At 43.9% G+C, this 144,179-nt stretch overlaps 1 protein-coding gene across 1 annotated transcript; it reads left to right on the top strand.

The window, feature by feature from the left end:
• Positions 1–23,967: 23,967 nt before the first annotated feature.
• On the top strand, positions 23,968–84,747 carry LOC311137456 (sodium-dependent neutral amino acid transporter B(0)AT2-like). Its single transcript, XM_084171972.1, has 12 exons — positions 23,968–24,138; positions 25,586–26,135; positions 39,046–39,203; positions 44,987–45,113; positions 45,376–45,557; positions 70,144–70,254; positions 74,926–75,167; positions 75,496–75,688; positions 78,805–78,997; positions 81,963–82,122; positions 82,442–82,604; positions 83,186–84,747. Exons 2-12 carry the CDS (start codon positions 25,808–25,810, stop codon positions 83,558–83,560), a joined length of 2,232 nt encoding a protein of 743 aa, XP_084028098.1. The 5' UTR covers positions 23,968–24,138; positions 25,586–25,807; the 3' UTR covers positions 83,561–84,747.
• The last annotated feature ends 59,432 nt before the right edge of the window (positions 84,748–144,179 follow it).

Below are 144,179 nucleotides of genomic sequence, written 5' to 3'. Positions count from 1 at the left end.
GGAGACTAAGTCCAGAGGCTGCAAAATAAGAGATATACTCTTCTCTAGTGGACAGCAGTGGTTACAACCAGAGACATCATAATGGTTAGTTTTCTTAGCATCTTTCCATCTAATCTTTTTTACTTCAAAACATATAAAATCACTATGTTTCACATATGTCAACTCTGGTGTGATGCTGGAGATAGTGAATTTGAGGTATAAAGTGGCTATTTAAAGTTTAATTTAGAGGGATCCTGAGCTCAGCTTACCAATGTGGGTGATGGAGTTGTGGTAGAGCTCCAGAATGTCCAGGTTCACAGCATCAGCTGGATGGATGTCAGACAGTTCCGACCCAGTAGAAGAACTCTGAGGTTAGCCAGATTCTCACAGTCCACAAACATAATCGAGTTGTCCTGCACAGGCATGACATTCAAAGCATGTTCGAGTTTCAAATTCCAAAGATTTTATATTTTCACATGCTCATTTGATCACTGTGAGGGACAGTATGAGGTGTTGTATGTAGCTAATATAACAATAGTACACAATAAAATATACTATATAACACAGATAAAGTATGCAGCGTATGCTTGTACTATATAGTAATGTATCAGTGTAAAACATTTTCTGGCTTTCAGTGTCATTAGAATGGTGCTGTAGCTTATACAGCATGTGGGTGGTGTATTTACATGTACATCAATGTAGCGGAGCTCTGTGCATTGACTGAGGCCCTCTAGTGATGTAAGCCCACACTGTTTCATGTTGAGAGACTGCAGTCTGGGGCATTGGGACAAGAACAACTGTGGTCACCTGCATGAGAAGCTACATGTAGAGCCCAGTCAGTAAAAAGTTGCTTTTGTTTTTTTTATGGCTGGTTTGTTGGTTTTTTGTTTTTGTCTGATTGACTGTTTTGCAGACGTGGGTTTAATACATCTAGGCCAAATACATTTAAATATCCTACTTGTAGTCTAGTATCCTACTTCTAGTTTGCCCTGTACAATGGAAGAATAAAAAAAGGTGAAAAGTCCAAGCTAAACCAAGCACAACTAAAACATAACTTATTTTTCCGGAAGGAACCTTTATGAAATAAAGAGTATCACATTTTAGATCATATCATGCAGGTTCCCTCCTGAAGGGAGTTCCGGGCCCCAGACTGAAGGAGTTTGTGGGGGTAGAGGGGGACGTAAACCACTCCCCTCAGCGGCCCTCCTTCCTCTCCTGGGTCCTGCCCCCCCTGCTGCTGGTGCTTCCTCTTGTTCTGCAGGGAGAGTTTGGACCATGGGGTGCAGTCCCTCATCCAGGCCAGTCTCCTCTGCTCTGTCTGCTCTGGCAGAGATACATTCATATTGGTGACTTCAATATTCACATGGAAAAGTCCACAGACCCACTCTAAAAGGCTTTCGGAGCCATCATCGACTCATTGGGGTTTGTCCAACATGTCTCCAGACCTACGCATTTCCACAGTCATACCCTGGATTTAATTTTGTCCTGTGGAATGAATAATGTCGATCTAAATGTTTTTCCTCATAATCCTTGACTATCGGACCACTATTTTATTACGTTTGCAATCTCAACAAATAATCTGCTCAGACCCCAACCAAGGATTATCAAAAGCTGCCCTATACATTCTCGGACAACCCAAAGATTCCTAGATGCCCTTCCAGACTCCCTCCACCTACTCAAGGACGTTGAAGTACAAAAATCAGTTAACCACCTAACCTAGAATCTAAATTTAAACTTGCGTAATACCCTAGATGCAGAAATTAGCTCCCTGGTACACAGAAAATATCAGAGCCCTGAAGCAAGCTCCCAGAAAATTGGAACGGAAATGGCGCTCCACCAAACTGGTAAGACAGGACCGTGCAATATCGAAGAGCCCCCACTGCTGCTCGATCAGCCTACCTTTTCTACCTAATTGAGGAGAATAAAAACAATCCAAAATGCATTTTTGATACTGTCGTAAAGCTAACTATAAAGCAGCATTCCCCAAGTGAGGATGGCCTTCACTTCAGCAGTGATGAATTTATAAACTTCTTAGATGAAAATAAATCCTCTTTGAATCTGCTCATTTCTTCAAAATGCAGTTCTCCTGAGTCTGCACAGAACTGCCAGGACCTAGGATCAATGGAGTCACTCAAGCTTTTTAATCCTGTACCTTCCAGCTGCCTACTGGACCCTATTCCAACTAAACTACTGAAAGAGCTACTTCCTGTGCTTGGGCCTCCTATGTTCACAATAATAAACGGCTCCCTATCCTCCGGATGTGTACCAAACTCACTAAAAGTGGCGGTAATAAAGCCTCTCCTGAAAAGCCAAACCTTGACCCGGAAAATGTAAAAAACTATCGACCTATATCGAATCTCCCATTCCTCTAAAATGTTTAAGAAAAAGCTGTTAAGAAGCAACTCACTGCCTTCCTGAAGGCAAATAATGTATACGAAACACTCCAGTCTGTTTTTAGACCCCATCATAGTACAGAGACTGCACTCCTGAAGATGGTAAATTATCTTTTAATGGAGTCAGACCAAGGCTCTGCATCTGTGCTCCTAGACCTTAGTGTCGCTTTTGACACCATCGATCACCACATTCTTTTGAAGAGATTGGAAACCCTAATTGGTCTACATGAACAAGTTCTTGCCTGGTTTAGATCTTATCTGTCAGAAAGATATCAGTTTGTCTCTGTGGATGGTTTGTCCTCTGACAAATCAATGGTACGTTTCGGTGTTCCTCAAGGTTCCGTTTTAAGACCTGTGGTGGAAATTCTACACAACGTCGTGGAAATTACCACTAGGGACACTCGAAGTCAATCTTAAATGAAGCATTGTCTATTGTCAACGCGCAGTGGCAGTGGTCCCCTGTAGCTCAGTTGGTAGAGCATGGCGCTTGCAACGCCAGGGTTGTGGGTTCGTTTCCCATGGGGGGCCAGTATGAAAATGTATCCACTCATAAGAGCGTCTGCTAAATGACTAAAATGTAATGTCGACCAGGAGCTCTGCTGGGGCAGTCCCAGCAGTTGTCTTGTATACGGCTATACACAGACAAGATATATTTGCATAATTCATTCATCATTAGTGTTTTGTTTCATTCATGTGACCGACCAATACTGGTTCATAACATGTGACAGACCAATACTGGTTCATAACATGTGACAGACCAATACCTCACGAGGCTTCTTCTCTCTAAGCTGGGACCTTGGAACTGAGACATCTTCCGTTCTCAAAACAAATGTCTGGGCATACTGCCAAATTGCAGCTACTGATAGTGAGGATTCGTTCAGTCAGTCACCTGAATGAACACAGAAATTGGTTTATAGAAAAGCACAAACATAGAAATGTAAAGAATAGAAAAGCACCAACATTAACATTTCCATCACAGACCACTATTGTTTTCTACCTCTTGGTGGTCATTCGGAAACACAATGTCAACTTTTACTGCTATGCGGACAACACACAGCTGTACATTTCGATGAACATGGTGAAGCCCCAAAATTGCCTACCTTGGAAGCCTGTGTTTCAGACATAAGGAAGTGGATGGCGGCAATCTTTCTATTTTAAACTCGGACAAAACAGAGATGCTAGTTTTAGGTCCCAAGAAGCAAAGAGATCTGCTGCTTGATCTGACAATTAATCTTGATGGTTGTACAGTCGTCCCAAATAAAACTGTGAAGGACCTCGGCATTACTTTGGACCCTGATCTCTCTTTTGACAAACATATCAAGAATATTTGAAGAGCAGCTTTTTTCCATCTTCGTAACGTTGCAAAAATCAGAAACTTTTTGTCCAAAAATGATGCATGAAAGCTAATCCATGCTTTTGTCACTTCTAGATTAGACTACTGCAATGCTCTACTCTCCGGCTACCCATATAGAGCACTAAATAAACTTCAGTTAGTGCTAAATACGGATGCTAGAATCTTGGACTTGGACTTTGTGACATCTGCTGATGTAAAAAGGCCTTTATAAATAAATGTGATTGGATTTGATTCAGCCGCTGTTCCTCCTGTTCTCTCCTTCATCCTCCTCCTCCTCCTACCTCCTCTGTTCCTCTCTTCTGTGGTGGAGCTCAACCCATATCCAACGGCATGCCAGGAACGGCATGCCAGGAGGCCTCTGAGGGCAGCCTGGATAGTGGTGGCCACCCTGCAGGAAGACTGGTGCGTCTTCCTCCTCTCTTCCTCCTGCGCCTTCTGAAAGGCCCTCCTCTCCTCTTCCATCTGTCTCTGGAGGCTGCTGATCAGCTCCTGGTTAGTGTGGGAGAATGGAGAGGAGAAGTTAACCAATAAAAACTGAAAAGAAAGATAGGCCTTGTTACGATTAGGCAAGGGTGACATCTAGTGGGCATACAGTGGCTTGCGAAAGTATTCACCACCTTGGCATTTTTCCTATTTTGTTGCCTTACAATCTGGAATAAAAATTGATTTTTTGAGGGGTTTGTATCATTTGATTTACACAACATGCCTACCACTTTGAAGATGCAAAATAATTTTGGGGGTAAAACAAACAAGAAATATGACAAAAAAACAGAAACCTTGAGCGTGCATAACTATTCCCCCCCCCCCCCCCCCCAAAGTCAATACTTTGTAGAGCCACCTTTTGCAGCAATTACAGCTGCAAGTCTCTTGGGGTATGTCTCTATAAGCTTGGCACATCTAGCCACTGGGATTTATGCCCATTCTTCAAGGCAAAACTTCTCCAGCTCCTTCAAGTTGGATGGGTTCCGCTGGTGTACAGCAATCTTTAAGTCATACCACAGATTCTCAATTGGATTGAGGTCTGGGCTTTGACTTAGGCCATTCCAAGACATTTAAATGTTTCCCATTAAACCACTCGAGTGTTGCTTTAGCAGTATGCTTAGGTTCATTGTCCCGCTGGAAGGTGAATCTCTGTCCCAGTCTCACATCTCTAGAAGACTGAAACAGGTTTCCCTGAAGAATTTCCCTGTATTTAGCACCATCCATCATTCCTTCAATTCTGACCAGTTTCCCAGTCCTTGCCGATGAAAAACATCCCCACAGCATGATGCTGCCACCACCATGCTTCACTATGGGGATGGTGTTCTCGGGGTGATGAGAGGTGTTGGGTTTGTGCCAGACATAGCAGTTTCCTTGATGGCCAAAAAGCTCAATTTTAGTCTCATCTGACCAGAGTACATTCTTCCATATGTTTGGGGAGTCTCCCACATGCCTTTTGGCGAACACCAAACATGTTTGCTAATTTTTTTCTTTAAGCAATGGCTTTTTTCTGGCCGCTCTTCCATAAAGCCCAGCTCTGTGGAGTGTACGGCTTAAAGTGGTCCTATGGACAGATACTCCAATCTCCGCTGTGGAGATTTGCAGCTCTTTCAGGGTTATCTTTGGTCTCTTTGTTGCCTCTCTGATTAATGCCCTCCTTGCCTGATCCGTGAGTTTTGGTGGGCGGCCCTCTCTTGGCAGGTTTGTTGTGGTGCCATATTCTTTCAATTTTTTTATAATGGATTTAATGGTGCTCCGTGGGATGTTCAAAGTTTCTGATATTTTTTTATAACCCAACCCACCACAACTTTGTCCCTGACCTGTTTGGAGAGCTCCTTGGTCTTCGTGGTGCCGCTTGCTTGGTGGTGCCCCTTGCTTATTGGTGTTGCAGACTCTGGGGCCTTTCAGAACAGGTGTATATATACTGAGATCATGTGACAGATCATGTGACACTTAGATTGGACACAGGTGGACTTTATTTAACTAATTATGTGACTTCTGAAGGTAATTGGTTGCACCAGATCTTATTTAGGGGCTTCATAGCAAAGGGGGTGAATACATATGCACGCACCACTTTTCCGTTATTAATTTCTTGGAATTTTTTGACACAAGTTAATTTTTTCATTTCAATTCACCAATTTGGACTGTTTTGTGTATGTCCATTACATGAAATCCAAATAAAAATCCATTTAAATTACAGGTTGTAATGCAACAAAATAGGAAAAACGCCAAGGGGGATGAATACTTTTACAAGGCACTGTATATATCACACACACATAAGTCTTTACACACCCGCACCAGTGTGTTGCTCACTGTCTGTTAGGCAGTGGAGGCTGCTGAGGGGAGGACGGCTCATAATAATGGCTGGAATGGAACAAATGGAATGGCATCAAACACATGGAAACCATGGAAACCACGTGTTTGATGTATTTGATACCATTCCACCAATTCCACTCCAGCCATTACCACAAGCCCGTCCTCCCCAATTAAAGTGCCACCAACCTCCTGTGCTGTTATGTCACCACCGGCTACAGTGCTAGTCCCTTGTAGCTCAGTTGGTAGAGCATGGCGCTTGCAACGCCAGGGTTGTGGGTTCGTTTCCCACGGGGGGCCAGTATGAAAATGTATGCACTCACTAACTGTAAGTTGCTTTGGATAAGAGCATCTGCTAAATGACTAAAATGTCAAATGTAGGACAGGCCTTATTGGGGATAGTATTCAACTCCTCATCCTCTATCTCAGACATGACCTAAATCAATCAAACATTTCAACACACTTTGGTAATTGACATATTTCAATACTGCAGTGCAACATAAACCTTCATGGCTTTATAACTTTGTTTGATATTAGACTACACTCACTTACTCTCCTAACTTCACAGGGTCCTCATTAAAATCTGACACCAGTTGATTCTGGGATTTCTTCTGAAGCCTGGGGTATTGAAAATTGAAGCTTTATGTTTACATGCATTTGCAACCAGTGGACATTCATTGGCAAGAAGTATAAAAACATTGCGTAAACAGTAGGCTAATGTTAGACTATGGAGATTAGGCCTACACATTTCTAAGTTACCAAATAGTACACAAGCTCTCACTCACTTCCAGTTACTGACTAATAAAGAAACCAACTCAAATCATCTTCATCAGCATTATGTTCATCAGCAGATGAGTAAACGTCTTCCTCCTCAGAATGATCTAATTCAACATCATCAGAGGAGTTGTTGGTGCTCAGTTTGCTCCTGGTCTTCTTGATTGACATCCATGTTATTGCAGCGTCAGGAAACACAGAGGCAGAGGGGCCGTGTTTCTGTTTCAAAAACCGCACGAAAACACGAAGAGCGATAACCAACCAAGACAACATGCAACTTGATAACATTTTATTTTCACGAAATGTTACTGTTATGTTTGTCTGTGTTTTGAACACTTTGCTAACCTGCTTACTAACCAGTCCCGTGTAGCTCAGTTGGTAGAGCATGGCGTTTGCAATGCCAGGGTTGTGGGTTCGTTTCCCACGGGGGACCAGTATGAAAAAAAAGTTATGCACTCACTAACTGTAACTCACTCTGGATAAGAGCGTCTGCTAAATGACTTAAATGTCAAATGTAACCAGGAGCATGCAAATCATTCCGTCTGCATCTAAATGGAACTAGGAGAACACTATAGAGCACCACTCATGACAAACTTAACCCTTCAGGGTGTTGCCATTTCGCAATCTACCATTTCTCTACCTCAATGTTCTCTACATTTCATTGCTAGACTACTTTGAATCATAGAGTTGCCTCTAGCCTACTACTCCTCAAATTGTTTTCATTAAAAATAAAAAATCCACACATTGACTTTATGTTTCAAAGAACTTTAGCCTACTAATAGATTCAATTATGTGGGGAAATTACATTGCAATCATGGCTGTCCTCTTGTGGACATTCAGAGCATTGCAAGATCACATGCAACGTTATTCCATGGAGTTGATAAGCCATTAAAAGGCCTCAAGTGCTGTGTGAAGTTCTCTCTCTCTCTCTCTCTCTCTCTCTCTCTCTCTCTCTCTCTCTCTCTCTCTCTCTCTCTCTCTCTCTCTCTCTCTCTCTCTCTCTCTCTCTCTCTCTCTCTCTCTCTCTCTTCTCTCTCTCTCTCTGTCTGTTTCTCTCTCTCTCTCTCTCTGTCTGTTTCTCTCTCTCTCACTCTCCACAGTTGATGGTACAGTAAGGGACCAACAGCACAGACAGCAACCTGCTGTACCCCTCCAACAATATACACTCTCTTCATGACATTTCTGATGACAAAGGAAAGGATGCTTTCCCACATGGAGAAAGTGCAGTGCTTGTAGTCTGTCTCTCTGAGGAGATTCCAGGGCGGCCCACACAGTTTTCCCACACCCATTCCCTGGGGCTCTCAGAACTTAAGAACATTAGAACTTCCGCCACCTTGTTCAGTGTTTCACTGGATAACATTGTGTCCTTGCCTTTTGTGTTCAGACTAGGAGGTAATTAAGTCCTACTCTCATGACTTGCCAGAAGAACAGCACCAACGGCTAAATGGCACCAGATGAGACCTACAGTTGAAGTCGGACGTTTACATACACCTTAGCCAAATACATTTAAACTTTCACAATTCCTGACATTTAATCCTAGTAAAAATTCCCTGTCTTAGGTCAGTTAGGATCACCACTTTATTTTAAGAATGTGAAATGTCATTATAATAGTAGAGAAAAGTATTTATTTCAGCTTTTATTTCTTTCATCACATTCCCAGTGGGTCAGAAGTTTACATACACTCAATTAGTATTTGGTAGCATTGCCTTTAAATTGTTTAACTTGGTTCAAATGTTTCGGGCAGCCTTCCACAAGCTTCCCACAATAAGGTGGGTGAATTATGGTCCGTTCGTCCTGACAGAGATGGTGTAACTGAGTCAGGTTTGTAGGCCTCCTTGCTCGCACACGCTTTTTCAGTTCTGCCCACACATTTTCTATAGGATTGAGGTCAGGGCTTTGTGATGGCCACTCCAATACCTTGACTTTGTTGTCCTTAAGCCATTTTGCCACAACTTTGGAAGTATGCTTGTGGTCATTGTCCATTTGGAAGACCCATTTGCGACCAAGCTTTAATTTCCTGACTGATGTCTTGAGATTTTGCTTCAATATATCCACATAATTTTCCTTCCTCATGATGCCATCTATTTTGTGAAGTGTTCAACTGTATATATATATATATATATATACACAGTTGAATTCGGAAGTTTACATACACCTTAGCCAAATACATTTAAACTAAGTTTTTCACAATTCCTGACATTTAATCCTAGTAAAAAGTCCCTGTTTTAGGTCAGTTAGGATCACCACTTTATTTTAAGAATGTGAAATGTCAGAATAATAGTAGAGAGAATGATTCATTTCAGCTTTTATTTCTTTCATCACATTCCCAGTGGGTCAGAAGTTTACATACACTCAATTAGTATTTGGTAGCATTGCCTTTAAATTGCTTGTGGTCATTGTCCATTTGGAAGACTCATTTTCGACCAAGCTTTAACTTCCTGACTGATGTCTTGAGATGTTGCTTCCACATCATTTTGCTTCCACATCATTTTCCTTCCTCATGATGCCATCTATTTTGTGAAGTGCACCAGTCCCTCCTGCAGCAAAGCAGCCCCACAGCATGATGCTGCCACCCCCGGGGCTTCACGGTTGGGATGGTGTTCTTCGGCTTGCAAGCACCCCCTTTTTCCTCCAAACATAACAATGGTCATTATGGCCAAACATATCTATTTTTGTTTCTTCAGACCAGAGGACATTTCTCCAAAAAGTACGATCTTTGTCCCCATGTGCAGTTGCAAACCGTAGTCTGGCTTTTTTATGGCGGTTTTGGAGCAGTGGCTTCTTCCTTGCTGAGCGGCCTTTCAGGTTATGTCGATATAGGACTTGTTTTACTGTGGATATAGATACTTTTGTACCTGTTTCCTCCAGCATCTTCACAAGGTCCTTTGCTGTTGTTCTGGGATTGATTTGCACTTTTCGCACCAAAGTATGTTCATATCTAGGAGACAGAACGCGTCTCCTTCCTGAGCGGTATGACGGCTGCGTGGTCCCATGGTGTTTATACTTGTGTACTACTGTTTGTACAGATGAACGTGGTACCTTCAGGCGTTTGGAAATTGCTCCCAAGGATGAACCAGACTTGTGGAGGTCTACAATTTTTTTTCTGATGTCTTGGCTGATTTCTTTTGATTTTCCCATGATGTCAAGGAAAGAGGCACTGAGTTTGAAGGTAGGACTTGAAATACATCCACAGGTACACCTCCAATTGAATAAAATGATGTCAATTAGCCTATCAAAAGCTTCTAAAGTCATGACATCATTTTCTGGAATTTCCCAAGCTGTTTAAAGGTACATTCAACTTAGTGTATGTAATCTTCTGACCAACTGGAATTGTGATACAGTGAATTATAAGTGAAATAATCTGTCTGTAAACAATTGTTGGAAAAATTACTTGTGTCATGCACAAAGTAGATGTCCTAACCGACTTGCCAAAACTATAGTTTGTTAACAAGAAATGGTGGTTGTGGTTGAAGAACAAGTTTTAATAACTCCAACCTAAGTGTATGTAAACTTCTGACTTGAAATGTATTTATTTTCCCTCAAAAGACCAACACCAAATTCCGTAGATCCCCCCAAAAAACACAACACCATCTATATGTATGTACTGTATGTAGTCTGAAAGGTCAACAAACAGTGACACCACCAAACATGTCTGTATGTATACGTGCTTTACAAAGGTCACTACAGGTCACGGCAACACTTCACAGTCCCATCCTTTGACAAGGAGGGTTTTCAGCAGGTCCTGTTGTTGAAATCAAATTGCCTGTCCCTCTGTTCCATCAGGTCCCCCTAAGAAGCATTGACCAAGATTAATTGCTCAAAAAGACCCCATCAGCAAGCCTTGTCCACTCTGATTAGGCACCGGCAGTGTGCACCCCTTTGTCAGTGGGCAAGGTGTCCAGCGCTTTTGTCCGGGAGCACAGAACCCAGACAGAAACCAGACAGGCCCAAGCTGCAGATTTACACAGCAGATTACGCCAGTCAATGGCGGCTCCAGCCCAAATGGAGCGCCGGTTTGTATAGTTTGGATAGTCGCTGTGTGTTTACTCTGTCCAGGGTTTTCTGTTACTCGTCTGTAGCCATTATCTGTGCCTCTGGATCCCAGCCGGGTGCTTTAAGCCTATCATTTCCATGTGGGGCTGTGGGGTGAGGGGACAACGAAGTTCCAATGTACTGTATCTCTGGTGCTTCTCATGCTGTAAATTAGATTAGACAAAGTGTGTCACACGCAACAAATACAAAATTAATGATGTTCAATGTTGTCTCACAATACCTAGCCTAGGGATGTATTGTGTTCATTGTAGAATAGGTAGGTGGCCTAGAGGTAAGAGAGGCAGCCCTGTATAGCCAGAGTGTTGCCAGTTTGAATCCCAGTCCAGGCACTAAAAGAATGGGTGACTGAATTTGCAGCTGGAGGGCTGCTGGTTTTAGTTCTCCTACCCTTATTCTTTTGAGCAAGAAACTTAACATCAAACTACAGTAGCTCTAGTGCGGAGCAGTGTACTGAGGCTGGCCCTGTGCTCCTCTGGAAAGGAGGATGATAAGAGGCTTCTGGAAGTTACTTGTGGGTAATGGTCGTTTAAAGATATTAGACTCACGTGAGAGGCAAATATTTGACAGAGATAATCCCTGACGAAAAGAACTGGATGTAAATTTGAAGCATAATCACTCTTAAATTGCATTCTTGTGCTTAACGGCCATCACATTTGATTCACGCACAACACAATCCACATCTGGGTCACCTCCCTGTTGAGCCTCAAAATGAGCCATCCCAAATCGCTACGATTCACCTGCTGTAAATCTTTAAGGGTACAGTTTAGATATGAGATAATTATTATTATCCATCCATAACGTAATACTAACAACAGTGGGTTGTAAGAAATGAGACATTCCTGAAGGGGAGATTTGGATTGGCTTTCAAAGTTATGATTATGACCTTACTATTTCAAAGGTTCGTATTATTATGGGATTATCTTCTAAAAGTCTAAACCGTTGGGGGATGGGGTACTAAGATAACATGGAATTGTTTTAAGATGGTCATACCTACGATCATTTAGCTATTTGATTTTGAATTTAAGGACCCCTTTAGGTATCAAAAATAATATTTCAAAGTGGTTTGTTAAAATATTGAATTTGGCCTTTACTATTATAGCCCATAGAAACGCATTGAATAACACATTCATAAATGGCAAAAAAAGACAGTCAAAAAATAAATCATAAGGAATACGGTTTTTAAGTGTCTTTCCTATATCTAGGATAAATATTTAATTGAGAAATATTATCAGGAAATATGTGTTTTTTTGGATACAGATTGAATCCCTTATTTTTGTTGGCACAAAACTACCTCCATACTTCCATTTGGTTGTATGGGTTACCTTCAGACGAGTCCCGTGACACTTGTGGAAGTCATAGAGCAAAACTGAGAATTTGAGTGGTCATAATAGTTTGGACGCTACAGACATTTTCGTGAGAAGACCAATTTTTCGGGATGTCTCATGGTCTGACAAACACCGCTGTAGCTCTGCCACCTTCTACTGCAGATGTGGAAGGCCACCATTGGCGGATGTGGTGGATTGAGACTCATCCCATATCTCTAGTTTAAACTGACAGATTTTGATGGGGATTTTTAAAATTATGTTACTTAGATTGACACACGGCTGAGTCAATAGACTCTTAAGGATTATCATTTATGTAATTGGAAATTCCCAATGAGTGTGAGGTTAGAATGGGCCTCCAGGGTGCTGATTTCATTGAGGAAATACAATGTGGTGGTGATCAGAACAATGTACAGAACAAGGTACGGTCAGGATAACAATGTTCGTGTATGACAATATTATGACACTGTTGTGATGTAGGGCCTATCTTACAGTTCAAAGAATGTGTTACCCAATGTTCTTATGGCATTGCATTGGCGCCATACAGTAGATTTCAGCCTTTCAAATACAGTAGATTTCAGCCCTTCAAAGTCGAAGAAGAAGATGAAGACAAAGATGGATGGTTGGATAGATGGATGGTCTTTGTCCGAATATTCAGCTAATTCAACAGGTGCAGGGCATTGTAACTACAATAAAACTATAGATGCATCTAAACAGTGTGAGGGTAATTTCCTTTCTCTCCATTACCAATAGCTCCCTTCAGCTGTAGCTGACCTGTCTGGCTCTCTGTTTCCAGGAGCTGTCTGAATCCCTCAAATAATCCCAGGCAGCTCTGAGTCTGTACACCCTGGATCCCATGACTTGGATGAGCCCCGTGACACAGGACAGTTCCCAGTGAAAGGAGGCTTTAATATAAGTCCTACACTGTAATTAATCCTCTCTTTGTTAAAGCAGCATTCATTTAAAAGAACTTGAGATGCGACCCGCTAGTCCATCCCCCACATTAGTCCCATTATCTCTTTTTAAATCAACTGTATATGAGGAGGGAGGTAGAATGGGGTGGGGGGGAGAATGGGTTTAAAGAAAATTGCGAGAAAAGTAAAAGTGTGTGTGTACAGTGGGGAGAACAAGTATTTGATACACTGCCGATTTTGCAGGTTTTCCTACTTACAAAGCATGTAGAGGTCTGTAATTTTTATCATAGGTACACTTCAACTGTGAGAGACGGAATCTAAAACAAAAATCCAGAAAATCACATTGTATGATTTTTAAGTAATTAATTTGCATTTTATTGCATGACATAAGTATTTGATACATCAGAAAAGCAGAACTTAATATTTGGTACAGAAACCTTTGTTTGCAATTACAGAGATAATACGTTTCCTGTAGGTCTTGACCAGGTTTGCACATACTGCAGCAGGGATTTTGGCCCACTCCTCCATACAGACCTTCTCCAGATCCTTCAGATTTCGGGGCTGTCGCTGGGCAATACGGACTTTCAGCTCCTTCCAAATATTTTCTATTGGGTTCAGGTCTGGAGACTGGCTAGGCCACTCCAGGACCTTGAGATGCTTCTTACGGAGCCACTCCTTAGTTGCCCTGGCTGTGTGTTTCGGTTTGTTGTCATGCTGGAAGACCCAGCCACGACCCATCTTCAATGCTCTTACTGAGGGAAGGAGGTTGTTGGCCAAGATTTCATGATACATGGCCCCATCCATCCTCCCCTCAATACGATGCAGTCATCCTGTCCCCTTTGCAGAAAAGCATCCCCAAAGAATTATGTTTCCACCTCCATGCTTCACAGTTGGGATGGTGTTCTTGGGGTTGTACTAATCCTTATTTTTCCTCCAAAGATCTTGCATGGAGCCCCAGACCGAGGGTGATTGACCGTCATCTTGAACTTCTTCCATTTTCTAATAATTGCGCCAACAGTTGTTGCTTTCTCACCAAGCTGCTTGCCTATTGTCCTGTAGCCCATCCCAGCCTTGTGCAGGTCTACAATTTTATCCCTGATGTCCTTATACAGCTCTCTGGTCTTGGCCATTGTGGAGAGGTTGGAGTCTGTTTGATTGAGTGTGTGGATAGGTGTCTTCTATAACAGGTAACGAGTTCAAACAGGTGCAGTTAATACAGGTAATGAGGGGAGATTAGGAGAGCTTCTTAAAGAAAAACTAACAGGTCTGTGAGAGCCGGAATTCTTACTGGTTGGTAGGTGATCAAATACTTATGTCATGCAATAAAATGCAAATGAATTACTTAAAAATCATACAATGTGATTTTCTGGATTTTTGTTTTAGATTCCGTCTCTCACAGTTGAAGTGAACCTATGATAAAAATTACAGACCTCTACATGCTTTGTAAGTAGGAAAACCTGCAAAATCGGCAGTGTATCAAATACTTGTTCTCCCCACTGTATATGTATGTGTATGTGTGTGTGTGCGTGTGTGTGCATGCGTGCGTGTGTGTGTGTGTGCAGGGGCGTCATGCACCACAAAAATAATGTGAGAATGGCGGTGAGTGGTCCAGAAGCCTCGTCCCTAAATTGGAGATTTTTTATTTTTTCAAACACCCGAAACATATTTTTTCCTGCAATCTAGAGCCATTATAATTATGCTTAATTCTATGTCAAAAATATGTTTATTTTTCTACATATCTAACCATACCTCTTGAGCTGTCTGTATCCTCCTGACTGGTGGTTATTTCTTAAAGAAACGAAATATGCTTCTCTGCATCGCTGCTAAAATCTGGGTAACAGATTGAAAGGAATGTGAGTTTTATTCAGGAAATGTAGTAATTGCTTGCTTTTCTAAAGTCTACCAACCTTCCCAGCAGGCATGCCAGATAAGATAGTTAGACACGCTAGCTACTTTAACCTCATTGATGGCCTGACATTGCTTCTTGGTAGCTAGTTATGAGGTTTGGAGATTGGGAACCTAGCTGGGCTGGCTAAAGCCAACTTCATAAAATTGCTAGGTGGCTTGTAGTGTTACAGAGAAAAAATAAAATAAAAATAGAAATGTTCTAAACAAGACAATTCTCTATGGGCATGATGCCTCTCTGTGTGTGTGTGTATGTGTGTGTGTGTGTGTGTGTGTGTTTGTGTGTGTGTGTGCGTGCGTGCGTGCATGTGAGAGCGAGAGATACAGAGAGAGATACAGTGAGAGATACAGAAAGAGCGAGAGAGAGAGAGAGAGAGAGAAAGAGGGAGAGAGGTATTAGAACCATGTGCTTGGTGTGCAAGTGGGTGTCATTAAACGGATTTAAGCCCTTTTTTTCTACTTTCCCAGAGTCAGATGAACTCATGGATACTATTTTTATGTCTCTGTGTGAAATTTGAAGGAAGTTGAAGGTAGTTTCTGGAGCCATTGCTAACTAGCATTAGTGCAATGACTGGAGGTAGAACTATCCCTTTAATAGAACCTCTATAGGGGGACTGTAGGCAACAGTCACATGTTATTAAACTGACTCCAATGATATCATGTGGACATCTGAATTAGGACCAGAGAGGAAGTCAATCTATAACCTTTACCCTAATCCATATGGTACTATATAATTCAGTGTTTTGCATTGATTCATCTAATATTTAATTTATTTGATGGGCGACCTATGATTTATTCATAGACATCACATGCCTTATGTTGGTACTATAGTCCACATATTGTCCACTCTATGGGATCAATTCAACCAATCACTTGGCTCAATGGAACAGCATGTAAAGAGAGGACACATGATCAAAAGGGCAAGCAACAGATGGTCTGTGTCCCAACTATCTCTCCTTCCTCCCAAAGTGTGCCCTTGTTCCCTTCACTGATTTGAAAGGAAATGACTGGTATAAAAAAGATGGTGGAAACTCCCACTAGGAGATATTATTGGCCTACAAAGGACTATATTAACATCATCTGAGGGTAGAAGGGCCAGATTCCTGGATGGACATTGTTATCTCCAGCAATGGACACCCTGACATAAGGAGCGAGACACAACATGATGATTGCAGACACGCATAATGCTACCATTGCTGCCTCGAGAGTCAACACGTCTTCTCAAGTCTCAACATTCTTTTTTTCTCTGTTCAAAAACTCTAGTGTCAAGGCTGAGCAGGCTAACGTCATTCTTGTTTAACAGTTGAGTGTTCTTTTACTGTTTTATCTCAACGCGTTTGAACTGCATGTGGCCTAGGGAGGCTTGCGACCTGACTGGGCATACAAAGGGTTAGTGTTCGTTAAAGTACAGTGTGTACCAACTGTCTTGCTCCAGGGAAGAGTCGGAAGAATGGCTTTTGTATAGGCCTTTTTTAATTATAATGGAAGTCAAATGTAAAGGATCACGAATGTGGTTGATGATAGATAGTACAATGTCAGAGAAAACTGACTGTCTAAGAATAATCTATTCACATTACTCATTTATCCTTGTTACTTTTCTTCTCAATGAGAATGCTACAAAGGTAAACCAAAGAGCATGTGGGTTATGAAAATGACATTGTGAAAGCCAATGCCTAGACTTTCCAATGGCTGTCTGGCATTCACACTCATGACGGCCTTATGGAATCGGGTTACTTTGTTAGGTTACTTAGTTATCCCATGAAGAATTCAACAGGTAAGGCTCACGGCAAACCACCAACTGTGACCAGCCCTGTGTTTACCATCACAAGATCACAACAGATCAGTTTAGAGAAAGGTGTAGAGGTGATGTGATAAAGTCATCAGATAAATGGGTAACATTTTACTTAAAGACAACAGGTATGATCCATTCTGATCTGGTTATGATGCATTGTAAGACATGTCATAAGCATATAGCCTATTCACTCTTTTTAATGTTTATCTCTACAAGGTTTCGGTTTGAAAGGGCGACAAAGACTGTCCTTGATAATGAACACAATGTATTGATACTGCTTATCTGTTGATTGCTACCTCACATTGTTTTAAAATGGAACATAAACAAAAGATAAAGCCCTATAGAAATTATTGAAAGAACTTGAAGAATTGTGAAACAATGAATTGGATGAATGAAAGAAGCATATTGGATATTTAAAATATGTAATACACCAAAAAACATCACACAAAATAAGCAAAACTGTTCTCAATTTCCGCTTGTTCTAATAGTGAAAAATCCAGCATTGCACTGTAAGACTTTTCTGTCATTCCATTAGTAAAACATTGTAGCATGCACAGTAAAGTACCTTAAATGTGTTCTACAGAATTGCACTGCATTATGGGTAAAATGCTGAAAAATACTGTTACTAACTGAAGCCTTCTGTAAAAAATTACTGTAACATACTGTATTTCTTTACAGTAATAACTTATGCCTACTGTAGATTAACATTTTCAGTTTTAGGCGCCAACCTCATGCTGTTGGGTGAGACGCATGAAGCTCAGACTATTTTAGTTTTTAAAAGATAATAAAAAAATCACCCAGATAATAATTGTTGTAATGATTAGGCTTCGCTGTGCCTCAGCCTCTGGGTGCAGTAGTGAACAAACTGAGAGCAGATTCGTGACCGTTATGTTGCACCATTACTACAGAGGAAACGGCTTGTTTCTAGCCCAAACAGTTCAAAAGATATGACCCATATTACCAGCACATGTTGTTGTTTTTTCTATAGCGGCACTGTTAAAAAATATTGTTGTTTTTAAAATCGCAATGCACTCTGGGTGATTTTAGATGTAAATGGTAAATGACACCGTAAATTCCAATGAAACGTTGGTTTAACAGTTTAAAATGGTACCGTAAATCCACCCCACAGAATACAGTACCCTACTGTATTTTTGGAGTGCCAAAAACCTTTTGACCACTAGTGGGTGGATGGTATTGTTGTTTCTGGCACATTAGCATATTTTGAGGCGTGCCTTGTAAGAGGCTACATTTGTTGCACCCGTGAGTGAGAACGCTGAAGCAATTGAACTGATATGTGTTAGTAGTGTTCCAACAATTACATGTGTATAGGAGGCATAGTAGAGGGGCAGCAGGCCTCAAACCTTTAATGGTTGAGTATTTGCTAGTGATGGGGAAATGAAGCTTGTGCTGACACTGACAAACAGATCAATAGAAATTATGTTGTCTTGAATGCAACCATCTAATAATATAGGCCTATGAAAAGGGGAGACACAAATTGTAGAATATGACGTCCATCTATCCTGGAGGAGGACATTATTGTCCAAAATAACTCCAGTGGCACTGAACCAATGATAATTTGTTGAGAACTTTATCCATAAGAGATGGGGAAATGTATGGGCATACAGCATTGGACAAAGGCCTCAATGGGATAGGGCAACCTGCAGTGTTGACTATTGGTTGTTCCAGCCCAACAATAGATTTAATCTTTATATGACACTAAAACACCTGAATGAATTAAACACAACCAAACAATCAAGTGCCCTGATGATATAGTTGACCTGAAGAAGTGATATTCTTTTCATATGCTTTTCATTTGTTTATGTACTATAGGTTCACCAGCTGACCTCTATCAAGACACCCATGTCGACTGGATTCCCACTGTGAAGATGAGCAATGCTGCAGCAGCATCAGTTTCTACTTCTACTACTTTGTCCTTTTCCAGATATGAAAGGAGAAATCCCTCAATTAGACAAAATGGTAGTCATATGCTGGCCTTGGTCAATCTGAATGATTCTGTTGTGCCATTTAAGTAGAGAGCACCTTCACCTTGTCGACATGACAAAAGTGCCCCCGAATGAAGGGTGTATGGACATACAGTCCAGTGTAGCTCAGTTGGTAGAGCATGGCGCTTGCAACACCAGGGTTGTGGGTTCAATTCCCACGGAGGACCAGTATGAAAATGTATGCACTCACTAACTGTAAGTCGCTCTGGGTAAGAGCGTCTGCTAAATGACTAAAATGTAAAAATGTGAAATGATAAGAGCTTCTGCTAAAATGTGTAAATGTAGCAACTGCTTATTAAACAGAAACACAGTTTCTATGTATTTTATTTATGTACACGTGTGAATATATAAAATGTAATTAGGAAGAACGTGTAAAATACTATTGTTTATTATATTGTAAACATACTGTACTTAACAATAGGCTATTTTGTTGTATGGGTGAAATGTAAAGTATTTTGTGTGTCATCTCTGCTTTGCCTTGCCCAATTGAATAAAATGTATTTTTTATAGCATAACTATTCTTTCTTTCTTTTAATCTGAATGATTCTGTTGTGCCATTTAAGTAGAGAGCACCTTCACCTTGTCGACATGACAAAAGTGCCCCCGAATGAAGGGTGTATGGACATACAGTCCAGTGTAGCTCAGTTGGTAGAGCATGTGGTAAACACATTTAGCATAGGCAATGTAATTGTTGTGGTAGTCTTAGGCAAACCATCTTCATTATCACAGTGGCATAGTAGCACATCCAACTGCCACTCAGACCATCTGTGAGAAAAGTATCTGGCATTGAACTCGGTAGTAGTAGTGTGTATGTTTTAAGTTAAGGATCCCAATTTCTCCTGCTTCCAGACATTTCACTACCTAGGGTTGGATTTGCACTAAACAATTTCATGTCAGCACAAGGCATGTACAAAATATAAACGCAACAAGCAATTTCAAAGATTTTACTGAGTTACAGTTCATATAAGGAAATCAGTCATTTGAAATGAATTCATTAGGCCCTAATCTATGGATTTCACATGACTGGGAATACAGATATGAATCTGTTGGTCACAGACACCTTAAAAAACGTAGGGCCGTGGATCAGAAAACCAGTCAGTATCTGGTGTGACCATCCTTTGCCTCAAGCAGCGTGACATGTGTCCTTCGCACAGAGTTGATCAGGCTGTTGACAGTGGCCTGTGGAATGTTGTCCCACTCCTCTTCAATGGCTGTGCGAAGTTGCTGGATATTGGCGGGAACTGGAACCAGCTGTCGCACACTTCGATTCAGAGCATCCCAAACATGCTCAATGGGTGACATGTCTGTTGAGTATGCAGGCCATGGAAGAACTGGGACATTTTCAGCATCCAGGAATTGTGTACAGATCCTTGCGACATGGGGCAGTGCATTATCATGCTGAAACATGAGGTGATGGCGGCGGATGAATGGCACGACAATGGGCCTCAAGATCTTGTCACGGTATCTCTGTGAATTCAAATTGCGATCAATAAAATGCGATTGTGTTCATTGTCCATAGCTTATGCCTGCCCATTCCATAACCCCCACCGCCACCATGGGACAGTCTGTTCACAATGCTGACATCAGCAAACCGCTTGCCCACATGACACGGTTTTGAGGCCGGTTGGATGTACTGCCAAATTCTCTAAAACGACGTTTGAGGCAGCTTATGGTAGAGAAATGAACATTCAATTCTCTGGCAACAGCTCTGGTGGACATTCCTGCAGTCAGCATGCCAATTACACGCTCCCTCAAAACTTGAGACATCTGTGGCATTGTGTTGTGTGACAAAACTGCACATTTTAGAGTGGCTTTTTATTGTCCCCAGCACAAGGTGCACCTGTGTAATGATCATGCTGTTTAATCAGATTCTTGATATGCCACACCTGTCAGATGGATGGATTATCTTGGCAAATGAGAAATGCTCACTAACAGGGATGTAAACAAATGTGTGCACAAAATGTTAGAGAAATAAGCTTTTTGTGCGTATGGAAAATTACTGGGATATTTTATTTCAGTTCATGAAACATGGGAGCAACACTTTACATTTTGCGTTTACATTTACAACTCTGCTGCCAGTATAATGGTGTAAATGTACAGGGGAAAGTTTTACAGTGTGTATACTGTCACCCCCTCACCCCCTACCCTCAGATGACTCTATGTGACCATTTACGATGTCATCATTACCTTGTCCTCAAAGATCCCTTTAGGCACTACCACTGTTGTCATTTTACTACTAGCTGACATCATAGTGGTTCTGGGGATGTCTAATGAGTGAAGTCACCATCCTATTCCAAGAACAAAGGGTCATTTCTTCAGTCAGTACCATAACAATCTGCCAGAAGCACACACACTCACACGTATGCACACATGCACACATACACACTCACACACACACACACAAACCCAAACAATTCCAACTTCCAAGAATGGTGCGCCTTTGACATATCTGACATAACTTGTGTCTGTTTGTGTCGATGTGTGGTTATCAAATCTCACTGTTATGAAAATATGACCCTCAGAATGACATGTAGGGTTCCTCTCAAACAGACAGACAGACAGCTGACACTACACTGACTCTCTTGCCTAAAGATACGCTACTCTTATGAGCTCAAACACTAACAAATAGTAGAGCAGTTACAGAGCTTCAGGTTAGGGGTCAATTGAGGAGATGAATTGAAACATGATTTATACATTTTTCAATCATGAGCTTTCTGAATTGACAAAGTTCTAATATATGATTGACCTTAACCATGACAATAACCAAAGCGAATGGAGTCAAATATATCCCTATCTTGGTCTCTTGTAGAGACAATTGTACATGGATACTGAGTTCTATCAAACAGCTTGTGAGCCTGCAGGACCTTCACTTGCTAACTCAGTGGATGCTGTGAACAGGAGTCTGCCCTACATATCACACAAACTCTATTAGGAACAATCAATAAGGCTGTCTGCTTAGGCTGCAGTCGCTGGGCTCCAACAGAGGGGCGGGAGACTGTGTGTGTGTGTGGGGTGTGTGTGTGCTTGTGTGTACACTGCTTGGTCATTTATTCAGACAGGCAAGTCAAATTGTGGCAGAAGGAGATAGGGGCACAATGCACTGTGAGCATGAACTAAACCTTGTACCACAAGCTGAGTAATAAAGGAAGGAGTATAACAATAGAGAATGTTGAAATGAAAAAGATGTTTGAGAAATAAATAAACACAAGCACAATCTAACTCATTCTCTAGTTCACTATAATCCAGTTAAATATACAGTACACACAAACTCAGCCTCTCTCTCTCTCTCTCTCTCTCTCTCTCTCTCTCTCTCTCTCTCTCTCTCTCTCTCTCTCTCTCTCTCTCTCTCTCTCTCTCTCTCTCTCTCTCTCTCTCTCTCTCTCTCTCTCTCTCTCTCTCTCTCTCTCTCTCTCTCTCTCTCTCTCTCTCTCTCTCTCTCTCTCTCTCTCTCTCTCTCTCTCTCTCTCTCTCTCTCTCTCTCTCTCTCTCACAGACACAGACAGACAGACACACACACACACACACACACACACACAGCACCCTGCCTGTTTCAGAGTGCACATGACAGCTACTGTGAGAGAGAGCTATTGTATGTCCTTGAGGCACCTGACAGTGCATGGTCATCAGAGCAGGTGCTGAGGCTTCATGGGGACAAGGACGATGGGAAGGAGACTAGGAGGGAGGCAGGGAGGGCAGCCTTGGGTCCTGCTACCAGGCTCAACACACTGATATGTAGGATTTACGCACAAGCAATCACTAAAATGGATTAATAAGGTAGACTAGCTGTAATATCCATGAGGGTTTGTATTTGTATTTTAGGGATCCCCTTTAGCTGCTACACTTCCTGGGGTCCAAACACATTAATAAGGCAAATCACACAAAAAACATCATTACAGTACCAGTAAAAAGTTTGGACACACCTACTCATTCAAGGGTTTTTCTTTATTTTTTTTACTATTTTCTACATTGTAGAATAATAGTGAAGACATCAAAACTATGAAATAACACATATGGAATCATGTAGTAACCAAAAAAGTGTTAAACAAATCAAAATATATTTTATATTTGAGATTCTTCAAAGTAGCCACCCTTTGCCTTGATGACAGCTTTGCATACACAGGGTCTGCGGTTGTGAGGCCTGTTGGACTGTCAAAAGGGTGATGTGTACGCGGCAAGTGAAGTCAGACGCAGGACACAGAGAATCAGGATGACTACTTTACTGAATGCAAACGCACAATCAAAAGTCTCCAAAACACTGGAGGGGAAAAACACCCTGTGCGTAATGAGGCGAAATAGCTATGCCGAACATCAACGAGACAATACACAATAACACACAAAGGCCAAACGTAAAACAAGGGAACTTATATGCTACACAATCAACACTAATAAGCAACAGGTGTATAAACTAGACAACACAAGACAAACACCGAAAACATCGATCGGCAGTAGCTAGTACTCCGGGGACGACGAACGCCGAAGCCTGCCCGAGCAAGGAGGAGGAGCAGCCTCGGCAGAATCCGTGACATGGACGTAGTGCCAAATTCTCTAAAACGACATTAGAGGTGGCTTATGGTAAAGAAATGAACATTAAATTCTCTGGCAACAACTCTGGTGGACATTCCTGCAGTCAGCATGCCAATTGCACGCTCCCTCAAAACTTGAGACATCTGTGGCATTGTGTTGTGTGACAAAACTACACATTTTAGAGTGGCCTTTTATTGTCCCCAGCACAAGGTGTAATGATCACTATCAGGTGGATGGATTATCTTGGCAAAGGAGACATGCTCACTAACAGGGATGTAAACAAATATTTCAAAAACATTGAGTGAAATAACCTTTTAATGCATATGGAATATTAATGGGATATTTTATTTCAGCTCATGAAACATGAGACCAACACTACATGTTGTGTTTATATTTTTTTGTTCAGCGTAATAAAAGGGGTTAGTCGTAGTAGAGCATACCAAGTACAAATAGGGGAGATTATACTTTTTTTTAAACAAGTATTTAGCTTATCGTGCACATTCACGAGAGTTTTACCATTTTAAATCGACCTAAATATGTAGAGAGATAAATTGAGCAAAAAAGAATGGGCATTTGGATCAAATATTGACAAAGAGAGAAGCCGAACACCCCTATTACCGCGCTGCCTGTAGCCTATTGCTAAAACGCAGACGAGGCGAGGCACTTGAGTCTGTTTCACACAAAACCACACCGGCGATACAGGACCAGAGACGCAACACGAGTGATGATGTCTGCCCCGTGCATGTGCTTCTGTCACAATTTCATTCCTTGAGACGCTTCATTCCGAAAAAGACCAACATCCCAATTTTACAGAAGACGAATCTATACTAAAGGTAAAAATAATTTAGAGGAAATATATGTGTTGGGCTGAATAGAATACTGTGGCAGTGCGCAGGATGTGGGCAGTATGATGAAATACCGCACATGGATGGCACTACAGAGGAGATGCGGCTGGGCGGGGAGGGAGGCATTAATTTATGTTCATTCCTAGAACAAATTGTCTCTTGAATAAATAACATGGCGCCAGGTATTCATCGGATCCATTGCTTTTTCGACATGTAGCCTATGTATTTAATCATGCATTTATGTATTCACATACGCATGCATGTCTAGCCTTTTTAATAGCCTAATTTAGCACTTTATAGTGGAATATGCCATACAGCGACGTATTCAATACGAACATGGAACGATTTCTTATTTCATCATAGATGGAAATGCACATGCACATTTAATACAGTAGTCAAATGTTATTATCGAGACAATCGTTCTGTATACAGGCTACAGCCTAGCTTACTACTCCACCTACACCCTAAAATGTACGTTTATTACCATTAACGTTTATTTGCGGATGAAATTAAGCCCATACGTAGTAAATGAACAAGTCTAATCTGGAAGTGGTCAAAGGAAATCATTTAATCACTTAAACCACGGGTCGGTCAAAAGCGATAGATAGACGGCTATAGTCTGCACCATTGCAACATTGTATAATTTCGGGTTTTTGGGGGGTTTCTTTTGTGCACAATGGGGATTTAAAAAACTATCGTCCGAAGCATGATCACATCACAACTATTATACTAATACATTAAGTGCTATATTCTGGGTCTTTTTTATTACATTTTTCGTTTGTTGGTTTTGTTGAGCTGGGAGGACAATGCGTGTTTGGGTTGGTATGCAAATTGCCTCGTGCTCAGCGTTGGGGTTCAATTATTTAGATGCGTGGATACCTGATCGTCTCGATATCAGACCTGTCATAGCAAAAGTCCATTCCATGTTTGGGTAAAAGTAAACAATAAATAGACAATGGCACATCCATAGATTTTGGTCACATTTGTCATATGAGGATTTCCTTGTGAGAAATTGATTATTCTAAGATATTCAGTTAATTAAAAACAGGAACACAAAGAATGTCCTTGCATTTATGTTATCATTCCTTGTCCTCAACAATTGCCCAAGGCAAGTTTTCTAACATGCACACACAACAGGTTGGAGACCATCCAGACTACAATGTCTGGCTGATGAAGTATGAGGGGTGATTCTATTCTAATCAAGTGTGATCACAGACTGTGTATAGGAAGGAAATTACATTAATAGAACTAGTTGTGGTTTAGTTGAAAAGAGGAATGGAAACTTGGTTTTTTTACACATCTAAACATCTAACAGTTATTGCATCCCCATGAATCATACACCCCCATGCTGTTTTCCCTGAAGTAATTAATATTGCATTTTGAAGATTTATATTGTACCCTAAGTAATTTTGTTTTTGGATTTCTTTCCCCTCAGGCATTTTGTGATAATGAAGAAATAAACAACTCCTTCTCAACCCTCCATCACACACCTCCAAGACAGATACTTTATCCAACCCCTGACAGACCAACTCTAAGCCCTTGCCTTGTACAGACAGTACCCTGAACTCAGAATAACTACCAGAACTGCACTGCCCCCACACCCCTCCCGCTACTAGCCCAAAGACATTCCGCCCCTCGCCCTGGTCTGCTTTATCAAATGCCCAAAAACAGCAAGGCCGTCAAGAGAGAGCTTGACGATGAAGTCACAGAGTCCGTCAAAGACCTGCTATCCAATGAGGACACGTGTGATGATTCCTTTAAGAAGAGCTCACTCATCGTGGGTAGCGGCGGAGGTGATGGGGAAGGGAAGGAGCTTAACCTTAACGGAGACATGGACATGGAGGACAGAGGCTCGGATGCAGAAGATGACGCAGCGAGGCCAGCCTGGAACAGCAAGCTGCAGTACATCCTGGCCCAGGTGGGCTTCTCTGTAGGCCTGGGCAATGTCTGGAGGTTCCCCTACCTGTGTCAGAAGAACGGAGGGGGTGAGTGGCTGTTGTGCTTATTGGTTAGGGTATAGAAGTCGCCTGCCCATGGGGTTAGGATTTGGGGAGGTTAGCCTGCCACCTCCTGCTGATCAACATCACAGTGGTCACATGACTGTATGAGTTTCTCTGTCTCCTCTTTTAGTAGCTAACAGCTAACCTGGTAACAATCACCAAATAACACAATGAACCACATTGCAATAGGCAACAATAACAGTAACCCCCCTAAATAACAGTTATTTTAACCACACAGCAACAACCAATAACAAAACACCTAGCACATCATTGGTGTCCACAACTACACCAGCACAACAACAACTTAATATCAACCAAAACACCATCCATAACTGAACCAATACAGCAACAATATAATCAAAAAACAGCAGAATATAAATAGCCAGAGAAGCTATTACAGCCTCCTGCCTTCTTAACCCCAGGAGTCTAGTTAATCTCCGTTACATTACAGACAGTGTAAATAAGGCATAGTGGCCGTCGCTGGCCGTCATACTAAAGAGGTCTGATCACGTCTCCATGTGTCACAAGACACGTGTCATCTACATGTCATGTGGAGTTCTACCTGGAGATGATCATCATCCAAAGCCTTTTACTGCTGGCTAAGTGAAAGCTGATTACTTAGCAGCCACTATTATGTCTAGCTCTCTCAGACAGTGTGGGCAGATACACAGTAATGACTAGCCCTAGTGGATGCGTGTTGTCGGTGTGAATCTTATTGGATTTCCCTGCCTGTATGTGTCTGTCTGAAAGGGTGTGTGTGAATGCATGTCTATGCATGTGTGGATCTGTAAATGGTTTCTGATAGGTTGTCACTAGCATCACGTTCTCAGTATTTAATGCTAACTGCATTTTGATGCAGAGCTATAAAAGCAGTTATACAAGTTATCAAAGCCGTTTCTTATGGGTGAGTGGGTTGAATTGTCTCCAAAATCACATCCTGAACATGCTTTTATGAATGAATCTAGCCTTAGTAACATGGCCTCAAGACTCACTAGTTCCACTGACTCAACCAAGCTACCAACCCTGCCTGGTTTACAAGTGGCATCAGTGGTTGTGACGTCAAAGGGAGGCACCCTGGCACAGCCTGGGCACCACTACAGGATGACTCAGTAGTTTTGTTTTTAAGGAGTGGGGAAAAGTGGGAAAGATAGGAGAAAGTGTCTCACATAGACAGTGGGTTGCTTTCGAACCCACACAGATAACAGTATTTATGTGTGAGGTATAGTGGCGACACTAACAAGAACACCCAGGCCACATGAGTAATTTATTACTCAAAAGTTATTAAAAAAGTACAAATTAAAAATAAAATTAAACATTTGAAAGAGGAGAGTAGTGCCAGGAGTATTTCCTGATCAGGTCACATAGTCAGGAAGTTGTGGGGAATAATAACATGTGCTTCTGTAATACTGTATTAAAAACCAATGCCAAGTCTTTATTTATTTATCATAAACTAAATCAAACCAAAGTTTATTGGTGGCGTACACAGATTTGCAGATGTTATCGCAGGTGCAGCGAAATGCTTGGGTTTCTAGCGCCAGGAGTGCATTAATAATAACTAGCAATACAACAACAACAAAAAACGCACATAATCCCCAAAAATGTAAGAAAGGAATTAAGAAATATTAGGAGCAGCAATGTCAGAGTCCGGAATATATACACACTGAACCCCAAAAAAAGCAACATGCAACAATGTCAAAGATTTTACTGAGTTACAGTTCATTTGTGAACCATTTCAGGAAACTAGGCGTATGTCGCGGGACACTACTTCACAAGAGAGACATTTGAACTGAAACTTAAATAAAAAAATCTAAATGCGTTTTTTGGCAGAAATGCCTTCTCGAACATATTAATTATCATGTGCCTTAATAACAAACTTGTATGCCATCTGTAAATACAGTGAGGGAAAAAAAGTATTTGTTCCCCTGCTGATTTTGTACGTTTGCCCACTGACAAAGACATGATCAGTCTATAATTTTAATGGTAGGTTTATTTGAACAGTGAGAGACAGAATAACAACAACAAAATCAAGAAAAACGCATGTCAAAAATGTTATAAATTAATTTGCATTTTAATGAGGGAAATAAGTATTTGACCCCTCTGGGCAAAACATGCCTTAGTACTTGGTGGCAAAACCCTTGTTGGCAATCACAGAGGTCAGACGTTTCTTGTAGTTAGTCATTAAGGTTTCGAGGCTGACGTTTGACAACTCGAACCTTAAGCTCCCTCCACAGATTTTCTATGGGATTAAGGTCTGGAGACTGGCTAGGCCACTCCAGGACCTTAATGTGCTTCTTCTTGAGCCACTCCTTTGTTGCGTTGGCCGTGTGTTTTGGGTCATTGTCATGCTGGAATACCCATCCACGACCCATTTTCAATGCCCTGGCTGAGGGAAGGAGGTTCTCACCCAAGATTTGACGGTACATGGCCCCGTCCATCGTCCCTTTGATGCGGTGAAGTTGTCCTGTCCCCTTAGCAGTAAAACACCCCCAAAGCATAATGTTTCCACCTCCGTGTTTGACGGTGGGGATGGTGTTCTTGGGGTCATAGGCAGCATTCCTCCTCCTCCAAACACGTTGAGTTGATGCCAAAGAGCTCGATTTTGGTCTCATCTGACCACAACACTTTCACCCAGTTCTCCTCTGAATCATTCAGATGTTCGTTGGCAAACTTCAGACGGGCCTGTATATGTGCTTTCTTGAGCAGGGGGACCTTGCGGGCGCTGCAGGATTTCAGTCCTTCACGGCGTAGTGTGTTACCAATTGTTTTCTTGGTGACTATGGTCCCAGCTGCCTTGAGATCATTGACAAGATCCTCCCGTGTAGTTCTGGGCTGATTCCTCACCGTTCTCATGATCATTGCAACTCCATGAGGTGAGATCTTGCAGGGAGCCCCAGGCCGAGGGAGATTGACAGTTCTTTTATGTTTTTTCCATTTGCGAATAATCGCACCAACTGTTGTCACCTTCTCACCAAGCTGCTTGGCGATGGTCTTGTAGCCCATTCCAGCCTTGTGTAGGTCTACAATCGTGTCCCTGACATCCTTGGAGAGCTCATTGGTCTTGGCCATGGTGGAGAGTTTGGAATCTGATTGATTGATTGCTTCTGTGGACAGGTGTCTTTTGTACAGGTAACAAGCTGAGATTAGGAGCACTCCCTTTAAGAGTGTGCTCCTAATCTCAGCTCGTTACCTGTATAAAAGACACCTGGGAGCCAGAAATCCTTCTGATTGAGAGGGGGTCAAATACTTATTTCCCTCATTAAAATGCAAATCAATTTATAACATTTTTGACATGCGTTTTTCTGGATTTTGTTGTTGTTATTCTGTCTCTCACTGTTCAAATAAACCTACCATTAAAATTATAGACTGATCATTTCTTTGTCAGTGGGCAAACGTACAAAATCAGCAGGGGATCAAATACTTTTTTCCCTCACTGTATTTCAAGCCTACCTTCAAACTCAGTGCCACTCAGTGCTTGACATCATTGGATAATCAAAAGAAATCAGTCAAGACCTCAGAAAAATAATTGTAGACCTCCACAAGTCTGGTTCATCCTTGGGAGCAATTTCCAAACGCCTGAAGGTACCACGTTCAAACAATAGTACGCAAGTATAAACACCATGGGACCACGCAGCCTAAATACCGCTCAGGAAGGAGACGCGTTCTGTCTCCTAGAGATGAACGTACTTTGGTGCGAAAAGTGCAAATCAATCCCAGAACAACAGCAAAGGACATGGTGAAGATGCTTGAGGAAACAGGTACAAAAGTATCTATATCCACAGTAAAACGAGTCCTATATCGACATAACCTGAAAGGCCGCTCAGCAAGGAAGAAGCCACTGCTCCAAAACCGCCATTAAAAAAAGCCAGACTATGTTTTGCAACTGCACATGGGGACAAAGATTGTAGTTTTTGGAGAAATGTCCTCTGGTCTGATGAAACAAAAATAGAACTGTTTGGCCATAATGACCATCGTTATGTTTGGAGGAAGGGGGTGCTTGCAAGCCGAAGAAAATCAGACATGGCAATCTGCACAAAGGCAATAAGGCCATTTTTAAACAAGGGATGAGCTTTTCTTAGTAATCTACTTGAGAACCATTTCAGGTTCAAGTAAAACGTTTGTTTAAGTGAAGCTTTGAGAGAGAGGTTTAGTGCTTTTATATTTAATAATCTCAGCCCACCCAGTTCATATTCATTATATAGATAGGCACACTTTATCTTGTCTGGTTTAGCATCCCAGATAAAGTGAAATATTTTTTGCTCATATGATTTGAAAAACGAATCATCAGGAGTAGGCAGCGCCATTAGTGAGTAAAGAGAGATATGACTAAGGAGTTAATCAGTGTAATTTTTCCATAAATAGACAGCTATTTACCTCTCCATGGTTGAAGGATCTTGTCTATTTTGACTAGTTTTCTATTGGAATTAATTGTAGAGAGCTCATTTATATATATTTTTTATATTAATATCAAGTATGTCTACTTCATCGTCAGCCCATTTTATAGGTAAACTGCAGGGTAATGTAAAAGTTGCATTTTTTTAAAGATCCAGTACGTAATATGGTACACTTATCATAATTAGGTTTTAGTCTAGAGAGGCCAGAAAAGTTATCTAGACCTTCATTGAGACATTGCAGGGATCTAGCTTGCGGACTTAAAACTTGAGCCATCGGCATACATGGACATCTTTGTTTTTAAGCCTTGGATTTCTAATCCTCTAATGTTGTTATTTGATCTGATTTGAATAGTTAGCATTTTGATGGCCATAACGAATAGATATGGTGACAGCGGACACCCTTGTTTAACGCGTCTTGACAGTTCAAAACTCTCAGAGAAGTAGCCATTATTTACTATTTTACACCTGGGGTTGCTATACATTACTTTTACCCATTGAATAAGAGACTCACCGAAATTGAAAAAATCTAGGTATTTATATATAAAATACAGTCTTACTTTGGGTGGTCCTCTGTAGCTCAATTGGTAACGCCAGGGTAGTGGGTTCGATCCCCGGGACCACCCATACGTAATAATGTATGCACACATGACTGTAAGTCGCTTTGGATAAAAGCATCTGCTAAATGGCATATACATTTTTAATTAATCAAAGGCCTTTTCAAAATCCACTATGAATACCAGGCCTGGCTTCTTAGATGTTTCATGTTGTTCTATTATTTCTAGTATTTGTCGTATATTATCTCCAATGTATCATCCATGTAAAAAACCTGTCTGATCAGGATGAACAATACCTGGTAAAACCTTTTTCATTCTGAGTGCTATGCATTTCGCTAGTATTTTTGCATCACAACATTAAAGTGTAAGACTGGACTGGATCTTTATATTTGCCATCTGGGTCTTGTTTTAATAGTAGTGAAATCAGACCTTCCTGCTGAGTACCTGACAGACTACCATTTCTCTAGAAGTAGTTAAAACAAGTTAATAATGGATGTTACCGATATGCCATAATGCCCCGGGGATTTCTCCAGACTGAAAGGATTTAATAGCCTCAAAAAGTTATTCCTGGCCTTCGCACTGATCTTTTTGTGAATTTGTTAATTTTTCATTCCTCCAGTTCTTTTTGTTTTTTCTCTAACTTGTTTTGTATCTCTGTAATACTGTTTCTATTTCTATCTACCTGCACTATTAGTTCCTGTATTTTCCAGAAGTAGTCAAGACGACCAGCTTGATTAAGTCTCCTCCATGTATATCTCACTAGGTCAGGGTTTTTTAGTCTCCAAATATCCACTATTTCTAATGTGTCCATAATATTTGTGATTTCCTTAAGGGCACAGTGATGATAGTTTGTAGAGTGATTTCCTTTACTGTCAATTGAGGTACTTAACACTGTGTTATAGTCTCCCACCATAATGATTTGATCGTTTGTTGCCTGTAAATTCAATAGATTGGTATAAATATTTTTGAAGAAGTATGGATCATCCTGATTTGGACTATATAGACAACGTTGACATCAGCAAACCACTCTCCAAAACGATGCCATACATGCTGACTGCCATCTGCCCGGTACAGTTGAAACCGGGATTCATCTGTGATGAGCATGCAGAGGACCTTACCTGAGACACTTTATGACAGTTTTTGCAGAAATTCTTCGGTTGTGCAAACCCACAGTTTCATCAACTGTCCGGTGGCTGTTCTCAGACGATCCCTTAGGTGAAGAAACCGTATGTGGAGGTCCTGGGCTGGCGTGGTTATACGTGGTCTGCGGTTGTGAGGCTGGTTGGACGTACTGCCAAATTCTCTATAACTGCATTGGAGGCGGCTTATGGTAGAGAAATGAACATTAAATTCTCTGGCAACAGCTCTGGTGGACATTCCTGCAGTCAGCATGCCAATTGCACGATCTCTCAAAACTTGAGACATCTGTGGCATTGTGTTGTGTGACAAAACTACACATTTTAGAGTGGCCTTTTACGGTCACCAGCACAAGGTGCACCTGTGTAATGATTATGCTGTTTAATTAGCTTCTTGATATGCCACAACTGTCAGGTGGATGGATTATCTTGACAAAGGAGAAATGCTCTCTAACAGGGATGTAAACTCATTTGTGACTGACCGGCTCGATTCGGTCATATGTTGAAATTGTGTTTTTTACGTTGAATAAAAGTAGAGAATATTCCGCTCCAGCCATTACCACAAGCTCATCCTCCCCAATTAAGGTGCCACCAACCTCCTGTGTTGTTCACCCATTCAGCATCGTTCACACCCTCTTAAGCCTTCACCCCACCCATCTCTTTAAGAATTCACATGAGGCCATGTGCTAAACAGAGTGAGTAAGGTAGTGTAGTAAACAACCAAAGATTTCAAGACTAAAAGTGTTGAAAGTAGTAGCAAAAAAACACTTTATCTAGTTCTAGGCCTATATCCAAATCTGAGTTTGGTGCAGGTCATGTTGTTCTTTACATTACCATCTCTGGTAAACACACACTATATCAAATAAAATCAACATTTATTTGTCACATGCACAGGATACAGCAGGTGTAAATGGTACAGTGAATTGCATATTTGCATAGTAGCAATATCAGAAATAGAAAGTGTCCAGATAAATATTTTATAAATATTTTATAGTTATTAGATGATTCTTACCCAGACAAATGTTGCACAAAGACTCACAGCTATAATCGCTGCCAAAGGTGATTCTAACATGTATTGACTCAGGGGGCTGAATACTTATCTAATCAAGATACTGTGCCTTCAGAAAGTATTCATACCCCTTGGCGTATTACACATTTTGTTGTGTTACAGCCTGAATTCAAAACGGATTAAATAGATTTATTTTTCACCCATTTAGCCGATTAGAGCTGTGAGTCTTTCTGGATAAGTCTCTAAGAGTTTTGCCCACCTCGATTGTACAATATTCGCCCATGATTATTTTCCAAAATCTTCAAGCTCTGTCAAATTGCACCCGGCCACACTACAGTGTGTATGACCCCATTGATTCGTACAGTTTGTAACACTCATCTCCCATCCGAATGCTTGAAAATAACAATGCAAAGTAACAAAATGTGATATCATATCACGTAAAAGTGAATTACTTAGGCTTTAGGAAATGCAACCAACTACAGAGATTGATTTACATGTTTACATTTGAGTCATTTAGCAGACGCTCTTATCCAGAGGGACTTACAGTTATTGCATTCATCTTAAGATAGCTAAGTGGGACAAACAGATATCACAGTCATAGTAAGTACATTTTTCCTCAATAAAGTAGCTATCATCAAAGTCAGAGCTAGTAAGGGGAAAAAATAAAATAAAAAGTTAAGCGCAAGTTTTACTTTTGTATTTGGAATGTGTGTGCCTGAAATGGTCAATTGATTTTAAATGAATAACTATGACTTACAGTATGTTGGGTCTGTTTTCACAGGCTTCACATCATATCCCCCCTTCTTTGCCTTGGGAAAGCTGATTTTGTATCACAGCATTCCTGCCGCGGTGATTGCCCGGGAAGCTGTGCAGACAGAGTAGATGTTGAATTTTCTAAAATGTCCATCATTACAGCTTGATGATAGTGGAAAGACAAAAGGAGATGGAAAGTCAAATAATAATACCCCCTTACCCCCTAATCATCATGATCAGCCCCAATGACACAAGATACATCAACTGTAAGACAACAACCCACACAATGGAATGGCAAAATATGATTTTCAAGGATAAATTACAAATACAATACACAACGCAACTACTTTTGTGGACAACATTCCTTAATGTCAGCTGTATGCTGGCAGTTCTCAGACTCAATGTAGGGGGCTTAGGGATGGAAGAACCAAAACCATATAGTGACTATCAGGTGTGTTACAGAAAATATACTGTTCACAAGTTAAACCAGCCACAGCCACCGTGTCAGACTCATCAAACTCTAATACTTACATTATGTGGAGTAACTACAATGTTGTTGATCTATCCTCAGTTTTTAACCCATAAGAGTCTAAGCCCTGTCTAAGCCGGGGGAGGGGGAGGGTTCTACTAAGCTACAGTACATTTGGAAATTATTCAGACCCCTTGACTTTTTCCACATTTTGTGAAGTTACAGCCTTATTCTAAAATGAGTTAAATTGTTTTTTCCCCTCATCAATCTACACACAATGCCCCATAATGACAAAGCAAAAACAGGTTTTTAGAAATGTTTGCAAATTTATTCAAAATAAAACACTGAAATATACAGTGATTACAGCCTCGAGTCTTCTTGGGTATGACGCTACAAGCTTGGCACACCTGTATTTGGGGAGTTTCTCTCTTCTCTGCAGATCCTCTCAAGCTCTGTCAGGTTGGATGGGGAGCATCGCTGCACAGCTATTTTCAGGTCTCTCCAGAGATGTTCGATCGGGTTCAAGTCCGGGCTCTGGCTGGGCCACTCAAGGACATTCAGAGACTTTTCCCAAAGCCACTCCTGCGTTGTCTTGGCTGTTTGCTTAGGGTCGTTGTCCTGTTGGAAGATTAACCTTCACCCCAGTTTGAGGTCCTGAGCGCTCTGGAGCAGGTTTTCATCAAGGATCTCTCTGTACTTTGCTCCGTTCATTTTTCCCTCGATCCTGACTAGTCTCCCAGTCCCTGCCGCTGAAAAACATCCCCACAGCATGATGCTGCCACCACCATGATTCACAGTAGGGATGGTGCCAGGATTCCTCCAGACCTGACGCTTGGCATTCAGACCAAAGAGTTCAATCTTGGTTTCATCAAACCAGGGAATCTTGTTTCTCATGGTCTGAGAGTCCTTTTAGATGCCTTTTGTCAAACTACAAGCGGGCTGTCATATGCCCTTTACTGAGGAGTGGCTTCCGTCTGGCCACTCTACCATAAATGCCTGATTGGTGGAGTGATGCAGAGATGGTTGTCCTTCTGGAAGGTTCTCCCATCGCCACAGAGGAACTGGAGCTCTGTCAGAGTGACCATCGGGTTCTTGGTCACCTCCCTGACCAAGGCCCTTCTCCCCCGATTGCTCAGTTTGGTCGGGCGGCCAGCTCTAGGAAGAGTCTTGGTGGTTCCAAACTTCTTCCATTTAAGAATGATGGAGGCCACTGTGTTCTTAGGGACCTTCAATGCTGCAGAATTGTTTTGGTACCCTTCCCCAGATCTGTGCCTCTACACAATCCTGTCTCGGAGCTCTACGGACAATTCCTTCGACCTCATGGCTTGGGTTTTGCTCAGACATGCACTGTCAACTGTGGGAACTTATATGGTCCTCTGTAGCTCAGCTGGTAGAGCACGGCGCTTATAACGCCAAGGTAGTGGGTTCGATCCCCGGGACCACCCATACACAAAAAATGTATGCACGAATGACTGTAAGTCGCTTTGGATAAAAGCGTCTGCTAAATGGCATATTATTATTATTATTATTATTATATAGACATGTGTGTACCTTTCCAAATCATGTCCAATCAATTGCATTTACCACAAGTGGACTCCAATCAAGTTGTAGAAACATCTTAAGGATGATCAATGGAAACAGGATGTACCTGAGCTCAATTTCCAGTCTCATAGCAAAGGGTCTGAATATTTATGTAAATAAGGTATTTCTGTTTTTAATTTGCAAAAATGTCTAAAAACCAGTTTTTGCTTTTTCATTATGGGGTATTGTGTGAAGATATTTAATCAATTTTAGAATAAGGCAGTAACGTAACAAAATGTGGAGAAAGTGAAGGGGTCTGAATACTTTCAGAATGCACCCTATATGGAATTGTTTTAAGGTCATACCAAGGATAATTTTGCTATTTGATTTTAAGACTCCTTGAAGTATAAAAAAATATATAAAACAATTATTTGATGAAAAATATTATTTGGCCTTACTGCTATTAGCCCATACAAACGCAATTAATATCAGATTCACTACGTGGAACAACAGGTAGTGCCCCAAAAAAATATCTAAAGGAAGTTTGTTCTTAAGTGTCTATCCTATATCTGAGAGGTATAAGAAAGATCAGGAAACCTGTATTAACTGTATTAAATTCACCATTGGCCTCATGGTGAAATCCCTGAGTGGTTTCCTTCCTCTCCGGCAACTGAGTTAGGAAGGACACCTGTATCTTTGTAGTGACTGGGTGTATTGATACACCATCCAAAGTGTAATTAATAACTTCACCATGCTCAAAGGGATATTCAATACCCATCTACCAATAGGTGCCCTTCTTTGCGAGGTATTGGAAACCTGGTCTTTGTGGTTGAATCTGTGTTTCAAATTCACTGCTCGACTGAGGGATCTTACAGATAATTGTATGTGTTGGGTAGAGAGATGAGGTAGTCATACTTTTTTAAATGTTAAACACTATTATCGTACACAGTGACTCCATGCAACATATTATGTGACTTGTTAAGCCAATTTTTACTCCTGAACTTATTTAGACTTGCCATAACAAAGGGGTTGAATACTTATTGACTTAATACATTTCAACTTTTCATTTGTAATTTTTGTAAAATGTAGAAAAGCATAATTCCACTTTGACATTATGGGGTATTGTGTGTAGGCCATTGACTGTATATTATTAGAAAAGGTGTGAACAGCAGTAGTTATGTAGGATGAGCCATGACTAGAATACAGTATATACATATAAAGTGGGTAAAATAGTATGTAATCATTATTAAAGTGACCCGTGTTCAATTACTCTTTGTACATAGGGCAAAGCAGTCTCTTGCAGGGTATAGTACCGGGTGGTAGTCGGCTAGTAACAGTGACTAAGGTTTAGGGCAAGGTACTGGACGGAGGCTGGCAAGTGGTGACTATTTAACAGTCTGATGGCCTGGAGATAAAAGCTGTTTATCAGTCTCTCGGTCCCAACTTTGATGCACCTGTACTGTCTCCTCCTTCTAGATGGTAGCAGGGTGAACAGGCTGTGGCTCGGGTGGCTGAGCTTCTTGATGATCTTCTTGGCCTTCCTGTGACACCGGGTACTGTAGATGTCCTGGAGGGCAAGCAGTGTGCCCCCGATGATGTGTTGGGCTGACCGCACAATCCCGGTTGCGGACGGTGCAATTGCCGTACCAGGCGGTGATACAGCCCGACAGGGTGCTCTCAATGATGCATCTGTAGAAGATTGTGAGGGTCTTGGGGCCAATATAAAATTATTCAGCCTCCTGAGATTGAAGAGGTGCTGTTGTGCCTTCTTCACCAAACCGTCTGTGTGAATGGAACATTTCAGGTCATCATTGATGTGAACGCTGAGGAACTTGAAGCTTTTGACTCTCTCCACTGTGGCTCCGTCGATGTGGATGGGGGCATGCTCTCTCTGCTGTGTCCTGTAGTCCATGATCAGCTCCTTTGTTTTGTTGACATTGAGGGAGAGGTTATTTTCCTGGCACCACTTCACCAGGGCTCGTTCCTGCTCCCTGTAGGCGGTCTCGTCATTGTTGGTAATCAGGCCTACCACTGTTGTGTCGTCAACAAACTTGATTGAGTTGGAGATGTGTGTGGCCACTAAAGGTTCAATAAAGGTTGAATAACGGTGAAAAACTATCAGTGGGGTTGAAAACATGTTGAGCCAATATGAGAGAAGATACAGTAGGTTTCAAATAATAGATGAATTGCCAATGTGCTTTGCTTCCTGGTTGACAAGTAGGCCTATCTGCCATTCCGGGACAGCGAATCTTGGTTTTGGGAGGCTGAAACCAGAGAATTTTCCTCAACCAGTGACTTTTCTTCTGTTTTCCTTAAAGGCAAGCCAGACAAAACAACCTTTGTTTTGAAACTATAGCTTATTGTCAGATGTGATATCCTTATTTCTGATTCACCAAGATTGACTTTGCAGTTGCCAGAATATTAGTTTGAAGCAAAACAGTTAAAGGCTTGGAGGTTTGTTTTTATTCAAGTGATCTACTGGCTATACATTGTATTAATCTATTCCAGTTACTTTTGGCAATATGGCTCTGGCAGTAAAAACATACAAAGATTATAGTACATGCTAAATGCCAACCACAATTTCCTTTGAACAAAGGTTTTTGTATTATCTCAATCTACCATGTGTCTTCCAGTTGCAGTCTCATGTCTTCTGAGTATGTCCAGATGCCCTGAGAGTATCTTCACAGACAGACAGACCCTGTGTTTTACAGAGCTGTGCTATTATGGGCTGTGTCTTAGTAATTCTCCCTGAAGCTGTCTATAAAGGAAATAAGGAATGTAATCTCTCTGATGTGGACTCAAGTAGCCACAGCTCAATTTGGGTAATTTGAGACCTGAGTAAATTCCAACTGGATATACTATTTGGTGACACCACACACCATGATGAGGAAAAATTACCAGAGTCATGCTAGGACACACTGAGGCAGAAACTGGTGTGGTGTGCAGTCACTACATGGTGTGAGAGAGAGAAAGAGAAAGAGAGAGAAAGAGAGAGAGAGGGAGAGAGAGAGAGAGAGAGAGAGAGAGAGACCGTTTCTGACACTGTTTCTCCTTCTCCACAGGGGCGTACCTGGTGCCCTACCTAATCCTGCTGATCGTGATTGGCATCCCCCTGTTCTTCCTGGAGCTGTCAGTGGGGCAGCGGATCCGCAGAGGCAGCATCGGGGTGTGGAACTACATCAGCCCTCGTCTGGGGGGCATCGGGTTTGCCAGCTGTGTGGTAAGTCAGGGGCACTACCACTACCACTGTGGGCACCACATCTTAGAAAAAGGGGAAAGCACACACACACGAGAAGGATTTTTTGTGTTCATACACACACACACACACACACACACACAGAGAGAGAGACAGACAAAGGAAAATAATTGAGAAAGGACAAGCTGCTTTAAAGAGTAACAGGTTAGAGCAGAGGAAATTCTGGGTTTTAAATAGGGCACTGACACCTTTCTGCGAACTAACTGGCAGCACATGTTGGTTGAGCATGGTTTAATGTAGATCAGTGTTCTGTATTCAGGGTCTGTGTTGTTTAACTAGTGTGTTGCCTTGGCCTTGCTCCTCTGGGGTTTAGGTTTGGGTTGCTGTCAAGTTGCTGTGAAGATGTTTTTATTGATAAAAGCATTATAACGATAACTTTAGATGGATTGATTGTGTTCAGGTAGTAATGATTTGGATTGTGCACAGCAAATTTGTGGTTAAAACTTCTGTGTTCAGAATTCCCTGATTGGTGATGTGGAGGTGGGGAGAGGGCATTCGTGGCAGGTGTGCCCCCTACCCAACTCTATGGTCACGTGTGCCCTCTATATAACGCTATGGCCAGGTATTTAAACGGGCAGGTTTGAGGGCATCTCTTTTCAATCCGGGGTCCTTCACCAAGACAAAGTTGAGCAGTTGGGCACGTCATACAACTCTCACACCAAAAAACAGTATGCATCATGGAAATAGAAGCCATACAAACATACTCTACAGACCACAGGAGGTTGGTAGCACCTTAATTGTGGAGGACGGGCCCGTGGTAATGGCTGGAGCAGAATTAGTGGAATGGTATCAAATACATCGAACACATGGTTTCCTTGTGTTTGATGCCATTCCATTTGCTCCCTTCCAGCCATTATTATGAGCAGTCCTCCCCTCAGCAGCCTTCACTGCTACAGACCCACTGGCTAGTCCATCCAATTCAAAAAACCAAGTCTCATGTCAACAACTGTCAGTCATTCCATGCCATATATCATCTCCATCACCTGAATATATAAAGACTCTTAAACCAAATTGCATCTCGGCCTCTGCCTGCTCTCTAACAATAATCTGACAGTAGATGGGCATCACCATAACCCAGTTGTAAACCTCAATCAGTTACACTCGGTGTTGAGGTAAAAGTGTTGTGAGTATTATATCTGAGTGATGATTCTAGTGGGGTTGACACCAGTGGGATTGAAATTTAATCAACACTTCATGGTGTGGTTGTTGAGTTAATTTCCGTCTCATTATCCTATTTCCTAGCATGCTTTGTTGCAGGTAGATTTTTATAATAGTAAAAAAAAATATATATATATATATATATATATATATATACAGTGAGGGAAAAAAGTATTTGATCCCCTGCTGATTTTGTACGTTTGCCCACTGACAAAGACATGATCAGACTATAATTTTAATGGTAGGTTTATTTGAACAGTGAGAGACAGAATAACAACAAAAAAATCCAGAAAAACGCATGTCAAAAATGTTATAAATTGATATGCATTTAATGAGGGAAATAAGTATTTGACCCCTCTGCAAACATGACTTAGTACTTGGTGGCAAAACCCTTGTTGACAATCACAGAGGTCAGACGTTTCTTGTAGTTGGCCACCAGGTTTGCACACATCTCAGGAGGGATTTTGTCCCACTCCTCTTTGCAGATCTTCTCCAAGTCATTAAGGTTTAGAGGCTGACGTTTGGCAACTCGAACCTTCAGCTCCCTCCCAGGGACGGCTTGTTCAATAGGGCGATATGGGCGACGCACTGCCAAACGGGAAAAGGAAGGGATTTTTTTTCTAATCAATTATAAAAAATAAAATAAAAAAATTAGATTTTTTTTTTATAAATTTATAAAAAATTATATCACGGCAACAGCAGTTATCAGTGTTCACGTCTGATCTGCCAGCCACTAAATGTCAAATCAGGCTAAAGTCGTGCTTCAAATGGCCCCGCCCGTTTTTTGGGCGATTTCAGTCAGGTTGAAAATCGCCCAGAAGTCTCTCATAGCCTGTCATGTAAAATCTATTTTTTTCACATTTCAAAGCTTTCAATACATTCTCTATGGGTGTCTGTGGGCTTGCACTTACGCGCTTTCGTCATACGTGACGTAACGTTGAACGTAACTAAGACAATGGCGGCTATCAGCGTCTATGTTGCGACCTGCAGTGTGGCGTTATTTTATGTTTTTAATTTGTAGACTTAGTTTACAAACATTCTGCAAACATTCTGCTTTGGACTGATCTTCGGTTTTGGACTGATCTTGTTGATCGTGTACATACCCGCTACGAACGGACTAAATAATGAAAACGCTGCTGGCAGAGAGGTGGAGCCGGCCACCTTCACCCTGGTCAGAGCGGACCGCGATCCTGGTAAGAGAGCTCTGTACCCCGACATTGAACTGCTTTCTGTGTCATTGAACCTTACTATTGTTGATAAAACAAGTTTACTGGAGAACGGAGAAAAAGTAGAGACTTTTGGACAAGGTGGATAATTGTATAATATAAGGCAGTTTATTCAGAGGTAAAGATATCTGCAATCGCGTTCACGGACCCGTTCGTCAAACTCTTAGGGAGCTATAAATCAAGCCCCATTACTTACCATATCAGATAAGAGAAATTGCTGCAGCTACATATATTTTACATCCTGGCCCTACATAGTTCACTATTTGCATCACTTACCAAAATATTACATGTGGTCATATATGCTTGGAAAGTGGAGATGCCATAGAACGTCAAAAAAGTAAACATTGCTGGAGACACATTGCGTTTGCTAGCGAAGAGATTTGTTGTGGCAAATGAACTTGGGCTGGGAATTGCCAGGAACCTCACGATAAGATATATGCATCAGCATTGCGAGTCTCATGATTCTATACGTATTGCGATTCGATACTGTGATTTTATTGCGCACCATATGTCTGTTGCAGAGGGATCAGAAAGCCATGCGAACGAGTTTTGATCAGTCATGGAAATAAAAGTGCTGAAAACAAATTGGCTCCCAATGTGAAAAGATTGAGAACAAGCTATGAAGGAACAATAATGGTGTTTTGGTGCAGGTACAGCCAACTAGCGCTAAAATATTGCGATATTGTCAATACAGTATATCGTAAAGTATCACTATGTAACTCGATTTCTTTCACCCCAATCCCTCAAATTAACGGTAAATAACTGAATTGTTTGCCCCACATTTAGCTAAGATGATTAGCTAGCCAGCTAAAATGTTTTATTTAGTTAGCAGTCGCATCTACAATAGTTTACTGTCAATAACATGTCTCCAAAAATGACGTGGTGTCTCCAATTGTGTTGACATTTTACAATTGCAATGCGCATCCATGAGTATCCACTTTCTGTAGCTCAGCTGGTAGAGCATGGTGCTTGTAACGCCAAGGTAGTGGGTTCGATCCCCGGGACCACCCATACACAAAAATGTATGCACGCATGACTGTAAGTCGCTTTGGATAAAAGCGTCTGCTAAATGGCATATTATTATTATTATTATTATTATTATTATCTGAAGAGAGCCCCGAAACATTGTGTGCAGACATTTTATGCAATAAATGAAGTAGGTTCAATCTAGTAGTTCTGATCTTCTGATTGGTCCTGATGAGTTGGGCGAGGTCCCCTCCAGGCTACTGTCACTGTTGCATTGGCTCTGAGTCGGGTTCTCTGTCTTCAAATGTTCAGCCTAAGAGAGGGGATTTTTGTGTGTGTGTGTGTGTGTGTGTGTTTAACAGTGATGATGTGTGTGTGTGTGTGTGTTTAACAGTGATGATGTGTGTGTGTGTGTGTTTGTGTGTGTGTGTGTCCTCAGAGCAAGAACTCGTGAGTTGGAAGAACTGAGAGGCCTATGGCGTGGGTGTTGTCCTTGGCCACCTGCTGACAAGGCTGACAAGATAGGACCCTTTTGTCCATTGTTATTGGATAGGAACATAACTTATAACCAGCTCCTGACCTAAATATATCTTAGCACAACATTTTACTCAACATATCATATTCCATATTCACTATAACAAATATATTTACTACGACATTAGCAAGAACCGCCACATCCTCAGCCGGCTAATCCAGTGTGTGAAGTTTTGCGGAGTGTTTGAGTTAGCTTTGCGAGGCAAAGATGAAACTGAGGGCTCCACCAACCCTGGTAAGCCAACACTTTTGAGATCAGTCAATAAATGCTTCTGGTATTGACTTATATGCTGCCCCTGTCTTCATGTTGTTGCTGGACATATCTTTTTTTAAATGTGTGTAGGTCACCTAAATCATCAGAAAAATTGCCCCTCCTGAGAATTTTTTCAGGAGCCGCCACTGCTCCCTCCACAGATTTTCTATGGGATTAAGGTCTGGAGACTGGTTAGGCCACTCCGGGACCTTAATGTGCTTCTTCTTGAGTTGATGCTAAAGAGCTCGATTTTGGTCTCATCTGACCACAACACTTTCACCCAGTTCTCCTCTGAATCATTCAGATGTTCATTTGCAAACTTCAGACGGGCATGTATATGTGCTTTCTTGAGCAGGGGGACCTTGCGGGCGCTGCAGGATTTCAGTCCTTCACGGCGTAGTGTGTTACCAATTGTTTTCTTGGTGACTATGGTCCCAGCTGCCTTGAGATCAATGACAAGATCCTCTGGGTTCTGGGCTGATTCCTCACCGTTCTCATGATCATTGCAACTCCACGAGGTGAGATCTTGCATGGAGCCCCAGGCCGAGGGAGATTGACAGTTATTTTATGTTTCTTCCATTTGCGAATAATCGCACCAACTGTTGTCACCTTCTCACCAAGCTGCTTGGCGATGGTCTTGTAGCCCATTCCAGCCTTGTGTAGGACTACAATCTTGTCCCTGACATCCTTGGAGAGCTCTTTGGTCTTGGCCATGGTGGAGAGTTTGGAATCTGATTGATTGATTGCTTCTGTGGACAGACTTTTATGCAGTTAACAAACTGAGATTAGGAGCACTCCCTTTAAGAGTGTGCTCCTAATCTCAGTTTGTTACCTGTATAAAAGACACCTGGGAGCCAGAAATCTTTCTGATTGAGAGGGGGTCAAATACTTATTTCCCTCATTAAAATGCAAATCAATTTACAGTTTTTTTTTGTTGTTATTCTGTCTCTCACTGTTCAAATAAACCTACCATTAAAATTATAGACTGATCATTTCTTTGTCAGTGGGCAAACGTACAAAATCAGCAGGGGATCAAATACCTTTTTCCCTCACTGTATGTTTCTGCATGCACATTGATTGATTAATTGATCTAAGATAAATAACTAAACATTTTCTAAACTAATCCAATCTGTAAGTGGTTGGGCTTATTGCACCCATTACTGGGGTTGGGTTTATTGCACCCATTACTGGGGTTGGGTTTATTGCACCCATTACTGGGGTTGGGTTTATTGCACCCATTGTTCCAGTTTAGATGGTTTAGGTGATTTAGTTTAAGTTCCTAACCATAGCACTCATTCTGAATGCAGATTATGGGTGATAAGAAGTTCCAATTATTGAATATCCTCCCTATGGCTGGATTCCAATAGGAATTACAATTTGCAACACCCATGTCTCTGTCACAAGTCGGAATTTGCAACACCCACAGTGTTAGGGATCCAACCCTCTGGGGGTATTAGTTTATCAACACCTTGAAAAGTGTTAGTTGAACACTATTTTGGTGGGTCATATATAATTTCTAAGAAAGTGTTGAATTTAACATTGTGGGTGTTAAAATTCTGATCTCAAATTTGCTGTGTGTGGATTCAACACTATAACTTTTTGTTCTGCAGGTGTGCTTCTTTGTGGCCCTCTACTACAATGTGATCATTGGGTGGAGTCTGTTCTACTTCTCCCAGTCCTTCCAGCAGCCTCTGCCATGGCACGAGTGTCCCCTGGTCAAAAACAAAACGACTATGTGTAAGACACACACACTCACCTTCATCCAGCACATGCTCACACCTTCATGACACAAGAGGCAAGAACTATACAGGTGGCTCTTCATAACTAGCATACAAGTTCATAAAAAAGCATGTAATAAAGTCATAGTGTTTAGATACCCCCCAGTGAAAGTGATACAGTAAGGCATTAGCCATACTATAGTCATACAGTAATCCATTATAAAGTGTGCTCTAGTTTAATCAGTAACAACCACCGTTTTGTCTGTCCCTCCTCCCTCCAGTTGTGGTGGCTGAGTGTGAGAAGAGTTCGGCCACCACCTACTACTGGTACCGTGAGGCTTTGAATATCTCTGACTCCATCTCTGAGAGCGGAGGCCTCAACTGGAGGATGACCATCTGTCTGCTGGCCGCCTGGTCCATGGTCTGCCTTGCCATGATCAAGGGCATCCAGTCCTCTGGGAAGGTGAGAGAAAGAGAGAGAGAGAGAGAAAGAGAGAAAGAGAGAGAGAGAGAGTGAGAGAGTAAAGGGGGGGGGGGGAAGCTTATTAGTTAGTTACTGTATACCTGATAGACCTGGCCTAGTTGGTTAGCCATTGACCTGTTAGCCGTGTGTGTGTATAGTTAAACGACACCGCCGTTTGGCCTCAGTGATGTCCCTTGACAGGTCTTCCTAATGATAACTGACTGGAAATTATCTGGAGCTCATGTGATCCGGGTTTGGATGTTACTGTAGCCAAGTTGACAGTAGCATGACTAGCATCCGGACGGATTTGCCCAACTGGCTAACGTTACCGTCTTCTTTAGCAGGTCATCTTGATCCTTTATCCAGGTTTTCTCTTGTCATATGACTACTATTAGCTAGCCAGTTACAAGGTCAGAGTTAAGGTCGTTGGTTAAATAACTCAATTTTTTTTAAAAGGCTTTAATCCCCATCGGAAAATTCCATTATGATAACGTCACTGTTGTTTTTAGCGTTAGCCCTCCATTCCGTGTCAGGCTGGAGCCAGGTCAGGAGAAACTGTGTCAGGTCTTTCTTAATCTACCATAAGTGTGAAAAACGTAAAGTTACTTGCATAACCCTGGTTCTCTGATAATATGAGTGAGGGGTTCGCTAGGACTGCCTACTCTCTCTGAAGTACCTATCAAAAGCGTCTGTTGGAGATAGACAGGTAAAGTGGCAAATGAGGTGAGACTCTCACTTCCACAAAGGAGCCAGTCTCCCACCCTCTGGTTATTCTCAAGCATGCTTCTCTTCCTCTCGCTCTGAATGCGGTGCTACATCTCACTCATATTGTCAGATAACTGGGGTTACGCAAGTAACGTTAAGTTCTCTTTCAAATACTCATTTCGATGTATCACATGTGGGGATATGGCCAACTCCTGTATTGCAAAACAGGCTTTCCGAAGCCACCCTCAGAGGTCCCGAAACTAAGGGAGTACGCTCCGAGAAGGTGCAGAGACAACCCGTTGGGAGCAACCTCATAACAAAGTGAGGGGAAGCACAAAATCTCTGTATAATGAGATGTCCCAAAAACAGTGTCAAAGAGGTAAACCCCTCTGTAGGAGAGGGCCCATTCAGGCCCCTCCAAAGGCTATCACCCTTGCAATATTATAAATAAATATAATGGTCCCATGATCCAGCAGGATATTGCTGAAAGAGATGGGCCCACCTTCTTCCAAGGGTGTTTGCCCAATGAGTAAAGAGCATGACACCCTTGCCCGAGCTCTCCTACAATCCAAGTAAATGCGAACCGTACATACTGGACAACGACAGGGACACCCTTCTAGGTAAGGCGACAGGCGAAAAGCCATAGGCTCAAAGGTGTAACAATAGGGAAAAAGTCAACCGGGCCAAAGATTGGTTTAGTACATTAACCTGAAAAATCCCTGGGCAGACTGTGGGCATTTGCTGGTCGAGCACAGTCCACCCATACGCTTAGGGACGCCAAGGGCAGTAGTAAAGCGAAAGGAGGTATATAACGTTGCCACGATTTAAGCACAATAGTCACGTCCCAGGACAAGCTAAATGCTTAAAGACTTGGCGTAAGCGACGTGCCCCCCTTAGAGACTACACTACAGTTATGTATCACTGTCGGGGCCTTGGCAGGCCGAGAAAGCGGCAAAATGAACTTAACAAGATGAACCTTCTCTCCGTCCAAAAGATCCTGCAAGGCGCATAGGACCATGGAAAACAGAGTGTAGGATAGAACAATCTGTATAGTCACAACACTTTTCCACGACAAAAACGCACCAACTGGGTGTGCATTAGGGGCTGGCACTCTTTTCCAAGACTCTTTCCATTCTTTTTTTATAAACTGTATATATTTTTTTCTCTCTCACCAGCTATCCCCCGAAGGCTAAATCATCCGGATGAGGATGGAGAATTGCTTCATTCGCTAGGTCAGGTTCTCACATTTCTGGGGCTGGGAAACCCTTTTGTGATAGCACATTCATCAGGGACCCCCTCATAACTCGAGGGAGATAGAAATAGCATACAAGGTGTTTTACTATGACTTCGGCAGAGCATGGCCAGACAAACCAAGTCTCGGGCCCTGGGAAGAAACATTTTAAAGGCCCCCCAGCTAGCATATTTGATTCCTTGGAAGTTGTGGGAACATATTTTTTTGGTTTCCCATTGGTTCTGAGAACGAAGCCATACGTTTCCTGACCGGTGAAAGAGAAAGGTTTTTAAATGTTCTGAGAACGGAAGTGATTTCACCTTTTCTGGGAACGTACATTTTTAGGTTTCAGTGAGGTTCTGAGAATGTTTTACTATGGTTCCCTGAAAGTTTTCCTGGGAGGTTTTATTAACGTTCTGAGAACAGAAATTATAGGTTATTTGAAAGTAATTAAATAATGTTCTGAGAATATATTTCAATAAGACTTTTAATAACACTGCTAGCTTAGTTTAACTGTTATGAACACCAAGCACAGATAGGACACATGGAAATTAATTTGCTTAGGCATTAATCATGCAAATACATGTATTTTTTATTGTGGCAAGGCATCAGTGAAATTTAAACCTATGATTTTCTGCTCTCTATCCATGGAATTATTCCACTGAGCAACCAGGATGAAGCTAGCATGCTGTGGTTTTTTAACTCATACAAAGCTGTTCATTTTAGTCTATGCAAACAGACCCTATTTCAAAGGAAACAAGCGCTCATTAATATCAGGTGACGGTTGTTGAGGTTGGTCCTGTGTTCTCCCTGGCGTCCTTTCCCCCTTGCGGCAGGTGTGGGATGTGGGTGCGTTTGCACGCTCGGCCCATTTCCTCCGCAGTCAACCATGTGGTGTGCATTTTTGTGTTTGGAAAGGTGCGGTGTTAATTGAGTGAGAGGGGAAATGGTTGCATGTCCTAGAGCCGACGGGTGTCTATGAGCAGGGGTAGTGAGAGAGAGCTTTCAATTTTGTGTAGATGAGGGATATACATTTTTAAATATAGTATACATCTAATCTAATTTTTTATTGTCCTATCATGATGGAAAGATCCCCAACCCTATATCCTGGACACCCACCTGAGTGACCCATACACCAAAGAGAAGTTCCCATCTCTTTTCTGGACCTGCTGTGAGTATGCAGCCTAAACAGATAAATAAATGCGGTCAGAGACCTACTTGAGCAGCACCGCCCCCTCAAGATTCTGAGCCTGCCTGGCAGGGTTGGTCCTACAAAGCCAGAGCCCCCTGATGGGAGAGCATAATATACAAGGAAATTCTCAAAGCTGCTAATGAGAACCTTGACGACCTGTTACCTAGCCGGTGGGGATTCCGGTGGGGTACCCTCACCCAGGTAGTTGCAGTGCTGGCAACACTGGCTGCAGTAACCCATGGGGAGGGGGTCACACTCGGACAATCAGAGAGGGGGTTTATCATTGTGGCCCAGGTGGCACAAAATAATCAAAGGTCTGACTGCACGGAGATGCTTGGGAAAAATGGTTACAACGGGGGACCAGAGTGTTTGTGTCTCAGGTAAAGAGGGTGGATCTGATCTCCATCCCCTAGGACTTGACAAAGATTAAGTAGATTAATCAAATCTCACATTGTTGTCAATTTCTGCTCAATCTTGCATGCTTTCTCAATCAGCTGTAACTGTATGTGCACTCGTAAATCAGGTCCTTTCTTGAGTTGGGCTCTGGGATATAACAACCGTTGAGTATCTGATTTTATGGTGGATTGTGGAGGAGGGGGGTTGAGTGTGTTGGAGTATGTGCGTGTATGTTTGTCCGGCTTCTGTTGTGGGGGGGTGGGGATGTTGGGGAGGGGTATGGGATGGACCACAGTAATTATTTGCTAGGATAATAATTGCTTGTCAATAAATTAAATGTAATACAATGGAAATCCGTGTTATATGTTAAAATCCTACGCATGAACTGCCGACATTATTACGCATATTAATGTATAATGATGGAAAATAAGATATGCAAGATATTTGAATAGATATATATTTTTATATAGTTATATATAGAGGTGACAGCATTGGAAATGCTTTTGGCGGTTAATCTGCTTCTGTTTTGTGCGTGGCACTGTGTGCTGTTTTCGATGGATGGGTCCTGGCCTCTCGGGGCCCTAGGGATCCGGAGGGATGTGGGTGGGATGCCGATCACTGGGGTGACGGCTCAACTTGGGATGGGGAGGGGCTTTAGCGGGGGAATTAGTGGAGAACAATTGAAGGGATACTTAGTAGCAATGCAAATATCATGGTACAGCTATATGGACACTCAATCATTACGGTATTTTTTATTGGTAAATTTACAAACATATATAATGATAAATAGACTTGAAACTTGTGTCTCATTATGGTGTATGGGGATATAAGTATAGCCAGTTATAATTGTAATGGCTTAGCTGATAATAACAAAAGAAGAACAATATTTACATGGCTCAAAGAGAAGGAATATAATATCTATTGTTTACAGGAAACTCATTCAACAATTCTAGATGAAGTTGCGTGGAAAAAGGAATGGGGGGGCGAAATATACTTCTCCCATGGGCAAAGAAATTCAAAAGGGGTGATGATATTAATTAATAGTAATTTCGATCCGAATGTGCAAATTGTCCAAATAGATATGCAAGGTACATGGATTATTTTAAATATGTTATTGGACAATAAACAGATATGGCTCATTAACATTTACGGACCAAATAATGATGATCCACACTTCTTTGACAATATATATAATAAATTATCAACCCTGCATGCAATTCAAGACAATATTATTATGGTGGGGGATTATAATATTGTTTTAAATAGCTCAATGGACCGTAAAGGAAATCACACCACAAACAATCACCCACATGCTCTTAAGAAAATCGTGAATGTCATGGATACATTAGAACTAGTAGATATATGGAGGCTTAAATATCCTGATCTAGTGAGATATACATGGCGGAGACTCAATCAAACTAGTCGTCTTGACTTCTTTCTTATCTCATTCTCGTTGGCACCAAAAGTTTAAAAAGTGTTGATAGGGGACAGAATGCGGTCGGACCATCATATAATTGGCATATACATTACTCTTACTGAATTTCCACGTGGGCGAGGATATTGGAAATGTAATCAAAGCCTATTGGATGCTAATTTATTTTTAACTAGGACAAAGGAATTTATAACTAACTTTTTCCGACATAACATAGGTACAGCAAATCCCCTTATTGTATGGGACACCTTTAAATGTGCCTTTAGAGGCCATGCAATTCAGTACTCATCTCGAAAACAAAAGCAATTTAGGTCAAAAGAGTTTATACTAACAAAGGAAATAGAAAGTCTAACAGAACAGATAGATGGCAATAAAAACTGTAACAAAGAGGCTCAGAATTAGAGGAAAAACAAAAAGAAATGGAGAAACTTATTCAAGAAAGATCAAGTGTAATATATTATAAAAATAAAGCAAACTGGATGGAATATGGGGAAAAATGCACCAAATTCTTTTTTAATCTTCAACATAGGAATGCTACCAAAAAGAATTTAATGAAACTGGTTACAATTGACGGAGTAACCCATGATTCACCAAATTATATTTTGAAGGAGGAAACAAGGTACTTTAAGCATATGTTTTCGTTTCAGTCGCTCTCCATCTCCTCTAACTGAAACTAATTGTAGAGATTTGTTTTCTATTGATAATGTAAAATTAACAGCCAAACAGAAAGACTCCTGTGAAGGTGAAATTACAGAGGAGGAATTTCTGGATGCAATTAAAGACTTTAAGTCCGGGAAAACTCCAGGGTTGTATGGCATACCAGTCGAAGTATACCAAACCTTTTTTGATATACTAAGATTATCATGTTTTAACCACTCCTATGTAAATGGTCGATTATCTGACACTCAAGAAGAAGGTCTGATCTCATTATTACTGAAACAGGATACAAGTGGAAAATATAAAGATCCAGTCCATTAAAAAAATTGGAGGCCCCTTACACTTCAGTGTTGTGATGCCAAAATTCTAGCAAAATGTATAGCGCATAGAATTAAAAAGGTATTGTCGGATATTATTAATTCTAATCAGACAGGTTTTTTACATGGAAGATACATTGGAGATAATATAAGGCAAGTATTGGAAACAATAGAACATTATGGAAAATCTGAGAAACCAGGCCTGCTATTCATAGCAGACTTCGAAAAGGCATTTGATAAAATACGACTGGGGTTTATATATAAATGCCTGGAGCATTTCAATTTTGGAGAATCTCTTATAAAATGGGTCAAAATCATGTATAGTAACCCTAGGTGTAAAAAAGTTAATAATGGCTATTTCTCAGAAAGTTTTAAACTGTCAAGAGGAGTGAAACAAGGTTGTCCACTATCGGCATATCTATTTATTGTGGCCATCGAGATGTTAGCGATTAAAATCAGATCCGACAATAATATCAGGGGATTAGAAATCCAGGGCTTAAAAATAAAGGTGTCATTGTATGCTGATGATTCATGTTTTCTTTTAAATCCAAAACTAGAATCACTCCACAGCCTCATAGAGGATCTAGATACATTTTCTAACCTCTCTGGATTATAACCAAATTATGACAAATGTACTATATTACGTATTGGATCAATAAAAAATAAAAAATGTACATTGCCATGTAGTTTACCAATAAAATGGTCTCATGGTGATGTGGATATACTCGGAATACATATCCCAAAGGAAATAAATGATCTCACTTCAATAAATTATAATAGAAAGTTAGCAAAAATAGATAAGATATTGCTACCATGGAAAGGTGGGTGCCTGTTAATTTGTGGAAAAATCACCCTGATTAACTCTTTAGTATTATCCCAGTTTACCTATTTGCTTATGGTCTTGCTTACACCTAGCGAACAGTTTTTTAAATTATATGAGAAAAAAATATTCAATTTTATTTGGAACGGCATGCCAGACAAAATTAAACGGGCCTATTTATATAATGAATATGAATTCGGAGGACAGAAATTATTAAATATTAAAGCATTAGACCTATCACTAAAAGCTTCAGTCATATAAAAGTTATACTTAAATCCGAACTGGTTCTCTAGCAAATTAGTAAAATTGTCTCACCCAATGTTCAAGAATGGCCTTTTTCCCTTTATTCAGATTACAACCACTCACTTTCAGTTATTTGAAAAGGATATCATCTCCCAGATATCACTATTTCTAAAACAAGCCATAGAAAGTTGGTTGCGATTTCAATTTAATCCTCCAGAAACGACAGAACAGATAATGCAACAAATATTGTGGTTAAACTCAAATATACTAATTGACAAAAAAACTTATTTTTTTTGACAAAATGTTTAAAAAAGGTATAATCTTTGTAAATGATATCATCGGTAGGACTGGTGGAGTTATGTCGCACATGCAGCTAACATAAACATATGGAAATGTCTGCTCTACCCAAAATTACAACCAAATAATTGCAGCCTTACCGCAAAAATGGAAGAGGAAAGTGGAAGGAGGAGAAAGTAAGAAACTTGTCTGTCGGCCTTGCATTAAAGAACATAATTGGTTAAGGAAAACTGTGATAAATGAAAAAGTATATCAGTTTCATTTAAGGACCAAAGGATTGACAGCCGTCCCATATAGATTGCAAAATGGTTGGGAAGAGATTTTTGACGTACCGATCCCATGGCATAGTGTTTATGAACTGATACGCAAAACGATACCGGATTCAAAACTTAGAATCTTTCAATTTAAATTATTATCTAAAATTCTTGCTACCAATAGAATGTTATTTATATGGGGGATACAATCCTCCAAGCTCTGCAGATTTTGCTGCGAAGAGACAGAATCATTAGATAATTTGTTTTGGTACTGTCCATTTGTAGCTTGTTTTTGGACACAGGTCCAGGAATGGCTAAAGGATTGCAATATTTACCTGGAGCTAACCCTGCAGATAGCACTACTGGGTGATCTGAAAAGTCATAGTCAATCGATCAATGACATAATAATACTATTAGCAAAAATGTTTATTTTCAATTCACAATCTGTAGAAACAATGAGAATAGAAAGGTTCAGAACTTTTGTAAGACATCACAGTACAGTTGAAATATATATGGCAAATAGAAATCCTATATGGATGGTGTTAAAAGATAGATGGGAGGTGTTGAATGGAATTGAAGGATGGGACTAATAACAACTAACAACAAACAATAACAAGATAACTAATAATGTAGGCACGCTGTGTCCATAATAAGTGTATGGGTTGTAGGTTGGGAGCTTTTGTGAAGGAGCACAGTTAGAAATATATGGCATATAGAAGCAAACCGGATGGACATCATGAAAATGATCGGAGAGGTTGAGAGTAGAAGAAGTTCAGGAGAAAGAACAAACAAAATGTAATTATTGTAAAATTGACTGTGTCCATAAAATGTAGATAGTGGGTATGGGCTGGAAGTAGAGGCCTAGGCGTTGTTGTTCACTAGTTTACTCCAAGTGGGGAAAGGGTGGCGGGATTGGAAAGTAATAAAGGGGAATATATATATATATTTTAAAGGATATGTATGTGTATGTATGTATGTGGGTGTTTATGTGTGTGTGTATGTGTGTATATGTATATGTGTATGTATGTATGTATGTATGTATGTATGTATGTATGTATGTATGTATGTGTGTATGTGTGTGTGTATATATATATATACAGTGGGGAAAAAAGTATTTAGTCAGCCACCAATTGTGCAAGTTCTCCCACTTAAAAAGATGAGAGAGGCCTGTAATTTTCATCATAGGTACACGTCAACTATGACAGACAAATTGAGGGAAAAAAATCCAGAAAATCACATTGTAGGATTTTTAATGAATTTATTTGCAAATTATGGTGGAAAATAAGTATTTGGTCACCTACAAACAAGCAAGATTTCTGGCTCTCACAGACCTGTAACTTCTTCTTTAAGAGGCTCCTCTGTCCTCCACTCGTTACCTGTATTAATGGCACCTGTTTGAACTTGTTATCAGTATAAAAGACACCTGTCCACAACCTCAAACAGTCACACTCCAAACTCCACTATGGCCAAGACCAAAGAGCTGTCAAAGGACACCAGAAACAAAATTGTAGACCTGCACCAGGCTGGGAAGACTGAATCTGCAATAGGTAAGCAGCTTGGTTTGAAGAAATCAACTGTGGGAGCAATTATTAGGAAATGGAAGACATACAAGACCACTGATAATCTCCCTCGATCTGGGGCTCCACGCAAGATCTCACCCCGTGGGGTCAAAATGATCACAAGAACGGTGAGCAAAAATCCCAGAACCACACGGGGGGACCTAGTGAATGACCTGCAGAGAGCTGGGACCAAAGTAACAAAGCCTACCATCAGTAACACACTACGCCGCCAGGGACTCAAATCCTACAGTGCCAGACGTGTCCCCCTGCTTAAGCCAGTACATGTCCAGGCCCGTCTGAAGTTTGCTAGAGTGCATTTGGATGATCCAGAAGAGGATTGGGAGAATGTCATATGGTCAGATGGAACCAAAATAGATAAAAACATGGGGGATTGGAAGTGATGCAGACAATTACATTGATGGAAATTACAATCTATCTGCAATATTAAGCTGATCTACCCCCCCCCCAAAGAAAAAGAAGAAAAAAAATCAGGTGTGGCCAATTTGTGGGTGTGGCCAACACATGAACACACTTAACAAGATAGAGGATAGCGATAGTTTTGTTGACACTGAGAACGTAATGTATATGTTTTTAAATGACATTCTTAGAACGTTATTTGAATGTTAATAACATTTTCTTGTGTTTTTATGGAAAGTTTTCTTAATGTTCTGAGAATATGACGTTAAATAGAACCATGAGGAAACCTGTAAATGTTATGCTGAAGTACTGAAATTCCCACAGAAGAACGTTGTTTGTTAACATTCTTGGAACAATTTGAGAACATTACTTTCAATAGAACAATGAGGAAACCTGTAGGAAACGTACTGAAAGTACCCACCTAAGAAACAAATGTTTCTCAGAACGTTAAGTGCTAGCTGGGTATCCTGCACCATTCCCAGAATGTTGTGGGAAGGTTGTATGCAAAATAACCATGGGACAACTACGCTCTCACCAAGCGCTAAGAAACATATGGTTCTCAGAACGTTATGTGCTAGCTGGGCCACCTTGGTGTCATAGAGAAAATATTGCAGTTTTCAAGCTAATTTCCTGCAATTCTACACACCTCTGTTTTGGTAAAAAGCTGAGGGATGGGCCTGGAGAAGTGTAACCACTCTCAAATTCATAGACAGAGCTATGGATGCAAGCACTGACCATCCATGGTATCAAAATTATATCTATACAGTGTTTGCATTTACATTTACATTGTTTTCAAACATTGGAGTAAAACAAGCTTATATGTTAGGTTCTGATGGGGTATGAGAGTTGAACTAAGCTCATGAGGCTCATGTAAGTTATATTATTTAAGAATCAATTGGTATATCATGGTATTCCATACCAAAAATGGATGTAGCAACTAAGGATTCTAGCTTTAAATGACAGTGCATGTATGTACATTTTGATTTACATAATTGGGGGAATACAATAAGTATTAAGTTGAAAAATTAATAATTGGTGGACCACTGTGGATACCAATATCCCTATGAGCAAAAAGTGTCTCGGTCACGAAAAAGAGATACTGTACAGAGAATAGGGTTTTTGTGTTAATTCAGCCCTGCCATCCCACTGCTACGAAACTTGACGAGGGGAAGGAGTAGCAACCGTTAAACCCAAAGAGAGAGGGTAGGGCAGAGTGCTGTAGGCCTTGCACACTATCCTCCTCAACCGCCAGGGCTGCGCCCTAGGTTGGCTGACCCTTCTTACCTCCCCTAGGAGGGATAGAAGGGCGGATCCTTGCTGCGTCTGAAGGGTAAGTTTCCCTACAGCTTTGGCCTGGTTCAGGGGCCCAGCCTGAGTCATGGCAAACTGCTGCATAGCCGGGGAGCCAGCTTGTTGCCCCCTCCCAGCTGTGAGGCTGTGGCAAGATTCAGGGCCCGGGTCTGCAGGGCGGGCAGAAGTTGAAGGCTTTGCCTTCCTTTTTGCGCATGTCACACTTCTGCCACACGGCGGCGAAAGTGGGCTCGAACAAGTCCTTGGGTGTCACTGGGGCATCCAGAAGGTCCACTCTTTCCTTATCTGTTAAGCTGGATATGCTCAGCCAAAGTGCCCTTTCTCCCTCCACCACTAGGTTCATGGTACGACCACAGCCTTGGATGGCACTACGGGAGGCACGGAGGTTTAGGTCTATAGTCATATATGCCAACAATAAAGAGGTCACATTGAGGGCTCTAATTGCTTGGGCTGAGGCCTTTTTCTGAGAAAAGGAGGCAGTAAAGCACTCCGCCTTCCCAGGGAGTGGGGCACTTGTGTCGTTAATAACACAGCGTGAGGGGCTGAGGTGGTGAGCCAGTGACAGCTAAACCATGGGATGGTTGCCAAACCCAGATTCCTTCATATTGTGTATGTCCAGACTAAGGGTAACCTCACACGCGCTCTTAGCTTTCCTGAGGCAAGCTGATACTGCAGGGAGCAGTTCCTTTATCTGTGCTGTATGGGACTGGAGTCTCTTCCCATCGTATATGTCCTTTGCCGGCCCTGAGCCCCTACAGAAGATGACCACTTGACGTTGAGCCTGGCCACGGCCCGCTTGCAGACATGAAGGAGCCCAAACTCCACTGAAGGAGGGGCAGCTCCACTGCTCTCGGGCCATCAGGTCTGCGTACCTGAGTGGGCGGAGACGTCAGTCCCCAATTCCTGCTCTCGTAAGCAGTCTGCAGTGCTCACTGGTCCTCGAGCGCCTCCTGGCCATGTTCCCTACCCAAGCAATTGATGCATAGAAGATGGGAATCTTTCCCCGCTATCATGGAGCCGCAAGCACAAGAACATGCTGCTGATCGTGCTGCTGATCCAGTTTCTGCTATTCTGCCTGCGGCTATCAAACCCTGACCTGTTCCGAACCCTGAACTGTTCACCAGATGTGCTACCTTGTTGTGCTGCTGATCCAGTTTCTGCTTTTATGCCTGCGGCTATGGAATCCTAACCTGTTCACTGGTCTTGCTACCTTGTCCCGGACCTTCTGTTTTGACCCTCTCTCTCGCTCTCCCTCTCTCTATCTACCACACCTGCTGTCGACCTCTGAATGCTCGGCTATGAAAAGCCAACTGACATTTACTCCTGAGATGCTGACCTGTTGCAACCTCGATAACCACTGTGATTATTATTTGACCCTGCTGGTCATCTATGAACGTTTGAACATCTTGGAGAACGATCTAGCGTTAATGGCCATGTACTCTTATAATGTCCACCCGCCACACCCAGGAGAGGACTGGCCACCCCACAGAGCCTGGTTCCTCTGTAGGTTTCTTCCTAGTTTCCAGCCGTTCTATGGAGTTTTTCCTAGCCACAGTGCTTCTACATCTGCATTGCTTGATCTCTGGGATTTTTGGCTCGGTTTCTGTATAAGCACTTTGTGACAACTGCCGTAAAAAGGTCTTTATAAATAAATGTTATTGAGTGATTGGTTGATAGTGCTGGGCTCGTCCTGGGACGGGAGAGCAGTGGCCGTTGCGAGGGACTAGGCTTGCTAGGGGGACTGAGCAATGCCTGTTGTAAGAACAGCGTGTAGACAGCATAGGCTAGCTAGTTATAAGCCCTGTGGCTGGTGGCTAGCAAATAGTTGCTTGCGTAAACGGTGTACCAAGCTATAGACAGTGCATTCGGAAAGTATTCAGAACCCTTGACTTTTTCCACATTTTGTTATGTTACAGCCTTATTCTAAAGTTGATTAAATTGTTTGTTTTTTCCCCTCTACACACAATACCCCAAAATAACGAATCAAAAACAGGTTTAGAAAATGTTGCTAATTTATTAAATACAAATTTAAAAAATGCTACATTTACATATGTATGCAGACCCTATACTCAGTACTTTGTTGAAGCACCTTTGGCAGCGATTACAGCCTCGAGTCTTCTTAGTTATGACGCTACAAGCTTGGCACACCTGTATTTGGGGAGTTTCTCCCATTCTTCTCTGCAGATCCTCTCAAGCTGTCAGGTTGGATGGGGAGCGTCGCTGCACAGCTATTTTCAGGTCTCTCCAGAGATGTTCGATCGGGTTCAAGTCCGGACTCTGGCTGGGCCACTCAAGGACATTCAGAGACTTGTCCCGAAGCCACTCCTGCGTTGTCTTGGCTGTGTGCTGTGTGCTTAGGGTCATTGTCATGTTGAAAGGGGAACCTTCGCCCCAGTCTGAGGTCCTGAGTGCTCTGCAGGAGATTTTCATCAATCTCTCTGTACTTTGCTCCGTTCAGCTTTCCCTCGATCCTGACTAGTCTCCCAGTCCCTGCTGCTAAAAAACATCCCCATAACATGATGCTGCCATCACTATGCTTCACCGTAGGGATGGTGCCAGATTTCCTCCAGACGTGACAGTTGGCATTCAGGCCAAAGAGTTCAATCTTAGTTTCATCAGACCAGAGAATCTTGTTTCTCATGGTCTGAGAGTCCTTTAGGTGCCTTTTGGCAAACTCCAAGCAGGCGGTCATGTGCCTTTTTCTGAGGAGTGGCTTCCGTCTGGCCACTTTACCATAAAGGCCTGATTGGTGGAGTGCTGCATAGATGGTTGTCCTTCTGGAAGGTTCTCCCATCTCCACAGAGGAACTCTGGAGCTCTGTCAGAGTGACCATCGGGTTTTTGGTCACCTCCCTGACCAAGGCCCTTCTCCCCTGATTGCTCAGTTTGGCCGGGCAGCCAGCTCTAGGAAGAGTCTTGGTGGGTCCAAACTTCTTCCATTTAAGGATGATGGAGGCCACTGTGCTGCAGAAATGTTTTGGTACTCTTCCCCAGATTTGTGCCTCGACACAATCCTGTCTCGGAGCTCTACGGACAATTCCTTCGACCTCATGGCTTGGTTTTTGCTCTTACATGCACTGTCAACTGTGGGACCTTATATAGACAGGTGTGTGTCTTTCCAAATCATGTCCATCAATGGAATTTACCACAGGTGGACTCCAATCAAGTTGTAGAAACATCTCAAGGATGATCAATGGAAACAGGATGCACCTGAGCTCAATTTCGAGTCTAATAGCAAAGGGTCTGAGTCAGTGGCGACCTGTCATTCAGGGCAGGTGGGGCATATATCAGTTTGCAAACAACATCAAAAAATAAATAATCATTCAGTTAATAAGGCCTCCATACAAACATGGTCTCTTTTTTGCTTTCTTGAGTAAGGCAGCTCCAAAATGCAGGTGTTTCAACCTAGCTCAGTGCTTTCTGTGGTGGTGGGGCAGCCAGCGGAAAATATGGAGCGTAGGGGTTGGTAATGTTCTCTAGTTGCGCCGTGATTGGCTCAGTGTTCTGTCACTCATGGGGACACTACGTCACAGCCAAATCTAAGGGTAGAGCTCGAAAATTCAAGCCCCTTCGGTGCTGCCATAGAGTCACATTAGAAGTGCCCATCCAAGAAGGCTCAAGGTCGTTGGCCACAGATAAAATGACGTCAAATCACGTTATATCTACAGTAGCTTTGATTGGACTGATCATGTCAACATCATACTTTCAAAATCTTAGCTAGCAGTCATCATCATGAATCAAGTCGTCAATCTACTGGCAAATCCTTTTTAATCCTTGTCATATGAAGATAAATAATGAATAGAAATTATAGATACAACGTATCGGTGCTCATCGGCCATTGGACATAAACAATACACAACAAGTTGGAAATAGCTAATTCAACAATAAGTGGTTTGGAACGAATTGCAAAGCAATCACTAGCCTGCTATTCAGTGGAGTGGGTGTGTGGTCCCAATTCTCAGTTTAAGGGTCTCTTTTCCAAGCTTAAAATGATAAACATTCAACATTGGCCATGCTGTCAATCCAGCATGATTTCTGCCGCGCTCAAAACAACTGTTAACTCAGAACTGGGAAATCTGACTTCAGTGAGTTCAAGACTACTGGGAACTCAAGAAAAAACTAGCTCCGACTGGGAAAATACGTTTTGAAGGGTCATGCAACTCAGAATTGTAAGTCGGGAACTCGGGCCTCTTTCTAGAGCTACGACCTGAAGATCACTGACGACATCATGATTCAACCTTGTTTTTTTCAGAGTTCCCAGTTGTCTTGAAAGCACCATAAATCCAAAGAATGCCAGACTTTTATGACAAAATTGCATGACAAAATTTGCCCACGAAGGACCGTCGCGCCACCTTCCTGTTCAAGTGAGCACAGCACAACAAGGTGAGTCCAAAAATGTCTTGTATGCTGCTGCATAAATGATGTAATATGCCAGGGAGATATGTATACTGTAGCTAAGAAAGTAATACTAAGTGTATGTTGTGTAAGCTGTTAGTAGCCAATGTGCCTCACCCTAATAATTTGGTATATTTTCCCCTCTTAATTTCGCCTACTGTTCTGACTTGGTGGTGCACATGTAGCCTATAACCTGTTTTAGAGAAATGTAATCATCGAATATTGTAATAGCTTTCATTGTCTGCTTATATGCCCCCTTTATTTATCCTACGGTTCTGACTTGTTGTACAGGGAGAACACTGTAAGAACGGCCCATGTTCTGAATTCTGTCGCTGTACATTTCAAAAGTGCTGAACAAATAGTTATATTGACTACGTCCGTCCTAGCTCTCTCATTAATGTCTTAATCGAAATTACGGATTGCCTCTTATCCGCTTGTCGTCCCCTTATGCCATAGTTTATGCATCTCAATTGTCAGTAGAAACCACATTTGTTGAAGCGTGTCAACTATATCAGCTATGTTTTTTTTAAAGGCAGTAAATGAGGCTGAATGAACTGTTTCGCTGCCAGACAAGGCTCCGCTGATAGCCAGGTGTAGCAGTGGTAAGGTGTTGGGACTGCTGTTGGGACAGCTTTACAGTGGGGGAAAAAAGTATTTAGTCAGCCACCAATTGTGCAAGTTCTCCCACTTAAAAAGATGAGAGAGGCCTGTAATTTTCATCATAGGTACACGTCAACTAGGACAGACAAAATGAGAATTTCTTTTCCAGAAAATCACATTGTAGGATTTTTTATGAATTTATTTGCAAATTATGGTGGAAAATAAGTATTTGGTCAATAACAAAACTTTCTCAATACTTTGTTATATAACCTTTGTTGGCAGTGACACAGGTCAAACGTTTTCTGTAAGTCTTCACAAGGTTTTCACACACTGTTGCTGGTATTTTGGCCCATTCCTCCATGCAGATCTCCTCTAGAGCAGTGATGTTTTGGGGCTGTCGCTGGGCATCACAGACTTTCAAAGATTTTCTATGGGGTTGAGATCTGGAGACTGGCTAGGCCACTCCAGGACCTTGAAATGCTTCTTACGAAGCCACTCCTTCGTTGCCCGGGCGGTGTGTTTGGGATCATTGTCATGCTGAAAGACCCAGCCACGTTTCATCTTCAATGCCCTTGCTGATGGAAGGAGGTTTTCACTCAAAATCTCACGATACATGGCCCCATTCATTCTTTCCTTTACACGGATCAGTCGTCCTGGTCCCTTTGCAGAAAAACAGCCCCAAAGCATGATGTTTCCACCCCCATGCTTTACAGTAGGTATGGTGTTCTTTGGATGCAACTCAGCATTCTTTGTCCTCCAAACACGACGAGTTGAGTTTTTACCAAAATGTTCTATTTTGGTTTCATCTGATCATATGACATTCTCCCAATCCTCTTCTGGATCATCCAAATGCACTCTAGCAAACTTCAGACGGGCCTGGACATGTACTGGCTTAAGCAGGGGGACACGTCTGGCACTGCAGGATTTGAGTCCCTGGCGGCATAGTGTGTTACTGATGGTAGGCTTTGTTACTTTGGTCCCAGCTCTCTGCAGGTCATTCACTAGGTCCCCCCGTGTGGTTCTGGGATTTTTGCTCACCGTTCTTGTGATCATTTTGACCCCACGGGGTGAGATCTTGCGTGGAGCCCCAGATCGAGGGAGATTATCAGTGGTCTTGTATGTCTTCCATTTCCTAATAATTGCTCCCACAATTGATTTCTCCAAACCAAGCTGCTTACCTATTGCAGATTCAGTCTTCCCAGCCTGGTGCAGGTCTACAATTTTGTTTCTGGTGTCCTTTGACAGCTCTTTGGTCTTGGCCATAGTGGAGTTTGGAGTGAGACTGTTTGAGGTTGTGGACAGGTGTCTTTTATACTGATAACAAGTTCAAACAGGTGCCATTAATAAAGGTAACGAGTGGAGGACAGAGGAGCCTCTTAAAGAAGAAGTTACAGGTCTGTGAGAGCCAGAAATCTTGCTTGTTTGTAGGTGACCAAATACTTATTTTCCACCATAAATTGCAAATAAATTCATTAAAAATCCTACAATGTGATTTTCTGGAAAAAAAATTCTCAATTTGTCTGTCATAGTTGACGTGTACCTATGATGAAAATTACAGGCCTCTCTCATCTTTTTAAGTGGGAGAACTTGCACAATTGGTGGCTGACTAAATACTTTTTTTCCCCACTGTATGTAGGCCCTAACAGTTTGTGGGCACCGTTTGTCACCTTTATAGTACAATAAATGTATTGTTTAGTGTTGTGTTGTGTTGTGTAGTGGCTTTGCTGGCATGCATCCACAAATTTTGTGTTTTGTTTGCCCCACCAAGATTTACATGCGAAAATGGCCACTGGTCTGAATACTTATATAAATAACGTATTTCTTATTTGTTTTTTATTTTTTATAAATGTGCAAAAATGTCTAAAAACATGTTTTCACTTTGTCATTATCGTGTATTGTGTCTAGATTGAGGACCATTTTTATTTATTTAATCAATTTTGGAATAAGGCTGTAACGTAACAAAATGTGGAAAAAGGGAAGGGGTCTGAATACTTTCCAAATGCACTGTAGTTAGGAGCCTTGTGGCTAACAGCTAGCAATATTGATCACCGTATAACGCTATAGCCATGAGGCTAGTGGGGCGTTAGTTAGCTAGCAGCTACCTCGTGGTGAAGGTGTGCCGTGTCTAGCTTAGTGCTGGCTGAAGGAAACCGAGTGATTGAGAAAGAGTGCTCCCGCGACCGACAATGCCATGAAGGCTGAGAGAGTCGGTGTAGTTAACACAACATGTGAACGCAGGTTAACTAGACTAGAGAAGGGAGCCAGCAATGCTACCATATTGCTGGTAGGGTATGCTAGGGAAGTTGTGTAGCTTGCCTGTCAGCAAGCTAGCCAAGTTAGCCTTGCAGCATGTCTTAACACTAGAACCGCCATAGGCCAATGGCCACTGACATTTGATTTTGTAAATAAAATTAATCAGCCCCCCAAAAAATAATTGCAATGTCCTGCTCCTTCCCTAATTTTTCGTAAATGTTTGTATTTTGCATTTCTCATTTGTCCGAATTTTTTGAAATCACAAACAGAAAAGTATTTGGAGCCTTTTTACCTGTTTTTTGTTTTTTTCTCACACCTATTCCCAACTTAATCAGCCAAGACAATGCGCTGTGGTAGGACGTTGGTACCCAGCCAGTCTCTCCTCACTGAATGAATGACAAATGGCTTATAATTGTGCATGTTATTTCACAATTGAATTTAGATTAGGTGTAATGATGAGTTTATGTTATGCCTATTAATCAGCGTTGGAGCACATGTTAATCATTTGATACCATTCTCTTTTACGTTTTACTTTGTAAAAATAAGCTGTTACAGGACAGTTTTATTTATTATATCTCTATGACTAATCACATTTATTGTAAGGGAAACAAAACATGCTATTTGTTGCAGTAGGCTTTTAGAATAATGCAAAACATATCCTTGACTCTATCCAGGTTGATGAGTGAGGGGAAACAAACAATGCCAGTCAGCCTGCACAGCCAGCCCATCAAAACTACACCTAAACTATACCCAAACTAATTTCACACATAATAAAAGCTAGCCTAAAGACAAGATTCAATCGACGATAGTCTGATGAGTGACAATATTATCAGTTGTCAAATTGTACGTGAAGAGATTGGCGCAGCTTGGAATTGACAGATGCAGGGAAAGGAGCAACACTTGCAGGTAAAATGTAAAATGTTTTGATTTCTATATACACTGCTCAAAAAAATAAAGGGAACACTTAAACAACACAATGTAACTCCAAGTCAATCACACTTCTGTGAAATCAAACTGTCCACTTAGGAAGCAACACTGATTGACAATAAATGTCACATGCTGTTGTGCAAATGGAATAGACAACAGGTGGAAATTATAGGCAATTAGCAAGACACCCCCAATAAAGGACTGGTTTTGCAGATGGTGACCACAGACCACTTCTCAGTTCCTATGCTTCCTGGCTGATGTTTTGGTCACTTTTGAATGCTGGCGGTGCTTTCACTCTAGTGGTAGCATGAGACGGAGTCTACAACCCACACAAGTGGCTCAGGTAGTGCAGCTCATCCAGGATGGCACATCAATGCGAGCTGTGGCAAGACGGTTTGCTGTGTCTGTCAGCGTAGTGTCCAGAGCATGGAGGCGCTACCAGGAGACAGGCCAGTACATCAGGAGACGTGGAGGAGGCCATAGGAGGGCAACAACCCAGCAGCAGGACTGCTACCTCCACCTTTGTGCAAGGAGGAGCAGGAGGAGCACTGCCAGAGCCCTGCAAAATGACCTCCAGCAGGCCACAAATGTGCATGTCTCTGCTCAAACGGTCAGAAACAGACTCCATGAGGGTGGTATGAGGGCCCGAAGTCCACAGGTGGGGGTTGTGCTTACAGCCCAACACCGTGCAGGACGTTTGGCATTTGCCAGAGAACACCAAGATTGGCAAATTCACCACTGGCGCCCTGTGCTCTTCACAGATGAAAGCAGGTTCACACTGAGCACGTGACAGATGTGACAGAGTCTGGAGACGCCGTGGAGAACGTTCTGCTGCCTGCAACATCCTCCAGCATGACCGGTTTGGCGGTGGGTCAGTCATGGTGTGGGGTGGCATTTCTTTGGGGGGCCGCACAGCCCTCCATGTGCTCGCCAGAGGTAGCCTGACTGCCATTAGGTACCGAGATGAGATCCTCAGACCCCTTGTGAGACCATATGCTGGTGCGGTTGGCCTTGGGTTCCTCCTAATGCAAGACAATGCTAGACCTCATGTGGCTGGAGTGTGTCAGCAGTTCCTGCAAGAGGAAGGCATTGATGCTATGGACTGGCCCGCCCGTTCCCCAGACCTGAATCCAATTGAGCACATCTGGGACATCATGTCTCGCTCCATCCACCAACGCCACGTTGCACCACAGACTGTCCAGGAGTTGGCGGATGCTTTAGTCCAGGTCTGGGAGGAGATCCCTCAGGAGACCATCCGCACCTCATCAGGAGCATGCCCAGGCATTGTAGGGAGGTCATACAGGCACGTGGAGGCCACACACACTACTGAGCCTCATTTTGACTTGTTTTAAGGACATTACATCAAAGTTGGATCAGCCTGTAGTGTGGTTTTCCACTTTAATTTTGAGGGTGACTCCAAATCCAGACCTCCATGGGTTGATACATTTGATTTCCATTGATCATTTTTGTGTGATTTTGTTGTCAGCACATTCAACTATGTAAAGAAAAAAGTATTTAATAAGATTATTTCATTCATTCAGATCTAGGATGTGTTATTTTAGTGTTCCCTTTATTTTTTTGAGCAGTGTAGTATCATAACGAGCATATTCTGCAGTTTCTATGACACTTACCTTTGTCAAATAACTCTCAAAATTCAAGAAGTGGATCTCTATTTCTAAATATAATTTTTCCAAGAATATCAGCGCTGTCTATGCGTTCAGCACATGACCACTCGCGCAGCGGCATTGCTCTGGCTACTAAGCAAAGACTAGTAACATAATAAACGTAAAATATTATATTCTGTTTTTGTTTAAATACATTTTCTTATTTCCACAATGTTTCTTTAGACCTGCCAAAATGAAATTATACTGGATTTCTTTGTGATGGACTTGAACTAGTGGTCTGTTGTTTTTACTGATAGCCTAGAGTAACGCAAACTAATGAATATGCTATTTTGTTCTTTGAAATAATAGTTTTTTAGTATTCTAATGTTACCTAAGACCTTCATGAACAAAACCAAATTATTATTCTTCGGATAGCACGTATGAAATAAATGAAATTAGACTGTTAGAATGTTGGTGCATCATTGCCTGGAAGTGTGGAAGATTGGCTTTAGACCTACGTTTTTCACTAGGACTTTGTAGAATTATACAAAACATATCCTTGACTCTATCTAAACAAATAACTATTGTTATATTTTTTACATGGGTATATTTCCACAAATATTTCTTCATGCAATTCATCCTTTATAATTGTTTATGCACTATCAAGCATTGGTGCACACCTTGCAGGTTGATATGCATCTGATGCGTATGGTAAAGGGGACACCAAGCAACGTTCGCAACGTTTTGTAGTGGGTACTTATAGGCTGAAAGGCCAGGCGGTTCTAGTGTTAACCAAGTCTCAATAGCTAGCAGTGACACTAGCTACCAAAGGAGACTGAGAAGTAGAAATTGAATTTCTACTCCTAAACAAAAACCTTACGGTTACTACTCAACCTCTCGACAGGGTCTGAAGACCTACGCTCGGCAGCGATATCCTTCACGGTTCGATTGTGAGCAGATTAAGCAGGCAAACAGGTATCCAGTCGATATGAGGAGAGCTAGAGTAATGACACTCTTCGTGAGGAAGAGAAGCGAGCATAAACAGAGGGCCGGAGAGTGGCTTCTTTTATGGAAGTGAGGGTTTCACCTCATGTGCCACTCTACCTGTCTGTCTCCAGCAGACGCTTTTGATAGGTACTTCCGAGAGAGTAGGTGGCCCTAGCAAACCCCCACATGTGATACATCGAAACAAGTACTTGAAAGAGAACACCATTGAGAACACCATTGGGTCCTTATCATTGCTTGTGCGTCTTAGCAAAGAAAGTCTCTACTCCTTTTAGAGTATTGTTCCTTGAGCATTTTAGCAAAGACCATTTTCACTCGCTTTAGAGTATTTCTGGTCTTATAGGAACATGGCCCTATCCTGTGCTATCTGAGTGCAGCATTTGATCCAGCCATTGTCCCTCTCCCTGGTCTTATCCCAACAGCTGTCTGGTGTTTGCTTGGTTCTATTCAAGCCCCTGTCTCCACAACAAACACAGACAAAACCGTCTCCACAACACACACAGACAAAACAAGATGGATGCCCTGGCCTCTCAAACAGACAGAAGTGCTTTAATCTTGGTCCACTGCCATGGTGATGGCATGACAGCAGGGAAACCATCTGTAGTGTCCCAATCTTCCATGTCCTGTTTGTCTGTCGCCTAGTGTGAGGTCATGGAAATGGCCATGAGCTTTCCGGTTTCCCTCCTGGTGAAGGGGCCAGAGTGGGAGACCCTTTGAAGCTTAATCAGGGCTTTACCACACAAAAGAATATTAATGTCGCTTTCGCCCCTTGTTCACAAAAGCCTATTCCTAGGCTGTGATCTACAGTTTCTTTTTAATTTCTGTGTGTGGTTGTGAGGGTGCAAGAGAGACCGAGGGGGAGCATGGTTGCCATGGTTATACGCACTCTTTTACTTTGTGTAATTGTTAGGGGTCTACTCACAAAAAATTGAAAGAAAAAAACTTTAATCATGTGTATTAAATGGCTTATTAATTTTCCACTCAATCTAATTTTTGCTTGCATTCTTGATAGACAGCAGTTCTGTGCAGCTACAAAAGAACACATAATTACCGTGTATAGCCCACGAAGATCTCCCCAACCACACAAGCCCAAGGACACGAAGGATGGGAGAGCTCGAGCAAGCCAGTGACTCAGCCCCCGTAATAGGGTCAGAGGCAAAGAATCCCAGTGGAGAGAGACAGCAAGGGTGGTTTGTCACTCCAGTGCCTTGTATGAAAATGTATGCACTCTACTGTAAGTTGCTCTGGATAAGACTGTCTGCTAAATGACTAAAATGTAAATGTAGTCTAATCTTGAAGTGACAAAAGCATGGATTAGATTTTCTGCATCATTTTTGGACAAAAAGTTTCAGATTTTTGAAATGTAAGGAAGATGGAAAAAGGCTGCTCTTGAAATATTTTTGATATGTTTGTCAAAAGAGAGATCAGGGTCCAGAGTAACACTGAGGTCCTTCATTTTTATTTGAAACAACTGTACAACCACCGAGATTAATTGTCAGATCCGACAGCAGATATTTTTGTTTCTTGGGACCTAGAACTAGCATCTCTGTTTTGTCCGAGTTTAAAAGTAAAACATTTGCCGCCATCCACTGAAACACAGGCTTCCAGGGTAGGCAATTTTGGGGTTCACTATGTTTCATCGAAATGTACAGCTGTGTGTCATCTGCATACAGGTGAAAGTTTACATTTTATTTCCGAATGACATCACCAAGAGGTAGCATATATAGTGAAAATAATAGTGGTCCTAGAACGTAACCTTGAGGAATACTAAAACTTACCATTGATTTTTCAGAGGACAAACCATCCACAGAGACGAACTGATATCTTTCCGATAGATAGGATCTAAACCAGGCAAGAACTTGTCTGTGTAGACCAATTAAGGTTCACAATCTCTCCAGAAGAATGTGGTGATCGATGGTGTCGAAAGCGGTACTAAGGTCTAGGAACACGAGGATAGACGCAGAGCCTTGGTCTGACGCCATTAAAAGGTACTTTACCACCTTCACGAGTGCAGTCTCAGTACTATGATGGGGTCTAAAACCAGACTGGAGCATTTTGTATACATTATTTTGTCTTCAGGAAGGCAGCAAGTTGCTGAGCAACAGCTTTTTCTAAAATGTTTGAGAGGAATGGGCAATTTGATATAGGCTGATATTGTTTTCAATTTTCCGGTTCAAGGTTAGGCTTTTTCAGGAAATGCTTTATTACTGCCCCTTTTAGTGAGTTTGGTACACATCCAGAGGATAGGGAGCCGTTTATTATGTTCAGCATAGGAGGGCCAAGCATAGGAAGTAGCTCTTTCAGTAGTTTAGTTGGAATATGGTCCAGTAGACAGCTGGAAGGTTTAGAGGCTGTGACTATTTTTGTGAATGTTTCGAGAGATACAGGATTAAAAAACTTGAGTATTTCCATTGATCCGACGTCCTGGCAGTTCTGTGCAGACTCAGAACAACTGATTTTTGGAGAAATGTGCATATTCAAGGAGTGAGTAATATATTTTCGAATGATTATGATATTTTTGACCAGGCCCAAGAGGACCAACCCTGAATCATTCCTGAAACCCCCCAGCCTCCCCCGACCCAACCCTGAAACCCCCACGCCTCAGAGCCTGTGGGGTGACTCAATTTACTCTCCCCACCCACAACACCCTCCAATCCAAAGTCCCCTAGTATCCTCCAAGATAATACAGTATATCACCAAGCAAGGAGGCCTCTCTCTCTGTCAGCTTAGTGGGACAGTGAGACAAAAGCTCTTGTGTGGGCCCCAGCCCAGATGCAGGTGGGCACCTAAAGCAGTTCAGGAGACTACACTCTTAGAAAAAAGGGTTCCAAAAGGGTTCTGCGGCTGTTCCCATAGGAGATTCAAGTCTCAAGTCTTTGAGGACGTTTTCGGGTCGAGTCTCAAGTCAGCCACTCACTTTGTAATGTATGAGTTATAATAAGGTTGTCCTTATGTTGTGGTTGTTTTTTCAGGTGATGTACTTCAGCTCGTTGTTCCCCTACGTAGTGCTGATCTGCTTCCTGGTCAGGGCTCTGCTCCTCAAGGGATCTATGGATGGGATCCGACACATGTTCACACCCAAGGTACAGTATCCTAACCCTAAAGCTTACCCAAGGTACAGTACAGTACAGTCCTGGGGTTGGAACCGGTTCAGGGAACAGAACAGAAAACTGGATAATGACCAATTTTCAGAGGAACAGAATCAGAACCGGGAGCGAAGGTGATCTATACTGTTCCGGATCAAAACCGTTGTTTTAAAAGCATGAGAACTGGTTAATAACATTATTTTACGTTCCGCCATTTTTTTCCAGTCTCACAAAACTCTGTCACTCAGAAACGTAAGCCCCGTTTCAATTGGCAATTTGAAGTCAAACCGGGTTGGGCTGGCCTTGGTGGGCTAGCTCAAATTGTGTTTCCACTGCCCCCAGAAATGAGAAATTATGCAATGTTGCTAAGTAGCCAATATGTGACTGCAGCTGGCTTCGCTAATGTTGCTAGCTAGATGGAAGATGTTGAATAATTTCATTCACCCTCACCATGCTGTAACAAACGTTACCCCATACTTCTGCAAGTACCAGCCAGATTCAGAGCCATGTATTTTGCTTGCTAATGTTAGCTATCTAGCTAGCTAAACAGTTAGCGTCGTTGCTAGAATAACAGGCTAGCTAGCTTAATTCCTACCTTGCTTGCCATGACATTGGTTATTAGATAGCTACCTAACTAAGCAAACGAGTCAATAGGTTTGATATGATGTAGCTAGTTAGCTAGCTAGCTTTCAATATGACCTGGCCAGCTAAAATTCCTGCTAGCTCACGTTAGCTATCTAGCTAGCTTGTTTCAACTCTGATTTGCTGGCTAACGTTAGGTAGCTAGCATTCAAGGGCTGAATGTTCTCATAAAAGTTTATTGTGTAGTGCAAAAATGAATGAAGGATCCAGCTATGGTGGTTATTCGTGTCATGTCTGACTACTGCAGTACTGCTTGTCCATGTGCTAGCTAACAGCAACAAGCCCAGATGAGCTAGCTAAACGTTTTGACAGCATCCAGCAGTGATCAGCTTTGCGGTTACATATTAAGGGCGTCACCAGCCCAATTTCTAATTTAGCTGGCACCAGCTGTGAAACTGGGCTGCGCTGGCCTGTGTTTCCCTCGACCCAGCTCGAATTTGAGATTTTCATTCGAGCCAGCTCGAATATAGCCCTAATTTTAAGTACCAGTGGAAATGGGGCTTTATTCCAGTGTCTGCCTGCCAACTGGAAATCTTTGCCAGTGTGTGTGCATGTGTAGGCTACCTGCCCCTCCGCCTCTGAAGCATAGGCTACTGTAGCCTACTGATGTTACATGCATGATTCAGAAATTAGGGAGAGAGATTTTTAATTAGAGAAGAATGGATTAACTTTTTCAATGCTAGTTAAGGATACTATAGTTATCACATTTCAAGTTGGATTTATTAACTACAAAAAGGTAAGACTTGTTTTTATTTTAATTCTGGTGCCGCTCTGCACACACAAGCTTGTTAGCTAGCTAACTAGCTCTGGTTCAACGTTAAGCCAACTCTCGGAAGTTCAAAGACAATCAAAATTCCTCCATAGAAGTCGCTCATCCGTATGTATAATTCTGTGGGCCTAATTCAAATAATGCATGTCATAACAAGATGCCCAGCGCTTCAAGCCAAGCATCCTCCACCCTATCTCGCTCTCTCCCCACCCGCAGAGTTGCAAAGAAAAAGCCATATCTCAGACTGCCCATCTTAACCTTTTATTTTTATTGGCCAGTCTGAGATATGGCTTTTTCTTTGCAACTCTGCCTAGAAGGTCAGCATCCCGGAGTCGCCTCTTCACTGTTTACGTTGAGACTGGTGTTTTGCGGGTAATGAAGCTGCCAGTTGAGGACCTGTGAGGCGCCTATTTCTCAAACGAGACACTCTAATGTATTTGACCTCTTGCTCAGTTGTGCACTGGGGCCTCCCACTCCTCTTTCTATTCTGGTTAGAGCCAGTTTGCGCTGTTCTGTGAAGGGAGTAGTACACAGCGTTGTACGAGATCTTCAGTTTCTTGGCAATTTCTCGCATAGAATTGCCTTCATTTCTCAGAACAAGAATAGACTGACGAGTTTCAGAATAACGTTTTTTGTTTCTGGCCATTTTGAGCCTGTAATCGAACCCACAATTGCTGATGCTCCAGATACCCAACTAGTCTCAAGAAGGCCAGTTTTATTGCTTCTTTAATCAGCACAACAGTTTTCAGCTGTGCTAACATAATTGCAAAAGGGTTTTCTAATGATCAATTAGCCTTTTAAAATGATAAACTTGGATTAGCAAACACAATGTGCCATTGGAACACAGGACTGATGGTTGCTGATAATGGGCCTCTGTACGCCTATGTAGATATTCCATAAAAAATTAGCCGTTTTCAGCTACAATAGCCATTTACAACATTAACAATGTCTACACTGTATTTCTGATCAATTTGATAATATTTTAATGGACCCCAAAATTGCTTTTCTTTCAAAAACAAGGACATTTCTAAGTGACCCCAAACTTTTGAACGGTAGTGTATATTGACTGAAAATGTGCCAGAATTCCAGGTATTCTTTAAAGAGGTAGGGTTTCAAGTGTCTCCGGAAGGTGGTCAGTGACTCCGCTGTCCTGGCGTCGTGGGGGAGCTTGTTCCACCATTGGGGTGCCAGAGCAGCAAATAGCTTTGACTGGGCTGAGCGGGAACTGTGCTTCTGTAGAGATAGGGGAGCTAGCAGGCCAGAGGTGGATGAACGTAGTGCCCTCGTTTGGGTGTAGGGTCTGATCCTGAAGGTAAGGAGGTGCCGTTCCCCTCACAGCTCCGTAGGCAAGCACCATGGTCTTGTAGTAGATGCAAGCCTCAACTGGAAGCCAGTGGAGTGTGCGGAGGAGCGGGTGACATGAGAGAACTTGGGAAGGTTGAACACCAGACGGGCTGCGGCGTTCTGGATAAGTTGTAGGGGTTTAATGGCACAGGCAGGGAGCCCAGCCAACAGCGAGTTGCAGTAATCCAGAAGGGAGATGACAAGTGCCTGGATTAGGACCTGTGCCGCTTTCTGTGTACACCTGTTCTGAAAGGCCCCAGAATCTGCAACACCACTAAGCAAGGGGCACCACCAAGCAAGCGGCACCATGAAGACCAAGGAGCTCTCCAAACAGGTCAGGGACAAAGTTGTGGAAAAGTACGGATCAGGGTTGGGTTATAAAAAAATATCAGAAATTTTGAACATCCCACGGAGCACCATTAAATCCATTATTTCAGAAATGGGAAGAATATGGCACCACAACAAAACTGCCAAGAGAGGGCCGCTCACCAAAACTCACGGACCAGGCAAGGAGGGCATTAATCAGAGGCAACAAAGAGACCAAAGATAACCCTGAAGGAGCTGCAAAGCTCCACAGCGGTGATTGGAGTATCTGTCCATAGGACCACTTTAAGCCGTACACTCCACAGAGCTGGGCTTTACAGAGGAGTGGCCAGATAAAAGCCATTGCTTAAAGAAAAAAATAAGCAAACACGTTTGGTGTTCGCCAAAAGACATGTGGGAGACTCCCCAAACATATGGAAGAAGGTACACTGGTCAGATTAGACTAAAATTGAGCTTTTAGTCCATCAAGGAAAATGACATGTCTGTCGCAAACCCAACACCTCTCATCACCCGAGAACACCATCCCCATAGTGAAGCATGGTGGTGGCAGCATCATGCTGTGGGGATGTTTTTCATCGGCAGGGACTGGGAAACTGGTCAGAATTGAAGGAATAATGGTTGGCGCTAAATACAGGGAAATTCTTGAGGGAAACCTGTTTCAGTCTTCCAGAGATTTGAGACTGGGACGGAGGTTCACCTTCCAGCAGGACAATGACCCTAAGCATACTGCTAAAGCGACACTCGAGTGGTTTATGGGTAAACATTTAAATGTCTTGGAATGGCCCAGTCAAAGCCCAGACCTCAATCCAATTGAGAATCTGTGGTATGACTTAAAGATTGCTGTACACCAGTGGAACCAATCCAACTTGAAGGAGCTGGAGCAGTTTTGCCTTGAAGAATGGGCAAAAATCCCAGTGGCTAGATGTGCCAAGCTTATAGAGACATACCCCAAGAGACTTGCAGCTGTAATTTCTGCAAAAGGTAGCTCTACAAAGTATTGAATTTGGGGTGGTGAATAGTTATGCACGCTCAAGTTTTCAGTTTTTTTGTCTTATTTCTTGTTTGTTTCACAAAAAAAAATATTTAACATCTTCAAAGTGGTAGGCATGTTGTTTAAATCAAATGATACAAAACCCCAAAAAATCCATTTTAATTCCAGGTTGTAAGGCAACAAAATAGGAAAAATGCCAAGGGGGGTGAATACTTTCGCAAGCCACTGTATGTGCAGTGAGAAAGACATCAAAAGCAGGGCTCATTGTGTGATTTGTAGTGTGTGCCTTCTAACTGGGTTAAGCCTTCCACCACACAAAGATAGCAGTAGCATGCTGGATATACTCTCCTTGTTGTGTCCTTGTTTGATCTTCACCAGTTTTGACAAAGTGATGTAACTCAACCATGATTCACATGTCCACTGATCTGCTCCACTGGTCCAAACAATGGTTTGTCCACTACTAAATGACGTAGTGTTGTCCTAAAGAGCCAAATGTTGGTCAAATGAATCCACAGCAAGGAGAGATGAGTCTGGAACTATAGTTTATCTTCCTTTAGCACCTCACCTAAATGTGCATTCTTTATTTATTTCCTTCCAGTTGGAGATCATGCTGGAGGCCAAGGTGTGGCGCGAAGCGGCCACACAGGTCTTCTTCGCCCTAGGCCTGGGTTTTGGAGGGGTCATAGCCTTCTCCAGCTACAACAAACGGGATAACAACTGTCACTTCGACGCTGTGCTGGTCTCCTTCATCAACTTCTTCACCTCTGTGCTGGCCACCCTGGTGGTGTTCGCCGTGCTCGGCTTCAAGGCCAACATCATGAACACCAAGTGTGTCGCACTGTGAGTAGTACACTATAAGCCACTCACTTTTAGAACACCGGAATGTAGCCTAATCCCCCAAAGCATTACCCTTTGGTGATTATAGGCCAATATTGCCAATAGGCCAATATAATATGCCTGTTTGATTGTGACTTTTAGTTAAGAAGATGCTTTTATCGATCGTACATTTCATAGAGACACACAGTATATTCAATGCAATGTATGTGGCCAATACTTGAATCATGCTGTAAACACTGAGCCATGTGATAAGGCCGATAAGATATTAGCATGGTCTTGTATGATAGAGTATCCATTTTGATCTGGTTTTATATTATTTTCAATCTCTCAGGAACACTAAGAAGATAATTGCTTTGCTAGGGAATGAGGTCAGCCACGACCTGATCCCCCACCACATCAACTTCAGCGCTACTGTGAGTGCTGAGGACTACCAACAGATGACAGAGATCATCAGAGGGGTGACGGAGAAGGATTACCCGCATCTGGGCCTGGACTCCTGCAGCATTGAGGAAGAGCTCAACAAGGTGAGGGGCCATTGTCTTCCAACAGCTACATCATTCTAATGCAACGAGTTGGTCAGTGGAGACAGCCGTCGCAACATCTGACGTAAGGCAATGGGTGAGGGGGCTCATGGAATGTATAATATCATTATCTTTTTGCATCTTTTATAATCATAACAATCGCTTTTAGGTAGCATTTTACTTGAAGAAAACCCATAAACAGTCATAAAAACTTGTGCCAGACATGGTATCATCACGTCAACTGACTTTGCACTGTCATGTCACAAACCAGGATTAGCTACGCCCAGAGCCATATATTTAGAGAGTTGGGCCAACTTTTAGAATGGACGCCATGTTTGCGCCTGTGAGCATTTCATTTATCCATACATGATGAGAATTTGGAATCTTGTACATAGCATTGTTTAAAACTCAGAAAATTCAGTGAAATGCTATTGGTCATTATAAACTGGGTGGTTCGAGCCCTGAATGCTCATTGGCTGACAGCCATGGTATATCAGACCGTATACCACGGGTATGACAAAACATTTATTTTTACTGCTCTCATTACGTTGGTAACCAGTTTATAATAGCAATAAGGCACCTCGGGGGTTTGTTGAATATGGCCAATATACCACAGCTAAGGGCTGTATCCAGGCACTCCGCGTTGCATTGTGCTTAAGAACATCCCTTAGCAGTGGTATATTGGCCATATACCATACCCCCTCATACCTTATTGCTTAAATATAGCCCATAGGGAGATAACATGGCTGCCATGGAATGTAGTGTCATGTAAATGCATCATAATGCAGAAACCTCAATGTCCTAGCTTTCTAAGGGTGCGTTCGTAAATTCACTCTGGCTATCTACTCGGATTTCAGAGCACTCTCATCTGAGTGTGCCAGAGCGCAGAATAATTGATGAATTTATGAACGTGCAACATCCGTTGAAAATGACTGGTGTCGGCAAAAAAACATTGTTAAATTGTTGCAAGCAGCACAGTTACAGTCACTAACGCTCTAGATAAAATGAAAACATCCTAACCAGCTCTGCTAGAGCGAGTAAAATGGTCAGAGTGAGGTGTTCTCTCATTTGTGTCTGGAAGTAGCTAGCAAGCTAGCCAACTTTAGCCGGTTATCTTGGGTGTTTGACTGCCGTTGTGATGTTAGAACGCTTGGATCAACCCTTCTACTCGGCCAGAGCGTCTGGTGTGCGCTCTAAATGCTCTGAGTGCGAAACACTCAGAATTTACAAAATGACCCAGAGCGCACTCTGACACACTGGAGGCAATTTACGACCACACCCTAAATATATGGCTCTGACTACTCCTATCCAATGACATTTTTTTGTGTCATAACAGTGCAATGTAAACTGTTACTGAACACTGTTTTCCACAGACTGTGGTAGACTTGTCTCTAGATGTTGTCTACAGTCGTGGTCAAAAATTTTGAGAATGACACAAATACACATTTTCACAAAGTCTGCTGCCTCAGTTTTGATGATGGCAATGTGCATATTCTCCAGAATGTCATGAAGAGTGATCAGATGAATTGCAATTAATTGCAAAGTCCCTCTTTGCCATGAAAATGAACTTAATCTCCAAAAAACATTTCCACTGCATTTCAGCCCTGCCAAAAAAGGACCAGCTGCCATCATGTCAGTGATTCTCTTGTTAACACAGGTGAGAGTGTTGACAAGGACAAGGCTGGAGATCACTCTGTCATGCTGATTGAGTTAGAATAACAGACTGGAAGCTTTAAAAGGAGGGTGGTGCTTGAAATCATTGTTCTTCCTCTGTTAACCATGGTTACCTGCAAGGAAACACGTGCCGTCATCATTGCTTTGCACAAAAGGGCTTCACAGGCAAGGATATTGCTGCTAGTAAGATTGCACCAAAATCAACCATTTATCGGATCATCAAGAACTTCAAGGAGAGAGGTTCGATTGTTGTGAAGGCGTCAGGGCGCCCAAGAAAGTCCAGCAAGCGCCAGGACCGTCTCCTAAAGTTGATTCAGCTGCGGGATCGGGACACCACCAGTGCAGAGCTTGCTCAGGAATGGCAGCAGGCAGGTGTGAGTGCATCTGCACGCACAGTGAGGCGAAGATATTTGGAGGATGGCCTGGTGTCAAGAAGGGCAGCAAAGAAGCCACTTCTCTCCAGGTAAAACATCAGGGAGAGACTGATATTCTGCAAAAGGTACAGGGATTTGGACTGCTGAGGACTGGGGTAAAGTCATTTTCTCTGATGAATCCCCTTTCCGATTGTTTGGGGCATCCGGAAAACACCTTGTCCGGAGAAGACAAGGTGAGCGCTACCATCAGTCCTGTGTCATTCCAACAGTAAAGCATCCTGAGACCATTCATGTGTGGGGTTGCTACTCAGCCAAGGGAGTGGGCTCACTCACAATTTTGCCTAAGAACACAGCCATGAATAAAGAATGGTACCAACACATCCTCCGAGAGCAACTTCTCCCAACCATCCAAGAACAGTTTGTGACGACCAATGCCTTTTCCAGCATGATGGAGCACCTTGCCATAAGACAAAAGTGATAACTAAGTGGCTCGGGGAACAAAACATTGACATTTTGGGTCCATGGCCAGGATCTCCCCAGACCTTAATCCCATCGATCCTCAAGAGGCGGGTGGACAAACAAAAACCCACAAATTCTGACAAACTTCAAACATTGATTATGCAAGAATGGGCTGCCATCAGTCAGGATGTGGCCCAGAAGTTAATTGACAGCATGCCAGGGCGGATTGCAGAGGTCTTGAAAAAGAAGGGTCAACACTGCAAATATTGACTCTTTGCGTAAACTTAATGTAATTGTCAATAAAAGCCTTTGACACTTATGGAATGCTTGTAATTATACTTCAGTATACCATAGTAACATCTGACAAAAATATCTCATAACACTGAAGCAGCGAACTTTGTGAAGACCAATACTTGTGTCATTCTCAAAACTTTTTACCACGGCTGTACACGTCAAGATTTGACTTTCCAATTATTAGAAACCTTAAGGAAAATATTCTTACTAGAAGTGGATATTACTGACTTACTTACATAAAACCTTCTTCTTCTTCTTCTTCTTCTTCTTCTTCTTCCCTGTCTTCCTCCTCCTCCCTGTCCTCCTCCTCCTCCTCAGGCAGTGCAAGGTACAGGCCTGGCCTTCATTGCCTTCACAGAGGCCATGACCCACTTTCCGGCATCTCCCTTCTGGTCCGTCATGTTCTTCCTGATGCTGGTTAACCTGGGCCTGGGCAGCATGTTCGGAACCATCGAGGGCATCATCACACCTTTGGTCGACACCTTCAAAGTCCGCAAAGAGTTCCTCACAGGTCAGTCCGAGACAGGGGATGGAGGAATATATGGCTCATTATATCTCAATTCACCTTTCCATGATTCCTCTCATCTTATCTCCTCGTTCCTTCTCAATCGTATTGGAGAAGGTCCAAGGTCCCCATCGGACCTTCTTCAATGCATTGTGAAGGAGGACGCAAGCAGAGAAGATGCGAGTAATTGAGAAAAAATTAAAGAGAGAAAGCCTGTGTCAGTGTGTGGAGGTAGACATTTTTCCACAATGTATCCTCAGCTGAACTCTATTGATGTGTGTTTGCTATAGTAACAGGTCAATTAAGTATTACCTACGTGTATGATGTATTATGGCTTTTTGCTTTAATGCTTCTGGCTCAATATTGCATAATACTAATCTAATGCACAGTAGATGTGTGGCACCAAAGATAATTTCATAATTATGTTGCACTTAGTTGCAGCCACATGTTGATCAATATTGTGCATGAATTCTGTTAATGAGGATGGGTCATTCTTGAATTGCGGTGGTAAATCCTGTCCCTTGTCTTTGGTACCATGTAAAAAAAAAAAAAAAAACTTTAAAATGACAAAAACAGAACAAATAAGACATGTTCCGTTTTATTTAACTGTTATTTAATAAGTAAACGTATGTGACCCACCACCTGCACCATACTTGCAATGAAAACAACTTTCTGACAAAATTAGAAACGTAAAATATCTGAAAATGTAGCGAGACTCTTACCGGTATACATGGATGAACGCTTCTCCCTCTCTGTCATGGATGCCATGGTTGCCCTTAGTTTGAAAATGTCATCCGGAGACAGGTGTTTTATACAACAGCCTTCTGTGTTCTCTTTTCGACTCCCTGCGCATTTGCAATCATACTCTGCTTCCACCGGGCGTTCCACTGATTTCAAAACTCGGTCAACTTCTTCCATGACAACAACACTGTTGATCGCCGTTTCTTCCCCATCACTGTCATCAGAAGACTCTACGATGTCTTGTTCAATGAAAATGTTTTGACAAAAATCAGGGATTTCAACATCATCTGATTCATTTGTAGAGTCAAAGAGTAGTAAGTAGTCCATCACAACTTTTTCCCACTGATCCTTGTCGATAGCGCCTGTTAAATTTAGGGCAGCAATATTGAGAGCAGTAGCAACACTTCTGCAGTTCGTCATGATATCTTTCAAAAAAGCCGTGGTAGTACTGAGCAGCTCATGTTATAGACACAAGCATGCTACATGGCAGACCAATCTGAACTCATCTCGCGTCCAGCCCATCCATTATGTTAGCCAATCATGGCTAGCGGGAAGGTTCCTGTCTTTTTCTGTGGCTAAACAAACTAGGCTAGTAATTTAACAATATTATTTGTATTTACAGATGGCATACAAGTTTGTTATTAAGGAATCAAAGAATCAAATCAAATCAAATTGTATTTGTCACATGCGCCGAATACAACAGGTGTAGACCTTAACCAACAATGCAGTTTTAAGAAAGAATACCAAAATAATTACAGAAAAAATTACAATATAAAATAATACGAAATAAAAGTAACAAATCATTAAAGAGCAGCAGTAAAAATAACAATAGCGAGGCTATATACAGAGGGTACCGGTACCGAGTCAATGTGCGTGGGCACCGGTTAGTCGAGGTAATATGTAAATGTAAACTCAGCAAAAAAATAAACGTCCTCTCACTGTCAACTGCGTTTATTTTCAGCAAACTTAACATGTGTAAATATTTGGATGAACATAACAAGATTCAAAAACTGAGACATAAACTGAACAAGTTCCACAGACATGTGACTAACAGAAATTGAATAATGTGTCCCTGAACAAAGGGGGGGTCAAAATCAAAAGTAACAGTCAGTATCTGGTGTGGCCAACAGCTGCATTAAGTACTGCAGTGCATCTCCTCCTCATGGACTGCACCAGATTTGTCCGTTCTTGCTGTGAGATGTTACCCCACTCTTCCACCAAGGCACCTACAAGTTCCCAGACATTTCTGGGGGGAATGGCCCTAGCCCTCACCCTCCGATCCAACAGGTCCCAGACGTGCTCAATGGGATTGAGATCCGGGATCTTCACTGGCCATGGCAGAACACTGAAATTCCTGTCGTGCAGGAAATCACGCACAGAATGAGCAGTATGGCTGGTGGCATTGTCATGCTGGAGGGTCATGTCAGGATGAGCCTGCAGGAAGGGTACCACACGAGGGAGGAGGATGTCTTCCCTGTAACGCACAGTTTTGAGATTGCCTGCAATGACAATGCAAATATGACAATGCAAATAGTCTGGGTAGCCATTTCATTAGATGTTCAGGAGTCTTATGGCTTGGGGGTAGAAGCTGTTTAGAAGCCTCTTAGACCTAGACTTGGCGCTCCGGTACCGCTTGCCGTGCGGTAGCAGAGAGAACAGTCTATGACTAGGGTGGCTGGAGTCTTTGACAATTTTTAGGGCCTTCCTCTGACACCGCCTGGTATAGAGGTCCTCCTGGATGGCAGGAGGCTTGGCCACAGTGATGTACTGGGCCGTACGCACTACCCTCTGTAGTGCCTTGCGGTCGGAGGCTGAGCAGTTGCCATCCAAAGTATCACTTGGTGTTAGAACATTTTAATGAAGGGAAATAACATTGTGAGTAACATAATTAATCATATTAATTGAGTAAATTATTTTTAAAGGATTGATGACCTTAGATTTTAGAATTTGTGGCCTCCATTTCAGAAAATTTACCTAAAATGTATCATTGGTGTTACCATTATTGGTGTTACTACTCCTACTGGTGGTACAATGTTATCATAATGGTACAAATGATTTCAAGTCATTAAGCTACCATAGTAGTTGATGTAGAATGGGAAGTTAAAATAACATATTTTCTTCCAAAATGCCCAAATGCCCAAATGCCACCGTAATTCAAGAATGACCCAGATGGCATTTCTCCCCCTTGTCCCTTTTTACTAATGTCCATGTATTCTCCCTCCTGTAACAGTGGGTGTCTGTCTGCTAGCCTTCTTCATTGGCCTGCTGTTCGTCCAACGATCTGGGAACTACTGGGTGGCCATGTTTGATGACTACTCCGCCACGCTGCCCCTGCTCATAGTGGTCATCCTGGAGAATGTGGCTGTTGCTTGGGTCTACGGGACTGACAAGTATGTACATGTCAAATTATATACAGAATGTCAGTAATCTGTGGTTTTCTCCACTATAATTCCAAATTCAAAGCTGTCCATCCAAATACAATGACAAATATTATTTAAATTCAGTATTCAGAATTAGTTAACCATGAAAAGTTATCATGAAATAATACCACTTAACTTTAATATTACCTGCTATCACCTCTGGTATATTGTACAGGTACTGTATGTTAAACATAATTGCCAAACTCAACACAGTCTAAAGTTTGTACCATTATGTATCCTCACCTTCTGTGGGATCCTGTCCCTGCTTCTCCCTTGTTCCTCCGCCCAGGTTCTTTGAGGACCTGAAGGACATGCTGGGCTTCACTCCGTTCCGGTTCTACTACTACATGTGGAAGTACGTGACCCCCCTGCTGCTCATCCTGCTGCTGGGCTCCAGTGTGATCCAGCTGGGAATGACCCCACCCAGCTACAGTGCCTGGATAGAGGACCTGGTGAGTCATCTGTGGTGTCTGTGGTCTCTGTTGCAACTGTCAAATACAGTATTTTAGTTCAGTTTACCTTCGGTTCAATTAATGGGATACACAGGCTTTTGTTACACTCCCGTACCAAAACACCCAATTCAACTACACATCAAGAGCTCTGTTAACTTTTTCTATAGTCCAAATTGCCTCCTGTACTTGCCTTTTTTCCTTTATCCACACTAATTGTAAAATACCTGGAAACCTGGATGGTTACTTGATAGCCCTCTGCCATAATAGCTTCACCAATCCTCTTGGATTATGAGATCAGCACAGATGGAGGAGAGGACTTAACTTAGACTAGAGGACTTTACACTTAAAAGTGATTTAAGATGCAACCTATTGTCACATGGGCCCAACTTGGTTTTAGTGTTAGTATCAGTTTCAGGCCAGTGAGAAGTAATATACAGTAGTAACCTCTTGCTCTCCCTCCCTCCCTGTGTGTATGAGGCCAGTGAGAAGTCTCTGAGCTATAGTGATATACAGTAGTAGTAGCATTAGTAGCAGGAATACTATACAGTTCTAACCTCTCACTCCCTCCCTGTCTCTCCTAGGCCAGTGAGAAGTCCCTTAGCTATCCTCCGTGGGGCCTGGCGGTCTGCATCTCCCTGGTGGTGATGGCCATCATGCCCGTGCCCGTGGTCTTCTTCCTCCGCTACTTCAACATCATCGACGAGAACGCTGGCGTGGTGTCCACCATCTCCTACAAGAAGGGCCGCATCATCAAGGAGAGCGCCAGGCCCGAGGAGGACGACGATGCCAGCCTCATCCACGCCAAGTCGCCCGGCAGTGAAGCGCCCTCGCCCATGCCTGGCAACAGCATCTATCGTAAGCAGAATGGAGGGGTCCCCGATGCTGCGCCCAATGGCCGCTACGGCATCGGCTACCTGATGGCTGACATGCCAGACATGCCCGAGTCAGACTTATAGAGCGACTTGTAGGGCGATGTCTATGGTCCTCCCGCCCTACTGGCTGGCCAACCAATCTCTTTTCTGCGTGCGTTTAGTCATGAGAATCATCATCAGCATATTTTAATTTGTAGTGTATCTGTATATTCTTTGTAGTTATCGTAGCTGCTCCCCTTCATGTTGTCATCGTCCCCTTTTGCCCTGAAAATTATTAAAAAGGTGTGTCCACTCTACATACGATCTCCTTTTGACTTCCCCACCCAGTCGCTCCTTGGCTCAGTCCCAAATATATCCTCTCTAGCTCCCAGTCCTGGAGACGTTGTTGACTCTCCCTAGTGGACAGAACAGGACGGTATTAGTGTAAGCAATAAGGTGGAATCAAACTCCACCAAGCCTACTATAGTGCTAGGCAGGGTGGGGGTGAATTCAATTATGTCAATTCAGTAAGTAAACTGAAATGAAAATTGTCTTTATTGCTTCTCTATGAAAAAATTAATTGATTTTGAATTTACTTTCTGAATTGATTGAATTGAAATGGACTTACCCCGAACTTGATGCTAGGCTCTGCTAGGGAGAGTCAACAAGGGTCATAGGCTATGGACCAGTGAGGGATCCGTTTGGGACTGGACCTTCTGTCCACAGTGTGTCTCTTGGAGATGTGAGATAACCAACCCCCCCCCCCCCCCCCCAACAGGCTGTGTACATAATGACCTCACCGCTGGCCCAGAGTACTGAGTTAGTAGCAGTGTAGGCGCTTTGGATGACGTACTTGTTGACAATGATGCTATACTGACCACATTTCTTTGGTGTAAGTACAATATAGTGCAAACAGCGAAAGGATGGCATTGAAACTGATACCCCCCAATGATTGTTCTAAAAGAAAATGTGTGCCTAAATAACTTATGATGATATGTTTATAGAATACATGGAGGACGTTGTATATTTAAGGTATTCTGTAAATATATATAAATATTATAAATATATTTATCTGAATAGTTTGGATATCAGAACTCCTTGTTTTTTGGTAAGAAGTGCTTAAAATCCTTAACGCTGGTCTCTTTTGTTGTTTACTGATGTGCTGTCGGTCTATGTAAAGAGTTTGACTCCTCTTGATAACGTGTAAATACTTTTTTCCATGAAATGGCTTCAAAACACAATGTATTTTTTTCCCTGTCGAGATTAAAGATCAAACTTGGTCCATACTTTGCACTGATGTCTATGTAGTTCAGTGTTGTCCTCATCTCACCGTTTGTCAGGGAAACGTTAACCGTGAGTCAGATCAAACAACAGATGCAGACAGACTCATATTATATTGAGTTAAGGCTACGTCAATAGGCAGCGTATTTAACTGTGTTGCATTGCCCTCTAGTGTGCATAAGGTTAACCTCTTAAGGATCTGACCCTTTTTTTTCAATTTTCGACTAAAATGATAATACCCAAATCTAACTGCCTGTAGCTCAGGACCTGAAGCAAGGATATGCATATTATTGATATCATTTGAAAGGAAACACTTTGAAGTTTGTGGAAATGTGAAATTAATGTAGGAGAATATAACACATTAGATCTGGTAAGAGATAATACAAACAAAAAAACATGCTTTTTTTTGGGGGGGGGGGGGGGGGTGAGGGGTGTTTGCGTCATCTTTGAAGTGCAAGAGAAAGGCCAGCAGTGATGTAGGATTCTAGATGTGATTTAGATGTTGTCCACCAGATGGCAGCAGTGTGTGTGCATCGTTTCAGACTGATCCAGTGAAGAATTACATCACTACACAATATTTTCTATCAAGTCTGCCAAGAGTATTCCCAAATGTGCCGAATTGGTTTTCAAGTACAGTACATAACTATAGAGAACATACAAAAATGCTATGGTAATACAACATTTAAGTTTGCACACTTCTAGGAATGTAATAAATTATGGATCATTAGCTTCCCTACAGAAAATACATTAACCTTCTCACATCTAGATGGACGGGCGGGGTGGGTGTGGAGTCAGAGGTCAAACTGTAGAACCCAGTTCCTACATTTGAATATAACAATTGATTTTTCAAATAAAACTACACTACATTTTATCTCTGGGACCCTCAGGATGACAAATCAGAGCAAGATTACTGAATGTAAGTACATTATTTACCTTCAGAGGTGAATATATCAAAACAGTTGCCGTGATACAAGTGTTTTGTTGTTGTGCGCTATCCTCAAACAATAGCATGGTATTTTGTCATTGTAATAGCTACTGTAAATTGGACAGTGCAGTTAGATTAACAAGAATGTAAGCTTTCTGCCCATATAAGACATGTCTATGTCCCAGAGAGTTGGCTGTTGTTTACAACACCATTCTAGTCACATATCGCATATTGAGCAACAACCGTCGCATATAAGGGACGCCAATCCCGTAGAGGTTAAGGGCTTTTTGGAGTCATGGGTAACTGCATACATGGAATATCTCTGGAAGTGGGCGTATCAACAGAAGTGGGAGGATCAACAGAAGTGGGTGTATGGAAAGCGAATCAGCTAATGGGCAGATTTGTTGCCACTCAAGACCGTTTTGCGTGGCTGCTGTGTTTTCAAACTTTCCGAGTGTGGTCTTGGTCGTACTCGGCAGAGATGACAGTAAGGAATTTCAGTTAGGCTAACGTCTTGCCATTCACTTTGAGCTGTGTCTATGGTGTAGCTGCCTAAGTTCTTCATAGATGTACACTAGTTTTTTTATTGTTGTCTAACATTAACGTGGCTATAATCTACCAAGCTAACGTTAGCTAACCTAGCCTGTTAAAGTTAGCTATCTTCACTTAGAGTTCTGTTTGCTGTGAGCGACTGTTAACTAACGTTATCAACTCATCTAATTAGCTAGTTAGCTAACTTAGTAATCTTTTTTTCATTGATGTTTGTTTGACAGCATGTCACTGTTTTTAAAGCTGCTGATGGCCGCATGGTTTTATCCCAGTGCTAATTGTATCATTGCCCCTTCTGCCAGCCCTCCATTATCAAGCCCTGAGACTATTCCAGTTTGTGGGCACACATTTCGTGGTGGGGAGTCGACTCCAAAATAATAGATTCCTCGACTCCTTGCCCGTCGACTCCCATTTCTGGGTGTCAAGCTAGCAGAATCGACTCCAAAGATTCAGTATTTTTGCAACAGAGGAAACTATTTTCCGTAGTCTACTTCGAGAGTTTCTCGCATCTTTTTATGGAGCCAGATAGCTGCCAAAAGGTTGAATGTACATATCATTAGGATTGTAAGAAAAGCCATGCGTGAAACATTGAACGTAACCGTTAAATTAGATCTGTAACTGTACAAACCCTATGTTATGACTATGAATGAACATTTACACGTTCAATTCTTACTTTACGTCTCCCTTTACTCGGTTACAGATATTTTTTATACGTATAAACTTTTGTCAGGAATGTGGCATCTGCAAAGGACATGAACCGAACGTAGCTTGTCGAAGTTAGCTAGTCAATCAAGCAACTCTTCTTCTTCTTCTAAGTTATATTGGCGATCACACAATTTAATGTGCATCCCGCCACCTACTATGCGGGATGGAAACAGGATTCCAAAAACAACCAAAAAATAAATAAGTAAAATAAACTAAATCAAACAACTTTTCTGTTAAAAATACATAAATAAAAAAGATCTGATCCCTACACAGGCTCAAGGGGGAACCTGGGAGGGTGGTTCTTCCGGCGCCAGTTCCAAAAACTTTTCTGCCGCAGCCACAATAATGTCCAGTTTCTTCGACTTCTTTGAAACTTGTGCTGTACAGTTTATAACCGTGGCAATGAATGCAACAAAATCCACCTTTTTAACACACAAGGTATCTTTTGTCTGGCAGCAAACATTTACTACAGGCTGTGGTGTATCCACTACCATCTCTTCACTAGCATCACTTGTTTTCTCAATTATTTTAAATCGCCTCCGCATAGGAGATTTGATTGACCGCTCTAACTTTTGCCACCTCAATTTCCTTCACCCTTACAGGGCACTCCAGGAACTCAGGTTCATGATCCCCACCACCATTGCAAAACCGTCGTCCTTCTACACATTGTTCTTCAGTATACTCTGTTTGTCTGCACACACTTGAAACATGGCCAAATCCGTTAAAATGCTTACACTGCAGTGGTTTGGGGACGAAAGATCTTACAGTGTATCTTACATAACCAAGCTTCACATGCGTTGGTATTTGCTCTTTATCAAAAAACAACAGAACTGACAGACTTTCTTATATTTCTCCATTCACCCAGCGGGACAGATGCCGAGCACCAACCACACCAGGAATTATTTTCAGGTATTCAACCTGAACATCCGTCTTCACCCCTGAGATGACTCCTTTCACTGGTGCTCTACTCCGAAGTTCAAAACACAAAACTTCTGTTGTCCGGATTCTTTTGAGGCCCACTGCAATCTTCCTCTGCTCTTCAGAAATACAATTAATCAAAAGAAGACCACTCCTGGTCACTCTGACAGACTCCACTTTTCCAAGCGCATACTTCACCGTTTTCGACATCTCAAACAGGTTTCCCACATATGCATCCTTACTCAACACACACATCCCAACAAGAAGCGATACATTATCATTTACACACGTATCCGCCACTCCAATTTTAGACAATTTCCTTTTTGTTCCAGTTTTCGATACTACTGTTGTCCATTCAGAACATTCATCTTCAACAAATTTACTCGACGCGCTGCTTAATTCAAACTCGGCATCCACTTCCGCCATCTTACTCCTTCCAAACGCACTCCCCCCTTCAATCAAGCAACTCTAGCCAAGACGTTAGTTGCTTTGCAGCTTCTGGTTTCATTTCCAAAATAAAAGTCTTAGCTTGTTTTAGAACAGCAATCGAAAATGACATTATACCAGTAGATGGCGTAGTATAGGCTAGGGCCTTCAGCAAATGACTTGTGTGAGAATGATACTATAAAGACACAGAAGAGCCTTGTCTGGTTGGTGCCGAGCTGGGAGGAGGTCGTCGAGTAAGCTTGGCGTCGGGTAAGTTTGGCTTTATACATAGCTTGGGCTTTGTCGAGTAAGGCTTAAACTATGTATTTAGATTGTAGTTAGGTATTGTAGGTAGGTATCGTGGGTTGTTGTAGGTAGTTGTTGTATGTAATTATTGTAGGTTAGTATTGTATTCGGCGGTGCCGGGTGTAGCACGAAGCTAGCTAGCTAGCTAACTCACCACCTGGACTAGCTGGCGAGTAGCTATTAGCAACGGTATAGTTGTTTCACGCCTGAGAGTGCCTGTAATTACGCCAGCTGGCTGCCTACAATAATTACATACAATAACTGCCTACCATTCAGCTGTTTTCTAACCTCATTGTCTGAACCGTTAACGTTAGGTAGCAAGTGGCTACTGTGCTTGAAAATTAGCAAGCTTGTTGCAACCTGGATAGCTACTTGTAAACAATATCTGGAACGACCGAGCGAACAGACGTGAACTGCCTGAGTCAATTCAGTGGCTAGCTTTGCACTTGGCTAGCTAACAGTAGCTGCTAGGGGTAAGTCATAACCTACACTTGTGTTTTGTTTTTTACATATTGATAGCCCGAGTCGCTCAAGGAATTCGGGACATGGGTGACTAGTTAACGTTAGTTTGGCTCTCTCTGTGTGTTCGTGCCGTGAAAGGAGGGGTTCTTCTTTGTCTGAAAGCAATGGCTAGCTAGTTTGCTAACTATTCTAGCTAACTAACTGGCTGAATAAGTTGACGACGGACTCGCTCAAGCTGTCGGGACTAACCCACAACGTTAGACACGGACACGAACGATCTGCTTGTGTGTTGATACACTGGTGGTTGTTGTGGCTGAGTATTGGCGCTAAACCCTGCTGCTGGAGACCGGCATGCTAGCTGGCTGTGGCGTCTTATGACGAGGTGCCCGGACGTTTTTCACGGAATAATACTGCACCTAGTTAGCTAGCTGAATAAACTAGGTTAGTATATTCCTAGAAAACATTGAACCGCTGTAGTTTACAACAATTATAGTTTCTGAGGTGGAAGTTGGGAGAGTTATATTTGGGAGTTGTGGTGAGGGAGGCCCCGCTCTCTCCTTTCCCAGATGTTTAGTTCATTTTATTCCGATCTCCTCTGCATTATTGTAGCCATCTGCTGCAGCCTGTCAACTATGCCTCTGCCTATCCCTGTTCTCTCCTCTCCGCACAGGCTACACAAACGCCTCACACCGCGTGGCTGCTGCATCTCTAACCTGGCATCTCTAACCTCAGGCAGCCTCTGGAACTGCCGTTCTGCTGCCAACAAGGCAGACTTCATCCCAGCCTATGCTACCCTCCAGTCCCTCGACTTCTTGGCGCTGACGGAAACATGGATTACCACTGAAAACACTGCTACTCCTGCTGCTCTCTCCTCGTCTGACCATGTGTTCTCGCATACCCCGAGAGCATCTGGTCAGCGGGGTGGTGGTACAGGAATCCTCATCTCTCCCAAGTGGACATTCTCAATTTTTCCCCTGACCCATCTGTTTATCTCCTCATTTGAATTCCATGCTGTCACAGTCACTAGCCCATTTAAGCTTAATATCCTTGTCATCTATCGCCCTCCAGGTTCCCTTGGAGAGTTCATCAATGAGCTTGACGCCTTGATAAGTTCCTTTCCTGAGGTAGGCTCACCCCTCACAGTTATGGGGGATTTCAACCTCCCTACGTCTACATTTGACTCATTTCTCTCTGCCTCTCTTCTCCAGACCATCTCCGGTGACCTTCTCCCTTACCTCACCTCGCTGATCAACTCATCCTTGACCGCTGGCTATGTCCCTTCCGTCTTCAAGAGAGCGAGAGTTGCACCCCTTCTCAAAAAACCAACACTCGATCCCTCCGATGTCAACAACTACAGACCAGTATCCCTTCTTTATTTTCTCTCCAAAACTATTGAGCGTGCCGTCTTTAGCCAACTCTCTTGCTATCTCTCTCAGAATGACCTTCTTGATCCAAACCAGTCAGGTTTCAAGACTGGTCATTCAACTGAGACTGCTCTTCTCTGTGTCACAGAGGCTCTCCGCACTGCTAAAGCTAACTCTCTCTCCTCTGCTCTTGTCCTTCTAGACCTGTCTGCTGCCTTTGATACTGTGAACCATCAGATCCTCCTCTCCACCCTCTCCGAGCTGGGCATCTCCGGCGCGGCTCACTCTTGGATTGCGTCCTACCTGACCGGTCGCTCCTACCAAGTGGCGTGGCGAGAAGCTGTCTCCGCACCACGTGCTCTCACCACTGGTGTCCCCCAGGGCTCAGTTCTAGGCCCTCTCCTATTCTCGCTATACACCAAGTCACTTGGCTCTGTCATATCCTCACATGGCCTCTCCTATCATTGCTACGCTGACGACACACAACTAATCTTCTCCTTTCCCCCTTCTGATAACCAGGTGGCGAATCGCATCTCTGCATGTCTGGCAGACATATCAGTATGGATGACGGATCACCACCTCAAGCTGAACCTCGGCAAGACGGAGCTGCTCTTCCTCCCGGGGAAGGACTGCCCGTTCCATGATCTCGCCATCACGGTTGACAACTCTGTTGTGTCCTCCTCCCAGAGTGCGAAGAGCCTTGGCGTGACCCTGGACAACACCCTGTCGTTCTCCGCTAACATCAAGGCGGTGACCCGATCCTGTAGGTTCATGCTCTACAACATTCGGAGAGTACGACCCTGCCTTACACAGGAAGCGGCACAGGTCCTAATCCAGGCACTTGTCATCTCCCGTCTGGATTACTGCAACTCGCTGTTGGCTGGGCTCCCTGCCTGTGCCATTAAACCCCTACAACTCATCCAGTATGCCGCAGCCCGTCTGGTGTTCAACCTTCCCAAGTTCTCTCACGTCACCCCGCTCCTCCACACACTCCACTGGCTTCCAGTTGAAGATCGCATCTGCTACAAGACCATGGTGCTTGCCTACGGAGCTGTGAGGGGAACGGCACCTCCGTACCTTCAGGCTCTGATCAGTCCCTACACCCAAACGAGGGCACTGCGTTCATCCACCTCTGGCCTGCTGGCTCCCCTACCTCTGCGGAAGCATAGTTCCCGCTCAGCCCAGTCAAAACTGTTCGCTGCTCTGGCACCCCAATGGTGGAACAAGCTCCCTCACGACGCCAGGACAGCGGAGTCACTCACCACCTTCCGGCGACATTTGAAACCCCACCTCTTTAAGGAATACCTGGGATAGGATAAAGTAATCCTTCTACCCCCTCCCCCCTTTACTCCAACCCCCCCCCCAAAAAAAAAAAAAAACATTGTAAAGTGGTTATCCCACTGGCTATAAGGTGAATGCACCTATAAGAGCGTCTGCTAAATGACGTAAATGTAAATGTAAATGTCTAGAATAATCGCCTGAGCTGCAAAATAGAAAGTAAATATGATTTAGGCTAGGCCTATTCCACTATCTAAATATACCATGCTGGCCTCCCGAGTGGTGCAGCAGTCTAAGGTGCTTGAGGCGTCACTACAGACCTGTGTTTGATCCCAGGCTGTGTCACAACCGGCCGTGACCGGGAGTCCCATAGGGCGGCGCACAATTGGCCCAGCATCGTCCGGGTTAGGGGAGGGTTTGGCCGGGGAGGGGGGGCTTTATTTGGCTCATAGTGCTCTAGCGACTCCTTGTGTCGGGCCGGGCGCCTGCAGGATGACTTCGTCGTCAGTTGAACGGTGTTTCCTCCGACACATTGGTGCAGATGGCTTCCGGGCTAAGCGAGCAGGTGTTAAGAAACATGGTTTGGTGGGTCATGTTTCGGAGGACGCGTGACTTGACCTTCGCCTCTCCCAAGCCCGTTGGGGAGTTGCATCGATAAGACAAGATCGAAAAAGGGGGTAAAATTAAAAGTTATAATATGCCATGATGTTGTGCGGTATTTAATGGCCATATAATTGCATAATTTATTTTTATAGACATGTGGGGCTGCTGTGGTGGTCATGTAACCTAATGAATCACACTTCTTCCAGTATTTGGGAGCACGGACTGTAGGCCTTATATTGTATTTGCGAATTCCACTCTGTATGTTGGCTTGTTATAGCCATTTGCTTTGCACAACCCCATTACGCAGAGGCTATATCCATATCGATAAATGAGACAAAACCAAATATTGGTTAAGGCTTGGCTATAACCTGTCCTGAGCGAAATAGCCAAGAGGTCCCAAATGGTCAAGACTATCTATAGCCTATTCATATTGCCAGATCTGTTTTCCCTATCAGCCACTGCATGTGCTTCTTCAACTATTTTGTTGAACATTTATTTAGAGGCTATATTTAGAGGCCTGTGAGCTAGGGTCTCTTTTTAAGGGGAGGCCTATAATAAAAACAGTTATAAAACACAATTAGCGTTCTAAAACTATTCCGCAAGACACCAGTACCCAAAATGATAGCCTAAATTGCAATGCCTACAAGTTGAAGGCCTATTCTTTTTTTGGGGATAGGCCTTCAAGTATTTAGATAATTTTGAATACGCACGTGGATTTCAATAAACAAATGGATAAGACTGTTCTATTCTCTTTGATTTAGTTCCTATTACAACTCAGACAAATGACAGAATGGATGACATACTGACTGACTGAACTCAATGAAGGATGAATTAAATGTTCAAATATGTTGGAATGATGAGTTGCACGCATCATGCATGCTCTGCACTTTATTTGGCTAGTAGGCAAATAGGCCTACATTAGGGTATAGTGACTCTATGGCTGCATGCCTCCAGAAGGGCATCTTCTGGGGCTGTGGTGTGCTTTTCCCAAGGCGCATGGTGCTGTAGTGCTGCATGGAGATCACAAGCTCTTCAACTGGACAGCAGTGTCGCCATGGAGGGAGTAGCCTATATGGAGACTACCTAAGACCACTGCACTTATTGTAAAGTGTGAGAATAAGCTTATGCCAGATTTAGTCTACGTTTAACCTCTCCCTTATTCATTTCAAAGTCCATATGTTCATGACCCGATTCATATAAATCATGTCAAATTATTTTAAATTCATATCCTCCCACAGAATATGCTTTGGCAAGATTTTGAGTGCTGAAATATTCTAGAAAAAAAAAGAAGCCAGCAACCAACAAGTGCTCAGCATATGTGGGAACTCCTTCAAGACTGTTGGAAAAGCATTCCAGGTGAAGCTGGTTGAGAGAATGCCAAGAGTGTGCAAAGCTGTCATCAAGGCAAAGGGTGGCTATTTGAAGAATCTCAAATATAAAATATATATATTTTTGGTTACTACATGATTCCATATGTGTTATTTCATAGTTTTGATGTCTTCACTATTATTCTACAATGTAGAAAATAGTAAAAATAAAGAAACTGTTGAATGAGTAGGTTTTCTAAAACTTTTGACCGGTAGTGTATGTAATGGGGAGTTGATATACACTAACAATCAAACGCAAACAATTCACACAATGAAGTTATGAAACAATGAATGTGCACAAATTGAGAGACCGTATTTAGGGGAGAGAAATGCATTGTTCATCTGGACGCATGGTCAATCTGACGTCTGCATTGGCCATGCAGCATTTACGGTGAAATGGCCTTTGAATGAGTAGGTGTTCTAAAACTTTTGATCGGTAGAGTATATCACCAGTAGTACTATAATTCCTATAATTTCTTATCTACTATGTTTGTTACTTTGGTTTCGGTAATGTATTTTAATGCATTCAATATTATTATTCCCGTCTTCCAGTTCTTATTGGTGGACACAATGTTTGCAGAGTGCACAACCTATGCTACATTTGTGAGAAACAATTGTTCATTTTCTTTAATTCCATCTATGAGTTTTGTCAATTTAGTCATTGTCTTTTGTTTGGAGAGCTCCTGTCAGGACGTGCATAGAAGTAGGCCTATAGGCTACCTGGCCTGCGTGCAAATGTAGGCATATAAATGTGCCTATTTGGGGATCTGATAGTATTTCTGATTGGCTTAATGTACCACCACTAATGACGTGTAGAGCTTCTCAAAGTAATTTTTTCTTCACCTCAAACAGCAAGCAAACGAAGGCTGTTTTAACATCCATTGAGAATTACAATAGTTCCTCAATGTATTTGAAAAATCTTTCCAGCTCTCTCCCTTTCGATAACCACTCAGCGTGAAAGGGGAAAATGTCATGCTCTGATCCAATGGAAATATCATCAAATAGGCCTACCTGATTACTTCTTATTAATGCTTGACTTGGACTGAAATAGGTTCCTGTACTCATTTTGGTTGCTGGTACTGTTTATATTTAGGTGCAGGAGCTCAACAATATTTTTGAGCTAATATTATATAAGAGGAACAGGAGCTCAAGCAGTAGAACATTTGAGGTGCTGGTACTCAGCTCCGGTGAGCCCCTGCTGAAGTCAAGCACTGCTTCTTATCCCTAGCGCAAATAGCCTACAGCTGTGTCTGTCCCGAGCTCACTGGTGCCGGAAACTCTGAGGGCCCAGAATATTTTATACAATGTTACAAGTTTGCTAGCACAAGCTTCAGGCCAGACCCAAGTTAATAGTTGATAATAATAATATGCCATTTAGCAGACGCTTTTATCCAAAGCGACTGACAGTCATGTGTGCATAAATTTTTACGTATGAGTGGTCCCGGGGATCAAACCCACTACCAATTGAGCTACAGAGGACCACGATACAATGTTTCAAGTTCGTTGCACAGGCCATGTGTAGCCAATATGATTTATAGGATATTTATTTTTATCAGGATATTTTCTACCTGCAGGCTGCAATGTTTTTATTTGTTTACTTTATGTAGGCTATTTCTACATAGTTGGCAATGGCAATATAAGTTACTTTTTAGGTTTGTATAAGTTAATTTAGATTTGGATAGAATTTTGATTTACCCCATGACAATGATTTTGAGATATGAAGACTTTATTATAAATTAAATGAAACTGTCTGGCACGCAGATTGGTAGAAATTGTAATATAAATTGGCATTACACATGAGAAAGGTTGCCGACTCAAAGGCTGTTGATTTAGTTGAAGCCTTAGTTCAAACTTTGAATGACTACAGGGATGAGTCATTTTTTGATGACCTATGGAATGAAGTGCTGGACATAGCTGAGCAATGTGATACTGCAATACAGCCCCCTGCAAAACGACCAAAAGAGCTACGCTCTCAATTTAATGGAGACTGTGTACTCAGTATAGTAGGTCAGAGGTCAGATTCAGAAATAAAGACAGTTTTCGTACAACCTTTTTCTTCCCTGTCTTAGATCAGATGCTCGATGAGCTTAACAGACGGTTCTCTAGCAAAAACTGTGACATAATGAACGGCATCCAAACTCTAAACCCCAAAAGTTATGCATTTCTCAAAGAGAAGTCACTGTTTCCATTTGCTAGAATGTATGAATAACATATTGAGGACTTGGGGCATGAACTAAATCAGTTCAGAATAATTTTACAAAGGAAAATACAGAGTGGCATGCAGAGACCCTCCAGTGTAGTAGAGCCTAGCATTATTCATTGAGCCTTATAAAGAAGTTTTCTTTGAGCTCTTTAAACTGTGCAAAATAGCTGTTTCAATCCCTGTTAGTACCGCTTCTTGTGAACAGAGTTTTTCTACACTAAAGCTGGTGAAAACGTATCTTAGGTCCACAATGTCAGATGAGCGATTAAGCAATTTAGGTGTATTAAGTATTGAGTCAAGGAGGGCAAAGGCCTTGAATCTAGATGAATTTGCTGATCTTTTTGCAAGAAACCACAAAAACCGTAGAATACAGTTGATGTAACTGATACTGAATATGTAATGAAAATGTAAAAATTTAATGTAAATGCAAATAATAAATTGTTGAATGATTATAAACATGGTCTTTTGCCTATTAATGCCTGCAATGCAGTGAAGAAAACGATATGACAACAATAATGTCTAATGTAACTGGCCCCTCTAACAGTACAACTGGCCCCAGCCAGTGGGAAAAAGACACAACCGGGCACACGTGAGCTCCGTAGCCTACAGCGCATACCAACGGTTGGTGTAGGAGTAGCGGTAGGTGTAGGGGTGGGATATGGTGAACTTGACGACGTCACGACGACTTGGGGGCAGTGGGTTCAGAACAACAACAAAACAGTATATAAAAGAAATACAGTTGCGACCAAATATATTGCCACCCTTGCACTTTTCTTAAATAATTTCATATTTCTTCTTGTTGAAAATCCAATAAAAAGGTCTCCATAACCTTTTTATTGGATTTTCAACATCGCAGAGCCAATTTTACATTTTAGTCATTTGCAGACGCTCTTATCCAGAGCGACATACAGTAGTGAGTGCATACGTTTTCATACTTTCTTTTCGTAACGGTCCCCCATGGGAATCGAACCCACAACCATGGCGTTGCAAGCACCATGCTCTACAAACTGAGCCGCATTAGATTTTTTAAATGACACCCCCCTCCCCCATCCTAATCCCACCCCACCCGAGGACCTAAGGGATCAAATTAAATAAACATATATGGTTTTAAAAAATATAAAAAAAAATAAGACATCACGAAGTGTTTCAGCGGCAAGAAGCCATTAGTTCAAGCCATTAGTTCAAAGTGTCTTCTTTAGCTCCATGAATGCGAGTGGTAGACAGCTCCATATAAATTACATCCCAAAAAGTGAGGATCCATTGACGGATAGAGAGTGAGTTTGGAGGCTTCCATCATACTGCAATCTTTAAATATGCAGCCGTTAGGCTAGCAAGAAGAATGCGCTTCTGAGGTAGAGGTAAATGAAGTACAGAAAAATCGTTTGAGTAAAATAAAACGAGATGCAGGAATATTTTCTGACAACAAAGTGGACACTACATTAACTACTATAGTATACAGTATACTACAGTTTTCTTTTACTACAGTATTTATACTATAGTTAACTGTAAATACTACAGTATAATACAGTATACTACAGGAAATACTACAGTAAAGTCAGCAAAAACAATACAGTGAATACTATAGTATGTATACCATAGTATACTGTAGTATTTTATTATGTGGGATGACATTTAAAGTGGAGTCGTGTAATTTTCACTCTTATCAAAGGACTCACGCCATCTCAGACTACGGAAAAACTTGAATAGGTCTATCTGGATGTTAAAGTCATTAGTGTTTCTGGTGGGTACAAAGGATAATCCCTTATTGAGAACATTACGGTGGGCTGGTGTCAGGGACAACGTCGAGGACAACACCCCCAGCGCATACGAGGTTTGAGGCACACGTGAGGGGAAGAAGAAATCCACTACCACCCGCGACACCTACCAATGGAGATCCAGGACCCCAGCCCAACAACAGGAGCTAAAATTATTCAATTTATCAGAAATCCACTACCACCCGCGGCACCTACCAATGGAGATCCAGGACCCCAGCCCAACAACAGGAGCTAAAATTATTCAATTTATCAAGTAAGACCATGACAAAAGCCCACCTTAGTGTTCTCAGTAAGGGGTTATCCTCTGTACCCACCACAAACACTAATGACTTTGGCGTCCAGATAGACCTATTCAAGTTTTTCCTGTAGTCTGAGACTGCATGAGTTCTTTGATAAGAGTGGAAATTACATGACTCCATTTTAAATGTCATCCTCAGTGAGAAATACAGTATATCTACCACATCCATCAATAGACTTACCTGCTGTACCATTAATCAACCAGGAGATGGCGCCATTAGCCAACATGAGGTACCTGAGAGCTCTGAGAGAACAACATACAGAACAGAACCAGGTACCTCCCCCCAAACGCAATGCTTCCATTGAAACCTTCTGCAGGATATTTGATAATTATGTAGGTGACCTATTGAAAGAAAAACAGAAACACAAATCCTATTATAATCTGAGTAGAGATGAGAGAATGTCTCTTAAGGACTTACAGTCAGATCTCTCGATTATCATTACATAACATTTACAAAGGAGGAGGAATTTGTTTACTAAACAAATGTGACTATGTGAATGAATGTCACTGACAACTATTTAGTTATTTCTTTATTTGGATCCCCATACGCTTTTGCAGAAGCAGCAGCTACTCTTCCTGTGATCCACAAAAAAACACAAAACATGACAAGTAAAAAAACACTGATACACTGATAGACAAGGACAGTCACACACATTTAAAATACAACGATATACAAACAATACAACTAAAAAAGAATACAAACAATACAACAACAAAATAATGTGTGTGTTAGAGTCTGTGTGTGCGTGTGTTTGTGTGTCCCCTCACAGTCCCTGCCGTTCCATGATATGTTGTTTAATCTGTTTAACTATCTTAAGGTGACTTCTATCATAAAATGAACTATGACCCTACCCTAAAATTCCAGCAGAACATCAAATCCACAGTGGAAAGTTGTTTGGAATCAGGACAAAATCACTAAAAAAGAATGTGAATTTCTATGTGTGAAATTTCCTAAGATACCAACTTATTATACAGTCGCTAAATTACACAAACAAGTGTCTCCTCCCCCAAGTAGACCCATTGTAGCAGCAATCTACTCCATTGGATGTAGTGATCACAATATAGTAGCCATATCTAGGAAAAACAAAGTTCCAAAGGCTGGGCCTAATATTGTGTGTAAGAGGTCATACAATAAGTTTTGTAGTGATTCGTATGTTGTTGATGTAAAGAATATATGTTGGTCCATGGTGTGTAATGAGGAGCAAACAGACACTACACTTGACACATTTATGAAATTGCTTGTTCCAGTTACTAATAAGCATGCACCCATTAAGAAAATGACTGTAAAAACTGTTAAATCCCCGTGGATTGATGAGGAATTGAAAAATTGTATGGTTGAGAGGGATGAGGCAAAATGAATGGCAAATAAGTCTGGCTGCACAACCGATTGGCAAACGTATTGCAAATTGAGAAATAATATGACTAAACTGAATAAAAAGAAGAAGAAACAACACTATGAAACAAGGATAAATGACATAAAAAAAATATAGAAAAAAGCTTTTGAGCACCTTAAATGAAATTTTGGGAAAAAAGGCAACCTCAGCTCCATCATTCATTGAATCAGATGGCTCATTCATCACAAAACCAACTGATATTGCCAACTACTTTAATATTTTTTTCATTGGCAAGATTAGCAAACTTAGGCATAACATGCCAGCAACAATTGCTGACACTACACATCCAAGTATATCTGACCAAATAATGAAAGACAAGCATTGTAATTTTGAATTCCGTAAAGTGAGTGTGGAAGAGGTGAAAAAATGATTGTTGTCTATCAACAATGACAAGCTCAGCTGGTAGAGCACGGCGCTTGTAACGCCAAGGTAGTGGGTTCGATCCCCGGGACCACCCATACACAAAAAATGTATGCACGCATGACTGTAAGTCGCTATGGATAAAAGCGTCTGCTAAATGGCATATTATTATTATTATTACAAGCCACCGGGGTCTGACAACTTGGATGGAAAATTACTGAGGATAATAGCGGACTATATTTCCACTCCTATTTGCCATATTTTCAATTTAAGCCTACTAGAATGTGTGTGCCCCCAGGCTTGGAGGGAAGCAAAAGTAATTACCCTACCTAAGAATAGTAAAGCCCCCTTTACTGGCTCAAATAGCCGACCAATTAGCCTGTTACCAACCCTTAGTAAACTTTTGAAAAAAAATTGTGTTTGACCAGATACGATGCTATTTTACTGTAAACAAATTGACAACAAACTTTCAACATGCTTATAAAGAAGGACATTCAACAAGCACAGCACTTACACAAATGACTGATGATTGGCTGAGAGAAATTGATGATCAAAAGATTGTGGGGGCTGTTTCGTTAGACTTCAGTGCGGCTTTTGATATTATCGATCATAGTCTGCTGCTGGAAAAACGTGTGTGTTATGGCTTTACACCCCCTGCTATAATGTGGATAAAGAGTTACTTGTCTAACAGAACACAAAGGGTGTTCTTTAATGGAAGCCTCTCATACATAATGCAGGTAGAATCAGGAATTCCCCAGGGAAGCTGTCTAGGCCCCTTGCTTTCTTACATCTTTACTAATGACATGCCACTGGCTTTGAGTAAAGCCAGTGTGTCTATGTATGCGGATGACTCAACACTATACAGGTCGGCTACTACAGCAACTGAAATAACTGCAACACAAAGAGTTGCAGTTAGTTTCGGAATGGGTGGCAAGGAATAAGTTAGTCCTGAATATTTCCAAAACTATAAGCATTGTAATTGGGTCAAATCATTCACTAAACCCTAAACCTCAACTACATCTCGTAATAAATAATGTGGAAATTGAGCAAGTTGAAGAGACTAAACTGCTTGGAGTAACCCTGGATTGTAGACTGTCATGGTCAAATCATATTGATACAACAGTAGCTAAGATGGGGAGACGTATGTCCATAATTAAGTGCTGCTCTGCCTTCTTAACAACACTATCAACAAGGCAGGTCCTACAGGCTCTAGTTTTGTCGCACCTAGACTACTGTTCAGTAGTGTGGTCAGGTGCCACAAAAAGGGACTTGGGAAAATTGCAGTTGGCTCAGAACAGGGCAGCACAGCTGGCCCTTAAAAGTACATGGAGAGCTAACATTAATGACATGCATGTCAGTCTCTCCTGGCTCAGAGTGAAAGAGAGATTGACTTCATCTCTGCTTGTTTTTGTAAGATGTGTTGACAAGCTGAATGTACCGAGCTGTCTGTTTAAACTACTATCACACAGCTCAGAAACCCATGCATACCCCACAAGACATGCCACCAGAGGTCTCTTCACAGTCCCCAAGTCCAGAACAGACTATGGGAGGCGCACAGTACTACATAAAGCCATGACTACATGGAACTCTATTCCACATCAGGTAACTGATGCAAGCAGTAGAATCAGATTTTTTAAAACAGGTAAAAATACACCTTATGGAACACTAGGGACTGTGAAGAGACACACACAAGGGTATAGACACATGCATACGCACACATTGTGATATTGTTGTATGGTGGTATTCAACATTTTGTATTGTAGATAGGTAGTGGTGTAATAATGTCATATGATGTACTGTTTTATATTTTGTTTTATATGTAATGTAAGTACTTTAATATGTTTGGACCCCAGGAAGAGTAGCTGCTGCCTTGGCAGCAGCTAATGGGGATCCCTAATAAATACAAATACAAATCTTGCCTCCCGAGTGGCGCAGCAGTCTAAGACACTGCATCGCAGTGCTTGAGATGTCACTGCAGCCCGGGTTCAATCCCAGGCTGTGTCACAGCCTGCCGTGACCGGGAGACCCATGAGGTGGCGCACAATTGGCCCAGCGTCATCCAGGTTAGGGGAAGGTTTGGCCGGCCGGGATTTCCTTGTCCCATTGCGCTCTAGCGACTCCTTGTGGCGGGCCGGGTGCCTGCAAGCTGACCGCGGGTGCTTGCAAGCTGACTGCGGTCGCCAGTTGGATGGTGTTTCCTCCGACACATTGGTGCGGCTGGCTTCCAGGTTAAGCGAGCAGTGTGTCAAGAAGCAGTGCGGCTTGGCAGGGTCATGTTTCGGAGGACGCATGGCTCTTGACCTTCGCCTCTCCCGAGTCAGTAGGTGAGTTGCAGCGATGGGACAAGACTGTAACTACCAATTGGGGAGAAAAAGGGGGTAAAAGTACCAAAAAAAAGAATCTAACCATCCTATGTCAAAGACACTAGTCACATGATCTCATTGATAGAGGGCATAGGTAGGATACCAGAGGGCCTCTTCCATTCCATGCCTCTTCCATTTTTGCAGTAATGCTGCAATTAGTTGGTTGAAATCTTGGGTAGAGCAGACATTTCCATATATTATTTTAGCTGCATGTGTGACATAACTCCACCAGTCCTATTTATGATATAATAATAATTTACAAAGATTATATATATATTTTTGGAGAAATATGTTTTTTTAATCAATTAGTATATTTGAGTTTAACCATAATATTTGTTGTATTATTTGTTCTGTCTTTTCTGGTTGATTAAACTGAAATTGCAACCAACTTTCTATGGGTTGTTTTAAAAATAGCAATATTTTGGAGATTATTTGATTTTCAAATAACCGAAAGTGAGAGGTTGTAATCTGAATAAAGGGAAAAGGGCCATTCTTGAACATGGGGTGAGACATTCTTACTAATTTGCTAGAGAACCAATTCGGATTTAAGTATAACTTTTGTATGACTGACACCTTTAGTGAGAGGTCTAATGCATTAATATTTAATAATTTCTGCACTCCGAGTTCATATTCATTATATAAATAGGCCCTTTCCATTTTGTCTGGCTCGCCATTCCAAATCAAATGGAATATTTTTTGTTCAAATAATTTAAAAAACAGGTCGCTAGGAAATAAACAAATAGGTAAACTGGAATATGACTAAAGCGTTAACCAGGGTGATCTTTTCCACAAATAGACAGGTATTTTCCTTTCCATGGTAGCAAGATCTTATCTATTTTTGCAAACTTTCTATAAAAATATATTGGAGTGAGAACATTTCTTTCTTTCGGTGTATGTATACCGAGTATGTCCACTTCACCTTCAGACCATTTTATTGGTAAACTACAAGGTAATGTAAAAGTTCTATTTTTTTGTGATCCAATACGGAATATAATACACTTATCATAATTTATTTTTAATCCAGAGAGGTTAGAAAAAGTATTTAGATCCTCTATGAGGCTGTGGAGGGATCCAAATTGTGGATTTAAAAGAAAACATGAATCATCAGCGTACAATGACACCTTTGTTTTTAAGCCCTGGATTTCTAACCCATTGATATTATTGTTGTATCTGATTTTAACAGCTAACATTTTGATGGCAATAATAAATAGATATGTGTCACGGTTTCGGCCGAGGCAGCTCCTCCTCCTTGTTCGGGCAGGTTTCGCCGGTCGTCGTCTCCGGAGTACTAGCTGCCACCGCTCTATGTTTCCTCTTTGATTAGTTTTGTCTGTTAGCCACACCTGTCTTGTGTTATGTCTCATTAAGCACCCTATTTAGTTTCCTTGTTGTTAGTGTAGTGTTGTGTGTAATTGTTTTGTGTCAGGTGTTCGTGCGTTACCCGTGTTTCGGTACGCCTTTACCATTGAGCTACCTCCTCGGTTGAGGAGAGTTTTGCGCCCTGTGTGTGCGCTCGTGTTTTGACGCCTGTGTGCGTCTTTTTGGCCTCTGGCTTTGTTGGATTTATTTTTGCACTCTACAGTAAAGTCTTGTTGGACTGTCCATCTGCTTCTGCGCTTGATTCCACACCACACCATTTCTAACATCGTGACAGAATTACACACCCGATATGGAATCAGCAGGAGCACACGTCGACAACGTGGAGGAACGGCTTCTGGGACAAGAGCATCGCATCAATCGGATCGGGCACGCTTTGGAGGGCGTCATGGACACACTTCGGCGATGGGAGACCAGCGGTGTTCCCATAGCCCCACCTGTCGCTCCATCACCACCAGAGATCCAGCCCAACCATCTACCGGAACCCAGTGGAATTCGGCTCTCGCTCCCGAGGGCGTACGACGGCTCCGCTGCCGGGTGTCAGGGTTTCCTTTTGCAAGTGGAGCTCTACCTGGCCACCATAAACCCGGCGCCCTCGGGATACGAGAGCGTTTCCGCCCTCATCTCCTGTCTCACCGGCAAGGCGTTGGAGTGGGCCAACGCCGAATGGAGGGGAATAGACTCCGCCACAGTCACCTATGCGGAGTTCTCCCGCCGCTTCCGTGCGGTCTTTGACCATCCACCAGAGGGAAGAGCGGCGGGGGAACGTCTATTCCACCTCCGACAGGGGATGAGGAGCGCTCAAGAATTTGCACTGGAGTTCCGGACTCTAGCGGCTGATGCGGGGTGGAATGAGAAGGCCCTCATAGACCACTTTAGGTGTAGCCTTAGGGAGGACGTCCGCAGGGAGTTAGCTTGTAGGGACGCTACATTAACGTTCGACCAGCTTGTGGACATGGCTATTCGTCTGGACAACCTAATCAGGACCCGCGGACGTCCCAGATGGGGGTCTCCCATTCCACCCTCCAGCGCCTCCGAGCCGAGTCCGATGGAGCTTGGAGGGGCTGGCGCTAGAGGGAGAAGAGGTAGGAACCCGAGGGGGGCAGTCTCCTGCACCAAGTGTGGCCGCGGAGGGCACACCGCGGCTAGGTGCTGGGGAGGGTCCCCTGAGGAGGGAGATGGCAGGCCATACAGTGGGGAGTCCTCCCAGGTGAGTAGGCGCCCTACTTACCCAGAGCTTTCTGTCGTCCACTTTACATTACCTGTTTGTTTTCCACAGGTTGCACCTCGTTCCCAGCATAAGGCGCTAGTCGATTCAGGCGCAGCTGGGAATTTTATAGATCGTAAATTCTGTGTTAAGTTAGGGATTCCCCTCCTTCCAGTCGATAAACCTTTCCCCGTACATGCTTTAGATAGTCGTCCATTAGGATCTGGGTGGATTGGGGAGCTCACAGCGCCACTTAGGATGATGACGCAGGGGGGTCATGAGGAGACGATTCAACTCTATCTGATTGACTCTCCTGCGTATCCGGTGGTACTGGGGCTTCCCTGGTTGACTACCCATGATCCTACTATTTCGTGGCGAGAGAAGGCTCTAAAAGGCTGGTCTGCTCAGTGTGAGGGGTTATGTCTGGGTGTTTCCGTAGGGGCGACCTCGGTGGAAAGTCCGAACCAGATGCCAGCACTGCCCATTCCTCCTGAGTATGAGGATTTGGCACTCGTGTTTAGTAAGACCCGAGCGGCACGATTGCCACCTCATAGACAGGGGGATTGTGCGATAGACCTCCAGACAGGAGCCGCGCTCCCACGGAGCCATGTGTATCCTTTGTCACAGGAGGAGAAAAGGGCAATGGAGACTTACATTGCCGAGTCTCTGAGACAAGGATACATACGGCCCTCTACTTCTCCCGCGTCCTCGAGCTTCTTTTTTGTGAAGAAGAAGGATGGAGGTCTGCGTCCGTGTATTGACTACCGCGGTCTCAATCAGGTGACTGTTAAATATAGTTATCCACTTCCGCTGATTGGGACTATGACGGAGTCATTACACGGGGCACGGTTCTTCACAAAATTGGACCTCAGGAGCGCATATAATTTGGTGCGCATTAGGGAGGGCGATGAGTGGAAGACAGCATTTAGTACTACCTCCGGCCATTACGAGTATCTCGTCATGCCATATGGGTTAATGAATGCTCCATCAGTCTTCCAATCGTTTGTAGATGAAATTTTCCGGGACATGCAGGCGCAGGGAGTGGTGGTGTACATCGATGATATTCTGGTGTACAGTCCTACTCGGGCCGAGCATGTAGCCCTGGTGCGCAGGGTATTGAGGAGACTGTTGGAGCATGACCTGTATGTCAAGGCTGAGAAATGTCTGTTCTTTCAGGAGTCAGTTTCCTTTTTGGGTTACCAGTTGTCTGCGTCAGGGGTGAGAATGGAGGTGGACCGAGTGTCCGCCGTGCGTAATTGGCAAACCCCAACAACGGTTAAAGAGGTGCAGCGGTTTTTGGGTTTTGCGAATTACTACCGGAGGTTTATCCGGGGTTTTGGACAGGTGGCAGCTCCCATCACGTCTCTTCTGAAGGGGGGTCCGGTGCGCTTGCAGTGGTCGGCTGAGGCGGACAGGGCTTTTGGGAGACTGAAGGACCTGTTTACCTCGGCTCCGGTGTTGGCGCACCCGGATCCCACTTTACCTTTCCAAGTTGAGGTGGACGCGTCTGAGGCCGGTATCGGGGCCGTTCTATCTCAACGCTCGGGTACACCTCCTAAGCTCCGCCCCTGTGCTTTTTATTCTAAGAAGCTCAGTCCGGCGGAGCGGAATTATGACGTAGGGGACAGGGAGCTGTTAGCCGTAGTACAGGCCCTAAAGGTGTGGAGGCATTGGCTTGAGGGGGCTCAGCACCCTTTCCTCATTCTGACCGATCACCGTAACCTGGAATACATTCGGGCAGCTAGGAGACTGAATCCTCGCCAGGCTCGATGGACTATGTTTCTCGCCCGGTTTGTGTTTAAGATCACTTACATCCCTGGGTCCCAGAACGGGAAGGCAGATGCTCTGTCCCGCCGGTATGACGCGGAGGAGAGGTGCGTGGAGTCCATTCCCATACTACCGGAGTCTTGTCTGGTGGCACCGGTGGTGTGGGAGGTCGATGCGGAGATCGAGCGGGCGTTACGTACCGACCCTAGTCCTCCACAGTGTCCGGTGGGTCGGACGTACGTCCCGCTCGAGGTCCGGGATCGGTTGATTTATTGGGCTCACACGTCTCCCTCCTCTGGACATCCGGGTATTGGTCGGACGGTGCACTGCCTTAGTACGAAGTACTGGTGGCCAACGTTAGCCAGGGATGTGAGGGTTTATGTCTCCTCCTGCTCAGTGTGTGCCCAGTGTAAGGCACCCAGACACTTGCCCAGGGGTAAATTACAGCCCCTGCCCGTTCCACAACGACCCTGGTCTCACCTATCGGTGGATTTTGTTACCGATCTTCCCTCCTCACAGGGGAATACCACCATCCTGGTCGTTGTGGATCGGTTCTCTAAGGCCTGTCGTCTCCTTCCCATGCCGGGTCTTCCTACTGCCCTACAGACCGCTGAGGCTCTATTTACTCACGTCTTCCGGCATTACGGGGTACCCGAGGATATAGTGTCCGATCGAGGCCCCCAGTTTACCTCCAGAGTCTGGAGAGCATTTATGGAACGTTTGGGGGTCTCGGTGAGCCTTACCTCGGGTTACCACCCGGAAAGCAATGGGCAGGTAGAAAGAGTCAACCAGGATGTGGGTAGGTTTCTGAGGTCATATTGCCAGGGCCGGCCGGAGGAGTGGGCGAGATATGTGCCCTGGGCCGAGATGGCACAGAACTCTCTCCGCCACTCCTCCACTAGACTAACCCCTTTTCAGTGTGTATTAGGGTACCAGCCGGTTCTGGCACCGTGGCATGAGAGCCAGATCGAGGCCCCCGCTGTGGATGAGTGGGTACGGCGCTCGGAAGAGACGTGGAACGCTGCTCACGTCCATCTGCAGCGTGCCATACGTCGACAAAAGACGAGCGCCGACCTACACCGCAGTGAGGGGCCAGTGTACGCACCTGGAGATCGAGTCTGGCTCTCAACCAGAAACCTACCCCTCCGCCTGCCCTGCCGGAAGCTGGGTCGGCGGTTTGTGGGGCCTTTTAAAGTCCTGAGGAGATTGAATGAGGTGTGTTACAGGTTAGAACTACCTATTGATTACAAGAATATTAACCCCTCATTCCATGTGTCTCTCCTCAGGCCGGTGGTAGCTGGTCCACTCCAGGACTTCGAGATTGAGGAGACTCCTCCGCCCCCGTTGGAGATCGAGGGGGCTCCGGCGTACACTGTTCGGACCATCCTGGATTCGAGACGCCGGATGGGGGGTCTCCAATATCTCGTGGAGTGGGAGGGGTACGGTCCGGAGGAGCGGTGCTGGGTGCCGAGGAGGGACATTCTGGATCCGTCCCTGATGACCGAATTCCATCGTGGTCATCCTACGCGCCCTGCCCCGCGTCCTCCTGGGCGTCCCCGAGGCCGGAGGCGGCGCGCGGCTGGAGCCGCGCGTCAAGGGGGGGGTACTGTCACGGTTTCGGCCGAGGCAGCTCCTCCTCCTTGTTCGGGCAGGTTTCGCCGGTCGTCGTCTCCGGAGTACTAGCTGCCACCGCTCTATGTTTCCTGTTTGATTAGTTTTGTCTGTTAGCCACACCTGTCTTGTGTTATGTCTCATTAAGCACCCTATTTAGTTTCCTTGTTGTTAGTGTAGTGTTGTGTGTAATTGTTTTGTGTCAGGTGTTCGTGCGTTACCCGTGTTTCGGTACGCCTTTACCATTGAGCTACCTCCTCGGTTGAGGAGAGTTTTGCGCCCTGTGTGTGCGCTCGTGTTTTGACGCCTGTGTGCGTCTTTTTGGCCTCTGGCTTTGTTGGATTTATTTTTGCACTCTACAGTAAAGTCTTGTTGGACTGTCCATCTGCTTCTGCGCTTGATTCCACACCACACCATTTCTAACATCGTGACAATATGCTGATAGTGTACAAGCTTGTTTTAATCCTTCTGACAGTTTAAAACTTTCTGAGAAGTAGCCATTATTCAATTTTTTAAATGGGCTTTATATTTACCACTTGGATCCTGTTTCAGTAATAATGAAATCAGACCTTCTTGTTGAGTGTCTGATAATCTACCATTTATATAGGAGTGGTTAAAACATGCTAATAGCAGTTCTCTGAGTATATCAAATAAGGTTTGGTATACCTCCACCATCCAAACCCTCCCCTAACCAGGACGACGCTGGGCCAATTGTGCGCCGCCTGATGGGCCTCCCGGTCACGGACGGCTGCGACACTGGCCGGGATCGAACCCAGGTCTGTAGTGACTCCTCAATCACTGCGACGCAGTGCCTTAGACCACTACGCCACTCAGGAGTATGGACATAAAGGCTTTAATTGCATCAATAAGTTCTTCCTCTGTAATTTGGCCTTCACATGAGTCTTTCTGTACAGCTGTTACTTTTACATTATTAATAGAAAAAATAATCCATACAATTAGCTTCGGTTAGTGGAGATGGAGGAGACTGAAACGAAAACATATGCTTAAAGTACTTTACTTCCTCTTTCAAAATATTGTTTGGTGAATCATGGGTGACTCCATCATTTGTAACAAGTTTCAGTAAATTATTTTTGGTATAATTTCTATGTTGAAGATTATTTGGATTGAGAATTGGAACAGGTTTCCCTCAAGAATTTCCCTGTATTTAGCGCCATCAATCATTCCTTCAATTCTGACCAGTTTCCCAGTCCCTGCCGATTAAAAATATCCCAACAGCATGATGCTGCCACCACCATGCTTCACTGTGGGGATGGTGTTCTCGGGGTGATGAGAGTGAGTGTTGGGTTTGCGCCAGACATAGCGTTTTCCTTGATGGCCAAAAAGCTCAATTTTAGTCTCATCTGACCAGAGTCCCTTCTTCCATTTGCAAAGCACACTGTGTATTACTATTGGCCTTGTTTCGGGGCGGAGCTCATTAGAATAATATTCAGCATGCTTTGCAATTGTTCATTTCTACATATACATTATATTCAGTTAATTTAGCAGACTTCTGATACCAATACTCCTGAGTGGCGCAGTGGTCTAAGTAGCTGTGCCACTAGATATCCTGGTTTGAATCCAGGCTCTGTCGTAGCCGGCCGCGACTGGGAGACCCATGGGGCGGCGCACAATTGGCCCAGGGTAGGGGAGGGTATGGCCTGCAGGGATGTAGCTCAGTTGGTAGAGCATGGCGTTTGCAACGCCAGTGCTGTGGTTTTGATTCCCACAGGGGACCAGTATGAAAAATAAAAAAAATTATGTATGCACTCACTAACTGTATGTCGCTCTGGATAAGCGCATCTGCTAAATGACTAAAATGTAAATGCAGGGTGAAAAATTGTGAACCGTTATAAAAAATATTTTGAAAATACAAATTACAGCCCTCAAAAGTATATTGTTACAAAATACATTGGAGTGTAGTTCAGCCCAGAGTAATACAAAATACTCATAAGTAATTGAAATACATACACTACATGACCAAAAGTATGTGGACACCTGCTCGTCAAACATCTCATTCCAGAATCATGGGCATTAATATGGAGTTGGTCCCCCCCTTTGCTGCTATAACAGCCTCCACTGTTCTGGGAAGGCTTTCCACTAGATGTTGGAACATTGCTGCAGGGACTGGCTTCCATTCAGCCACAAGAGCATTAGTGAGGTCGGGCACTGATGTTGGACGATTAGGCCCGGTTCACATTATGCGTTCCAATTCATCCCAAAGGTATTCGATGGAGTTGAGGTCAGGGCTCTGTGCAGGCCAGTCAGGTTCTTCCACGCCGATCTCGACAATTCATTTTTGTATGGACCTCGCTTTGTGCACGGGGGCATTGTCATGCTGAAACAGGAAAGGGCCTTCCCCAAACTGTTGCCACAAAGTTGGAAGCACAGAATCATCTAGAATGTCATTGTATGCTGTAGCGTTAACATTTCCCTTCACTGGAACTAAGGGGTCAAGCCCAAACCATGAAAAATAGCCCTAGACCAGGGGTGTCAAACGTACGGCCCGCGGGCCGGATCAGGCCCGCAAACGGGTTTAATCCGGCCCGCGAGATGATTTAAAAAAAAAAAAAAAAAAAAAATCTTTTTTTTTTTTTTTTTTAGTATAAAAATGCGCTGCAATTTTTCAATAAAATAAACTGCTGTTCCAATTGCGTCCACTGGATGGCGCAATAGCAATTGTGTTAAGCAAGCAAACTGTTTATACCGGGGCAGAGCAAGTAGGTCAAGCACGTGCAGCCAATGAGCTACTTTGTTTTGCCCGCGATATTTATTACGGCTTCTACTTTTAACATTATGTGCTTTGGCACCCTCATTGTCCCAATATGTCTCTGTCAAAAAAGAGAAAAGTGGACGCAGAGTGCAGAGTGTTCCAAGAAAAATGGTCATCCTATTTATTCACGGAATTGAATGGGAAAGCTGTATGTTTGGTGTGTTCAGAGCATGTTGCAATGCTGAAAGAATATAACCTTTGTCGCCACTATGTGAGTCTTCATGCCGACAAATATGACAACTTTCAAGGACAGCGGAGATGAGAGAAGGTGAATGAACTGTTGGCGGGTCTGAAGAAACAGCAGTCTGTGTTTACTCACAGCCGAGACATCAGTGACGCTGCAGTGAAAGCTAGCTACCTCATTGCTAATGAAATCGCAGTGGCTTCAAAACCATTTAGTGAGGGTGAATTTGTAAAAACATGCATGATGAAGGCAGCGGAGATTGTGTGCCCTGAAAAGCGGCAGGCTTTTGCAAATATCAGCCTGACAAGAAACACAGTTGCAGACAGGATTTCCGATCTTTCAGTGGATTTGGACAGCCAGTTGAAGCAAAAAGTAAAGTAATTTATTGCGTTTTCGGTTGCAATTGATGAAAGCACGGACATTACAGATGTTGCACAACTGGCCATTTTTTCATCCGCGGAGTTGATGACACATTGACCGTCACCGAGGAGTTCGTGGAGTTGGTGCCGATGACAGATACAACGACAGCAGCTGATATTTTTACCGCACTGGTCGGCGCGCTGGACAGGGTCGGAGTGGACTGGTCCCGCGCTGTCAGCCTGGCTACAGATGGTGCGCCCTCAATGATCGGGAAAAAAGCAGGCGTTGTGACAAAGTTCAGAGAGAAAGTGCAATCTGCAAATGGAGGACGTGATTTTTTGACTTTTCACTGTATTTTGCACCAGGAGACTTTGTGTTGCAAGTCATTAAAGATGGATAACGTCATGAAGGTGGTCATCCAAACTGTTAATTTCATCCGATCCAGAAGCCTGAATCACCGTCAGTTTGACAGCCTTCTCAGAGAGAAAGACCACATCTATGGCCTGCCATACCACACTGAGGTAAGATGGTTAAGCCGAGGTGCTGTGCTGAGGCGTTTCTTTGATTTACGAGAAGAAATTGAACAGTTCATGGAAGAAAAGGGCAAACCAGTGTTAGAATTTCATTCCGCAGAATGGATGCCGGACCTTGCATTTATGTTGGATGTTACAGAGCACCTGAATAACTTGAACAAACAGCTGCAAGGGCGCAACAAAGTTGTCGCGCAGTATTATGACAGCATACGTTCTTTCAAGTTGAAGCTGTCATTGTGGGAGACGCAACTTGCCGGTGGTGATGCAGCTCACTTCCCCTGTCTGAAAAATGTGTGCGCGACCCAACATGTGGCAGACATGAAGCGGTTCAAAGATAAAATAACTGGACTGTTACGGGAGTTTGAGCAACGCTTTCAGATTTATGTTTATATGTTTTTATGTTGATGTGCAATTGTTTTTAATTGATTTTATTTTATTTGTATATTTAACCTATTCTTGACTCTGTGGTTCTTGCACTTGTTTGGGGAACAGGATTTCATTATTTTTATCTACATTTCTGCCTGAGAAATGACACCCTGATATAGTTCTGTGATCTGTGAAACAGTTCTGTTAATCACTGAGGCATTGTGTATTTGTGTGTTCTTTTTCTTTAGAATTTTCAAATAAACTTGACGTGTTTTATGATTAATAGTGATGTTGTGCTTGTACTATTTTGGACACACTGTCCTCAGGCTCCAGCTTTATGTTGTGTGTTGATCGTATTAAAACAAAGAAAACAATCTGAAGTTGTTGTTTTTAAGTTATATATACCATGATTTTTCCGGTCCGGCCCACTTGGGAATAGATTTTCCTCCATGTGGCCCCTGAGCTAAAATGAGTTTGACACCCCTGCCCTAGACCATTATTGTCACGATCGTCGTTAAGAGAGGAGGACCAAGGCGCAGCGTGATGAACGAACATGTTTATTTATCATTAGCGATAAACACGGACAGTAAACAAAAACAACAAACGACTCGTAACGTCCTAGGTAACATAGACCAACACGGAACAAGAACCCACAAACACAAAGGGAAAAACAGACAGTTTAAATATGGCTCCCAATCAGAGACAACCAGCCACAGCTGACACTCGTTGCCTCTGATTGGGAGTCACTCAGGCCAACCTAGAAATAAACAAACTAGAACTCCCCACAAAGAAATACAACACATAGAATGAACACACCCTGGCTCAACATATAGAGTCCCAGAGCCAGGGTGTGACAGTACCCCCCCCTAAAGGCGCGGACTGCGACCGCGCCTCAACTAGAGCAAAACAGGGGAGGGCTGGGTGGGCATTCCTCCTCGGCGGCGGTTCTGGCTCCGGCCTTGCCCACCACCCTCCAATAAACCCCCCATAGCGCCCCTGGTCCGGTCTGGCCCCGCTGGCTGGAGCTGAACTGGACTTAGCAGGAGCGGTTAGCTTCAGCTCCGTAGTGGAGCAGTTGACCGGTACCTTACCAGGCACCGGTGACCCAGGCACGGGTTGTGCGGGACTGACGACGCGCACCCCTGGCTTGGTGCGTGGAGTAGGAACGGGCCGGACCGGGCTGACGATGCGCACCCCTGGCTTGGTGCGTGGAGTAGGAACGGGCCGGACCGGGCTGACGATGCGCACCCCTGGCTTGGTGCGTGGAGTAGGAACGGGCCGGACCGGGCTGACGATGCGCACCCCTGGCTTGGTGCGTGGAGCAGCAACGGGCCGGACCGGGCTGACGATGCGCACCCCTGGCCTGGTGCGTGGAGCAGGGACAGGCCGGACCGGACTGGCGACGCACACCGTAGGCTTGGTGCGAGGAGCAGGGACAGGCCGGACCGGGCTGGCGACGCACACCGTAGGCTTGGTGCGAGGAGCAGGGACAGGCCGGACCGGGCTGGCGACGCACACCGTAGGCTTGGTGCGAGGAGCAGGGACAGGCCGGACCGGGCTGGCGACGCACACCGTAGGCTTGGTGCGAGGAGCAGGGACAGGCCGGACCGGGCTGGCGACGCACACCGTAGGCTTGGTGCGAGGAGCAGGGACAGGCCAGACCGGGCTGACGACTCGCACCCCTGGCTTGGTGCGAGTGGCAGGAACAGGCTGGACCAGGCTGACGACTCGCACCCCTGGCTTGGTGCGAGTGGCAGGAACAGGCCGGGCCGGGCTGGCGACGCGCACCGTAGCTTTGGTGCGAGTGGCAGGAACAGGCCGGGCCGGGCTGGCGACGCACATCGTAGGTTTGGTGCGAGTGGCAGGAACAGGCCGGGCCGGGCTGGCGACGCGCACCGTAGACTTGGTGCGAGTGGCAGGAACAGGCCGGACCGGGCTGGCGACGCACACCGTAGGCTTGGTGCGAGAGGCAGGAACAGGCCGGGCCGGGCTGGCGATGCGCACCATAGGCTTGGTGCGAGGAGCAGGAACAGGCCGGACCGGGCTGTGGAGACGGATAGGAGACCTGGAGTGAAGAGCGGCCACAACCCGTCCTGGCTGAATGCCTACCTTCACACACTCGGTGTGAGGCATCCGCACAGGACGCACAGGGCTGTGTACCCGTACTGGCATAACAGCACGTGACACTGGCGCAGGATATCCGGGACCGCGGAGAGGCATTGGAGACCACGAGCGTTGAGCCGGCACACTCCGTCCTGGCTGCATACCCACCTTCGCACGACACGTGCGGGGTGCTCGCACAGGACGTACAGGACTATGCCGGACCACTCGTGGCACAGAACGCCGCTCCGCATACCGCGGAACCTGCCCAGTCCCACGCTGCCATGCCTGAGTACGGGAAGTTGGTTCCGCTCTCCATCCAGGCTCCGCCAACCTGCCTTCTGGCCCCCCAAACCCGGTGGCCTCCTCTCCAAATCGCCCTGTGGCAGCCTCCTGCTGCCCAGCCGCCCATGCCGTGTGCCCCCCCCTAAAAAATGTTTGGGGTTGCCTCTCGTCCGTCCGACGATGACACTGCTGACGCCGCTGCTCCTCTCTCGCCAGGGCCTTAATCCTAGCCCATGGCCCTTTGCCCCCGAGCATGTCCTCCCAGGACCACGATTTGCCCACCTGGGCCATCGCCAACCTCTCCATCTCCTTTCCCGGCGCTTCCTCCCATGTCCAGTCTGCCTGCTCCTGGACACGCTGCTTGGTCCTTGTATGGTGGGTTCTTCTGTCACGATCGTCGTTAAGAGAGGAGGACCAAGGCGCAGCGTGATGAACGAACATGTTTATTTATCATTAGCGATAAACACGGACAGTAAACAAAAACAACAAACGACTCGTAACGTCCTAGGTAACATAGACCAACACGGAACAAGAACCCACAAACACAAAGGGAAAAACAGACAGTTTAAATATGGCTCCCAATCAGAGACAACCAGCCACAGCTGACACTCGTTGCCTCTGATTGGGAGTCACTCAGGCCAACCTAGAAATAAACAAACTAGAACTCCCCACAAAGAAATACAACACATAGAATGAACACACCCTGGCTCAACATATAGAGTCCCAGAGCCAGGGTGTGACAATTATTCCTCATCCACCAAATTTTACAGTTGGCACTATGCATTGGGGCAGGTAGCGTTCTCCTGGCATCCGCCAAACCCAGATTTGTCAGTCCGACTGCCAGATGGTGAAGCGTGATTCATCACTCCAGAGAACGTGTTTCCATTGCTCCAGAGTCCAATGGCGGCGAGCTTTACACCACTCCTGCCGACTTAGGCTTGTGTTCGGCTGCTCGGCCATGGAAACCCATTTCATGAAGCTCTTGACTAACAGTTATTGTGCTGACGTTGCTTCTAGAGGCAGTTTGGAACTTGGTAGGGAGTGTTCCAACCGAGGACAGACGATTTTTACGTGCTACACGCTTCAGCACTTGGCGGTCTCATTCTGTGAGCTTGTGTGGCCTACCACTTCGCGGCTGAGCCGTTGTTGCTCCGAGACGTTTCCACTTCACAATAACAGCACTTACAGTTGACCGGGGCAGCTCTAGCAGCGCAGAAATTTGACGAACTGACTTGTTGGAAAGGTGGCATCCTATGACGGTGCCACGTTGAAAGTCACTGAGCTCTTCAGTACGGGCCATTCTACTGCCAATGTTTGTCTATGGAGATTGCATGTCGGTGTGCTCAATTTTATACACCTGTCAGCAACAGGTGTGGCTAAAATAGCCGAATCCACTAATTTGAAGTGGTGTCTACATACTTTTGTATATATAGTGTATTTCAAATACATGTAAAATAAATACTGCCCATCTCTGCGGACAGTATGCATCCCCTTCCCCTTGTGGAGGAAACATTTTTATTCTGGAGGGACAGCCTTGAATTGTACATATTGTCTCATACAATCATTGGTTCCTGTAGGTGCTGGGTAGAGATATGAGGGGGAGACGGTCATGACCCCATCCTCAGACCTTTTTGCAGAACGCCCAGAATATGATCTATAAGTTAAGATAGGAGACGGTGCCAGTCACATGCAGGAACCAACCCTATGAACCATGCCTATGTAGCTTGTCTGTGTAAGCAGTATATGAGAGAACGAATGGGACTGCCCCGGTAGAGCTCACTTCAGACTAGTACTTTATGCATGTAAGTTTGACTGTGACCTCTCCAGCTTGCTGTTAATAAATAATTATTCATTTAAGATTGACTTCAGGTCTCTGGTGGTAATTTCCACGACACCCTCAAGAATGGTTTACCATATAGCCAGTTTTGCAGGGTTAAACTCATCATTGGCCAACAGTCCGAATTTTACACCAATGCTAAGAAGATGACTGACAAATTCAAAATGAAAGGCTACAAGGACAAAACTCTTGATGATGCGATGATGAAAATATCCCAAAAACCAAGAGAGGAACTGCTCAAAACTAAACCAAAGAAGAAAAACAATGTGACAATCATTTGCACGAAGTATACCAAGTGTTCTGAGAAAATTAAAGCAATCCTGAAAAAGCACTGGCATATTCTGCAAGCGTAGTGGCAATATTGGGGACAGCCTAGATCTGACCTGTCACCTGAGCCCACTCAGACACTCCTGGCACCCATTTCAAATGGGAATTACAAATGTGGCTCACAGCACAGTGCAACAGAACTACGAAAACATCCTTCTTCAGACATCCACACACAGGCTGAAAAATTATTTATAGGGGTGTCATCACATGAAAGACGAAGGGATTAATCTATCTCATCACCTGTCCATGTGGGGAAGCCTATGTAGAACAAACGAAAAGACAATTAAACAGTGGGGGAAAAAGTATCCAATTGTCATACTTCAGTAAATGTATAGATACCTTAATAGAAATTTACTCAAGTAAAATACTACTCGAGTAAAAGTCTAAAAGTATTTGGTTTTAAATATACTTTCAAAAGTAAAAGTATAAACAATTTAAAATTCCTTATATTAAGCAAAGCAGACGGCACCATTTTCTTGTTTTAAAAATGGATAGCCAGGGGCACACTCCAACACTCAGACATTATTTACAAAAGATGCATTTGTGTTTAGTGAGTCCGCCAGGCCAGAGGCAGTAGGGATGACCACGTGTTCTCTTGATAAGTGCTTGAATTTGACAATTTTCCTGTCCTGCTAAGCTTTCAAAATGTAACGAGTACTTTCGGTTGTCAGGGAAAATGTATGGAGTAAAAAGTACAATATTTTCTTTAGGAATGTAGTGAAGTAAAAGTAAAAGTTGTCAAAAATATAAATAGTAAAGTAAAGTACAGATACCCAAAAAAACGACTTAAGTATTTTTACTTAAGTACTTTACACCACTGCAATTAAAACAATGCATAGTTGAACACCACAGCTCAATCAGGTGTAAGAACTGATTACCCAGTAGCAGCTCACTTTGTTGAAGGTAACCATCCCATTTCCTCCCACAAATACATAGATATCGAGCATGTTACTCTACCAAGGAGAGGAGGTACATTGAGACCCTACTAGAGGGAGGCCTACTGGATCTCCTATCTAAAAACACTGACCCCTAGTGGTTTGAATATTGACTTTGAACTCAGGCCCTTTCTATAAACATGTATTTTAATATGAACAAGTCTGCTAAATGAACATATTCTTTCCAAAGCTTATCAGCTTGCACTTTTGATGTTCCCTTTGTTGATGTTGATTATGTTTATTATGCATTGCGTTTGAACCAAAAAATGACATGTAACAAATACTGAATGAAATGGAAACAATGAGATATTTACATTTACATTTTAGTCATTTAGCAGACGCTCTTATCCAGAGCGACTTACAGTTAGTGAATACATATTTTTTTATACTGGCCCCCCGTGGGAAATGAACCCACAACCCTGGTGTTGCAAACACCATGCTCTATCAACTGAGCTACATCCCTGCCGGCCATTCCCTCCCCTACCCTGGACGACGCTGGGCCAATTGTGCGCCGCCCATGAGTCTCCCGGTCGCGGCCGGCTGCGACAGAGCCTGGATTCGAACCAGGATCTCTAGTGGCACAGTTAGCACTGCGATGCAGTGCCTTAGACCACTGCGCCACTCAGGAGTCTATATACACAATGCCTTCTGAAAGTCTTCATAGCCCTTGACTTTTTCCCCATTTTGTTGTGTTACAGCCTGAATTTAGATTTTGTGTCACTGGCCTACACACAATACCCCATAATGTCAAAGTGGAATTATGTTTTTTGAAATGTTTTTCTGGAATGTCTTGAGTCAACAAGTATTAAACCCCTTTGTTATGGCAAGCCTAAATAAGTTCAGGAGTAAAAATGTGCTTAACAAATCACATGATAAGTTGCATCGACTCATTCCGTGTTCGATAATAGTGGTTATCATGATTTTTGAATGACTACCCCATCTCTGTGCCTCACACATACAATTATCTGTAAGGTCCCTCAATCGAGTAGTGAATCTCAAGCACAGATTCAACCACAAAGACCAGGGAGGTGTTTCAGTACCTCGCAAAGAAGGGCACTGATTGGTAGATGTAAAAAAAAAAAATGTATTTTAAGTTATTAATTAGGCTTCGGATGGTGTATCAATACACCCAGTCACTACAAAGATACAGTCGTCCTTTCTAACTCAGTTGCCTGAGAGGAAGGAAACTGCTCCAGGATTTGAACATGAGGCCAATGGTGATAAACAGTTACAGCATTTAATGGCTGTGATATGAGAAAACTGAGGATAGATCAACAACATTGTAGTTAATCCACAATACTAACCTAAATGACAGAGTGAAAAGAAGGAAGTCTGTACAGAATTAACATATTCCAAAACATGCATCCTGTTTGCAATAAGGCACTTAAGTAATAATGCAAAAACATTTGCCAAAGAAATTAACTTTTTGTCCTTATACAAAGCGTTATGTTTGGGGCAAATCCAATAGAACACATCACTGAGTACCACTCTTCATATTTTCAAGCATGGTGGTGGCTGCGTCATGTTATGGGTTGCTTGTCATCGGCAAGAACTAGGGAGTTTCTTAGGATAAAAAGAAACGGAATACAGCTATAAATACAGGCAAAACACCAGAGGAAAACCTGGTTCAGTCTGCTTTCCAACAGAAACTGGGAGACAAATTTACCTTTCAGCAGGATAATAACCTGAAACACAAGGCCAAATCTACACTGGAGTTGAATGTTCCTGAGTGGCCTAGTTACAGTTTTGACTTAAGTCGGCTTGAAAATCTATGGCAATACTTGAAAATGGCTGTCTAGCAATGGTCAACAATCAACTTGACAGAGCTTGAAGAATTTTTTTAAGAATAATGGACAAATATTGTACAATCCAGGCTCTTGGAGCCTTACCCAAAAATACACACAGCTGTAATCACCGCCAAGGGTGATTCTACAAAGTATTGACTCAGGGACGTGAATACTTATGTAAATTTGTTATTTCTGTATTTAATTTTTAATATATTTGCAAAAATTTCTAAAAACAAGTTTTCACTTTGTCATTATGGAGTATTGTGTGTAGATGGATGAGAAAAAAATATGTTTAATCCTTTTTGAATTCAGGCTGTAACACAACAAAATGTGGAATTGGTCAAGGGGTATGAATACTTCTGAAGGCACTGTACATATCAGTGAGTATCCAAGCACCAAAAACCACTGGAATATTAGAGTAGTGTACAGTGATCCCTCGCCACTTCGCGGTTCACTTATCGCGGATTCGCTATTTCGCGGATTTTCATAATGCATTTTTTTTTTTTGGGTGCATTGTGCATTCTGATTCGCTAAAAACTCACTCCCGCTTCTTGTATCAAAACATGCTACGAATTGTGCTATCATTTTGTCGTCTCGTGCAGTTATGTGTACGTACATAAAACAGCTTGGCAAATTTACATTAAGTTGGCCAAATTATCTTGTAATTTCGAACATCTTCTAAACCCATAATGTCGACGAAACGGCCTACACGTGAGTCACTGTATTTGTATACATGTAATAGTTGCTAATTGTAAAAAAAAAAAAGTTTTCTATTTCGCGGATTTCACTTATCGCGGGTCATTTTCGGAACGTAACCCCCGCGATAAACGAGGGATTACTGTATTCATTTTTAATGCTTATAAAGTCCCAAAAATGTGTAGTAATATTGCATTTGTTACTACCGTTTGATTTAGTCATTTATTTAGTTCCACTAGGGGTAAAGTGGTACCTTTTGGAGATGTGTGACTATAACGGACCAATATGCTTCTCAGCCAGGACCAATGTTTTTTTAATGGCACACTAGTCTTCCATTAATTTGTTTGAATATGTTGATGACATATCATATTGATATATTGAAGACATTAAAACCTTTGCTAGAGATTGCATTTTGATAAGTCTAATAATATAATAATAATAATATGCCATTTAGCAGACGCTTTTATCCAAAGCGACTTACAGTCATGTGTGCATACATTTTTACGTATGGGTGGTCCCGGGGATCAAACCCACTACCCTGGCGTTACAAGCGCCATGCTCTACCAATTGAGCTACAGAGGACCACTAATGAAATTACCCTTGCCTTTAACAACTTTCTGGCTTCCTTTTTTGCCTTGTGTTTCAATCAAAGCGAACATGATCGAATGCAGTCCTGTGGTGTTCCACATGCTAGGTGTATTATATGTCCTTGACATGGTGGTCTTGTATACTGTTACGAAACCAATTACTAGCCTACGGATATTTTTGCACTCGCTTTGTCTAAGGGTCTTAGGCCTAGTTACATGGTCTGTAACCTGAATGAATGTGTGCATTTCTGTGAAAAATCAGCATTTGAGGACTGTGTTGGATGCACATGTGCCCAGGGAGACAGCAGCCTTACCTTATGTCCAGGGGCAGCTCTGTCTTGACTCCTTTGGGTCGACAAGCCCAAGCAGATTATTATGTTCAGATGGTGACAGAAACAAATATATACAGTGCATTCGGAATGTATTCAGACCCCTTGACTTTTTCCACATTTTGTTACGTTACAGCCTTATTCTGAAATGGATTAAATTGTTTTTTGCCCCGATCAATCTACACACAATACCCCATAATGACAAAGTGAAAACAGGTTTTTAGAAAAGTTTGCAAATGTATTAAAAATAAATAACAGAAATGCCTTATTTACATAAGTATGCAGACCCTTTGCTATGAGACTCGAAATTGAGCTCAGGTGCATCCTGTTTCCATTGAACATCCTTGAGATGTTTCTACAACTTGATTGGAGTCCACCTGTGGTACATTCAATTGATTGGACATGATTTGGAAAGGCACACACCTGTCTATATAAGGTCCCACAGTTGACAGTGCATGTCAGAGCAAACACCAAGCCATGAGATCGAAGGAAATGTCCGTAGAGCTCCGAGACAGAATTGTGTCGAGGCACAGATCTGGGGAAGGGTACCAAAAACTGTCTGCGGCATTGAAGGTCCCGAAGAACACAGTGGCCTCCATCATTCATAAAATATATATATCAATAATATCAAGGGTATTATTTGAATGCTGGTGACATGATGATCGGTGCTTGGCTCTAATTATCAAATAGAAATGATCTTGCTCTTATCGATATCTCATCATGTAACCTACCCTATTTTTTTATGTGGATTATAAAATATTTGCATGAAAATCAGTCGCCAATTCGATGGAAAGCTAGCTCCTAACACAAACTAAAACTAAATAATATAAAAACGACAAAGAAATATCTTTATACAACTTAAACTACACTGAACAAAATTATAAACGCTACATGAAACAATTTCAAAGATTTTACTGAGTTACAGATCATATAAGGAAATCAGTCAATTGAAATAAATTGAATTTCACATGACTGGGAATACAGATATGCATCTGTTGGTCACAGATACCTTTTTTTTTAAAGGTAGGGGCGTGGATCAGAAAACCAGTCAGCATCTGGTGTGACCACCATAGAGTTGATCAGGCTGTTGATTGTGGCCTGTGGAATGTTGTCCCACTCCTCTTTAATGACTGTGAGAAGTTGCTGGATATTGGCGGGAACTGGAACACGCTGCCGTACACTTCGATCCAGAGCATCCCAAACATGCTCAATGGGTGACATGTCTGGTGAGTATGCAGGCCATGGAATAACTGGGACATTTTCAGCTTCCAGGAATTGTGTACAGATCCTTGCGACATACATTGCCGTACATTGTCATGCTGAAATATGAGGTGATGGCGGCGGATAAATGGCACGACAATGGGCCCCTGGGATCTCGTCATGGTATCTCTGTACGTTCAAATTGCCATTGATAAAATGTAATTGTGTTCATTGTCCATAGCTTATGCCTGCCCAAACCATAACCCTACCGCCACCATGGGGTACTCTGTTCACAATGTTGACATCAGCAAACCACACAATGCCATACACACTGTCTGGCATCTGCCCGGTACAGTTGAAACCGTGATTAATCCATGAAGAGCACACTTCTCTAGTGTGGCCATCGAAGCTGAGCATTTGCCCACTTAAGTCGGTTACGACACCGAACTGAAGTCAGATCAAGACCCTGGTGAGGATGATGAGTATGCAGATGAGCTTCCCTTAGACGGTTTCTGACAGTTTGTGCAGAAATTCTTTGGTTGCGCAAACCCACAGTTTCATCATCTGTCCGGGTGGCTGGTCTGAGACGATCCCGCAGGTGAAGAAGCCGGATGTGGAGGTCCTGGGCTGGCGTGGTTACAAGTGGTCTGCGGTTGTGAGGCCGGTTGGACGTACTGCCAAATTCTCTAAAACAACGTTGGAGGCGGCTTATGGTAGAGAAATGAACATTCAATTATCTTGCAATAGCTCTGGTGGACATTCCTGCAGTCAGCATGCCAATTGCATTCTCCCTCAAAACTTTAGACATCTGTGGCATTGTGTTGTGTGACAAAACTGGACATTTTAGAGTGGCCTTTTATTGTCCCCAGCACAAGGTGCACCTGTGTAATGATCATACTGTTTAATCAGCTTCTTGATATGACACACTTGTCAGGTGGATGGATTATCTTGGCAAAGGAGAAATGCTCACTAACAGGGATGTAAACAAATTTGTGCACAACATTTGAGAGAAATAAGCTTTTTGTGCATATGGAACATTTCTGGGATCTTTTATTTCAGCTCATGAAACATGCGACCAACACTTTACATGTTGCGTACATTTTTTTGTTCAATTTAAATAAAATCTAGCAAATCAGGTCTGAAAACTAACTGAAACTAAACTGAATTTGAAATATAATAAAAAATATTAATTGAATAAAAACTAATATAAAAACACAAAACTATAATAACCTTGCTACAAACAGGCATGCCTAAACTAAAGATTCAAAATTAATCACCCTATTTGTCATCACCTGTCAGCTTACAGAGGCTTGGCTCAGCATTTAGACCCAGATGGTGCTGCCACCTGGGGGATGGAGTGTGGAAGTGTATCCTGGAGAGTGTGCTGCTGTCTGTGTACTACAAATACACTACCCCCTATATCATAACAATACTGTACTTTAATATGATAGCCTACTGTATTGTGCATTTTTTGTATTTTGACAAAGCACAAAGTGTGTCACAGTCATATTGAATAGTTACTGTTGACTATTTTACATTTTATAAGTATGTTATGAACCAGGCTTCCAGCCAACCTTTTTATGCGAGTAAGGTACTTGTCGGATAAAAAATGTCACGACAGGCCTGATGGAAACAGCACATTTTGTCGGTAAACTTTCTAAATGTCGACAAAACAAGATAGCTAGACAAGTGTTGGTGAACACATAATTAGGAGAGTAGCTAGACAAGGTGGGATCTTTTTGTGTCAATAACATTTATTATGCGAGAAATGGCGCCTTAATGCGCAAATATTGATATAATAACCATCAGATCAAAGTAAACTTGGGAGTCACGCGATGATATGTTGTGTGGTCCTCCCACTACGACTCCGGAAAGCATTCAGTTTATTAGGCTACAGATTAAATAAATTATGATGAACATCACAGGGTGGTGAAAGATGCTTTCCAATAAATATCGAGGGTCTTATTCTGGTGACATGATCGTCGATGCTTGGCTGCCATTTGACAAATAAAAATAATCTCGCTCTTTTTTTCCATAATAGGAATCTCGTCATGTAGGTAGCCTACCCACACTGTATCTGCAAGCTGTTGGCTAGAGAGCGCCTGCTAAGACCATTGTGGGCATATTCACCCCCCCTTACCCCACCCCACCCCACAAAAATAAACATGTTTTTTTTTTTTTTTTTTATGGTAAAGTGGTTATCCCACTGGCTATAAGGTGAATGCACCAATTTGTAAGTCGCTCTGGATAAGAGCGTCTGCTAAATGACGTAAATGTAAATGTAATTCGCTATATAACTAAATATTTTGGTGAAAAACTCAGTAGAGTTGAAAATACTATGGAAACCCATTTACTTGTATTTTTTATTTTTTACATAGGAATTTACATTTTAGTCATTTAGCAGACGCTCTTATCCAGATGCTCTTATCCAGTTAGTGCATTCATCTTGAGATAGTTAGGTAAGACAAAGTTCGTGCTAGTAGGAAAAGATAAGTGCAAGGTTGTTTTTTTGTTTTTTGAGTGGAGGGTAATAAGACTGAGATGTCTTATTTAAGATACTCTTTATAGAGGTAGGGTTTCAGACGTTTTGGAAGATGGGCAAGGACTCTGTTGTCCTAGCATGAGGGGGAAGCTGGTCCCACCATTGCCAGGACATAGAAGATCTTTGACTGGGCTGAGCAGGAGCTAACCTCCCGTAGAGGTGGGATGGCCAAGAGACCAGAGGGGATATGACGAGTGCCTGGATTAGGACCTGCACCGCTTCCTGTGTGAGGAAAGGTCATACTCTATGGATGTTGTAGCGCATGAACCTGCATGTTTGAAGAGAACGACAGGGTGTTGTCCAGGTTCACGCCAAGGTTCTTTGCACTCTGGGAGGGGGATACTGTGGAGTTGTCGACCATGATGGAGAGGTCTTGGAGTGGGCAGGCCTTCCCCGGGAGGAAGAGCAGCTCCGTCTTGTCGAGGTTGAGCTTGAGGGGGTGGGCCGACATCCAAGCTGAGATGTCTGCCAGGCATGCATAGCATTGATAGGAGAGACCATGAAAGGATATGACAGAGCCGAGTGACTTAGTGTATAGAGCAGGGGCGGTGTGTTCAATAGGGCGATATGGGCGACGCACTGCCAAACGGGAAAAGGAAGGGATTTTTTTTCTAATCAATTATATCACGGCAACAGTAGTTATCAGTGTTGTAATCTAGACGTCTGATCTGCCACAGTGCCACTAAATGTCCAATCAGGCTAAAGTCGTGCTTCAAATGGCCCCCACCCTTTTGGGGCGATTTCAGTCAGGTTGAAAATCGCCCAGAAGTCTGTCATAGACTCCCATGTAAAATCTATTTTTTTCAAATATCAGAGCTTTCAATACAATCTCTATGGGTTTCTGAGGGCTTGCACTTACGCGCTTTCGTCATACGTAACATAACCATGAACGTAACTAAGAAAAGAGCGGGTAGCCTCATCAATCAATTCACTACTACTGTGAAAATGGCTAGGCTTCAGTGCAACTCGATTGTGTCTTTGAAAGAAGTTCCTTTTTGTCGGCGAACAAATGAAGATAAATTGGCAACGAAACAATTAGGACCTCCCAGACCAAATTTAATAATTCAACAGGTTTCTACTAAAGGGGGGAAGTCCTACACCCGAGGATTTTCCAAAAATTGGTACGAACGAAAAACCTGGCTAGCAGGCTGCGATGTAGCTAATGCAGTCTTCTGCTACCCCCTGCTTACTCTTTTACCCTGAAGGCGGCACGGCAGACAGCACCGCTTGGACAGCGACTGGTGTGTAACGGACATGCACCATCTTTCAGGAAAGATTAAGAAACATGAGCTGTCAAAGACCCACATGGATAGATGTTTGAGATTGTCTGCTTTGGGGAGAGTGAACATTCCCACTCAACTGGATGAGGGATACAGGCTAGCTGTCCGCCGCCACAACGATGAGGTTAGTGTTGATAATCACAAGTTTACTGGAGAACTGAAACTGACAAGGCTGACAAGATAGGACCCTTTTGTCCATTGTTATTGGATAGGAACAGAACTTATAACCAGCTCCTGACCTAAATAGATCTTAGCACAACATTTTACTCAACATATCATATTCCATATTCACTATAACAAATATATTTACTACGACATTAGCAAGAACCGCCACATCCTCAGCCGGCTAATCCAGTGTGTGAAGTTTTGCGGAGTGTTTGAGTTAGCTTTGCGAGGCAAAGATGAAACTGAGGGCTCCACCAACCCTGGTAAGCCAACACTTTTGAGATCAGTCAATAAATGCTTCTGGTATTGACTTATATGCTGCCCCTGTCTTCATGTTGTTGCTGGACATATCTTTTTTAAAATGTGTGTAGGTCACCTAAATCATCAGAAAAATTGCCCCCCCTGAGAATTTTTTCAGGAGCCGCCACTGGTATAGAGAAAAGAGGAGAGAGCTTAGAACTGAGCCCTGGGGGACACCAGTAGTGAGAGCACATGGTGCAGACACAGATCCTCTCCACGCCACCTGGTAGAAGCTACAAAAGAGCAAAATGAGATCATCAGAAAATAACTAGGTAAGATCCTCAAGTGAGAGAGTGGTGTGAAGCCTTCCTCTCTTTCCTTCCTTGAATAAATCTGCAGAACGTCTTTATTTCGGCGGCAGTCTTCATTTTGGGCGACAACACCGCCGCTTGACAAGACTGCGGCTTACAGCTGCCACTGAAAAACTAGGGGAGACTGAATTACTAATTGTAAAACCTACAGGCAGAGGAGCGAACAGGGATAGAAATTACACATACTTGACAAAGCCATAAAAAAGCTACATTTGATAATCTGAAAAGAACTAGGTAACATACTCAAGTGAGAGAGTGGTGTGCCTGCTAAATGACGAAAATGTAAATGTAATTGTAAAATGTGTGAAAACCTTCTCTCTTTCCTTCCTCGAATACCTCCGCAGAACAACTCGGCAGAACGTCTTTGTTTCGGCGACAGTCTTCATTTTGGGTGACAACACCGCCGCTTCACAAGACCGCAGTTTACAGCTGCCGCTGAAATACTAGGGGAGATTGAAGTACTTACACTAATTGCTGATTGTCTCTCAGAGGTGAAGAAAGATACCCCCTCCAACAGACACACCCACCAATTATCAGAAAGTGTCACACTCTGGCTCCAGGACTTGTGTATTTGAGCCAGGGTGTATGTTGTTTGTTGGGTTTTGGGTGTAATTTTATGTTTGCATGTCTGTCACGTTTATTTCTAGGTGAGGAGTTCTGTTGTGTCTATTTCTAGGTTGTGGTTGTGTTTCCTTGTTTGTATTCATTGACTCCCAATCGGAGGTAACGAGTGTCAGCTGTCGGCTCGTTATCTCTGATTGGGAGCCATATTTAAGATGTAGGTTTTCTTGTGTTAGTTGTGGGTTATTGTTCCATGTTCCAGTGTCTCTGTTTATTGGACTTCACGCATCGTCTTTGTTTGTTTTGTTTTCGTGAGTACGTTAATTAATAAATCATGTTCACTCGCAACGCTGCGCTTTGGTCCGCTTCTTCATATGTAGACGATCGTGACAGAATAACCCACCAAAAGAGGACCAAGCAGCGTAACAAGCGGCAACAGGACCTACCTCCAACGGATTCATGGACATGGGAGGAGATACGGGCTGGAAAGGGTCCTTGGCCACAAATGGAGGAATATCACCGCCCTCGTGAAGAGCTGGAGGCGGCTGCAGCCGAGAGGAGGTGGTACGAGGAGGCAGCGCGGAGTCGAGGCTGGAAGCCCGTGGTTACTCCCCAAAAATTTTTTGGGGGGGGGCACATGGCTTGGGCGCCTGGGCAGCAGGAGGCTGCCACAGGTAGAGCTGGAGAGAAGGCATTCGGATTACGGGAGCCATTGGCGAGTGGAAGGAGGGAAGTTGTTGTGGCACGGCATGAGAGACTGAAGTGTGTTCCCAGTCTGGTCCGGTCCGTTCTTGATCCCCAGTTAAGGCCAGTGGTGGGTGTTCCCGGTACGGGCCGGTCTGTTCCTACTCCACGCACCAGGTCCACGATGTGCGTCGCCAGCCGGCCAGAGTCTGCCGTCTGTCCTAGGGCGTCTGAACTGCCCGTCTGCCAAGCGCTGCATAAGCCGCCCGTCTGTACTGAGCCTGCAAAGCCGTCCGTCTGCCATGAGCCTGCAGAGCCGTCCGCCAGACAGAATCAGACACCTGCTATGGAATCAGCAGGAGCCGACGCAGCCCATACTAGACTGGAAGCTCAGGTTCGGAACCAGAAAGAGCAGATCCTGCAGATGGGAGCCGCCCTGCTGGAGGTGATGACTGCTATCCGAGGCTGGGGTCCGCCTCCACCGCCAGCCTCCCAGCCAGCACCATCAGCCAGCCATGAGCAGCCAGATCCGTCAGTCAGCCATGAGCAGCCAGATCCGTCAGCCAGCCATGAGCAGCCAGACCCGTCAGCCAGCCATGAGCAGCCAGATCCGTCAGCCAGCCATGAGCAGCCAGACCCGTCAGCCAGCCATGAGCAGCCAGACCCGTCAGCCAGCCATGAGCAGCCAGATCCGTCAGCCAGCCATGAGCAGCCAGATCCGTCAGCCAGCCATGAGCAGCCAGATCCGTCAGTCAGCCATGAGCAGCCAGATCCGTCAGCCAGCCATGAGCAGCCAGATCCGTCAGCCAGCCAGGATCAGCCAGAGCCGGCCAGCCAGGATCCGCCAGAGCCGTCCCGCCAGGATCCGCCAGAGCCGTCCAGCCTGGATCCGCCAGAGCCGTCCAGCCTGGATCCGCCAGAGCCGTCCAGCCAGGATCAGCCAGAGCCGGCCAGCCAGGATCCGCCAGAGCCGGTCAGCCCGGATCCGCCAGAGCCGTCCCGCCAGGATCCGCCAGAGCCGTCCAGCCAGGATCAGCCAGAGCCGTCCAGCCAGGATCAGCCAGAGCCGGCCAGCCAGGATCCGCCAGAGCCGGTCAGCCCGGATCCGCCAGAGCCGTCCCGCCAGGATCCGCCAGAGCCGTCCAGCCTGGATCCGCCAGAGCCGTCCAGCCTGGATCCGCCAGAGCCGTCCCGCCAGGATCCGCCAGAGTCGTCCCGCCAGGATCCGCCAGAGCCGTCCCGCCAGGATCCGCCAGAGCCAGCCAGCCAGGATCCGCCATCTAGTCCGGTACTGCCTCTTAGCCCGGTGCTGCCCTTTAGTCCGGTGCTGCCCCGTAGTCCGGTACTGCCCCTTAGCCCGGTGCTGCCCCTTAGTCCTGTACTGCCCTTTAGTCCGGTACTGCCCCGTAGTCCGGTGCTGCCCCTTGTCCCGGTGCTGCCCCTTATCCCGGTGCTGCCCCTTAGTCCGGTGCTGCCCCTTAGTCCGGTACTGTCCCGTAGTCAGGTGCCGCCCCTGAGTCCGGTGCCGCCCCTTAATCCAGTGGGGTTGAGTTGGGGGGTGGTCATGAGGAAGGGAGGACGGAAGCGGAGAGTGACTAAGGTGGGATGGGGACCACGACCAGAAGCAGAACCGCCACCGTGGACAGACGCCCACCCAGACCCTCCCCTAGACTGTATGCTGGTGCGCCCGGAGTTCGCACCTTTAGGGGGGGGTACTGTCACACTCTGGCTCCAGGACTTGTGTATTTGAGCCAGGGTGTATGTTGTTTGTTGGGTTTTGGGTGTAATTTTATGTTTGCATGTCTGTCACGTTTATTTCTAGGTGAGGAGTTCTGTTGTGTCTATTTCTAGGTTGTGGTTGTGTTTCCTTGTTTGTATTCATTGACTCCCAATCGGAGGTAACGAGTGTCAGCTGTCGGCTCGTTATCTCTGATTGGGAGCCATATTTAAGATGTAGGTTTTCTTGTGTTAGTTGTGGGTTATTGTTCCATGTTCCAGTGTCTCTGTTTATTGGACTTCACGCATCGTCTTTGTTTGTTTTGTTTTCGTGAGTACGTTAATTAATAAATCATGTTCACTCGCAACGCTGCGCTTTGGTCCGCTTCTTCATATGTAGACGATCGTGACAGAAAGCTCTTCACAAATTCACCTGAAACCAGTCGAAGTCAATTGGTGCGTTTAAGTGGTAAGGTTAAAGCAACCTACTGTAGACAAAAGTCGAGGAGTGAAGTCGGGGGAGGTGCATCTGTGACAGCTGAAGTTCGGACACTAATGTGGTTTTCCAACAGCAAGGCTCAGATCAACATGGCAGTGTTGCCATTGTTTATAAAAGGTTTTCTTTAAAATATCGGAAAAAAACACCAACATCCATATCACACACTCACAGACTGAAATCATATGTGTTATTATAAAATCAATCAATTAGTGAGAGAGAGCCTCAATCACACTTATTTATTCATGAATTGAGGCGTCTTTGTTTTGTCTTCGCCCAATGTTTTTCGTTCAGCTTTATCGCTTCGGACGTTTATCTGCTCCACCATGCACCTGTCTGGTAAGGTTGAACGCCTCCTCTCCTACTCCCGACAAAAGCTTCTCCCAAGCGGGTGTGACATCTACTCCCGTTGACTGCTGCACTGCTGCTTGGATACCACCCGTCTGCCCTGGCCTGTCTCCCCCTGTCTGGTACAGGTACCCCCGCCACACTCCCCCCTCTCTCCCGAGCTTTCGCTAGCCTCCAGCACACACGCACACACATACGCAGACTTTGGACTGATCTGATTTTTTTATGTAGGCTAATTAACTTGTGAATCTTATTATGTGAGATTTACTCAGAAACGCTTTAATTAACTAGCAAAGGCCTACTATTTATTTATTTATTTAATCTCAGATTTGTACAGCCTACTGGAGATAGAGAGCTACTCTCTCACGTTATTTTGTGAGTCTAGTGACTCTTTGAACATACAATGGCTAGCCCCAAGCCGTTTTACTTCTTTGTTGTGTTTTGTGCTATTTGCTCCATGACGACTGCACGCTTTGTTGACTATGAACTTGCTTGTTTACCCGACCGTGGAACAGATAATGTTTGTTCCCACACTCACGACTCTGACTCTCTATTGGTTAAATGGACTCTTGGCCTCCCATCCTATTCTAACCTTCTCTCGCCAGCTTTGTATTCATGTTATCTGATGAAATTGCTGTACAATATGATCTTGTTGCCATCTGATGCACATTCAAAGGTCATAAAAACTCAACACTGCAAATCTCTCCCTGTCCTCTGCCGTGCCCTGACTGCTGATGATATCTGGAAATGGACACCCTAGCCCGTCTACTGTTGCTAGCCCCAATTCTGACTTGTGCTCAGATGATTTATGCTTCACTGATTTCTGCTCTTGTGAAAGCCTGGGTTTTCTGCACGTTAACACTAGAAGCGTATTACCTAAAATGTATCAACTGAAATTGTTGGTTTACAGCTCCAATCCAGATGTGTTGGTCATTACTGAGACATGGTTAAAATCCTTGAGAGTCTATTGACACACCGGTGCGTCAATCTAAGTAACATAATTTTAAAAATCCCCATCAAAATCCGTCAGTTTAAGCATGGGCTGAGTCTCAATCCACTGCATCCGCCTATGGCTGCCTTCCGCATCTGCGGTGGAAGGTGGCAGAGCTACAGCGGTGTTTGTCAGACCATGAGACATCTTGAAAATCAGTGTTCTCATGACGTCTGTAGCGTTTGAACGGTTTGGCCTACAAAACTATGTTCTCCGTTTTGCTCTACAACCCCCACAAGTGTCACAGGATTTGTCTGAAGGTAACCCATACAAACTAATGGAAGTATGGAGGTAGTTTTGTGCCAACAAAAAAATTTGACCAAAAAGACACAAATATTTCCTGAGCTTTCTTATATCTCCTAGATATAGGACAGACACTTCCAAACCTTATTCCTTATTATTACTTTTTTGACTGTCTTTTTTGTCATTTATTAATGTGTTATTCAATGTGTTTCTATGGGCTAAAATTTTTAGACCTAAAGGGGTCCTAAAATTCAAAATCAAATAGCTAAATGATCCATGGTATGATCATCTTAAAACAATTCCATATGTTAGCTTAGTACCCACCAAAAGACTGCCGGAAATGGCGTAGGGCTCGTAGACTTTAACCACCAACTGTTTGGACCTCTTGCAGAACTGCTGGTACTGCACGTCTCCAGGAAAGACATGGTTGTGGTGTTACCATTTTACACTTTTTGTGGAAGGGACGTAGGGCAACACACCTTTGTTGGTAAAGGTGTCAACTGATTGGGACCTAAGTGTTTAGAGACATACTAGTGTGTTGTTTAGGGTCAATGAGGGACATTAGAGCTGCTTTTGAGAGGAAAGATCAGTCAACAAAGTGAATGGGCTGGGGGGCTGCAGAAGGTGTGAAAAGTCTTAGGAGGGCAGTTCTTACACAGTGTGTATTGTTGTGTATGGGAGAATGAGGAGAAATGGTACCTTTCAATCGTTCTCATACACACCAATATACATGTACTGTCTCTAAGCACAACCAAGAACCCCTTCCTCATCTCAAAGACCTATCTGTAAATCTCCCCCAGCCCATTGACTTTGACAGATCATTCTTGTCAATAGCAGCGCTTGGCAGGGGATTTTTGTAGACATGTCTTTGTATTGTGTTTTGAGATCTGCAGAGAGAAGAATTAGGTGGTCGTGTCATTACTGTTGTAGTCTTGATTTTATACCTTTCAGTGTCCCTTGCAAATTTTTTGTCCCACAATCTTGTTGCGCTCCATAACCGCATGGTGTGTCCGGTCCCTCATGCTCGTGTACCCAAAATGCTGCCGCTTTGGAGTATTTTTCATCAGGGCCTGTGGAAGGACTCCAGATAACCTGAGTTTTCCAAAGAGAAAAGGGGTAGACTAAATTGATTACATGGTCTGGAAGGTACTCTGTGGTCTAACCACCTGTAACCCCATAACACAAACACAAACCCATACAAACACTACCAAATTCATGTTTATGCCATGCTTATTGTACATTTTAGCTGTCAGCTTGTAAATATTTGTACCAACTTACCTTCGTTTTGTGCAGAGCTAGGAGTTGGAAACATGCTGGTGGAATCAGATTTTGTACCACCTACAACAAAACACACAACAATACACTATTTAACCACCCCACTAATTGTATTGATCTCTATTAGACTGGCTAGTTTAGCACACCTAACATGGACATTTCAATATTGCCAGCTTGCTGGTAGTTAGTTACAGTGGGGGAAATAAGTATTTAGTCAGCCACCAATTGTGCAAGTTCTCCCACCTAAAAAGATGAGAGAGGCCTGTAATTTTCATCATAGGTACATGTCAACTATGACAGACAAATTGAGAAAAAGAAATCCAGAAAATCACATTGTAGGATTTTTAATGAATTTATTTGCAAATTATGGTGGAAAATAAGTATTTGGTCACCTACAAACAAGCAAGATTTCTGGCTCTCACAGACCTGTAACTTCTTCTTTAAGAGGCTCCTCTGTCCTCCACTCGTTACCTGTATTAATGGCACCTGTTTGAACTTGTTATCAGTATAAAAGACACCTGTCCACAACCTCAAACAGTCACACTCCAAACTCCACTATGGCCAAGACCAAAGAGCTGTCAAAGGACACCAGAAACAAAATTGTAGACCTGCACCAGGCTGGGAAGACTGAATCTGCAATAGGTAAGCAGCTTGGTTTGAAGAAATCAACTGTGGGAGCAATTATTAGGAAATGGAAGACATACAAGTCCACTGATAATCTCCCTCGATCTGGGGCTCCACGCAAGATCTCACCCCGTGGGGTCAAAAATGATCACAAGAACGGTGAGTAAAAATCCCAGAACCACACGGGGGGACCTAGTGAATGACCTGCATTGAGCTGGGACCAAAGTAACAAAGCCTACCATCAGTAACACACTACGCCGCCAGGGACTCAAATCCTGCAGTGCCAGACGTGTCCCCCTGCTTAAGCCAGTACATGTCCAGGCCCGTCTGAAGTTTGCTAGAGTGCATTTGGATGATCCAGAAGAGGATTGGGAGAATGTCATATGGTCAGATGAAACCAAAATAGAACTTTTTGGTAAAAACTCAACTCGTCGTGTTTGGAGGACAAAGAATGCTGAGTTGCATCCAAAGAACACCATACCTACTGTGAAGCATGGGGGGTGGAAACATCATGCTTTGGGGCTGTTTTTCTGCAAAGGGACCAGGACGACTGATCCGTGTAAAGGAAAGAATGAATGGGGCCATGTATCGTGAGATTTTTAGTGAAAACCTCCTTCCATCAGCAAGGGCATTGAAGATGAAACGTGGCTGGGTCTTTCAGCATGACAATGATCCCAAACACACCGCCCGGGCAACGAAGGAGTGGCTTCGTAAGAAGCATTTCAAGGTCCTGGAGTGGCCTAGCCAGTCTCCAGATCTCAACCCCATAGAAAATCTTTGGAGGGAGTTGAAAGTCCGTGTTGCCCAGCGACAGCCCCAAAACATCACTGCTCTAGAGGAGATCTGCATGGAGGAATGGGCCAAAATACCAGCAACAGTGTGTGAAAACCTTGTGAAGACTTACAGAAAACGTTTGACCTGTGTCATTGCCAACAAAGGGTATATAACAAAGTATTGAGAAACTTTTGTTATTGACCAAATACTTATTTTCCACCATAATTTGCAAATAAATTCATAAAAAATCCGACAATGTGATTTTCTGGATTTTTTCTCTCTCATTTTGTCTGTCATAGTTGACGTGTACCTATGATGAAAATTACAGGCCTCTCTCATCTTTTTAAGTCGGAGAACTTGCACAATTGGTGGCTGACTAAATACTTTTTTCCCCACTGTAGCATCACTAAATCGGCAGCAAGATTGCTAGCCAGCTGAGAACCAACTAACCAACCATAGACCATTTTTACACATTCATCATTACTACCAACACACAGAGAGTGAGTTAGCTATATGTCACGGTTTCGGCCGAGGCTGCCTCTCTTCCTTGCTCGGGCAGGCTTCGGCGTTCGTCGTCTCCGGAATACTAGCTGCCACCGTTGTATGTTTCTGTGTTCGTTTGCTTTTGTCTGATTGTTGTACACCTGTTTCTCGTTTAGTGTAATTAGTGTCCTATAAGTTCTCGTTGTGTTTTGCCTAGTGTTGTGTGTTATTGTTTCCACTGTCTTGGTTGTTGCCAGACGTATTGTGCATTTTGCTCGGTTGAGCTGTTCCTCCATAGTTTGGAGTGTTTTCGTCGCACCTGTTTGTGTGCGCGTATTGGTTTCGCCTGCGTGCGGAGTTTCGCCTTCGGGCTATTTAGTGTTGGTACTGTGAGTATTTTCACTAAAGTCTTTGGAATATACTTCTGCGTCCTGCGCCTGATTCCACCACCACACCCACCTACTACTTCCTTGACAGAATAACACACCTTTAAGTATGGAATCAGCAGGAGCCGCAGCAGCCCAGGCGACGCTGGAGGAAAAGGTCCGGGAACAGAGGGACCAGATCCTGCAGATGGGGTCCGCCCTGCAGGAGGTGATCACCACCATCCGAGGCTGGGGAACGCCTCCACCGCCATCCTCTCTGCCAGCACCATCGGCCAGTCAGCCCGTTCCCGCTCCGGAACCCAGGGGAGTTCGACTCTCGCTCCCGAGAGCCTACGACGGGACCGCGGCCGGGTGTCAGGGATTCCTTCTCCAGGTGGAGCTGTACCTGGCCACCGTGCACCCGGCGCCCTCGGGACATGAGAGCGTGTCCGCCCTGATCTCCTGCCTTTCCGGGAAGGCGTTGGAATGGGCCAACGCGGAGTGGAGGAGGATCGACGCGGACACCATCACCTACGACGAGTTCTCCCGCCGCTTCAGGGCGGTGTTTGACCATCCTCCGGATGGGAAAGCGGCGGGGGAGCGTCTGGTCTTCCTCCGGCAGGGGAGGAGGAGTGCCCAGGAGTTCGCCCTTGAATTCCGTACTCTAGCGGCGGATGCAGGGTGGAATGAGCGGGCTCTCATCGATCACTACCGATGTAGTCTTCGCGAGGACGTCCGTCGGGAGCTGGCCTGTAGGGACACCAGCCTCTCGTTCGACCAGTTGGTCGACATGTCCATCAGGCTGGATAACCTACTAGCTACCCGCGGACGTTCCGAGGGGGGTCCGTCCATTTCACCCTCCAGCGCCTCCGAGCCGTGCCCCATGGAGCTCGGGGGCGCTGGCGCTAGAGAGAGGAGGGGTCGGCTTACAAGGGGGTCCATCTCCTGCACCAACTGTGGTCGGGGAGGACACACCGCGGCTAGGTGCTGGGGATGGCCTCCTAGGGGGGACAACGACAGGTCCCGCACTGGGGATTCCTTCCAGGTGAGTAGGCGCCCCACTCACCCAGAGCTCTCTGTTGCACATTTCTGTATACCTGTGCGTTTTCCACAGGTAGCACCTCATTCCCAGCATAAGGCGCTGGTAGATTCAGGCGCAGCTGGGAACTTTGTTGATAAGAAGTTTTGTTTAGCCTTAGGGATTCCCCTTCTCCCTGTTGATGTCCCTTTCCCCGTTCATGCCCTAGATAGCCGTCCGTTGGGTGCGGGCTTGATCAGGGAGGTCACTGCGCCACTTAGGATATGTGCGCAGGGGGGTCATCAGGAGATGATTCAGTTATTTCTAATCGACTCGCCTGCGTATCCGGTGGTGCTGGGCATACCCTGGTTAAGTACCCACAACCCATCTATTTCGTGGCGGGAGAGAGCTCTGATGGAGTGGTCTGCCCAGTGTGTGGGTCGATGTTTGGGCGTTTCCGTAGGGGCTACCTCGGTGGAGAGTCCAAACCAGGTGCCCGCATTGCACGTTCCTCCTGAGTATGGGGATTTGGCTATTGCATTTAGTAAGTCGAGGGCGACGCGGTTGCCGCCCCATAGGCAGGGAGATTGTGCGATAGACCTCCAGGCAGGAGCTGCGCTCCCACGGAGCCATGTGTATCCTCTGTCTCAGGAGGAGAAGAAAGCTATGGAGACTTACATAGACGAATCTCTGAGACAAGGATACATACGGCCTTCCACTTCCCCTGCGTCCTCGAGTTTCTTTTTTGTGAAGAAAAAGGATGGTGGTTTACGCCCGTGCATCGATTATCGTGGTCTCAATCAGATTACGGTGAAGTACAGTTATCCACTCCCGCTGATTGCGACCATGACTGAGTCATTGCATGGGGCGCGTTTCTTCACTAAATTAGATCTCAGGAGCGCGTACAACTTGGTACGCATCAGGGAGGGCGATGAATGGAAGACAGCCTTTAGTACCACCTCGGGCCATTACGAGTATCTGGTCATGCCATACGGGTTGATGAACGCTCCGTCAGTTTTCCAATCATTCGTGGATGAGATCTTCAGGGACATGCAGGGGCAGGGGGTGGTTGTGTACATAGATGACATTCTCGTGTACTCGCCTACCCGTGTCGAGCATGTGGCCCTGGTGCGCAGAGTGTTGCGGGGGCTGGTGGAGCACGACCTGTATGTTAAGGCAGAGAAGTGTCTGTTTTTCCAGGAGTCGGTCTCCTTTTTGGGGTATCAGTTGTCTGCGTCAGGGGTGAAGATGGAGGTAGACCGGGTGTCGGCCGTGCGTAATTGGCAAACACCAACCACTGTGAAGGAGGTGCAGCAGTTTTTGGGGTTTGCGAATTACTACCGGAGGTTTATCCGGGGGTTTGGACAGGTGGCAGCTCCCATCACGTCTCTTTTGAAGGGGGGTCCGGTGCGTCTGCAGTGGTCGGCCGAGGCGGACAGGGCCTTTGGGAGGCTGAAGGGCCTGTTTACCTCGGCCCCGGTGCTGGCGCATCCGGATCCCTCTTTGCCGTTCCAGGTAGAGGTGGACGCATCAGAGGCCGGTCTAGGAGCCGTGCTTTCACAACGGTCTGGCGCGCCACCTAAACTCCGCCCCTGTGCTTTTTATTCTAAGAAGCTCAGTCCGGCGGAGCGGAACTATGACGTAGGGGACAGGGAGCTGTTAGCCGTGGTACAGGCCCTAAAGGTGTGGAGGCACTGGCTTGAGGGGGCTCAACACCCTTTCCTCATTTTGACGGACCACCGTAACCTGGAGTACATCCGGGCAGCGAGGAGGCTGAACCCTCGCCAGGCAAGATGGAATATGTTCTTGACCAGGTTTACATTTAAGATCACGTACATCCCTGGGTCACAGAACGGTAAGGCAGATGCGCTGTCTCGGCGGTATGACACGGAGGAGAGGTCCGTGGAGCCCACTCCCATACTGCCGGAGTCGTGTCTGGTGGCACCGGTAGTGTGGGAGGTCGATGCTGAACTCGAGCGGGCGTTACGCACCGACCCTAGTCCACCGCAATGCCCTGAGGGTCGGAAGTACGTTCCGCTCGAGGTTCGGGATCGATTGATCTATTGGGCTCACACGTCACCCTCCTCTGGACATCCTGGTATCGGCCGGACAGTGCACTGTCTTAGTGCCAAGTACTGGTGGCCCACGTTGGCGAAGGATGTGAGGGTTTATGTTTCCTCCTGCTCGGTGTGCGCCCAGTGTAAGGCGCCTAGACATCTGCCTAGGGGTAAGTTACTACCCCTGCCCGTTCCACAACGACCATGGTCTCACCTCTCGGTGGATTTCCTTACAGACCTTCCTCCTTCACAGGGGAACACCACTATACTGGTCGTTGTGGACCGGTTTTCTAAGGCCTGTCGTTTGCTCCCCATGCCGGGCCTTCCTACTGCCCTGCAAACCGCCGAAGCACTATTCACCCATGTGTTCCGGCACTACGGGGTACCCGAGGATATTGTGTCTGATCGGGGTCCCCAATTTACCTCCAGGGTCTGGAGAGCCTTTATGGAGCGGTTGGGGGTCTCGGTGAGCCTCACCTCGGGTTACCACCCGGAGAGTAATGGGCAGGTGGAACGCGTGAACCAGGATGTGGGTAGGTTTCTTAGAACATACTGCCAGGACCGGCCGGAGGAGTGGGCAAGGTACGTTCCCTGGGCCGAGATGGCCCAGAATTCCCTACGCCATTCCTCCACTAACCTAACCCCTTTTCAATGTGTGCTAGGTTACCAGCCGGTTCTGGCACCTTGGCAGCAGAGCCAGATCGAGGCTCCTGCGGTGGATGAGTGGGCGCGGCGCTCGGAGGAGACATGGAACGCTGCACACGTCCACCTGCAGCGGGCCCTCCGACGTCAGAAGGCGAGCGCCGATCTCCACCGCAGTGAGGGACCGGTGTACGCACCTGGTGATCGAGTCTGGCTCTCTACCAGAAACCTGCCCCTCCGCCTGCCCTGTCGGAAACTGGGTCGGCGGTTTGTAGGGCCATTTAAAGTCCTGAGAAGGTTGAACGAGGTGTGTTACAAATTACAACTACCCGTTGGATATAAAAGTATTAACCCCTCGTTCCATGTGTCTCTTCTCAGGCCGGTGGTAGCTGGCCCACTCCAGGAAAGTGAGATCAGGGAGACTCCTCCGCCCCCATTGGACATCGAGGGGGCACCGGCGTACTCCGTGAGGTCCATCTTGGATTCGAGACGTCGGATGGGGGGTCTCCAGTATCTAGTGGAGTGGGAGGGGTACGGTCCGGAGGAACGGTGCTGGGTGCCGAGGAGAGACGTTTTGGACCCGTCTCTCCTGACGGAATTCCATCGTGGGCACCCGACGCGCCCTGCTCCGCGTCCTCCTGGTCGTCCCCGAGGCCGGAGTCGGCGCACGTCTGGAGCCGCGCGTCAAGGGGGGGGTACTGTCACGGTTTCGGCCGAGGCTGCCTCTCTTCCTTGCTCGGGCAGGCTTCGGCGTTCGTCGTCTCCGGAATACTAGCTGCCACCGTTGTATGTTTCTGTGTTCGTTTGCTTTTGTCTGATTGTTGTACACCTGTTTCTCGTTTAGTGTAATTAGTGTCCTATAAGTTCTCGTTGTGTTTTGCCTAGTGTTGTGTGTTATTGTTTCCACTGTCTTGGTTGTTGCCAGACGTATTGTGCATTTTGCTCGGTTGAGCTGTTCCTCCATAGTTTGGAGTGTTTTCGTCGCACCTGTTTGTGCGCGCGTATTAGTTTCGCTTGCGTGCGGAGTTTCGCCTTCGGGCTATTTAGTGTTGGTACTGTGAGTATTTTCACTAAAGTCTTTGGAATATACTTCTGCGTCCTGCGCCTGATTCCACCACCACACCCACCTACTACTTCCTTGACACTATATCAACAATTCTAATTTTAGTAACGGAGTGTTTTCCAGACAAGGGTAGAATAGATGGTTACCAGATTGAGTTTTTCTCATTTGCTAATGTTAGCTAGCTTAGTTAAAGATAGAACGAACAGACAAACATGTTTACTCTGCTGAAGGTAGCTAGCTACCAGTCAAGCAGTGATTACCATGGCATAGGCAAAATGTATTTACCGTGTGTATCCAAAAGATAGCTAGCTATATGATTTAGCTAACGGCTTTCAGAGTTCAATACAGGACTGTATGGTTAGCTAGCTAATTTACCTAGTCCAGCTAACATTACGTTACCTCTAATCGAGAATCTTCTGTTTTGTTGTGAAGGGAGAAAATAATATGTTATCGCATCACTTCTCAGCTGCCATCTTTAAATGGATTCCCTATCCGTTCAGCCTGAAAATCCCTCTGATAATCTTTGGTCACCGTAAGCATCATTCTTGATAGCCGCAAACCACTGGCAGCATTGCAGTACATCTCTGGTAGGTTGAACGGTGAAAGATAACACATTTTCGCACTTTTTCTAATTAGCACAGCCAGACAGTGAAAAACAAATATTTTTCAAAACAAATTGCCTAGAGAAGTTCTGAGATTACTGTGTGTTGGTCGTTCAAAGAAAACAATACCCCTGACCCATCTGTCTATCTCCTCATTTGAATTCCATGCTGTCACAGTCACTAGCCCATTCAAGCTTAACATCCTTATCATTTATTGCCCTCCAGGTTCCCTTGGAGAGTTCATCAATGAGCTTGATGCCTTGATAAGTTCCTTTCCTGAGGATGGCTCACCCCTCACAGTTCTGGGTGACTTTAACCTCCCTACGTCAAGCTTTGACTCATTTCTCTCTGCCTCCTTCTTTCCACTCCTCTCCTCTTTTGACCTCACCCTCTCACAGTCTCCCCCTACTCACAAGGCAGGCAATACGCTTGACCTCATCTTTACTAGATGCTGTTCTTCTACTAATCTCACTGCAACTCCCCTCCAAGTCTCCGACCACTACTTTGTATCCTTTTCTCTCTCGCTCTCCTCCAACACTACTCACTCTGCCCCTACTCAGATGGTAATGCACCGTCGCGACCTTCACTCACTCTCTCCCGCTACTATCTCCTCTTCCATCCTATCATATCTTCCCTCTGCTCAATCCTTCTCCCTCCAATCTCCTAATTCTGCCTCATCAACCCTCCTCTCCTCCCTTTCTGCATCTTTTGACTCTCTATGTCCCCTATCCTCCCGGCCAGCTCGGTCCTCCACTCCTGCTCCGTGGCTTGACGACTCATTGCGAGCTCACAGAACAGGGCTCCGGGCAGCTGAGCGGAAATGGAGGACCTATCATCTGCCGACCTGTCATCTTTTCACTCCCTCCTCTCTACATTTTCTTCCTCTGTTTCTGCTGCTAAAGCCACTTTCTACCACTCTAAATTTCAAGCCTCTGCCTCTAACCCTAGGAAGCTCTTTGCCACCTTCTCCTCCCTGCTGAATCCTCCTCCTCCTCCCCCTCCCTCCTCCCTCTCTGTGGATGACTTCGTCAACCATTTTGAAAAGAAGGTTGACGACATCCGATCCTCATTTATTAAGTCAAATGACACCGCTGGTCCTGCTCACACTGCCCTACCCTATGCTTTGACTTCTTTCTCGCCTCTCTCTCCAGATGAAATCTTGCGACTTGTGACGGCCGGCCGCCCAACAACCTGCCCGCTTGACCCTATCCCCTCCTCTCTTCTCCAGACCATTTCCGGAGACCTTCTCCCTTACCTCACCTCGCTCATCAACTCATCCTTGACCACTGGCTATGTCCCTTCCGTCTTCAAGAGAGCGAGAGTTGCACCCCTTCTCAAGAAACCTACACTCGATCCCTCCGATGTCAACAACTACAGACCAGTATACCTTCTTTCTTTTCTCTCCAAAACTCTTGAGCGTGCCGTCTTTAGCCAACTCTCTTGCTATCTCTCTCAGAATGACCTTCTTGATCCAAACCAATCAGGTTTCAAGACTGGTCATTCAACTGAGACTGCTCTTCTCTGTGTCACGGAGGCTCTCCGCACTGCTAAAGCTAACTCTCTCTCCTCTGCTCTCATCCTTCTAGACCTATCTGCTGCCTTTGATACTGTGAACCATCAGATCCTCCTCTCCACCCTCTCTGAGTTCGGCATCTCCAGCGCGGCTCACTCTTGGATTGCGTCCTACCTCACAGGTCGCTCCTACCAGGTGGCGTGGTGAGAATCTGTCTCCGCAACACGTGCTCTCACCACTGGTGTCCCCCAGGGCTCAGTTCTAGGCCCTCTCCTATTCTCTCTATACACCAAGTCACTTGGCTCTGTCATATCCTCACATGGTCTCTCCTATCATTGCTATGCAGACGACACACAATTAATATTCTCCTTTCCCCCTTCTGATAACCAGGTGGCGAATCGCATCTCTGCATGTCTGGCAGACATATCAGTGTGGATGACGGATCACCACCTCAAGCTGAACCTCGGCAAGACGGAGCTGCTCTTCCTCCCGGGGAAGGACTGCCCGCTCCATGATCTCGCCATCACGGTTGACAACTCCGTTGTGTCCTCCTCCCAGAGTGCAAAGAACCTTGGCGTGATTCTGGACAACACCCTGTCGTTCTCCGCTAACATCAAAGCGGTGACCCGATCCTGTAGGTTCATGCTCTACAACATTCGCAGAGTACGACCCTACCTTACACAGGAAGCGGTACAGGTCCTAATCCAGGCACTTGTCATCTCTCATCTGGATTACTGCAACTCGCTGTTGGCTGGGCTCCCTGCCTGTGCCATTAAACCCCTACAACTCATCCAGAACGCTGCAGCCCGTCTGGTGTTCAACCTTCCCAAGTTCTCTCACGTCACCCCGCTCCTCCGCACACTCCATTTGAAGCCTGCATCTGCTACAAGACCATGGTGCTTGCCTACGGAGCTGTGAGGGGAACGGCACCTCCGTACCTTCAGGCTCTGATCAGTCCCTACACCCAAACGAGGGCATTGCATTCATCCACCTCTGGCCTGCTGGCCCCCCTACCTCTGCGGAAGCACAGTTCCCGCTCAGCCCAGTCAAAACTGTTCGCTGCTCTGGCTCCCTCAAGACGCCAGGACAGCGGAGTCACTCACCACCTTCCGGAGACACTTGAAACCCCACCTCTTTAAGGAATACCTGGGATAGGATAAAAGTAATCATTCTACTCTCCCTCTACCCCACCCCCACAAAAAAAAAAAAAAAAAAGATATATTGTAAAGTGGTTGTCCTACTGGCTATCATAAGGTGAATGCACCAATTTGTAAGTCGCTCTGGATAAGAGCGTCTGCTAAATGACGAAAATGTAAAAATGTAATTCAGGTCTGTGGCCACGCCCCCTCTACCTAGCGGGAGGTATCTGCGTTTGCTATGAATACTAGACTTTGTGGTTCACTATGAGCAGACGAATACACAGGAAGTTGAAACTTTCCGATTCTACAAGTGAAATTAAAATGCGCTCGTTCTAGCTTGTTGTTTGGATAATGTTGATGTTTATGACAAAAATGTAATCTTGTTAATATAGTAATGACTATATGCCATGGCAGAGCCAGGGTAAAATTCCCCTTTAAATAGCCTTTTAGAGGGGCAGCACTTAACTAGAATTGCCGTAGCCAGACTATAACCAGCAACAACACTTATTAAAAGACAAAAATATACTTAGGCTACTCTTTCAGAGATTAGCTGTCTTCCCAGGCTATAGATGAGCAAAAGTTATTTTTATGTGCACTACGTCATCATGCACCGCAACAAGTACATTTGATGTAAACACGTCTCTGGTGGGGAAATGTGGATTTTGGAATATTCGCATGGAAATCTGTCACCAATTGG

Source organism: Coregonus lavaretus (assembly GCF_964263955.1).
Source record: "Coregonus lavaretus genome assembly, chromosome: 11".
Taxonomy (NCBI): Eukaryota; Metazoa; Chordata; class Actinopteri; order Salmoniformes; family Salmonidae; genus Coregonus; species Coregonus lavaretus.
Note: the sequence above shows the minus strand (reverse complement) of the source record. Positions and strands in the feature narration are given on the sequence as shown.

Coding starts and splice junctions, on each gene's coding strand:
- LOC311137456 (XM_084171972.1), top strand. CDS start 25,808: ATGCCCAAAAACAGCAAGGCCGTCAAGAGAGAGCTTGACGATGAAGTC. Junction 26,136..39,045: donor GTGTCAGAAGAACGGAGGGG/GTGAGTGGCTGT, acceptor CCTTCTCCACAG/GGGCGTACCTGGTGCCCTAC. Junction 45,114..45,375: donor CAAAAACAAAACGACTATGT/GTAAGACACACA, acceptor TCCTCCCTCCAG/TTGTGGTGGCTGAGTGTGAG.